The sequence below is a fragment of the Platalea leucorodia genome, assembly GCF_965183815.1.
Source record: "Platalea leucorodia genome assembly, chromosome: 4".
Classification (NCBI taxonomy): domain Eukaryota; kingdom Metazoa; phylum Chordata; class Aves; order Pelecaniformes; family Threskiornithidae; genus Platalea; species Platalea leucorodia.
This window is the reverse complement of record NC_138826.1, coordinates 62,288,491-62,432,669: the sequence shown is the minus strand read 5'-3', so window position 1 is coordinate 62,432,669 and position 144,179 is coordinate 62,288,491. Positions and strand designations below refer to the sequence as shown.

Below are 144,179 nucleotides of genomic sequence, written 5' to 3'. Positions count from 1 at the left end.
TTTCTGTCTCAAAAGTGCATAAAGTACCTTACCTGTAATGAAGCTTTTCTTTGTTTCCCAAGTCTTCCTTAGCTGTCAGAGGAAGATCATTAGGAAAAGATCCTGCAGGTACAGAACTGCACTGTCTTTATGCTGCTTTAGAGAGATGCAAGCAGAACAGTACAAGCTCACTGGACTGTTTTTTTTCCGATGGCTGACAGCAAATGTGCCACTGTCAATGCTAAAATCAAGACCAAAGTCTTAAGCCTGGCTTCTGCCAAAATCCTCATTTATAGTTCCAACATTTTAACTGTGCTTTATGACCTGTACTGAAGTAAGTATTCCTGAATGGATATTCATGAAATGTAGTTATACCCTCTTCCTCCAAGTTCCCCAAGCAATGCCTAAAGCTTCTGTTTCTGCATGAGCTTAGTTTCTCCCAGCTTTTTACAATGTTCTGAAAACAAATGCTAGGGAGATTTCACTGCCATCTTTGCAAATAGCAGCTATCAGCATTTATCCCCTCTTTTTCTTATTCCATTATTCTCTGAAACTCAGGAAGTTTACCTGGGTTCTGCCTTTCAGACCTGAGTAGGCAGGTTGAGTGTCTTCACTGTCAGGAGCCTCTCTGACTCCAGTTCATGCTACCTTCTGGCAGGCATAGAATGAGTGCAGTTCAGGAAACTCCATCTCCTTGCCTGTTTTCTGATGCAATTTTTCATTTGTGAACTAAATATAGATCCATTTCTGGCTAGAACTTTATCATGATTTAATGCTGTTCTCAAGTTATAACACTTCTAATTGCTCTAGGGAATACACACACCCAAATGAATTGAACTTTACTGAATCACTCCCTGATTTTGCAGTTGATTCAGCTGAAATTCAGAGGCCTGGATTCTTGCTGCATACAAGACAGGGACTTAGCTTTAAGTTCACCAGTTCTCTGCAAAGTCCAGGTTTTTGTTTCCTTTCTGAAATACTCACTTGACATGTTCAATCTTCAGTTTAAACTAATAGACACAGCTCATGCCTGCCACAGTGTAGAGGGAAGGCCGATTGCTTTTCAGTTATCACCTGAGAGATGTTTACACATTGCAGTTGTTAAGGAAACCACTCTGCATGCTATCTTGTTTGCTGTGAGCTTGGAAAATGCATTATTTTCTTTTAATCTTAACATAAAACATATTTTGTTCTGCATACATCCTCAAAACTAGATTTAGGTGGTCTCATGCCTATTCCCATTTTCAGTATTTGGTGTTTGGGATCCTTAAAGATGAAGTCCATGAGCAAAATTTACAGTAGAAAAGTTTATTACAGCTATAAAAATTATGAGTAAGTCCATCGACTCAAATTTACTCCCCTGCTGGAAAATAAGTATTCAGCCTCTTCACTGTGCTCCTCATTTTATAACTCTTAAGGGAACATATATTTCTGGTGTTCCCTTTTTATGTATAGAAAATTGTCCCATAACAGTCTATTATATTGTACTAATAAGAAACACATCCAACTATCTACACCATTAAATTGCGTCCAGTAAGTATTTCTGAGTAAGATATATTTTTGTTCATCTCCAAAGATGCATTTCATTCACTGCCTGTTTCTGCCAATATTTGATCTTTAGTGTGTCTGCATAGTCCTCACTTTACTTGTAGAGGCTGTTTCTTCAGGTTACACTTCCCTATACCATCACACTAACCTACATGCAGCATAATACAGCACCTTCATTTTCCACGCACACAATTCTGTTTAGCATTACAAATCCTTCCTCCTCACTTCCCACTACCACCCTCATAGGCACCAGCACCTGCCTCTCCGTGCGCTCCCCAGCACACCACCAGCAGTGCACCGTGCTGACAGGGAGCCCCCCTTCTTCATGCTTTGCTTGCACTGACGCTTCTAAATGCAGCTGAACTCCTTCTGAAGACGTCTCAGACCACTTGATGGGAATCCATGTGTTGTTCAGACCTCAGTCACTGTGCTCTTCACCTGGGGCCCGTTTGCTGCATCTGGCTGGTTTCTTTCCAAGCATCGGCACGTTTCCTTCGTGAATTCAAATGACATGACTGTCACTTCGACTCAGCGTAGTAACAATTCCTTCTGATAGGCAGTGTCTAACAGCTTCTCTCTAGCTGTATCACACCCTCAGAAAAGTGCACTTTAACATCAGAAAAGTTTTCAGAAAAACAAGTAGCAGAATATTTTGAAGGCTACCAAAACACCAGACAGAAATATTTCCTAGTTGCTTTCTGATATGTTTTGTTTTATTTTATTTGCATGAAGTATTAATAGATGTTTATTTGTTTTAAAAAAATTTCATAGGTACATGTTTTTTCTTAGTCGTTAATTACATCTTTCTGCTTTACCTCATGAAGAAAGTCTTTAAGTCATTGGAAACTGCATATTTCAAACTACAAAGCCAGAAATTCACCCTTTATTTGTCCATATATTCTATAAAATTTGTGCACAAGTATTATTACATTCTCTAAATAGAAACTGAAAAGCATCTTGTTTCTCATTAATTTGTCACTTTCCAAAATTATAGCTATTTAACTTCTGGGTTTTTTCTTTTAAAATTTCTTCCTCATGATAAGTTTTATCTTTTTGCATTTTTGCCAGACACAGCAAAAAAAATAGCAACACTTCTTAAAGAAGGATTGACAGAACAATCTTGTATTTGTACAGAGTCCTAAGCAATAACTTTTACCATCTCTAGCTGAAATGCAGCATTACAAAAACCCGGATTATAACCAAAGCTAAAAACCTGGCCCTCGCAATATGCTTCCCCAGAACTCCTTAAATTGTAAGTAGGAAACAGACAACTTCTTAAAATGTTAATTGTTAGCTCTGTTTTTTCTCAATCTAGCAGTGGACAGACACAGTGATTTATGAAGACTTTTTGATAAAGTCATTTCATGACTTCTGTCACACAGATTTCAAGGTAGTCTGACTCTGGAATTATTTTCATGGACTTCTCTTATCGCCTGTTCAAAATAATAATAATATAAAAGCTTCTACTTCTTTGGAGGGAAACATCTTTTATCTCCTGCATATAGCTGAAACATACAACAGGAAGGGGAGGAAAATAACTAACATGTTGAGCTGAGTGAAACTAAAACAATTGGAAAGTAATTTACACTAAATTATTGGTTATATTGAACTTCTGTTTCTTTCATCTTTGGAAAAAAAGAATCAAAGCACTTCATATCTTTCCAAGGTACCTCTGGTGTTACATATTTCATTATCATGCAATCATTCTGTTCATTTTAGCTCCCCAGAGCCCCAGGGAGGATTTATGTTTGGGGAGCTGTGAAGTGTAATACAACCATATCAGTCCCTTACACATGGTGCACAAAAGAAGGGCTCACTAGCAGGGAGCAGGCTGTGCTCCGTTGTGCCTGCTCGTCACTGTGCCACTGTGCTTAGGTGATGGCTGTGGCCAGGGTCTGGAGCACAGCTGTATGCAGCAGTACGCCAGGAGCCCTGGGGGTCCCTGCACCCAAAAGTCCTGCTGTGTTTCCTTTCAACAGGTGGCAAAGGCATCTGCTGCAAGGAGCTATGTAATTCTGGATCTGTTCTGCCTCAGAGATGAGTGAAGTTTAATATCTGCTCTTGAATGTTTGATGACTTACTGAAAATGAGCTGATGTTTTTCATTCTTTGGGTGTGAGATGCTTATCACGTAATTGACATTAATTGGTCACCTTTGCAGAGATGTCAGGACCTCAGTAGGCATGCAGATATCTGCTGCTATATCCTTAAGGGTTGTTCCCTTCAGCTTACATCTGAAATACACAAAGATTGCTATGAAAAACCCTTCTGCTGTCCTTGAAGTGCTTCTCCTAAGGTCAGACATATTTGCTTCAAGGCTACAGAAATCTGAGTGTTGCTTCTGTCTTTAAAGGAATTGAGTATTGGTTAAGGTTTCTAAAAAGGCAGTGATGCATTTCATAGGAGGGACTGTAGACCAGTTTTTATTTTCCATTATATTTAGCAAGCAGTAACATAACCGAAGAGTCTCAATTAGCAAATAAAGTTATTTTTAATCTCGGGAAATAATGCACAGACCGTTGCTAACCAAGTGACTCCTTGTCCTGCCCTGGTGAGCTTCAGAGATTATTTTTAGGGGAAAATTTCTTGCCATAGTGAATGTATACGGTTTTGTGCACAGTTTAGGAGAGTTGTTTTCTTGCACGTGGAAGTTCTGATTGATAGACAAGCTGTGTCCACCTTCTTTGAACAGAGATGACACAATTCATCCCTAAACAGGACAGCAGGGCAAAGGATCAATCTAAGGGCTTTAATGGCTTAAGGCATGGTACATAGGCCTGTAAAGAGACACATTTCTGCAGAAGTAAATATGAAGTTAGTACTATAGCTGGCAATCAGCTACTACCTGTTTGCGGGGTTGATTATAGGTGATGGCCCTCTGATTTATAATACGTAATTTAAATGAATTCCAGGAAAACAACTTTTAATTCAGTAACAGACAGGAAGAAATCATATTTTCATCAATGAAACCATCTTCTTCTTTCAAGCCAGATAATAAAATATTAAGCCAACATGACCTCCATATACTTTGAACCATCCATGCACACACTATCTTGATGATTACTCCTGGCAGTTCTCTCTACTTTCTCATTTTTCATTTGTATTGCTAGTTTATAGCCTTGCAACCACTTTGCCACTGTATTTTTTACTATAGTGTGTATGACTGGCCACTCTTGCAGATAGTGTTAGAATCTTGTCATGTCCCTATAAAGGGAATATGTGGCACACATAGGAAATTGCCACAGACACCTCAATCCTTATTAGGCTATTAAACTATTTTAAGGAGTAGCAAATGCTGAAAAACCTCAGATCACAACAGTTAGGAGTACTTTCAGTTGGAAAATTAATTCTATGTTAAAAGTATTGCACAGTTGTTGAGCCAAAAGACTAAAAAGATCAGTCTGTTTCAGTATTACCCTCCTTAAAAGTCTTCCTTTTTCCAACAAATCTATACTCCTCCTCAGTATTTGAAGATACTGTAATTAAAAGTGTTCCACCATAGATATGTGAGTGGGGACAGGCATTATCAAACCGATTTTACAAGTGAATAACCTCAAACATGAAGTGTCTAAAATTCACTGCAATCAAAGCTGAGAAAATTACCTGATTCTCATAATAACCAATTTAATGTCATACCCATCGAACCATACTGCTTCTTTGAGACACTAGTGAATCAGAGTGCTTAAGGTGCTCCTGTAATTATACATTCATATGTTTTCATATGAAATGTTTTGTTTGATAATTATACAAAGGATGATGAGTCTGTTGCAAAATCCATTTGGATGTTTCTGTCAGCTTTGTGTCATTGAAACTTCATATAGTACTATGGGCATTTCAAGCAGCTGTGAAGTTACATGTTTTTCTTTTAAAAAACACAGCACAGGTTGATGTTTTTCCCATTTTAATACTTATATTTCAAAGTAATTTTCTTTTCTCATAAATGATAATTATTTTAAAGGCATATTTTGAGAAACTAACAAGCACTTATTATAGCCAGTTTCAAGTCTAAAAACATTCATGAATTATGCTTCCAAGAATGGAAAAAAAATCTTTTACAAAGGTAAAGATAACTTGCAGAAAAGCAGGGCACTTCTGTCTCTGTTTATTATTGCTCTTTGGTAATTTTCCTGTGCAAGTACCTAAAGACTAAGAGTGGTAACAGAAAGAAAACAAAGAGAGCAAGAGGAGTAATGGAAGGGACAGAGAGAGAAAGAAGCAGTTGAATTAATAAGGAGAAGACTCAAGCTACAGGATTCCCATGATTAGTGATTTGATATAATGTAGAAAGTCAAGTATCAGAGTATTCATACACGTTAGTTCTTCTCAAGAGGATAATAATCATGACAAGAGTTCCCATCTCCAGGTTAACTTACAAGAAGACAGAGGTGGCTGTTTTCCCCATCATATATGCAGGTAAGAGGCCCCTAAAACATTAGTAGACTGTGGTTTTCATCTCTATATCATTATAATTTAACCAGAATTGGGCAAAAGCAGGTAATACATCAGATGTTGATAAAATCTCCTGTAGTGAAACAGGACAGTATAGAAATGTGTGCTTGAAAAATATATAAATAAACTTTCTTCATTGTTTAAAGTGACAGATGTATTTTATCTTGATCTGAGTTTTGCTGGAAGATGGAAGTTGTGCAGAACATAGACTCTCTGGAGATGGAGCTCTCTAGGAAGTTTGCTTTGCTTTTCTTGACAGCTGATTGATACTTGCAGAGTTAACCACTTTTAAATGCAATTTATAGAGTCATGCATGTCACAGAAAGCTCAAAAATTAATTAAGAAATAATCTAAATTACAAATTAGATAAATAATAATGAATTTATTAACTGATGTATTGTTGCTTTAAATTATAAAAAAAAAAAAAAATTGTGTCATGAGACCCTGCATGTTTCTGGTTTCAAAGACAAACTGACATTTTTTCCTCCTCCACTTCTGTCTTTTTTAAATGAAGCAAGTTACTTGTGAAAGTGTTCTGGTTGATGGAACTCTGCCAGCCTATTTTATTAGAACACATTTTTATTCACAATGAAAGAAAAGGTTATTGCACATGTCATATCTTTATTATAATTGACAGGCTGTAAAGCATGTATCCTAAAAGGAAACAGAAAGTGATATATCAGATTACCTTTCCATTATCCACAACAAGAGCCGAGATGCTGGGTGGCAAAACAGTGCTGAATGGACACTGACATTCTGTGATAATTGGTTATTTTTTTGCATTTAATTTCCAGGAGAAAGAATGCCAAATACACAGTTGTACAAGAAAACTTGGAGACTGATGTAAGTGGTGTCCTCATCAGTGGGGAAAGCTATCACACCATTGTTGCACTCACTAACCCAACTTGAACTGGAGAGGAACTCTATAAAAACAAGCAAATCCTTGTTACTCTGACCAAAGCCTTTATCCATATAGTCACACAATGTGGACAAAAGTTATGAAAAAAAAAATTGAAATCCCTTTCCCAAAATAAAATTTTGGGAAAAATGTTTTCAATTTTAAAAGAATTTCCAATTAGTAAAGTGTGTTTATGCAATAGTATAACAAAGACCTAACTTGATTAGCATCTCTGAATACTACAATAATATTAATACTTTCTGTATATCAAACTCAGAAAAAAATACTTTTATCTACCTGTGAAATTTGTTCACTTAGCGAGCAGACTCAGCCTTTTTTTTTTCACTTTGATGGTAATTGGCAGGAAAGAGTTTAATTCAGATAGATACTGCAGTGTAAATGTAACCTCCATGCATATTCACCCTACGCCATGCAAAGATAAAGTCATGCAGGTACCAAGTAAACTCATAAATTAAAAATTACCAATGTGTAAATTCTCTAGGACACTGGGGCCTGATATTCTAATCGGGTTCCCTTTATCTTCAGAAGGATTTTTATTAGGTCTCAAAATTTTACTTCTACATACAGCCACAAAATGCAACGAATAATTGTATATTACAATATTTTAATACTGGATGAGGAGAAATTAGTAAAAACTATGAGGTGAAAAAAAGTTATTTTATCTGAATTTGGGGAAAAAAAAATATTTTTAAAAAGAAAAAATTAACAGCAAAGATAAGCAAGCATGCTGTGTAGTTTTACAATTGACAGACACCCAGAAAAAAAGGAAAGAAAGACTGGACTTTCGCAATATTTCATCTGTGCAATAGAACATTTTAGTAGCTGAGTTTTATGGCCCTGTTTGCAATAATGAGCAGGAACAGCACAGTGTCCAGATTAGCAGGTATCAGTGCTACCATAAATCATTTTAAAACAAGACAATTTTTCAAAGAAACACTAAACTTGTCAGTGGTCCACATTTTATATAACATTTTGTATTAATTTTAATGCCACAGGAAGAGCTCTTAGAAACAGGTATTTCTGCATGAAGAATCATATTTAAAATAATACATTCAGAATAGAATTCAGAGACAAAATCTATAGCCCTGTTATGTGAACAAGCCAGACTGTAACAATCTCTTTTGTACTAGAAGGAAACAAAAAAGAATTAGACAATTTTGTAATTTGATTTGTTTGTCTTGGCAACAGGGCACCTTGGCATATCACCAGGAAAAGAGATTCATAAATATGCAAGATTTTAAATAAAAAATGGGAACACGTGTCGTGTATAGATTGAAAGCACTGTAGAAAGTTTGAGCAAACATCTGCATCAATACCTTTATCATTATGAGAACCTGCTATTGTAGGATCCTGAATAAGTGGGACACTCATTTTGATCATGGTTATTTGTACAGTTCCATTGATTTGATTGTAAGTGTTTATTAACAGACAATAAAAAGTGGTACAATGAAGTCTCAAAAAGCCAGGTTCCACAGATCCAGTGATAATCAGACATTAGGACATGATACATGATTAGAGGAGACAAGCCCTAGAACCATAAAAATGCTGAAGGAAACACCATACAGAGTTTTCTTCCTACCCTTTTGGATTCTCTGAAGGGCCACTCAAAGAAATTTTGTGTGAAAGATCAAAATAGAATTAGTTACTTAACGATTCCTTCTCCCCACAAAACACAAAAGGCAAAATTTACAAACATATTTAAAATGTCTTTGTGAGAACAGGTTCATTTTGGAAGCTAGGATTATTCCTTAGGAACTTTTTACCTGGAATCAGCTTCAAGAAATCAAAGAGAAAGAGAAATTTGTGCCTTTGAGTCATTCATTTAGTCAGTGCTAATCTTCTGGCTTTTTCAATGTGCTATGAAGTCTTCAAACACTTTTGAATGCTGAATCTATAGCATCTGAGGGACTGGACCTGTCAACCTTATTCAATCACATAGCTGTCAAATAGACCTCAGGCATTGTTGTTCTTGGCTCTTGGATATTTATTTGCATGTGAAAGGACAAACTTGGCCTCTGTATATGCAAGATTCTGCATGCTATAATTTATAGATGCACTTCATAACATTTACATTGGCAAACTAGATACCAGTATTGAGCAAATAGATGACCTTGAGTAGCAGTAGCTTCACCATCTGCCTGCTGGTTTCCATCACTTTTTCTTTTAACCTGATGAATGTAACTATATATAGTTACGTTCACATTTTCAAAGGTCTCTTACTCCTCTTCTATTTATGGACTAAGAGGAGGTTTGATGGACTATAAGACCTTTTCATGTGAGGAACCAAGCTGTGTTCCTGTAGAATGTCAACTCCTTCAACCAGCAGAGAAGCAAAGGGAAGGCTGATTGGACAGAAACTGCCTCTTTTCAGGTGGGGGGAACCCATTTTGAAACTTGTTACCTGACTGGCCTATTTTGGCTGGTGCTCATGTCCTCTAGTAGGAATGTCACTGTATCCATACCCATGGACTGTGATTTGTTTCTCCACCTACTTTGTTTTCTGCTACTTTAATCCACTGGGCATATATGAGTATACCCTACAACAAGTCCCCGGCAGATGTCAACTGGCTGTAGCCAGCTGAGTTGCAATGAGTTAAACCTGTTGATCCTTCACCTTTGCTTACCCACTTAGCAGCATAGACTCCAAAAATCCTGACAGCCACAAATCCAGAAGCTGAGCAAAGTACAGAGATTTTATTCTAATGGCTGTGAAAAGGAAGACCTTTCAGTAATGCCACTGTAAGGTAAGATTATTTTATACCAGCTTTCTGCTGACACAAATGACTACCTGTAGTGCTTGATGGGAGAGAATCTGGCTGGACCTGGCAAGTGGCTCATCTCTCCCTTTATTCTAGTTGGGGATAGAAGCTGCGAATGTTTTTCCAATTTCATATACAGTGCACTGAACCTGCCATAATAAAAATATTTAGATTACTGATAACCTGAGAGGCTGGGATGCCTCCCTTCAGACATACATATAATTAACCTTCACATGCAAGTAAGCGTCACTCATTTGCGGCAATATTTGGAAAACGTGCATGGTAACCACAGTGCTAATGTACCGCAATTGTCCTTAATCATTTGTTGATTTTGGAAATCTTTGTTACTGCATTGCTTCACCTAGATCTCTGATGTTTTCTGCTGGCACATCTTGGTTCAGGTGTTTGAAGGGTTAGTGGCTGAAGAAGTTTGTGTTCTGCCAAAGCTGCATGGGATGGTTGCCTGGTAACGATACCTGTGGTGTAAAAAATATTCCGTCAGGCATATGCCTGTTCCTACCTCTTTTTAGGGGACAGAGAAGAATTATAGATAAGATATATTTTATTTAAGGAGCCTAGAAGATCTAGAAGAACTGTTACCTGAGAGACGAAGCTGAAAAGGAAATGCCGTGAAACCAATATATCATTGGAGACTGCCTTCAGTAAGCCACTGCAGAATTAAATTAACTTCCATTTTAACAGTCTAGATAGCTGCTATGGGAAAATAACCTGCTTCCAGATCCTTGCTGGGAGTCCCACCCCAGCAAGGCAGCCAAGTGCTTTGGAGAGCAGTTAGGCATAAGGTCCTCTGCATTTTTGTCTCAGGAGGCCTTCCAATATGTTTAAACATCAACCAGCTAGACCATATGTTGCTGTCTGCAGCTGTAACACTCACCAGGCACTACACCAGTCTCCACTCTCAAGGGGAGACACACCACCACACAGCAGCCTGAGAGCTTGGTGACAGGTTCTGCACAACTCCCATTGGTCCCACGACCCATGCAGCTCCCTGTGGCAAGGCAAAATTACCGCCTCTTATCAACAGTATCCAAACCCACAAACTGACCAAAGCAGTGTCAATTCACCAGGCAAGACCTTTATTAAGTCTCTGTCAGGGCTGGATGGGACCTCTATTATTGCCTCCTCATCTTCTCCATTGTTCCACCATTTTACTAGAGGGTTTATTCCTTTGTCTATCCACTTGTTGGGGGTCAGGGGTGGGGGGGTAGTTACATTCTTTAGTAACTAATAAAGGCTAAACAATGAGTAAGCGACAGAAATGCTCAGATAGACAGAAGGTGTATTTTGCCTGCCCACTTAATGGCATCATAGGCTATTACTATGCCTGTCAAACTGCAGTCTGGAAAACAGAGAGCAACTGTGAAGGGTCTGGGGGTCCTTGTTAAAGACAGACCTTTACAGCACCCCCAGTTCCACTTAGTTTGAGGATGGGCAGAGGTCTGCTGGTCCCGAGGGTTAAATATTACGTGAGCTTAGAAAAAAATGTACTGTACTACAGAACCACAGAAAGCTGACGTGGGAAGGGACCTCTGGAAATTGTCTAGTCCAACCCCATCACCCAGAGCAGGGTCAGCTAGAGCATGTTGCCCAGCACTTTGTCTAGTTCTTATCTCAGAGGAACTCTAGTCCATAGCTCTAACTCTTTTCAAGTATCTCTTGAGTCCCTAGAAGCTCACTCTGACTGACATCATAAAGCCATATCTGGCAAGGTTGAAAGGAAGAGTTAGGGTCTTCTAGCCAAATTTCCTGTTCATTACAGTCAGAGATGTTTGCCTATTCATTGTGGCATCAAGTCCAATAACCTCTGGTTGATTACAGCAAATCTTTTAGGCTGACATTTTAATCTTGACTTTAAAACTCCAAGTGCCAGAGAAGCCAGAACATCTAGACAAATTATTCTAATGATTAATTATCCCTTGTATTAAAACAAAACAAAAAAAAAAAAAAGTGCAGTATCTGAATTTTTCCAGGGATGGATCTTGATATGCATGTCTGCTAGATTAATAAGACTTCTATTGTCAGGATTTTTCCCCCAGATAAATATTTACGGACCATGATATTCATATTTTTATATGCTCTTGGATAAGATATATCCAGTAGCAGTCATAGCATAGTATTCTGTGCAATTTTAATAATTATGGAATCACTGTTTTGCTGTGCTACTACTTAAGTAGGTGTTCTATAAAGAACTGAAAGGAAAGTAAGCAGTGTTTGTTAGCTACTGTGAAGTAGGAAAAAAAAATCTAGCTCTTGCAGTGAAGTTTATCCTCAAATCTCCTGTGGCCAGAGTTCACATTTTCTACATTTTGTTGTCATTAAATGGAACCCTAACCTTGGGCATAAAATGATTTCAAATAAACAGCTGCTAAACACTAGAGAGGCAGAAGGTTTGTGTAATGCTTGTGTGCTCAACTCTAGCAAAGTTGTTCTATTTTTTTATTGCTAACACAGTTTAATCCAGCCTTACACATATTTTACAATTGCACAACCTGAAGGGTAAAATGTGTGCATGTCTGGGGATAACTATATTCTGTCCAGTGAAATAACCCATGCAAGCAGACCCCAGAATCCATCATACCCTAGCACCTGTCACTCCCTTCTTTCTCAGCTCCCTGTCCAGGCCAAAATACTTCAATCACATCAACAGAATCCTGAAAAAGAAAGAGCCTGGAAATACGTTAAAGTTAAAACAGCAGACTTCCTGACATGGTCTGGTCTTTCCTTCTGAATTAGCTAACCATGGTTCTACCAGTCCCAACCACAGACTGCAGATTTATGGCACTAGCATTATGTTTGCTTTTAGAGAGCTGGAGGCTTTATACATCAACAATAGTAATTTACTCCTTCTGGAAACAACAGCAGGTGTAGAATATTGGCTAGCTGAATTCTTCAGAAACTTGTAACTTATGAATAATGCTGAAATTATGATAATCTTTCAAATTGCTTTCTTATTTGAATACAAGACCTACACCCTTCTAGCTAAGAACAGATGCCGAAAGTCTTCACAGAGTTTCTCCCTAAACATTCACAAGCAAATAAGGATCTCACAGTAATCCAAAACTGGGAAACTCAGTATCAGAAAGTGAGCGTATCTGACAGTGGTCATCCTGTCATTGTCTCTCCACGCCTGAGTACTAAGCAGTCATAGCTGTGCTGCATGTCTCTGGAGCACACTGCCACAGCCAGTTCTTTTAAGAGAAAACTCTTCAGCACCTACCACTGCTTGCTGCTGGAGATAGGTTACTGGGCTGGATGGGATGCTCTGAGCCACCAGGCTAGCATCCACCTTCTCATGAAGGCCCCTTAAAAACACTTTTCTGAATAAATAAGGCTAGTACTGAAGGCTCTGAAATTTCACCTGTTGGCCTCAGTGTTTATAATTTTTAAGAAAATTAATTAAGCTTGCTCTGGGCCTTTCTCCAATGACCACCATCTGATGGGCTGCATTGGTAGGCTGCCTGAGGCCATAGCCTGCCTCTCTCTCTGCCAGCTGCATCAGCCACATGCAGTATCCCCAGCAGGCAAATACTTGCCTTTGGGAAATCAACACCAGCTAATTACTATTTACATTTTCAATTATAGGTGAGTAGGAGTAAATTTCTCTACCCTCTTTGCGAATCTTTAGATTATAATCAAAATATCAGCACTGTTTTTAAGAGCTTCTCTCTCCAGTCTCTGTACTGAGCCTAGTAGTTTACCATTAACATTTCTCAGGCGATCACGTTACCCTCACGGATGTGCTCGCTGTGGTGGAGGTGGTTTCAACAAAAACCACAGGAGAGGAACACTGTTACCAGCCTGGAATAATAAACGGTTGGATGGAAGACATGAGGCACTTGGCACTGCCTGAGCTGCAAAAGCAGACATAAATGCTAACATAGCTGAGGTCTTCTTTGAGGTAGAATAGAGGAACACACCAGGAAAACACTTATGAAAGATGGCCTCCTAAGAGACCCACTTGCAGATGATCATTCAAGCCAGAGATGGAGGTTGTATGCACTGTTTACTCTCTCCCCATTTCTTTGCACACACACATTGACTAAGCAGTTTTCCTGGCCTCAAACCCATTTTCAGGTATCGGTGTTCGGGCTCATCCCTAATGAATTTTTTCCTTTTTCCTTGACTGTGGTTCTTACTAGCCTGGTGTTATGATATCTGAGAGAAGAGAGAGACTTGATTCCTCCATCAGGAGATCTAGTTGGCCATTTCAAAGGAGAAAGTATAGCTGTGGTTCTCCTTGCCACCGACCCTCTACTTTTCCCTCCAGTCTTCCTGATTATCCACAGACAACTTCTAGGCACATGCTTCCCTGACACCGGGGAACTGTCACTCATAAGGTGTGTCTCTGCTTTAGATATACAAATATACCCTACATTGCTGACTAGTAGCAGAAATGTGTGGGAATAGGCAGAGGTGAATGTCCCTGTTTAGATCTTCTTCAGCAAGGAAAGCAGAGGGTTTCCTTGGAGTAGTTAGAAGAAAAGAAGCAGCAAACTAATGCAAGAAGTAATTCACTAGTAATAAGGAGAAGGATCCAGAAGTGCTCAGTCTCTATGTGTGCGTAAAAAATAAGACATAAAGAAGATGCTCCAATTTCATAATTCTCACGAGAAATTCAACTGAAAAAATCATCAATTTATTATTTGTTTGCTTTTCATGGATACAAAAATCCTGCCTTTGCTTTATTTTTGCAGAACATAAACAGCAGAAACCATGTCATGGCTTGTCTGGAATCATCCTCAAAATGAACTGTGTAGAGAACAGTACTGTGTGCTGTACTAAAATATGTGGGGTTTTTTTCTACTTCAGAATATTTCAGCAAATATCCAGGCATAAGATCTAAAGCCAGCTGCCACTGTCCTTGTTTATGGAGAGTTCAGGAGAGTTTTATTTAAGAATTTCCAAGCTTTATCAGAACTACAATGTCAGAAACTTTATATTAAATATAGTCAGTTGTCAGCACCATAAATTTACATCTTTGGTGATGCTGTATCAGTAATACATAAGCAGAAACTTCTAAAGGACTGATGCTGATGCTGAAAGTTATGTCAGTATTTTATCACTTCTTGACAGCTGAATGCAAATCTTATTTAAGTTAAGATTTTTGATTTCTGAATCCTGGTAAAAAAAACCCAGAAATCAGAACATTGTTTCTTGTTTAGATGTTTACTTTTATTCAAATAGATAGGTAGATGTGTTTATATATAAAGTTTATTTAAATGCATGTATACATACATGAAATGTGTATATATTTTTTTCTTCTGCATATATAAACATTGTAATCAACATTTTGGATATATGTTAACTATCACTCACTTTTATTTGTGTTTCTTCAGTATTTTGTCTTACAATATTTATAAAAGAATCCGGCCTTGCTTCAATGATAGAGGTCTTGGTTTAGCAGAGCTAATGCTAGTCTTGGCACTACTGACAACCAAAAGCAGATGGGTTCATACTGTTCACTGAGGCAGTGGTCCAGGACTACTACAAATCAAGGTTGTTACAGAATCATACCAGCACCAGCAGTGTTTCATAGCTGTATCTGCATCAGCTGGCTGGTGGGGAGGAGTTTCTGGCTTCAAATCTTCTTGGTGTGTCCTATATGAAAACAAGTTGCCCACAAAACCACACTTGACTTATATAATTATTATTATTATTATTATATCCCTTTCCATCAGAAAGAGTAGAAAAAGATGTAAGTATTAACTAAGACTGTGTTTTTCCTTGTTCCAGTTTTAGTTGGATAAATAAGCAAAGATGATAAACTGCATTGTCAATAGGAGGAATTTTCCATCCAGCAAACAAGTACAGCAAAATCCAGCAAAGTTCTCCCAAAAGAGGCCTTGCCCTAGACAGCTGAGAGCTAGATGAAATACTGTGAAAACTGGCTGGCGTTTTTACAGGTTGTTTACAGGATAATAAAGATGAGATTCCCTTTTTCTCCTTTCATCCTCCCATTTGTGTTACTTCTTTTTAAGGCCAGGCTGACAGGCAAATGACTTCTTAACCTTACTCTCTCCTTTTTCTAACCCCCCTCCCCTTTTTTTAATATTTGGGGTTTACATTATTTCCAGGTATAAAACAGGAGAACTGAGCAATCCCAGTGGCTGCTTTGCTAGGTACTGTGCAGACACTTGAAAGAGACAGACCTTAACTCATGCTATCTATGAAAGATGGATAAAAGAGTAGGCAGAAAAGAAATCGTTTTGTCCCCCGAGCTCTGTGTGTGTGTGTGCACGCGTGTGTGTGCGTGCACGTGTGTGTGTGTTGAGGTGCAGACAGCTCAGAAACTGTAATGGTTTTCCTAAGCCTATGCAGGAAACATATTGCAGAACCATGGACTGATGCAAGATCCACTGTCCCACTCAGACTTTAATCACAAACCAATCCTTCCCTTCTTAGCATCTTTCTTTTGAGAAAGATCTTTAGTGATCAGAACACAGGCACAGCCACCCAGGCACATTTCTCCTCCTCATGACTGACAAATATTGTTAAAATATATACATATGGAATTTAAGTTTGCTTCTGCTCAGAGACTAATATGACAAGAGATAGAGTTAGGCCTCTTCCCTCCAAAAAAGCCTCAGGCTAAACCCCAGGACTGAGATACCACAGAGGGCTGTGAAACAGCAACAAAGAACAAACTCTGGAAAGCAAGCTATTACAGCCAGAAGATTAGTCTGTTTTCCTGTTGGTCTTTATCTGCATTTATTAGTGTGTTTTTTCAGAGATTAACTTCAAGGATCATTTTGTCCAGCAAGTTCAGATGCCTCTGGGGCTTTGCAACCTGTACATAAAGTTACCACTCTCCCAGACTGACATAAAAAGATTTCAGTGCAAAGCAAGGTTACTTTTCCCACATCTGATTTCTTTGCCCAGTTTGTTTTGTTGGGGTTTTTTTGTTTGTTTGTTTGTTTTCCATCCCAATCTATTTATTTCAAGAACATTCTTAAGGATGTAAGACTTGTCGTCAGGGTAGTTTTGAGGTCTGCCTAACCCAATGCCTGTCTTTACAACAGCAGATGCCTCACCAGAAGGAACAAGAAACCCACTAATCTACTCTTCCTAATTTATGCTAGAATTTGATTAAATCATGTAACATAAAAGTTTACATCCTTGTTAAAACTTTCTTTCCCCCTGTAGCTTGCAAATGTTTTGAATCTCCCTTTAACTTTTGGTTCCTGGTTACAAAAATCAATATCAAAAATAAGAATTTCCTGTCAGTTTTCATTCTCTCCCCCTGTTTCCATTTTTCATATTTATAGCTTTTTTTTATATGTAAACCAGTCTAGAACTATTTGTCCTGGTCAGAAATGTATGTTCCACCTGAACACTAGTTATTTAATCAAGTTTTTCACAGTAACATTACAAATTTTCTTTCATCTGTGGAGAAATTCATTTGTTATCATAATACCAGAGTTCAAAGCAGGCAGGAATCACCTTCTCTACCTCATAAGACAACAACAAGAATACACCATAAAAAATTACTCCTCTCTCATGTTCAGCATACCAAGATTGCCACCCTTCAGATCCCATTCAGTGAAACTGAAGAAAATACTGAGTTTTGAAGAATACAAAGTGATGAGTCCTAAGTGTTATTTTAAATGTCCCAAAATGCAGATCTACATTTTAAATACTAAGTGGTGCTTTATTTAAAAAGAAAAGGAAAAGAAAAGAAGGAAAAAAAGAAGCGGCATTCTGCACTCCAACTGGGAAAATCATGCAGCATACATGCTTTAGTACATGCTTTAGGGTATCAATTCCCCTGTCCAGCCTCTGGAAACAGCAGTCAGTGGTATGCCAGAAGGAGGATGGTAGGCAATTTTGCATCAACAGGGACCATGTTAGTTGCCATTAGCCAGAGTCACCCTCTAACAGTTTTTAAGCTGACTTAGGCAATGAGGAAAAGAAGGATAACATTAAATTATTTCTTTCCCTTGCCAGCAACGAAAACTAGCATCCCACTGTAGTTGTAGCTTAAAACCACAGAACACAAAGATTGAAATAGTCAGCTTAACAGCTATAAAGTTAGAAAGCACGTTTTCTTTCTCTGATAAAGGGAGATGGAACTAATGATAATACAAACATTTTTACCTAGAGAAAAACAAAGTAAGTTAGGAGCAGCAGTTCTCTGGGTGAATATTCTAAATTCATAAAATTGCTCCTTAGCTTTCTAAACAATAAATTGCCAAAGAGCAATTTTTAAGAAGCTCTACAGGAAGAAATTGGCATAATTATTCCTTCTTAAACAAATAGCACAGGCACTCCAGCCTTTATTTAGTTATGGAGGCTTTAAACAATGTACTTTTCTACATTCATTAAACAGAACATGACGATCATGCATCCTCTGCCCAGAAGCAATCAGAATCACAGAATCACAGAATCACAGAATCACAGAATGGTCGGGGTTGGAAGGGAGCTCTGGAGATCATCTAGTCCAACCCTGCTAAAGCAGGTTCACCTAGGGCATATTGCACAGGATTGCGTTCGGGTGGGTTTTGAGTATCTCCAGAGAAGGAGACTCTACAGCTTCTCTGGGCAGTCTGTCCAGTGCTCTGTCACCCTCAAGGTAAAGAAGTTTTTCCTCATATTCAGATAGAACTTCCTATGTTTCAGTTTGTGCCCATTGCCCCTTATCCTGTCGCTCGATACCACTGGGAAGAGTCTGGACTCATCCTCCTGACACCTGCCCTTAAGATATTTGTAAGCATTGATAAGATCCCGTCTCATTCTCCTCTTCTCCAGGCTAAACAGACCCAGCTCTCTCAGCCTTTCCTCGTAAGAGAGATGCTCCAGTCCCCTAATCATCTTTGTAGCCCTCCACTGGACTCTCTCCAGTCATTCTTTGTCTTTCTTGAACTGAGGAGCCCAGAACTGGACACAGTACTCCAGATGTGGCCTCACCAGGGCAGAGTAGAGGGGAAGGATAACGTCCCTCGACCTGCTGGCCACACTCTTCCTAACACACTCCAGGATACCATTGGCCTTCTTGGATGCAAGGGCACATTGCTGGTTCATGGTTAACCTGTTGTCCACCAGGACTCCCAGGTCCTTCTCTGCAGAGCTGCTTTCCAGTTCATAACAACTGCACTGTATCTCTGAAAGCTAATCACCCAGATACCCATCAATTAGACAGAATTCAGTAGTTAGAGATTTCAGTTGTCCTTGATTAAGACGCAAGTGAAGTACAATTTCTTTTTAGGTAACTGCATTCATTTAAAGTGATTTTTAAAGTTTTTTTTTTTCTAAAACAAAAAAGTGTATTCGTAAACATCATCAAAACTGATAGGTATAAATTCCCCAGTGACATAGATCCTGGCTAACAACCAAAATTTTATTTAACTTAGAAAATTGGGTTCTACATAAAATCATGGAGGTGACTAGATGAAATAAACAGAAATCAGCATACAAGACTTGCTATTACTGAATGAATTCTTGATTATTACACTTTCTTTAAAAGGTGTTTATTTATTCTTTTCATATTACTTATATGAAGTAACTCATATTTTATATTACTTATATAGAGCTACGGATGTCATCTATCTGGACTTCTGTAAGGCCTTTGACATGGTCCCCCAGAACATCCTTCTCTCTAAATTGGAGAGATATGGATTTGATGGGGGGACTGCTTGGTGGATGAGGAATTGGTTGGATGGTCGTATCCAGAGGATAGTAGTCAATGGCTCTATGTCCAGATGGAGATCAGTGACAAGTCATGTCCCTCAGGGGTCCATATTGGGACTAGTACTGTTTAACATCTTCATCAGCGACATAGACAGCAGGATTGAGTGCACCCTCAGCAAGTCTGCAGATGACACCAAGCTGAGTGGTGCGGTTGACACACCTTAGGGACGGGACGTCATCCAGAGGGGCCTGGACAAGCTCGAGAAGCAGGCCCATGTGAATTTCATGAGGTTCAACAGGACCAAGTGCAGGGTCCTGCACCTGGGTCAGGGCAACCTCTGGTATCAATACAGGCTCGGGGATGAAGGGATTGAGAGCAGCCCTGCAGAGAAGGACTTGGGGGTACTGGTAGATGAAAAGCTGGACATGAGCTGACAATGTACGATTGCAGCCCAGAAGGCCTATTGTATCCTGGGCTGCATCAAAAGAAGCGTGGCCAACAGGACGAGAGAGGTGATTCTGCCCCTCTGCTCTGCTCTGGTGAGACCCTACCTGGAGTACTGCATCCAGCTATGGAGCCCTCAGCACAGCAAAGTCATGGACCTGTTGGAGTGGGTCCAGAGGAGGGCCACAAAAATGATCAGAGGGATGGAACATCTCTCCTATTAGGAAAGGCTGAGAAAGTTGGGGTCGTTCAGCATGGAGAAGAGAAGGCTCCGGGGACACCTTATTGCAGCCTTTCAGTACTTAAAGGGGACTTATAAGAAAGATGGGGACAAACTTCTTAGTAGGGCCTGTTGCAATAGGACAAGGAGTAACGGCTTTAAACTAAAAGAGGGTAGATTTAGACTAGATATCAGGAAGAAATTTTTTACAATGAGGGCAGTAAAACACTGGAACAGGTTGCCCAGAGGGGTGGTAGATGCCCCATCCCTGGAAACATTCAAGGTCAGGTTGGATGGGGCTGTGAGCAACCTGATCTAGTTGAAGATGTCCCTGCTCATTGCAGGGGGGGTTGGACCAGATGACCTTTAAAGGTCCCTTCCAACCCAAACTATTCTATGATTATAGGATTCTTTGATTCTATATGTATGTGAATTAAATAAAAGCTACACCCTTCTGTTAGCATAAATAGCACATTATAACAGCTCCGGAACATAACTGCTTCCTTAATACATATGTGTGTTCTCCAGATCATTCCAAAGGCCACCACATTCTTTCTTTGCCTGTAACACAGCCCAGGTGGAAATTCTATGAATTTAACCTCATTTCCAAAATCTTGAATGAATTAATGCTAAATCACATCAGGAATTATCTCTAATCCCTCCACCTGCATGAGCAGAGAGGGTGTCCTGGTTTCAGCCAGGATAGAGTTAATTTTTTTTCCTAGTAGCTGGTATAGTGCTGTGTTTTGGATTTAGGATGCGAATAATGTTGATAACGCACTGATGTTTTAGTTGTTGCTAAGTAGTGCTTACACTAGTCAAGGGCTTTTCAGCTTCCCCTGCTCTGCCAGGTGCAGAAGAAGCTGGGAGGGGGCACAGCCAGGACAGCTGACCCAGACTGGCCACAGGGCTATGCCATACCACATGACATCATGCTCAGTATATAAACTGGGGGGAACTGGCCAGGGGGCAGCGATTGCTGCTTGGTGATGTGCTGGGCATTGGTCGGTGGGTGGTGAGAAATTGTATAGTGTATCACTTGTTTTGTATATTATTATTCTATTATTATATTACTATTATTATTACTACTATTCTATTTAATTTTACTTCAATTATTAAACTGTTCTTGTCTCAACCCACAGGTTTTCTGACTTTCACCCTTCCAATTCTCTCCCCCATCCTACCAGGGTGGGGGGAGCAAGCGAGCGGCTGTGTGGTGCTTAGTTGCTGGCTGGGCTTAAACCACGACAGAGGGTATGCCTGATAGCATCTGTGTGTTATTTACAAGGGCTGAGGTAACAAAGCTTTTGTCAAGCATTTAAGTAATGGAAGAACACCACATGAGGACTCTTGCATAACACACACCCTTAACACACCTGGCTTAAACTAGCATTTTCCCAGGTGATTATACCAAGGACTTCATTGCAAAGGAATAAATTACTCTTCTTTGTTTCCCACTTTCATTTCTTTCTCTTGAGAAGATATAATGCTGAAATGGCATTATTTCCCCTAGAAATATAAGATCTCACAAATGGGTGGACATACATCCATCAACATATGTAAGAGGCCAAGAATCTGAATAAATGAGTCCTTAATACTAATTCTGTTCTCTAGTTACTTTAGGTAGGAATGTCACAGCAATTTCTAAAAAAAAAAAAAAAAAAAATAAATTCAATTATGGGTTCAAAGGAAGTGCATTTAAAGTTATTAGAAATCATGATGAACATCTGTCATTCATAAAAATGGATCTATGATGCTCCAGCCCTTATCTTTAAAAATGCTATTTACAACACTATCCTGCACACCAGCAATTAGTAATTTGTATGCATCTTTAGCTCATCTCACCTTTTGATCCAAGAGACCATTAATTAGAGCAATTCTTTCCATTACCATTTCAAATGGTTTTGTACAAGAAAAGGGGCAGTTGAATTTAACACAGCCAGGGCTCAAAATTGTTTATGGCTTTATGAGATAAATACAGCGATATTAATCTCTACCCAGAAATGAAATGTTCATCAATACAGCCTGTAAGATCTTCCTTCAGTACAGCTTTCTGGTCTGTGAACACTTTGAATGATTCTAGCCTCATGTACTTCTCAACTGATTCATATGCACTTTGAGGGTTTTTAGAAAGTTCTAGCTTCAGCTCTTTCTTGACAAAACTTTGCCCTTAAGTATGCACAGCTAAGATAGGAGTAGATCTGTTCTTCATCTAAATCAGCAAAGCTCCAATAGCTCAGTAGGCAGTATATTGATTTATGAGAGTTGGGCACATTGTCCTCTTTGTATGATCTAAAGACAAATCAGAGTTAATGTGCAGTAGATATGTCTGAAAGCTAAATTTGTCCTATTATCCTGACATTCATCACCACTTACTATGCCCTGTCCACCTTAGCATTGTTTCCAGATTCCATTAAGTCGCAAAATTTGTAATTAATGATTGATTCCATTTGTTTTCTGGCACTGTATCTGTAGGGTTGCTGTCAAAGGAGTGTTGCCGGGTTACACTTCCACTTATTTATTTACTTGTTTCAATCTCAGTGGTTTAATGAGCCTGCATTGCCTCCAGAAAACTGATGACAGGACAGTAGGAAAAATGTCTGCTTTGAGGGACACAGCTTCTGGTATTTTGTAGCCCTGCCTGCTTGTAATGCTCTGGAACCTGTGCATATGCACACTCATGGAAAGAGCAGAACATCTGCACATAAAATTATGGTAAATTTAGGAACTTTTTTTTTTCCATTTGAATTCAATTTTTACATTTTTTAAAAGCACAATGGTATTTAAACAAGTTTAGAAATTAAGGGTTGCTGCTTTCCCTACCCATACACAGTGTGCACTTAATAAGAGAACATTCCAGTTCCCTATAGATGTTAGGGAAGGTAATATATGCCTTTAGATAACATGTAAGACTAGTTTACATTCTGCTCTCTCTTAGATTCAGTTATCCAGAGAGGCTAAGTCAGCATTTCCAGTGAATGTACTCAATGACCAAGGCCAGATCTTCGACAGCTCTAAAGAGATGTTCCCTTGCCTCAATTTCTGATATATCTGTCTCTCAAATCTTAAGCCTTGGCTTCCCACAATTATATAGTTTGAATTTTTCTTTTCCAGGATGTCTAAAGTGTGTAAGTCTACAAGCTGACATCATTCATGCATTTTGCAAAACGTCTCCTCAACAGCATTTGTAGGCAAGGTCTTAAGAAGAGTTTTAGCATACTCCTTAAGTGATTGCTTAATTTATTTAGCATGTCCATTGTGAAATTACATATTCACTCTGAATATTTCTATAAAAGTACATATTTTAAGGAATTTAGATATTGGCTAATTTTATAGAGAAGCTGAGAGTAACACACTATTTCTATTGCAAACACAATGAGTTGACAAAGCACAATCTAAATAGCAGTATTATAGAATTTATATGATCTTTATATTTGATAAAATCCTAACATACATATCTATAGTATCATTCATGCATGAGTTTGACATGTTCACAACTAAAGAACAAGCTAGTGAAAAATGAATGTAAGTTTGAAAACACAAATGATAATTTAAATGTATCTGCAGCCCACATACTGATTGCAAGTGTTCTTTCTCCTGTTCTCAAAGAACTGTCTCTGCATATCATCCATAAAACAAATGGTAGTTGAATATTTTGTTTTATTTAAGAGAAGGCAATAAACACACACAGAGCCACTACAAGAATATGTAAGTTGATGTAATATCCCAACCCACTGATGAAGCTACGGAATGAACATGCAGCTTAGCCTGGTATAAATTTCTGAGGCACCCACATCCTCAGGAAGGAGCTGCAGCTAGTGAGCATGAAAGGGACTTGCCTCAGCAAATGGAAAGTATTTTCAAAGCGTGTTAGGGAGTTAAGTGCTCTAGAGAATCCTTCATCTTTTCTCTGTAGTAGAACAGAGTATCATCACTCCCATTTTCCCTCTCCATCTTTGTAGTGGCTTTTAGGAATACCATTAGGGCAGCCACTACATATCAAATAAGTGAAGTAGTGGAGGTGGGTAGCAGTTGTACTATAAGGGACCTTATTCTATGCTCATGACCTTGACCTCTCCAGATCATGACAATTTGTGTACATAAAATGCTGAGTTCTTACCCTATTTTATGGAAGGAAAATTCTCCAATGGAGAAATGAGAGAAAACATCATTAGTTCAAACTCATAATTTCCATTCGTCTGCATGAAAATTACCAGTCAAGGGAATAATAAGGCCCTTCATTGTGCCTCTAGCAGTATAAAGTATTGCCAGGTATTTAAGGGGGAAAGCTGAACAAGCTGACCTTATTTAAACTTCAGTCTGCCTAAATTCTGAAAAGCACATCTATAAAATGGCATTCAGTGGATAAAAGAGAAGAAGATTGGAGGAATTAGGTTTTCCTGTCTTTCCCTGTAAAATGCCAATTATTGCTCAGATTGCACATTATTTCCCAAGTCTGGTGAGTCATAACCTTGAATACCCAAATGCTTACCACATGGTTGCAAATACTTGCTTTGTAACAGACTGTATAAAGGAATCTAGCCAAAAAAAAAATGACTTAGTTTAGATTCTACCATTGATTTGATTTAAAACTTTCCTCCACTGGTCCTAGCAAAACTACACACATGCAAATCCCCAAATAATGTTTCAGGACTGAACATAGAACACAAATCAAAGGTCCAACTCAGCAGTTTTCAGAGCTCTCCCCCTCCAGAAGTGTATCGCTCTTTGGTTCTGCCAAGCAAATCTGCCACCAAATTCCTGAATGTTGTGCTTTGATCCTTTTGTTTAGAAATTCAGTATGATGTTTCTGTGCTTGTCATGGAGAACTCAGGAGTAAAAATGAAAATGCTGACAGCTCTGACTTCATTCATAACTACTGTGTTGCCTGTGAAGTCATGCTGTTTGGTGTGTTAGTGCAGGTGTGTATGCACCCTTCCATATTGATAACACAAGGGGAGAAAATAGTGATCTCCTAAGAGACAGGAGTGAAACCTTTTAGACTTACATAATCTTAATACAACAGTGTGCCTTGAATCAAATCGACAGAGCCTTAGCTCATTCATTGTGTTAAATATTCAACAAAGAATCTACACACAGAGAAAATTCCACTTTCTTACTAATAACCAGTCATAGTGGAAAGAGATACTGGGACGGCCATTCATACCTAATCAGGACATGCTTTACGTTTTTATAATTTCTTTGGCTACTATACAGTTCCCATTTCTATGGAGTTACTTAATGGAATAGTCCCTACTGTGATTAAGCCTATTTATTATTAATGATGTGATTGTTTCTTTCTTCCTCTCCCTTGTTCAAATGGATCTAAATTCTGATCATTGAAGACACAGTTGGTCAATTTCTGATCTCAGTAAGACTGTCATAAGCTGAAATATTTAACTACTTTGAGTCAAAGGAATCATTCCAAATTTATAAAGGCACAAAATAAAAGTCTGGCCAAGTATATCAAAGGTAACCAAACATAAGATTCATTGTTACATCCTCATGAAAATACAGCAAACTACAAAGATCAGTGGACCTTCTTGAAGAAAAGATAAATGAGTGGGTAACTGATCCAGAAACAAAACAAAACGAAACCAACCTTTACCAACAAACATTAAAAAAGTGCTGAACTACCCAAAACATAAAAAACATTACACACAGACAACATCTTCACTTCAAATGAAAAACCTATGACATCAAAGTCCCATGAATGAAAGGAGCTAAAAAGTAAACAAATCCCAGTCCTGCAAAAATAGAGTGAGATATTGAATAGACCTAGGGAAGCAGGTAGGCTCTGGAGGTCAGGCAAAACATTAGTAAAAGTAAACATAATTTTCAAAAGATTAGTTTCTAAACTTGAAAATTTAACTCTATTTTAGTGCATACTTCATAAAATATAGACTGTTGCTTCAGAACAACTGCAAGCAGTTAAATTTTTTTTTCCCCAATGCAAAAACAGTCAAAAAAAAAAGGTTCTGCTTCTGAAAAGAGTGGCTGCTCCTCCCCCCTCCCCATTTCCTTCACCCTCAAAATAAACTAAATGCAGCCATTTTATTTTGTTTGAAATTATTCAGATAACGGTTGTTTTTGTAATCTTTTGTAGCCTATACTTCCACCCAAATTTTAACCCACTGTGAATTAGCTGAACTTTGGGACATAATCTATGTACCACTGTATGTAAAAAGCAGTAGAAGATTGATGTGAACTCTTCTGATAACTATGGCACTTGGCAGATAAAATGCTACTCAGCTCCTGTGGTTCTCACGAAAAAATTACACAAGAGCAAATGGCACTCTAAAGATGTCTTCCTTTCTTCAGCTTGGAACTGTCAGTTGAGGAGTTTTATGTATAGACATATGATGCTCCTGACCTTCTGTGTCACTTAGCATAGACTAAAAAGACAGCAACAAAGTCACAGACCTACCAGAAAATTTCTTTGGATTCCGGTAGCTGGAGATGTGTAAATGGAGGCTCTCAAAGCTAATCAAGACTCTGAAGTAGTGCCCTTACTTCCTACTGGGCTGCACTTTAGATGCTAATATGGTGAACATGTCTTACTAATTGTTTAGAAATAGTTGACTACTCTTGCCTGCAGACAGTACAGAAGGTAAGGACTCTCCTTTGGATACTGCAGATTGTCTCAGTGTGAGCAATTTTTCTGCTGCCAAGATCACCTTGCTCCGATGAATTTTTAAATCTCCAACACTTAGACATCTTCTGGGAAATCTTCAGATGGTTAGTTATCTTGACTTTCCAGGTTCTTTGTTTCACCACAATCATTCAAAGGGAAGCCAAGATCAGGTCCCCGACCACTTAATATTGCTCACTGTGATTTTTGCATTCGAACATTGCTTTTTCACTTTTTTTTCTAAAGTGTTTTAAGTACTTTAATTCAATGAAAATTATTTGCTTGTTTCTCAAATCTATTTATTTTTTAATATAGAATATTTTTCAGCTTTGAAGAAATGAAATAGTATAATAGAAGTAACACTTCTTTATTAAAACTCAGTGTAAAATGTTATGCATGTTTTGGACTGTTAAGAAGGCATAATGCAATCCAAAATTCATTCAGTTCTTGTGTTTAATGCCCTTCAGATATTATAGTATATTTTATTCTTTCCTATACAGCAAAATGCAGATTATACTGCAGTTCTTTTGTTCCAAGTCTAACAGGAACATTTTTTAAAGCAGTCACTTTGCTAATCATTTTGTAGAAGCTATAGCAACAGAGAGAATATTTTTTTGTTTCAGTTGATTTTGACAGACATTATGAATTACCATTTATGCATAACCTTTTCATCAGCACTATTACAGCAACTTAAAATCAAGTGATAACATATAACATATTATCTAATGCCTGCACCTGGGTTTTCAGGCAAAGCTGTCCTGACCATTCTTCACTTGTAGAAAGCCTCAAATGCAGTGGTTGTGCTTTCACAGCATCATCCAGCTGTAGTGGAGGGGAAAGTCAGGCCTAAACAAAAAGATCCTGGAGACCCCTTATGCACTCTAGCTGACCATGGTGTGATTTCTCTGTGAAGTTACATAAACAGAGAATTTATGGACAGGTTATCAGCCTTATCTCTTTGCATGGCTTGTGCTACATATGCAAGATAGGTAGCAGGCAGAGCACAGGCTGACTACTGCTTCTTATCTTTTCCCTTGGGAATGGTCTTCCCCAAAAGCTCTAGACTGGTGCTCAGAGCAAAACTGAGGGAGAAAAGTTCCCCAACTCTTGTTTTTCCTGTCATGATACATAGACTGAGCAGAATTATTTATTTGCAGTTAAAAGGATTTAGCCCAGATATGCAATTGGATCCTGCAGTTGCTAAAATGTCCAAAAAAGAATGCACCCTCACTGGGTCTTCATACAGAAATTATATAAAACCGATCTTTGCCTATTCTACTTTTGTTTCCAAATACTTCCTACTGAAGATCTCATTCTGCCACCATGTCCTATCTGTTATAATTCCTTTTCCCACTGCCAGTCCCAGAAGAGCTGGTCACAAGGAAAGTGACACATAAGATGGTGCAATGGGTTGACCTTGGCTGAATGCCAGGTGCCCACCAAGTTGCTCTATCACTCCTCTTCCTGAGCTGGACAGGGGAGAGAAAATATAACAAAAGTCAAGATAAGGACAGGGAGAGATCACTCACCAATTACTGTCATGGCCAAAACAGACTCAACTTGGGAAATTAATTTAATTTATTGCCAATCAAAATCAGAATAGGATAACGAGAAATAAAAACCAAATATTGAAACACCTTCCTCCCACCCCTCTCTTCTTCCCAGGCTCAGCTTCACTCCTAATTTCTCTGCCGCCTCCTCCGGAGTGTCACAGGGGAATGGGGAATGGGTGTTGTGGTCAGTTCATCATATGTTGTCTTTGCTGCTCCTTCCTCCTCACAGTCTTCCCTTGCTCCAGTGTGGGGTCCCTCCCATGGGTGGCAGTCCTCCACGAACTTCTCCAACATGGGCCTTTCCCACAGGGTGCAGTTCTTCACAAACTACTCCATTGTGGGTCCTTTCCACACGTCCTTTCCACGGGGAGCAGTCCTTCAGGAACAGACTGCTCCAGTGTGGGTCCCCCACGGGCCCACAGGTCCTGCCAGGAGCCTGCTCCAGCATGGGCTTCCCATGGGGTCACAGCCTCCTTTGGGCGCATCCACCTGTTCCGGCGTGGGGTCCTCCAGGGGCTGCAGGTGGATACCTGCTCCACGGTGGACCTCCACGGGCTGCAGGGGGACAGCCTGCCTCACCATGGTCTTCACCACGGGCTGCAAGGGAATCTCTGCTCTGGCACCTGGAGCACCTCCTCCCCCTCCTTCTTCACTGACCTTGGTGTCTGCAGAGTTGTTGCTCTCACATATTCTCACTCCTCTCTTTCAGCTGCTGTTGCACAGCAGTTTTTTCCCCCCCTTCTTAACTATGTTATCACAGAGGTGCTACCACTGTCACTGATGGGCTCAGCTTTGGCCAGCGGCAAGTCCATCTTGGAGCCGGCTGGCATTGGCTCTGTTGGACATGGGGGAAGCTTCTGGCATCTTCTCACAGAAGCCACCCCTGTAGCTCCCCTGCTACCAAAACTTTGCCATGCAAACCTAATACAAATGGGAATATATGGCTCTGTTAAGCACTTAATATCCAAGTTTACCCTGCGTTTTCTCCTATTTGTTCAGTATATGTTGTCCTGTAATTTACTGCCAAATGCTGCAAGTGTTGGCCAGATTCTGGCAGCCTCATTCTCACTAAAACAGGACTTTACTCTGTAAATGGCCACATTGATTTCTTCATTGACAAATCTGTACATACTCAAGGAGCGCCAGAATCTGGTGCTTCATATATGTAACCAGAAACACCTTTTGCAGAAATCCTGCAGAATGGAGCAATCTTATTCCTCCAGTCTGGGGCAAAATATTGGTGCTAAAGATCAGTAGATTAGCTGTTACTAATTAATAGATTACTGATAGATTGATTTCACAGTGTTATTTAGCAGACATTGCATCTGGATGGACCTAAGTTTGGGGCAAAAATTGTACAGCTCTAGGATTAAAATCACTGCCCTGGGATAGGCAGTCCTAGTCTCAAATCAGAGGTGTAAGTAACAGGGCATCAAGGTTTCTGCTGGGCTCCCTGGAGCTGGTCTCAAAGCTCATTGCAGTCACTGATCCTGGCATTAGAGCACCCTACTGCTTTTCAAAAATGAGAAGACAGGCTTAGATTTTTATCCCTTTACTTGATTGGTATTATATATTTATAACTGGATTATTCACTGCAGTATACTCTCTGTTCTGTAGCTGGAGTATTACAACGACATTCTATTTTCTAGCCACTGACGATTAACAGTTTAATTGTTTTGCTAAACTAGTATTAAGCTAGATAGCCAGAGATCTCATGTAATGACTGTGTTGCCAGTCCCCTTCAGTGTTTATTTCAGCTGCAAAGTCACTTATGTGATTTGTTCTTTGCTCCAAAAAATGGTCAAGGAAATAATTTGCTAAATCATAAAAATAAAGAAATCAGTTTGATAATTGGAGGGTAAGAAGCCCTCGAAAGCCACTAACTTGCTTGCACTCATTGTCCTCTCCTTGTTAATAACACGTTGCATATGGAGCCAGATCTACAAAGAGTCCTGACCATCACAAGGCTCAGTATGTCAATACTGTCAGCATTTTGGGACTTGGCCTACAGTGAAGGATCAACAGTCCTGACTTAGGCCCCTGAGTTCCACTTTTTAACAGAAAAAGGGGATCAACTGCAACATCTCTAATTTAAATTATTTCATACATGTACAATGATTATAAGGAAAATCTTCATTTTCCCTTTTTGTGATGCATTTATATTATGGGCCAGTTTCATAGGAACAATATGTTCTGTGAAAGAGCAGGAGCTAAAAGAAATTTTAATTTTAAAGTGCTATATTTCTAGGAGAGCTTTACTTTTGTTACATTTCTGAAGAAATGCACTAGGCTCCTGTATACATCCACACTTCAGAAAGTATTGGAGGAAGGCACTATTAATACAGCTGGACTTCTCCACATAAAGTAAGTTTCAAAAGCAGAAGCTCTGCAAATTTTCTTGTCCTGACTTTGGGAAAATTTAACCTCCTTATTAGCACTGTCTAGTTCAGAATGTACTCTCGCATCTATAACATGGTTTTAACTGTGCAGCTGCACACCATTCTCCCCTCTTCTTTTCTGGAGCCTGATCAGGATGGCATCCACCTGACGTTATGAATAACAAGTACCTCACATGGAAACATGTACTCCATTTTTCATTCATTTAAGCATAGTACTTTGTTCCTGTATCAAAAAGAATAATGAATTCTGGAACTCATGTAGAAAATCCTGCTATTTTCTGTAAAAGGAAAATCTCATGCTGTCTCACCTGTGTGCATAACAATCTTGTTACCTCACCAAACCAGAGCTAATAGCAGCCATTTTGACTACATTTCTCAGCAGTAGAAAGGACAGGTGAGCTTTGGCAGATATTGCTGCAGTAGTTTAAGGCATGATGCTGTCTAGCTATTTAATCCAGTCTCTTAAAGTTATTGCTTTCTTCCCTCCAGGAAAGATGGCACTGAGGTGGCCATGATTCATATTCTTCCAGTCATTCTTTAGCATTAGCACTGAAGGTGAGTTTGCACTGTGCCACCAGACTGCAGTTCAAAGCAGCCAGGCTATGAGCACGCCAGACTGGTGTGACCTTGCTCTGCATAGTGATCTGCACCGGTAAAAGGCTGGATCAGATTGCTTTGGTGCTGTGATTTAAAGTTTTATTTAGGAAATATATAAAAACATGTATATACTATAGATCCTGATTATGAGCCTAAAATATGATCTTCTGGAGAAAAAGATCTTAATTTCTTTTTTTTTCAAGTCAGAGGCATGGAGCTACTGGCCTGAAGAGTCCTGACACTAGATCTGGATTAGAAAAATTCAGGAGGTAGATGTTCTTTGGTGCTATTAACACAGTTAGTTGGATGCAGACTTTAAATCAGGAAGGTGGTTAGAAGCTGGTAGATGGAGAATGATCATTCTGCTCTTGCCGTGTTTCTTGCACTCTTTCCCAAAGCATCAAATACTGGCTACTATCAGAAAGTAGATATGGAGCCAGATGGACACTGGTATTAAGCAGTTTGACAGCGCGGTGACTGCATTCTTTTGTTATCCTTATCATGCCTGCACTGGCATCATTAGGCTAATATGAATATGCACAAAAGAATGCGCGCTTTTTTTTTTCTGCTGAAACGTTTGCAGTGATTTGTGGCAATAAAGGCATGTTACAGTGCAGTCAAATATAATTCAAACATAGGAAAGATTACAAATACCTAATATTTACTCTGGAGGTGTAAAAATTAGCTCAAGCCCATTCTCTCTTCTATAGAGCCTGGAAAAAGCATAACCCATTCTAGGACCAATGTTATTTTAATTTTGTTCTAGAAATTAGGAAATGGGACAACTGGTTTTGCCTGTAACTGTCAGATAGAATTGAAACTAAAAGTATTTACTGGGATATATCTGATTTGAAATCTAATGTTTATGACCTGTGGAAATGTCCTAAAAAGCTTTCTTCCAGAAAGTATTATTTCAAGGCAAGCTCTAAATAGAACTATAAAAGACAAGGTTAAAAAAATACATGTATGAGTAACGGACATATTCATTCATTACACAAGAACTTAAGGCGTGTATTTTCTTGAGGTACACATCAGCAAAAAGTTGGTGTTACAAAAATTCTGTCTGAACACTGGGAAATAAAAGATGCCAAACTTAACACATGGCTGACTTGATATAGCTTGGTAATTGTTCTGCTTTATGCTTACCATTGATAAACCCACCATTCAATCTCTAAATCTCTTGAATATGAATTGGGTAAAAAGATCACTTTTTTTTAAAGCAGTGCAAAGATTACAGTTCTGCAAATGGCTTTGTGCTGGTGAGCTACTGTACCTACGCAGAGACCCAGCAACAAAGCACTGTGTAGAAAAATTTGCAGGGTAAAGTCTTTGCTCTTTTGCCAATACATTTTGTTTAAGAATTAAGATTAAATTAAAATTTATCCATATAATGAATGTTGTTTGCAACTTCTATAATTCCTTGTGAGGCCTAAAAAACCCATGCTGTTGTGACAGCCATCAAACCTTGTGCACATTTGGAAAATTTTTATGGGACCAGGCAGTTACGGTTTCTTCTGCATTCCCACTTTTATTCATTTATCTAAGCAGGTATGGCATCTTAATAGAAAAATCCACATAAGACAGTTTACAGCTGTGGTTGGATGAGAGCAATGACATATAAAGTTAAATAGGAACAGACATTTTGAAAAATAATATTTTCAACAATGTAAAATGTGTTGCATTAGAAAAAAATAGATAGAAGTCTTCTCTTTTGGTATTTTATTCTGTGGCTACAGTGCATGCCATTATGCAAAAGGACAATGATTCCTCCAGCCATCATTGACGTTTTACTTTTCAAGTAAAAATAATCACTTTTCCTGTGGTTATTAATATTTTAACATGATAAATGTTTATTAAAACAATCAAAAACTATGTTTTCTGTTGCTGAAAAAGCATGCAGACCAAATTAGTCCTGGGCAAAGAGTGTAAAACCATTTCTAAGAAGATTAATTTGCTCTCACAGTGCTTATAATCACGAACCTTTTTGTGTTTGACTTTTACAGCAAACTTGCTTTTTGGCAGAAATATATAAAACATTGAACTTTAAGTGACCACTGGAGAATATTTGTGGAAAACAAACTGTGAATTTATAAACATAAATATTCCATTCCCATCCTCAGTTAATCAGGATATGAAGCTTACCATCTGATCTGAATACACATTTTAAATCAACCAACACAGCACAAATTTCAGCTTTCAAATGCTTGTGACAAACTGCCTCTGCATAGTTTATGGACCAAGAAATACTAATGAGCATTTTTAAGACGTCTGAAGTATATAGATTTTAGGTTGTTTTGGCACTGCCTGTATTACAAGTAGTACAGCACAATAGGAGAGCCCCACAGGGTGAAACCACTGGTGCTGAGAACCCAATACCCACATCACATTTTTCAGGAGGTTTAAGCTGGCCCCCTGATGAATGAATGACAAATGAGTACTCCTTAGTGGCTGGAGCATGTTAAGCACACTCCTGGATCTCTTCTTCCAGGTTCATTTCTTTGGAAAGGAATCCAATTCATAGCTCTGAGACCACCCCAAGATGCAAACCAAAGCACAGAGGAAGGGGACAACTGGAACTGCACTCTTGATCTGAAACAAAAACAGGGTTGTAGGGCATTGCCTGTTGTCAGAATTTATAATGTAAGGTACTTCTATGCAAAATGGAGCCACAAATACTCAATGTTCCTATTTAGTATTTAAATTTCTGAAGTAGTCCTAAGTATCATTGTGGGAGTCTAAAATACTAGCACATATGCATAAATTACTACACACATAAACATATTTCAGAGTATAACCATGTATATGTATTTCTTTTCAGGTCACAGACTTCTTCAAACATAACGCATAGATTTATAAAACACATTTAAATGATTTTGTGATAAAGATTTTTTCCCCCAATAAAGCTAGAGCACAGACTAGCTTCCTTTTCTGAGAAATGGTGTGTTACTTTAATTTCACAGTATGTACTTTTCTGACATGGAGGAGAGATAATATAATGAACTTTCTCCTAGGAAGATCTTTAAAGTCAATATCTAAATCACCAGGGTTATACATTTCAAAAAATAAAAGTCTTGAATTATGTCACACAGTGATACAGGACTGGCTAAACCATTACAGTTAGCAGTATGGTAGATTAGCTTTTTAGCTTTTCACCTCTACAGGAGTAGCTTCAGATTCTGGTGCCGGTTTAGCTCAGAAATAAAATGAGTTTGCAATTTTCCTGCTAATACCTAGTGGTTAGTCTCAAAGAACTGGTGCCTGGTTCCAGGTGATTACCAGTGCTAGTTTAATAGAAACTTATCACTAGCATAGCAGGGGTAGTGCAGTATTAGTGAGGTGCATTACATGGCAAAATAAGTTCACAGCATCTATTACTAAGTCAGTGCTTCTAGTCACCGAGTCTTGAAAATAGCATGCTAACTATTGACCTTAGCATGGCCATTTTTGACGTTTGAGTGACGTTTCTTTCTATGTAGATACAGACAGACACACTCTCCCTATTTTCTAGATTTAATCCAGACATAATAGATGATAGACGTTAATCTCCATTAAGCATTGAAGCCCTTCCTGAACAAAAACTAGCTAAACCATATGTTTATGGAACACTTTTGTGTGCATGAAGTCTGTGGGCTCGGTTTAGTAAATACTAATTCACAAAGCATTCATTTTATCAACTAGAGATACATATTCTAAGTTCAGATATTTGTATGATAAAATAAAAAAAAACCAAAGAAACATAGCTTCTCTTTTCTATTTATAGAACAAAATGGAGCTCTTATATAACAACTGTATGAAAGGCATCAAAAGTTTTCATTCCTTAAATTCGTTATGTTTCACATCCCCTTGGAAATGTCTTCTAAGTGACAAAGGTTGATTCTTTTATTGAATGTTATTTAAAATGCTAGCATTTTTATAAAAGCTCATTTGAATCTGCAGTATTTCTTTATGAAATGTAACATAATCAAACTGCTTATCCAGATCCACACTGCATTACTCTTTTTATAATGGTGTGATAGCTGCATTCATTTGAGTTATACTGGTATAAAAGCTAGATGAAAACAGTGAGGAATCAGGACCCTATTCTTTTTATTAACAGACCAGGTTTTGCTGGAAACAAAGACTGAATGTTTTCTACTTTGCATATTTTAAATTATCTGTACCAAAAAAGGGAATAATGTCTATTGCCAAGACCTATACACACTATTCATTATGTCTGGAAAGAGAGGACAGGCTTAGTTCATTAAAAAGTTGTTAAATTTTTTATTAGACCCTGACTAGTTAATCCATAAAAATGAACAAACCTTTTTTTTCAAAGTTTAATAGCTTGTTTACATCACGCTGTGAAATACGTAAGAATGTGCCCAAGAGACAGCTCAAGTTTTGAAAAGTTTTATCTTTTCATGCAGTTGCTTATCATATGAAACAGATGTAAATATATAGTAGTCTTGTTTAAGACACGGGAGTGTTTTTAATGAATATCTTGCATTATGTTTAGTGTCTTTTATACATTATTTTGATCTATGATTTGTTCTGAGTGCCCTCTACTGAAAAGTAAGATGAAGTGATTAATTATTTAGTACCCAAAGACACAATGCCTACAAAACACATTAGACAGTTGTACGTTATTAAAAGATCTATGTATTGATATATGAAAGGCTTTAGACCAAATTTACTATTTCAAAGATAAGTGCAATATGCGTATGTGTACATATATATATTAAACAATGGTGTGTTTGTTCATTCTGTTTCTGATTTTCTGAAAATATTTTTTTTTAATGATCTGGGATTATATAACAGCAGAAATCCAGTGCATTTGTTGAGTAACAGACATCTCTTGAGAGCTTGCTCCAAAACCCCTGGAAGTCAATAAGAATCTTCTCATTAGTTCAAGTGGCTTTGGATGGGTCCTAAGTAGGTATTGTGTAATATCAACCAGTTACACAGACAACTTCAGGACTGTTCTGCTGCCATAGGACAATAATAAATTAGAGGAAGCAAAAGCAGCAGGTCGTTGAAATTTGGACACTGAGAAACCAGTTATAGATGCATATATGTATGTTATATGTATATATATATAAAAATATGCATCTCTCTACAACAGTTAAAATGAGTTGTTCATCTTGAATGCTAATTGAATTCTTACTGTTCAACAAGCTTCCCATCAACTATGAACCATCATGGTTCTACTCAATGGAGATTAAAAAAAATTCATACTTTAAAGTGCTGTATTCTTGTATTTTTTGAAGTGTTGTATGCATCATTGTGTATAGTATTTTAATCAGTATTTTTAAAAAATTGCTCAAAAACTGTAGGCATACACACTGTTTTATTGGGATAGTATAGACATGCATTCCCAGTCCGTGTTCGAAGGAACCAAGTAATCTCTGATATGGTCTAACATTCCTCCCAACCAAAGGACATACAGATTTTTGGTTGAGATGATTGATAAAACCAGCAAATTATAATGCTTCCTGAGCATACTGTTTTCTAAGTGTGGGTAAGAGTGAAAGCTATCTGGTACTGCCAGCCAAAATGAATGAACTAGAGGTCCTCTGCCCATAGAATGGCAGAGGAAACTGTCAAACTCTCTCCATCATGCTGTAATAAATATGACGTGTCTCCAGCTCTTGAATCAAAACTAAGTGCTTCTGAACTTTATCGGCCAACTTCACTAATTCTCTCTCTACTCAATACACTGTTCACTAATATATTGGTGTCAATCTCAGCCTCCTGTTCGAGCCTGCTTTTCTACTTTAGCTCTTGTCTTATAATTACCTTTTAAACAAAGTTTCCTGCTTATTTTGGTGTTTTGGTTTTTTTACTAGTCAGAGCAGGCATAACTTTATGCATTCATTTATCTTTTATTTCCCCAGTTTACCTACCTTTTCTTTGATTCTATCTTTTCAAACGTTTTTCCTTAGTTCCCCTGAAGAACCTCTTCTGGTTGGTAAATCTCACCACTCAAATAGCTGACTGACTACAACTCATATTCATGCCAGTCTTTCTTCTATTTTACACTTTATTTTCATTAGATTTGTTCACCAAATATCAGGTAAATATTGTATACTGCAAGTTTTTCTAAATGTTTTATAAGAGATTCCTTAGATGACAGTCTCCATTACATCTGCATGCTGATTTTTCCATGAAAATCACTTTCAGTTCATGAGTTTCACCATCACTTCCACAAAAAATACCAATATAAAATTATTAGTTTACTAGCTCCCAGTCTTACTGTCCTCTCTAATGAGCTCAGATTACCTTACTATTTAGAAATTATGTAATATTATTTTATTTATGATGTGTAAAAATTGCTACAAAGATAATTACTATTTAGGTTTGCTCCTCATATGCAACGGGTATAACATATATAAAAGTGCATTTGCAAGTGTGCAGACACACACAATTATTTTATTCTTTTATTAAGACTGTTCCAGTCCAGCCTATTCCAGTTCATTCTTTGAACAGATTTACCACTTCTTAGAGGGCACGTCTATATTCATTATAAGTAATTCCACATAACTGCACAGCAATACCAGCTGGATCCATGGATATGCTTTGTGGGTCAGAGTCTCATCTTCAGTCCAAACTCTGCTGTCATTCAGGCAGCTTAGCAGACTAAGGAATTTCTGGTTCTTCCTAATTCTGCCATGCAACACCTAGAATATGCGGGTTCAGGGAAAAGAACAGACTCCCAAAGAAGGCAGTTCTCCTTAGCGAGCAAGGGCTGTAATTGCAAAGCCATTACATAAACAGTGCGCTCTCCACACATCTCTAAGCTGCCAATTTTAACATGTGCTGCCCATGTGGGCCTATGCATATGCAGGAAATCTATTATTTTTTGACTGTTAGGCTCATGAGACCTGCATGAATCAACTGTTCATTGCACGGACATCCAGTCATTGCCAGGGAACTTTAGAAAGTATGTGGTCTCAATCACGTTTTGTAAGAGACCAAACCCTGCTCCTGTATGATAACTCTATCAGAGCATGCTTTCTCTTACATTAGATTGCTCAAGCAACTTAGAAAGGATAGTGTCTGCTTCCTCATGAGGATGGGCAGTATGCAAATACCATATCAGTACTTAATAATTTAGTTGCTATAACTATAATATATAACTTATATATAAATTATATAACTTACTTATATAAATTATAAGTTATATACATTATATATATGCTATAATATTATAGCATATATAAATAGTATATATGCTATAACTATAATATATGTTATATATAAATTATATAGCTTATATAACTTATATAAATTATATAACTATAATCTTATGACCCACAACAGAGACTCTGCATATTCTTTTGATTCCCAGTCACACCCTCCAGAACCGAGGCATGGTTGCTCCAGAGGAAGGGATATTAGGCAGGGAAAACATAAATTGTTTTAGTCCTCTCTCGCACATCAGTCCCATTCCCACCCATTTCCAGACCTACCACCAAGCAGCTATTCTTCTGCCTTTCTATGGCAGTCTGCCAAAGCAGATGCTGAGTGCAGGAGGTCAGTGGAAGGGTTCTGGGTTCCCAGAAGATGAGTAGCTGAAGGAGGAGGTTGTGCAAGGGGACTTCAGGACTATCTTGGCCTGTGGCTTCCATCACGGATGATGCTCATCAGGGAATAAATCCAAGCACTCCCATGACATCAGACTGTGGGGAACTGGGAGGCTAGTGAAAGGGGAATTGCTTTCCCCAGAACCTCTTGGTTCTATAGTTTCACGGTATACTGCAACATCTTGATGCTTTCTACAAGTGCCATTATCTTAGAAGACTGAAATTCTAAATTGCAACATTGGACTCACTGTCCTGCACTGGGATTCATGTGCCTGTCTGAGCTGGTCACACCTTCACAGTCAATGGAGAAGAACAGGTATGCTACAGGACAAATTTAGCTCATTTTAAGGTAAACAAGAGGGCTCAGATAAACCACAGTACCCACTTCTCTCCATAAGCTATAAATGGATGACAGTTGAGATACATGCAACTACACTGTAGATATCTAAATGCAGGTAAGATGAATCCTATCCATAAATTCTCCTACAGTCTTCTTTTATAGGCCTAGGTCTTAAGCACTCATAAGCTGTGATTTCTAGCTGATCTTTAGCTGATGGACTGGCACAATGGAGTCACAATCTGTTAATGTATTTTAAAAAAGCTTTTAGGCTGCTCTGAAATAGAGCAAAATGTCAAAACCTCATCAAAACCTGAATATAGTACCAGTCTCACAACTAGACCTACAAGTGGATTCTTTGTGGGCTTCTTTCCATTAAATCAAATGATGACTAGTTATGGAGAAGAGTTTGGTGATATTTTTATCTTTACTGGCAGGAAAAATTGATGTCTACAATGCCAGACTCAAAATTCATATAAAAGCTTTTAAGTTTACAGAAAAGCTTCCTTTTAATTTTTTCTCCTTTTGCTTTAAAACCTGCATTTTTAAAGTTCATCTTCTCAGAGTTTTCTCCCTAAGGGCATCATTCACTGTTAAGAAAGGAACACTAAACACTCAGTGTTCACAGTTATTTGGCAGTGATTCTACCCTAAAACTGTGGCTTGATTTCTGAATTTTACAGTGAATGGAAGGATGCTGTAATTAGAGTACTCCAGAGATTTGTTCTCAGTCAGTTAACATATGACTGATTCAGATCTTCATTATATTATTTTATCATTATATTTATTGCCTTTGAGTGTGTGCATTGTAAACCATTTGGGAAAAGCTCACGTTTTTAAGAGAAAAAGTACCTGTGACAACTTATTCTGAAAAAAATGTAAGTGTGCCATTTTGCAGGTATAGATTTTCTTAAGGGGCTTTGAAATGGTAAAGCATCCTCTACAATTCTGTCATGTTCCTTCTCGGGTATTTTGTGAATGAAATACATATTATGAAACCTTCCTGTAGGGACACAGAGACCAGATATCAAGAGAAGCTGCCTGTGAAAGTTAGTGAACCACATGTTTTAGAGACTCAGATGTACTAGCAAGAATGTTTGGCTCTGCTCCCAGCCCTTCAACTTTGTGCCTCACCACAATTTATTTATTTAAATACTGTTCATATATACACACAATGATTTAATGCCAAGTTAGAAATCCTGATATGAAATCTTGATAAGAATATTCATGATTCAGCCACATTTGAAACATGTTGGTTTACATGCTTGAGTTGTTACTATGGGTATACTGTCCTATATCCTGATCCATTCCAACATCTGTGTATACATCACAGAACTCTGGTGGGCCTACGGTGGGCCAACGTGACAGCATATTCAAGCAAGCTGAAAAAATCATTTTTTTCCATAAACACAAAAAAAAATATAGTGCACCTAAAATAAAATAGCCCTGATATAGCCTTTACAATTATTAATAGCTGTGACCTCTACACAGATTCTGCTGCTGTCAGTTTCCTCAATGCTCACACACTAGATCAAGAAATTTGTAAATATTGTACTTTATGATGTGATAATTAATTCAAGGTTGGTAACCAGAGTTTGGGGTGGGATGGAGGAAATCAGCATTCCTGGAATTTACTTATGCCATTTGCAAACCCACAACTATTGTATAAGGAGGAGTCCACCAGGCAACCTGACTCCCCTCAGGCCAAGTGAAAGGGAAAAGGCAACCCTTCAAAGAGGTGCAGCACACTTCTTCCAGTGCACCAGACTTGCTCATTTTGTCAGTCAGTGCTGGAAGAAAAACTGATGCCATGGCTCTATGTGCTCCCTTGCCATCACGTCTGAGAAGCCATGCACACTGCCAGCCTCCATCCCTACCGAAGTCTTCAGCCAATAGCAACTGCACTCTGCTTGCTAATGAAAGACCCCATAAACAGGTCTCTGCATGGTGCTAACACGCTGTCTTTGAGCATTGTTTCTGGCTTATTCCCCTGACTGTAAACTAAAGGGAGACCAGTGATTAAGGGCTAGGAAGAAATCCCTGAAATGACTGATTATGCAAAACTGAAGTTGTGTCAATTAGAATTACCACAGATTAGTTCCTTTCTCTCACTGAAAAAAATTAAATTACAAATTATCAGAGAATAGAAAACATCCTTCTAAGTCTAACAGAATTTATTTACCATGACCTAGGTGGGAAACAGTCTATTTCAGAATCAGCACATGATATATCACTTTATGATTGGGCACATTACTATGGTCCCATGGTCTAGCCAAAGTATTATGCAGCAGTTGCTAAAGTGCAAGAAACTTGAGCACAGCAGGGAGAATCTGATTAATTTTCAGTTACCTAAGGGGAGCGCTTTGGTTGAGGATGGCCAAGGAGTACTACATGCCTGCTGCCACTATCAGACCTTCAAAGAACATATCTCACGGTGCAAATAGCAAACCTGGCTTGTAGGACATGTCAGACACCCTGTTAGGACAGCTCTCCTTTTTCCCCAGCAGAATAAGGGCTGTTGGCAAGGCAAGGAGGAAGAGAGCAGGGTGAGACTGATCCACAGATGTGTATTGAATGGCATCTTCTCATTGTAAAAATTAGTTTTTGGAGTTCATTTTCCAGCATCTGCCGTGAACAAGGAAAGTGAATCATGCGCTACTGGTTAAGAGCTCAGAATTAAGCTCAGTCCTGACACAAATAGACATAATTTCTGTTGTGAGTAAATGGCATTGTACCCACTTAAGTCAAAGCTGAATTTGGCCAGTAACATATACCAGGCTCCAAACTAGTGATGATAGAGATAATTAAGAAATAATGACAGTGGAATAGAACAATGTCACAGGATAAAGGTCTCCTGACGCTCAACAAATGCTGAAATGAGGCTCATTTATCATGAATGAATGTCGAGGCAGAGCTGGTGTCTTTTAAAAGCATGAAGCTTTACTCTTTTGACAATGCTGAGTAGTAATTATTTGTTTCTATTATGTGGAACTAAATGATTGATATAGATGTAATAATTTTGTTCAGTGGCTATTGATAGCATACATGAACAGGTGTTCATTTCCTAAATAGCTGATCTATTTTATTCTAATTAGCTTAGACAGGAGATGTCTTAATGTTTTGTAGCAAAAGAATGTAGTCCTTCAAAACAAATGTTTTTGCTGGATTTGAACTACCACAAATTATTTCAGTGAGTTTTGTATGGCTCCATTAGGACCTAATCATACATTCACCAAATAGTGTTGCTGTGAGAGGGCGATATAACATAATGGGCTACAAAATCCTTAATTTATTAGGCTTTTTAATGAAATATTTGGAAGCAAAATTCGGAGCTGTTATAGGAGGCACTCTACCATGAAATGATCAAGTACAGAGGAACAAAACCAGACCAAAAATTATAATCACCAAACAAACTACTTGTGGCTGGGTTCAGGTTGATAATAGCTTTTGGAAATCAATAAGGAGCATGCTCATAGTCATGTCACTAGAAGGCACACAGAGACATAAATTCATTAGATGCAGATGAATAGGCCACATTCATCAGTAAAATCAGGCTGCACTGAACTATTCTAGTAGCAAAACATACCTTACCTCACCAAGGCTTATGGTTGGCTTGTATTACTAGAGACAGAGTATTTTGAGGAAGCTGGCTTTGAGGAAAAACTTTGAAAAGTCTGCTGAGAAAGAAAAAAATCATTATTCTATTATTCTGAGTTTTTCAAACCCACCTACTTCGCAAATCATGAGATTATTTCAGCATGACTTCTTATCCACAGCTGAAGAAACCTCTCTAATGCTAGTCACAACCTCATTCCTCAATAAGTAAAACTAAGAGAAAGAAGGGAAGGCAATAGGAAGAAAAAAGGCAACAGAGATTGTTAACATGCTACCATTTGATAGAATATGTCCTTTTAAGGCACCACGTCACACACATATGCTCGAACATGTTGCTTCTCTGTGACCTTGCCTTTCTTCTGTTTCAAAAAGTAGGTGAAAAATGATAAAAATGAGAGGCTGTGTGACGCAAGTGATACAGCCAGCTGTCACAGAGAGGAGACAAGGAAGCCCCTTCAACTGAGAAATGGCAGATATAAAAGGCTTATTAGCCTCAAAAATACTTTATCTGGTAAAAAAAACTATCAGAGGAGGAAACTGTCTCCAGATCACCCTTCTCACCTCTTCCAGCATGTAATTAGCCATCACACAACGGGAGGCACTGCTACCTTGCTCCACTGCCTGTCACCAGCCTGAAGCCACCTCCTTACAGAACACCACATCTTCAACCACTGTCTCACCCCATTTAGGACTGAAGATCAGCCAGATGAGGTTTCTAAGCACCCTTTACTTCCATCTAATAATAATTATGACCTTTTATGTGTCAACTGCCAGAGCCCTGAGGGCACTGCCAGGCCAGACCAACCCTGCCCATGCTCTGGAGCTCCCCTCACCCTGCCCATGGCCCAGGACTTGATTTCAGCCCCCTGGGGCCATCAGCCCCTACCCCAGCGACACCGCAGCAGGGCCCATCTCTAGCTCCCCACAGCCCTGCCCTGCCTGGCTACAGGCCACATCAAGCTGGGCCCACCCGTGGGCCCACGTCCTGGCCAAGGCCTCAGCCCATCCCTGTCCCCAGGGAGGTGCCATACGCCCGGGGCTGGGGCTGCCCCCAGTGCCCCCCACCTGCCCTGCTCCTGGCTGGTGGAGGGGATGGGTCCTGGCTGCCCAGCCCTGCCCTGCTGCCACCCTCACGGGGAGCCACCACCGCTGCTAGCTCCATGGCCCTCAGCAAGCTGCCAGCCCTTCCCACACCCTGGCAGCAGCACACTTGTTCATTTTGTGGTCATTAATCAATGAATGTTCACAGCTCCTTTGCACGTAACTGGTTAGGTAGGCCTTAAAATCTTCACAGGGGCCAAACGGCGTGCCAGGCGACACAGCCATTCCCCTGGACAGCCAGGATGAGCTCTTGGGATCTGTTGGCTTTCCGATCAATTCCTTCACTATTCCTTCGACTCAAATAGCCACAGAAAAGACCATACCACATGCTTATGACTTTGCAGTGAAAAAAAAAAAAAAAAAATGTATTTTATTTAATTGCCAGCTAGTCGCTGAAAAACAAACAACAATTCACAGTGGATTCAGGACTCTCAGACACCAAAAACTTCCCCATCCTGTGTATCACTTACAAAGCATGATTTGAAATAAAATAGAACAAAAATCACTTTGCCCTCTGTCCCTAACCAATTATTCTCAAGGAATTATAACATCTTAAATCTCCATAAATTATTCCATGCCACACATCTTTTAAAAAACATTTCCACAAAACTGCAAATGTTATTTATTGCTGACTCTCAGAAGATGCTTCAGCTGTCTATGCAGGTCCTGTAGGACTCTCTTTTTTGTAGTCTTAAGTATCAACCACACCAAATTAGAGGGAAAAAAATAAAGTAATGGTTGCTCAGCATTTCTGAAAATGGAGGAAGCGTCTATTTGGACCAAATGTGGGGGGCTCTATTTATGATCATGTTTTTTATTCATAGTGAATTAGAAGTTGGAAAAAGCAACCCAGATGAGGGCTCCATTGTACCAGGTACTATGAAACCATGGAAATGAGAAGAGCAAATTGAGAAGAATGGTAGCAAGAAGGAAATTTAAACTTTTTTGTATTACTTCTGAAACTAAGATAGGGTTCCTGTTCATAAGTATTCAAACCTTACGTAGGCAAGAAAAATAAAGGATACCAAAAAGAGTTACTGTCCTCGTGTTATAGTTTGTAACTCAGAGAAATTAAGGGTCTCCCTCAAAGTCACAGGGACAGCCTGAAAGACTGTTGGAAAATGAGAACTCACACTGGGGCCCTTCACTGCTGTAGCCATAAGGCTTCAGTCCTCTTCTAAGGAGGCAATTCTGAATATTTAAAAAGCTGGAAGCTCTCTCCCAACCTATTCATGATTTGCTCTGATGACAAAATGATGCCAAGCAGTTAGCTTTTCATGTCACAAGAAGGAAGGCCGTGATTTCATGTGTTGGATTCCTGTGCTAGCCTTTCACCTCATGAGCAGAGGCCCAATTCTGACCAAAATGATCTCATCTTCATTCAATTAGGATGCAAAGAACAGCAGCATTCCCATATCCAGCTGAACATAATGTTTGAGTCTGTTATTACAGGCACCTTTACATAGCTCATGGCACCCTTCCTCTCTAATTTGCAGGTTAGGAACGTTCCACTTTGACTGTCTCCTGGATTGCTGTATAACTGTAATAATGCCTGTCAGACAGCTCTCTTTTTTTTTTTTTTTTTTTGTTTTTTACATTAGGAGTGAAAGGCACTTCTTACTCAAAATGAGAGGGTTAAAAAACATGCTGCTAGCGTAAAGAAATCTTTAATGTTTCAGTGTTTATTTTGCTGTTTAAAAGAGATTTAGAAGTTAAGGAAATGCTATCAGGAAAAAATTGTATTTGTAACTACTAAAAAAAAACCCCTGTATTTGTAACCTGTGTTTTCATTTTCTTCTTCTACTCATAGCTTCTTAAAAGTTGAATACTGAAATGTTTTTCTTCCCCCAACTCTGTTGCTTTTTTGGTATCCTTATTTAATTTTAAGTCAAGAGACCAAGGCCAAACTCCCAGCTGAGGTAAAAAGAAATACTTGAAGGTTCCAGCTAAGACTGGCGTGCCATCTTGTTAAAAATACAGAGTGAGTCCTTATGCAAAAAAGTGAACAGGCATGATGTACAAGAAGCACAGAGGGGAGCTGTTGAAGACTGCACAAGTCAAGAGCAAATCATGGTTCTCCCTGGGTGTATCTACAAATCCTCCATTTGGCCATGTCCAGCAGTACCCTCACAGCCAGCCTCCGCTTGCAAGCACGGCTACAAATGCAGTCGGAGACTACTTTGTGTTGCAGATATCTTTGGCATTGTACACTGCCACTCTAGCTGAATTTCAAACAGAAATTCACTTCAGAAAGTGGTCAAAAGGTATGAACTGTGGAGTGTACCATTACTATGGCTATTCTTACACCTGCTTATTATCACCTGCAGCAGAGAGGGTACTTTTGACTCAATACTCACTAGACCAGCCCATTCTTCCTTTGCAAATTATTAGGCCTTCACTCATTTACACCAGATAATTTGTGGCCTTGCACTTAGTAGTGCAGGTTAACTCTGAAAGACATCTGAACCTTACCTGCCTTTAGGCTACCCATATTGACTAAAGTTCAAAAATCCTAACACAGTGTTTGTTAAAGGATACATCTTACAAAACTGGGTATTTATCCCATGTTTTTCCAGTCCAAAGCATAGTACACTAACCACTGGCTGGATATTGCACAGACAATATGAGGATATGAATACATGTAATTAATATAAAAAAAGGAAATTTTATCCCTTAGTCAACATCAATCAACAGAAAGCAGCCAAGTCAGTATGAACTTGATAATGACCAGCAGTCAGCGTAGCAAGAGTGGATAAGTACTGGTGTGATCCCAGCAGCTGGAACCCATACAGCATGAGTCCACTGTGTCCTAACAAATTACATGTGGTGAGACAGCCTGAGAGCACTTCCAAAGGGGAAGTGGTCTTTGTGGATACAAGGGCATACAATGCAACTGCATATTCATTTAAAAACTGCCAGGCTATTGAAAATCCAAGCAGTGGGAGTTGAAGCTAGAAAACAAGCTTTTATATCCTTTCATATGCAGAAAAAAGTAGTTTTCCACTGAAAGAACACATTGGAGAAAAATGCCGTGATTCCTAATCTAAATTCACATTTCGGACTAAACTTCTCAATACACAAGTGAAGAATTTCCTTCATCAATAACTTGACCCCAACAACAAAAGATATGTCTGGAACTGGTTTAGGACCAGATTTTCAGCATATCTCACCAGCAGAATCATTCATCTCCTAGTGAAACTCATCTCATAGTACGTAGGCTGAAAGAAACTACTCTGTTGATGAATTAAAGTTTATATCCATGCTACTTACTGAAAAACAGGATTTAGATGGTGATGCATTTGATAATGCAGGGCTTAGTATTGGGGCCAATTCTGTTTAATATCTTTATCAATGATTTGGACAAGGGGATCAAGTGCACCCTCAGTAAGTTTGCAGATGACACCAAATTGCGTGGGAGTGTTGATCTGCTGGAGGGTAGGAAGGCTCTACAGAGGAATCTGGACAGGCTGGATTGATGGGCCGGGGCCAACTGTATGAGATTCAAGTGCTCAAGGTTCAGTGCTGGGTCCTGCACTTGGGTCTCAACAACCCCATGCAATGCTACAGGCTTGGGGAAGAGTGGCTGGAGAGCTGCCCAGCTGAAAAGGACTTGGGGTGCTGGTTGACAGCTGCCTGAACATGAGCCAGCAGTGTGCCCAGGTGGCCAAGAAGGCCAATAGCATCCTGGCTTCTATCAGAAACAGTGTGGCCAGCAGGACTAGGGAAGGGATCGTGCCCCTGTACTCAGCACTGCTGAGGCAGCACCTCCAAATACTGTGTTCAGTTTTGGGTGCCTCACTACAAGAAGGACATTGAGGTGCTGGAGCATGTCTGAAGAAGGGCAACGAAGCTGTCGAAGGGTCTAGAGCACGAGTTTTCTGAGGAGCGGCTGAGGGAGCTGGGGTTGTTTAGCCTGGAGAAGAGGAGGTTGAGGAGAGACCTTCTTGCTCTCTACAGCTACCTGAAAGGAGGTTGTAGCGAGGTGGGGGTCGGTCTCTCCTCCCCAATAACAAGTGTTACGACAAGTGGAAATGGCCTCAAGTTGCAGCAGGGGAGGTTTAGGATGGATATAAGGAAAAATTTCTTCACCAGAAGGGGTAGTCAAGCACTGGAACAGGCTTCCCAGGGAAGTGGTTGAGTCCCCATCCCTGGAGGTATTTAAAAGATGTGTAGATGTGGTGCTTAGGTACATGGTTTAGTGGTGGACTTGGCAGTGCTAGGTTAATGGCTGGACTTGATCTTAAAGATCTTTTCCAACCTAAACGATTCTATGATTCTATAAAGATACAGTGATACTACTTACTGTGGCTGGTATTTTCTGTATACCTAAAAACATTTTTTAAAGTACTTAGGGCAGCTAAGGGAGGTACCAGCTGGGTACCAGTCTCCAGACATCTACCTGAAAATCTCAATCTTCAAATTTGTTTTTTAAAATTTTTAAATTACTAATGTAGAATATACCTGTTTGTGCTTTTCTGTATCTATGTACTTACCAATACTATCAACAGTAATAGTAATAATGTGGTATGACCTTCACTGAAATGAAGTTCTTGTGTGCAAAGGCGAACAATATAAGAATGTACCAAAGTCTACATAAGTAAATGAGCAGGGTGGCAAACTGACCTATGTGTGAAACTTTGACTCATAATCAATGGCAAAACTGCCAGTAACATCAGAGACAAAGAATTTCACTCACAGACTGCGTGAAATATCCATGGGCACAAAGATGGTCTGTAGAAAGGTTCAGAAGTAGAAAAGCTTAGGTCTCAGCCTTTAAATGCAGTCCTTACTCTCATTAAAACCCATTTCTGTTTAAGACCCTTCCTTCATCAGTCTGTATATGTATCTCCTGTTAGCTTCTGCCAGAGTTCTGAATATGTCTCAAAGATAAACAGACTGCTTAATTATTAGTTGGTGGTGCATGACAGAATTTTGGGAACAGGACTGTAAATGTCACGCTAACAGTAAATATGTTCATATTTTGAAGTTTGGAAGTAGGTGTCAGTTGCCTTCACTGTAATGAAAATATGTACACACCTTTTTATTGCTAGCAAGCCTATTTTTCATGAGATAAGTATACAGATTTAGGTCCCTATGAGGGTTAAACGAGTCTTCAAATAGTACTACACAGTTCTGTGCCCTCACTAGTTACAGTCTAAACATTCTAGGACTTGTCAGAACATTTTGCAGAAATAACGCAGTTTTGACAATGCTAATCTCAGGAAATGCTTTGAACAGGGAATGATTTCTTTAGTAGCATCTGATATTTCTGAAATACCTGCTATATCTGTGAAAAAGTTTTATGGAACAGAATTTCTGTTGATGTTACAGTTTGTATACAACAGAAACTATTACTTCCCTAAGATTCTGAAAAATACCTGTGTGTGAATTCATAAATGCATGAGCCTTCAAAATGCCAAGAGGCTGATTTTGAGAAGTATCATCTTGGGTTTCTTACAAGTATCTATACTATATCAAGTACGGAATTTCAGAATTAAAACCGGAATAAACATTTCTGTATTATTTCATAACTTACAGTTATTGATTGATGGTTATAGTTTCCAAAGGTTAAACCTGCAATTTGTTAGAGAGAGATTAATTTTCAGGTAACAGATAAAAAATTCAAAATCTGGAGAAAAAAAGCCCAGGAGTACACAAGTTAACTTCTCATGCTTATGAAACCAAGACACCCTAGGAGCAGACTACAGGCAGTGCTGTTAAGCAAACCGCTAGCAGACTTCCCTTCAACTATGCCTAATTAGAATTAAGTACTGCAAGACAGACATATGCCATCGAAGCAGAAGCATTTTTCTTCACAAATATAAAAACGTATCAGAATTTCAGTATGTATATGAACAAATGAACGGCTTAAGTCTTGTTCGGGTATGCAGCCAGGAACTGAAACAACCACTGGCAGTATATGCTGTACCGATTTTTAGGAGTATCTTCAAGCAGACGCAGTACCTGGAACTTTTATATCTATAAAAAAAAACAACTTTACAGAACTTGTTGAGGAAAGAAACCGGGCAGTCAGACGGTTATTCTAACTCCCTTACAAGTTAGAGAAACGGGCGAAGTCAACTATTCCATAACTCTGCCGCTGGAAAGCGTAGCGGAGATGGTGATTTGGTTAATGAAGTTATCTGACGTTGTGCGGTAGACCCTATTGAAGATGAACTGCCCAGGTCACCTAAGAAATGGCGTTCCTGGAAAAGCGGCCAGAGCGGGGGGGACAAACTCCGCTTCGTCCTGCCGGCGCGACGAGCGACCGAGCCGCCCCGCTGCGGCCGGGGCCGGGGGGTCCCGCCGCGGGGAGGGGGCAGCGCTCCGCCCGCCGGCACCAGCGCAACCCCCGCGCCGCTCCGCGCCTCCCCGCGCCAGGCCGCCGCCCGCCCGCCCGCCCGCCGCGCCCCCGCGGGGCCGCCCGTCCCGGGCGCCGTCCCGGGCGCCGCCGCCCCTCGCCCGGCATCGGGGCGGGGGAAGGAAAAGTTTCCCCGGGGGAGGCGAGGAGCCCCCCCGCCGTCGGCGCCCCCCCGCGCTGGGCTGCCATTGGCCGAGCCGCCTACCGAAGCCCGCTAGGCACAAAAGGCGTTGCTAAGTGGATGCTTATTTTTTTCCCCTCTTTTTATTTTTTTTTCCCTCCCCCCCCCCCCTTTTTTTGTCTCTCCCTCCCCCCCCTTCACTACTTCTTCGGATGAGAGCGCGGGTTCACTCGCGCCGCGCCCGCCGCTCCGCTCCCGCCGCCGCCGCTCCGCCCCGCTCCGCTCCCCGCGGGAGGCTGCGCGGGTCGGCGCGGAGCCGTCCCGCACGGGCCATGGCCTAGCGGGCGGCCGGGGCAGAAGATGAGTTTCCCCGCGGAGGACGGCGTGGGCAGCCTCTGCCACAAGGCGCTGCAGATCATCTCGGAGCTCTGCCTGGGCGGGCAGGTGGAGCGGGAGAAGTGCGCCGGCATCTTCCCCCTGGAGACCGCCCGCCAGGGCATCGGCGGCACAGGTACCCACACCGGCCCCGCCGCCGCCGCCCCGCCGCTCTGCCGCTCCGCCGGGCCCGTCCTGCCGCCGCCGCGGGGCGGGCAGCGCCGGCGTGGGCGGCCGGAGAGCGCAACTTTTTCCTTTGCCTTTCCCTGCGTGCGGAGGGGGCGGAGGGGGGGCAGGCACTCAGCCCGCTTTAAAATCCTCTCCCTCTCGCAGCCCGCGGAGGCTGCCGCGCCCGGCGAGCAGCGAGGGAAGCGCCGGGACCGCCGAGCCGCCGCTGCGGGGTGCCCCCCGCGCCCGGGGTGGGGGCCAGCGCCTCGGGGGCGACGGGGCAAACCTGGGGCCGCGGGCGGGGGTGCAGGCGTGGGGACGGGGAGCGAGGAGAGGCGCCGAGGGGAGAGAAGTCGCCGCCGACGTGCGAGCCCCGCCGTCGGCTGGAGCCGCGCCGCCGGAGACGGCGCCTTTGCCCCGCAGCTCGCTCCTTTGCCCCCCGCAGCTCCGCTTCGGCAAGGTTTTCCCCGCGGCGGGAGTCTCTCTTCATGCCGAGCTCGGCCCCGGGCTGTTGCATGCGTTTGCGGGGCCGTGCGTGCGGGGAGCGGCGGAGAGGGCTGCGTGTGATGCTCCTGGCACGGGCGGGCAGCATCTCCGCGCGACGGGCGCGCCACGCGTGGGTTGCGCCCGGTCACCCTCTCTCTTCCCCCCCCAGCCGTCCTGCTGTGTTCGGCGTGTGCCGCCGGCGGCCCCGAGCACACGGCGGCAGCAGGCCGCCCGGGGGTGCGGCGGGGGGCGAGGCAGGCGCCGGGGCGCACCGCGGGCTGGGGGCGCAGCTGGCCAGGCCGCGGGTCGGTATCCGTGCGAGGAAACTTGACGGAGCCCCCGGCGCTTTCTGAGCGCGGTGTGAGATATTTTACATCCCCTCCGTTACTCGCTGAGGACGGCAGGAGAGCTTTCGGACAGCCGGGGGGAACCTGTGGAGTCAGGGCAGCCCGCCGGGCCGCTCCAGGACTCGTCCAGGAAAATTGGGGAGGGGAGAGGGGGGATTCGGGTTAATTTAAATATTCCGAAGCCAGAAAAACTGTCGGGGTCGAAACCAGGATTTTGACTCCTAACGGTGATATCTTTGGTCACTGATTTCTGGATTGTCTGGATCTTTCGGGATCGGCTCTACGCTTTTGCGTTATTCTGTACAGTACACTCGGGACCCCTGGCTTTCCATGGTGCTTGCTTTTAGGAAGGGGCTTGAAAATTAGTCCAAGTTCTGTGCTTAATTCCTGCCAGAAGGGATTGGTAACCTATTCTGTCTGTCGATAAATGCAAATAGACGGCTTGCATTATGGCCAACAAGCGTACAGTGCAAATTAAATAAATTAACACCAAGTCATGAAAAGCAGCAGGTCCTCAGCGTGTGCCCCAGCTGCGCTGTTGCTACCGCCGCAGCTGTTACTTTTTTTTTTTTCTTCTAATGCCCACAGATTTTACTGCAAATTCCGGAGTATTTGTAGTATCTCAGATAAAAAACTGTTGTCTGAGAGAGGAGCGATTCTTCCTTCAGACGCCGGTACCTGCGCGGTTCTCCCAAGGTTTTGCGCTGGAGGCGAGCGCCGAGTTTCCAGCCGGTGAAGGCGGGCGCGTCCCGCCGCGGCATTGCGGGCTGGCGGGGGGGGGGGGGGCGGGGAGGGCGATCCTGCCCGGCCCGACCCCACCCGACCCGACTCTGCCCGGCCCGTCCCGTCCCGTCCCGGTGATGCTCGGTCCGCCGCGGGCGCCCCTTCCCCCGCCGGCTCCGCCGCCGGGGCAGGCAGGGCGCGGGGGTCGTGGCGTGCTTCTACCAGTACGGATCGTGGCTTTGTTGTGCTTCGTAAATGCAAACTACCGAGTATATTCCAGTCACGCACTGTGTTCGTTGTCTTGGTCCGAATCGTAGAAGGTTGCATGAAAATAAAATTACCCTACGGAGCTTGGGAAATTGAGCTCTGACAAGATTAGTTTCTCTATATGATTTTTAGAGAGTACTGCCCAGGGAGTCAGTATTAGGTGTCATATAAAAACAAAGTGGGTATATAAACCAGTGGGATATGGAGGATACAAAAATGTCCCACGAGGTAAAGCAAGGTTTGCTGTTTAGAAAACTTGAATCTTCAACACTCGCCTTGATATTGCATTGCATACAGTACAGGATCTTCTTTTTAGACATTTCTTCAATGTCAACAGTCTTCTTGTTTTTTTCATTTCTAAACCCTAACTAACTTGCAATTGTTGGATTAGAAAAAAACTGATATTTAATAGAGCAGGGGCTTCAGCCACTGGGTCCCACATCTCAGCTGAGTTCCTAAATCTCACTTTTTCCTCCTTAAAAGGAAACCATTATTAGATGATGGGTGTCAACTTTATTGGCACACATATTAAATTAAACATTAATAAGACTGCCAGTGAGCATATATTAATACTTTCTGGCTCCAGAGAAGGAACAGACACACTGTCGTGGTTGATAATTGAGGCTATTTTAATATGTAAACACTTGGATAGAAAAGACATAAATATCACTCACATGAATTTTATGAACAGAAAGGTTGCAAATACAGTGTCTAGGCTGAAAGAAATGTAATCATTGAAAGGTGAATCATGCCATGTCTTCTGCTCTTCAAATGCACATAGAGGTCCTTATCATCTCTATGGATAAAGTTAATGTTGTCCACAGTGTTGAACATCCATAGTTCCTGTTCATTAAAGGTAGAAACGTTAAGTATTTTCCATCATCATTCTGGGAATGAAGACATAAATGTCTGTGTTTTCCTGAAATATCTGTCTCATACATAGGCTGGTAGCATTTGGCGTGAGAGACCATGTTATGTAGCCATATCCTTCTGTGGCTGAGTAAATTTCTGCACAGTTCTGGTGTCATGCAGCTGTAGCTGTGTGGCAGAGAGGAGGAATGGCTAATTTAGCCCTATCAGTTTAGCTGTATGTCCCAAACGATGATGGAAGAAGCACTTCCCCAGTGTATGCCCACGCTGGGTGATACGCGTCATGGAACCAGTTCAGTTATTTGCTGTCTGGGGCTCTAGCTATAGCAGTGTGTTGGGAATTAGCTCCTGCAACAAGCACTGAAGTGTGTGGAGAAGAAACTACTGTAGTAAGAAGATACTTGAGTTGTAAGGAGGACTTCTGGAAGATGTGAAGAAGATAAAGACTGTGAGAGGGTTATTATTGTATCTTGTTATGTTATAGAATCACAGATAAACTTTCAATGAAAATCCAAAAAGCAAATAGTTTGGGAGGTGGTATAAAGAGGAGAGAAAAGAAAATAATAGTTGGCTATATAGGGATAGCATATTGTCTCTTTAAATGGCGGGTTCATTTAGTTTGCCTAATCTCAAAAAGAAGATACCTATAAGTGTCACAAAGATCGCATAAGTAAAAATCACTAATGAGATTTCATTGAAGGAAAGAAGTCTAAAAGATGAGGAGACACATATTTGGAAAGGAAAGAATAGAGCAAGAAACATTTCAGAAAGTAGAAGAGTAGATGGCAAAAAGGAAAGCAGTCCTTTTCTATTTAATATAAGAAAAAAAACATGCTCTGGAAGTCAAAAACATTAAAAAAGGCAAGCAGAACTGCTGTGATAGGGTTATGTTGATGGGTGTAATGATTGCTTTCTGTTCAGCTAGACCGTGAAAAGCAGCCAAGCTTCTCAGAGGAATCAGCTGCTTGAGTCAAAAGATGCACCACCCAATCACAGGCTCAAAGCAAAATATGAGACAATATTAACCTTGTGACCCACGAAATTTCACTGGCAAGCAGAGAGGCTGGGTACTGATTTTTTTGATAGTGTAGATGTCTAGGTATGAGAAAGAAGCATAACAAGGATAACAGAATGAAACACAAAGAAGAGGGAGCCAGAGACACAGTCAGAACAAAAAATTTAGAGTATGGCTTTGGGAAGGCAGCGTACAACAAAATGAAACAACAACGCAGAAAAGAGAGCTGTTCAGGTTTGCTGCTAAACAAAAAAATAACCTCCATGGTTTTGATTCCTCTTATTCTCAGAGAAACAAGAGTTTGGATGTTCTTTGTGGACAAACAGGATTACATCAAAGAAATGGCTGGTTCTTCAATAGTTTTTTCCTCTCAGTGACAACACCACCACCTTAGGACCCTCAATTACTGCTCACTGCTTGGGTCAAGAAGGGGTAATCATATTTAGTGTAACGGATAATTAATCTATGGAACTCACAGCAAAGAATCTTAGTGAGATAAATCATTTTGTAAATTTCTGAGAGCTTTAGACAATTAGTGAAGACACGACATCTGCTGTTATATTTTTTGCCCTGGTAATTACAAGGACTATTAATTCTGTCATCTCAGGGGAATGCTCAAGAGAAAAGATTAGGAAGCTGTTTACATTTATGGTACCTTTATATAGTTAGATGGCTATGTGAGCTTTCTTCTGAAGGGTGTAACATTTTTGAAAAAATGCTCAATTAGATGTGCAACAGCTTTGCTTTTTTTTTTTTTTTTTACACCTTTATTTCCAGTAGATTTGGGCAAAATGATTAAGATGTTTGTCAAATAATAGGAAGAGTTCAGGTGGAAAATAAATGGGAGCTGGATGTGCAGGATTGCATCTAACAAAATTGATCTCTAATGCAAGTAAATAATTTTCTAGAAGTGTCCAAAATTCATATATGCAGCTTGGTTATACCTGTATTTTGACTCAGGTTATCTGATTAATAAAGGACTCTAATTCATTTTTTCAGTTAAGCATCCCTTCTCATTTTCAAAGGAACCAAGCACAGCGAAGTCCCAGTTGGGAGCATTTCTGAAGGTTAAGCCAATGGCACAGAGTGCAATAAGAGGAGCTTTGGCATCCTGCTCTAGGGACACATGTTGAAAAATCATTGTATGTCCTCTGCAAATGGTGGACACTTCTGCTGTCTTTGCCTTTTTTTAGGCCTGCTGGTCCTGCAGAACTTCACTATCTCATTACCAGTTCTCATGGGGAACCAATGTTTATAACAGAGCTGGGAACCTAGTTGCTTCCCTGCCAAGAGGGCATATTTTAGCCATCTAGAGTGGCTAGAGAGTTCTAGAGAGTGATGTTTGTTCTTGCTCTTTTGCTTGTCAGACAGTGATTTTTTTTAAGTTGACTGTGCAAAGAGCATCAGCTTCTACAGCATCGTTTGTTATTCACCTAAATATCCTACTCAATTATTTTATTACCATAAAAGTTTAATCTACCAAATTTCTAACCCCACCCCTGATCGACAGTTTATTATAGAAGTATAGAGGGAATAAGAAAACACTGGAGCATCCTGTGCATGCCCATTCTGTAATATAGTCTCAGTCTTCCCTGAAGAGCAATGTCATGGGTCCTCCTGCTGTAGTTGGCATGAGTCTCCCGTTGGCTGTCAGCTGCTTTTCCGACAGCTCTCAACCTGCTGATGGCAGCTGATGGTTTGCATTTAGTCTTGGTTCCTTTAAACGTGCATGTGTGCACGCACGCGCACGCACGCACACGCACACACACACAGAGTATAAGCTGTAGGTATACTTACACTGCCTGGATACGTTTAGGGGCAAGAAAGAACAGATTTACTCAGTAGTGTGCTTGCAAGTTCTTCTCAACTGTGCCAAAGCAAGCATGAAGGGGACCAGAAATGGCTTGAACTAATGTGAAGACTACTGTCATCAGTGTAGGGCTGTCATACAAGAAAGGAATATTTTTCTTCATGAGCAAGTAACTGTTGTGTGAAACAATTGAGCATTCTGTTACAGAGAAATGTGGTAAAATTAAATAATGAACATCTGAACAGCTAACAGACCGATCAAATTATTTATGATACAGCTCATCACCTGGTCAGAACAAAGTTACTGCCAGAGAAAAATATGGTTTTGGGGGAAAAAAGTACCAGGTTATTGAAAAATATGCTTTACAATATCAGTGTTAACAAGCTGTGAAAACCAGAAATGCATCTAATTCAACAGCATAAAGGTAGAACAGAGGGTAAACATACCACAGAGACCAGATTTATTTACAGTAAATTTGAAGGCAGTCACAACAGTGCAGAAGTGCTCAACATGCAGACAGCAGTGATACACAGTAAAAGCAAGAGTTTTACGAAATAATCTTCCTCCATACACGTTTTGCAAAGAAATACAGATGAAAAATACAGAAACAGTTATAAGAGCTGGAGGACAAAGCTGTAATGATGAAGATAAAGAGACACAGTGTTCTGCTGGGTCTCATCATATGTGTGAGATGTTTGTTAGATAATGCTGGGTAAGAATAAACATAACCATGACAATTCAAAAATGATACTTGAGCTGTGTGAACCTTGTTACAGCTATGGCATGCTTATGATTAATGACACTCTAGTGGGTTTATGATGTGTTTTCATTTCGTTTTCTTGTCTGAAAGAGGATAATGAAGTTTTCTTGCAGATGCTTACAGAGACATCCTCACAAGTATGAGAGCAGCATGGGACCAAGCCCAAAGCTGGGGTTTTGTTTAATGGAAGGCAAGGGGGCAGATGTGGATTGAGCAGAGATGGGAGTTACCTTCTATTGAGATTAAGTGAGAGTTAACAAGTAGGAGAGTAGGTAGGCCAGAAAAAGCCTTGGAAGTGGAGACAATTTACATTTGGTGTGTTAGAGAGGAGAGGCCAATGTTCAGTGCAACATCTTTTGCTTCCTACCCTGCAGGCAAAACACGATGACCCAGACAGGCAAAAGTGAGAGCCATCTTCTCTAGTTACATACAGCACACAAATCATGTACTGAAGCTCATGAATACACAGCTGTTGTGGCAAATTCCTTCTGATTTCTGGAAAACAGAAGGTAATGTGGGCTAGGAGAAGACTAATAAGATCTTGGGAAATACCCTCTATCTGCTCGACGTCACGTAATAAAAAGTCCCGTACATGGAGTTTGAAATGGCAAGAGAGGGCATTCCATTTGTGGTTGGACAGACAGATTATCAGATGCATTAACAAATAATATAACTTAGATAAAATTATTTTGACAAGAGATTAATAATATTATGTGCTGTAATCATGTAGTAAATCACAGCGATGCCTGACTTCATTTGATGCCCTTACTGTCAAGGAACATGCTACCATAGAGCTCTGTTAGCATTAAGAGGTGATATACCAGCCAGTAGATGGTGATGGCTGTTTTGAACAAATTCAGACATCAGACTGAATTAACAGCCTAGGAGGAAACACATTCACAATAGGGCTAGAGTCAAAAGATTTGAGGAAGATCTTCAAAGTATGTTTCTCCATGAGAACAGGAAAGGAGATCACACATAGACTTTTAAGTGAAAGGCTATTTTTGCCGTTTTAAATTTAAGTTGGGTGTTTTGACAGGTTCAGGTTATGAGAGAAAATACAAGACTCTGCACCTGTCACTTTCTGAGGCACGCTAAAGCATTATATCTTCATCTGCAGGGATTTGGATGGAACAGAGGTAATTGTGGAGGATCTGCTAATGCCAAGTAAAAATGAACACCAGCAACTTCTTATGTTTCTCAAATTTCCCCAAGGGAAACTGAACAGCAGAAATGATAGGTTGGACCGACTAGTTCATATACGTGGGGATAAAGGAGATCTGTTGGACCCAGACCTTTTATAATTGACAAAGCTCCTGCTTCCCTCCAAATCTTTATCAGAAACATATTAATTTATCTGATTGAGCTGACTCCTGATACGCCAGACACAAGAGTTCCTCTTAGAGCGGTCACTATGGAAAGAGTCAAGTCCCTTATGGCTGGTGAACAGGAGAACAAATTAAAGAAAAATATGTTTGACAAAAAGTTATAGAGACATCGTACTTCAAATATTTAAGAGAACCAAGATCAAATACAGACCAAGAGGTGGGTCAAAAGAGAATATAACCCCCTTTTTTTCCAGGTGTTCCTTTCCCCCTGTTCCTTTCCCAGCAAGAGTACGTTCTCTTTAGCATGGTCCACGTCAGACATGTGCCTGCCTCTTACACACATGGGCAGCTACATCACACCACTATCTGGTCTCTCTCTCTCCATTCAAGATCATGGGTTTGTGGAGTATGTTTTTCCAAAGTTAAGCATCAAGGGGCATATGCTGTCAGGGCACTGACTAAAAAGTAAATGAACTTAATTTGGTTTGGAAATGGAAGTCTGCCAATATGCATGTTTGTGAATGGATTCATGGGCAGAACTTTTCTGAGGCGAATTTCAAACAACAAATTGTTGGAAGCCGTAGTACAGAGACTATTGCTCAAAACATTTCCTAGCATCTAGAAAAAAAAGATGAGGATGTTTCTGAAGTACTTGCCTAGTATGAAAGACTGGCTATCAAGAAGCCTCTTATGGTAGAAATGTTTCTGAGGATATTTATCAAAAATGCAGAGAGTTTTTGGGGTAAATATAATTCACATACTTCCCAAATAGACATGCCTTTCTCAAATGAGAAATGTAAAATTGTCCAAAATTCCATATTTTGAAAGAGCGGTTTTAAATGGAAAACCATGAGGAAACAGGATATTTTCTTTCAGTTATGAAATTTTATCAAGACTATGAAGATGACATTAAGGACAGAGGTCAGTAAAGGAAGATCACCAGCACTGAAATGGTAACTCCATTGAACTCGCTGGAAGATTTCCCGCTGATCAGAAGGGGGTGTGTGAGAGAGAGGATTTTTTTCACATTCCTGTGTTAACCCAGCATAAGAACAGGAAGGGCAAAAAGCATGATGCTGCATGTCCAGATGAATATTCAGAAAGGTGTCCTGTTCTGTGCAAATGTGTAGCATTGAAGACAAGCTGCGATTACCAGTTCAGAAAAAGAGTTGTCAAACAACTACTTGTAGTTCAAGATGATTTTTCTCTTCCTTCATACCAGAGACCAGTGAGAACATTGTTTACAATGTTGGCAATTAACGCTGTCCCAGCAGAGTGAGTATATCTCCTTCTGCCTCTAAAAACTTAGGCAGTCTTTGAATTTGCCACCAGTTCTACATCTTTAAATAATACTTACATATGTGAAGTGCAACCCTGGTCTGATGACACATCCATCCTTCAGTACCCATTTTCCTTCCCAACCAGGGTTCCTTGGCAGGGATGTGAAGACACTCCTAGTCTGCTGAACTGTCTCTTAATGTTTTGTATTAAACCAAACTTCCTATAAAAAGGTAATACAAGAGACATAGCCAGTCTAACATGCAAAGGGTCTGGGAAGCTCTGTTTGACTGCTCTTCTGCAGATGATTTCAGTCTTCACGTAACAGCAAATCTCTCATAATTGCTCAATTGAGTGACTGTCAGAAGTGAGGAAATGAAGCAATATGCTTTTTATGTCAATTTATATGGCATACTCATTGCTTTTTAGCAATTATGGCAGTAAATGTAATTAAATACTTTTTTTTGTAATGAACTATTTTTTGGTCAAGTTCCTGACAATTAAAATATTTCATGTTTAAATTTAAGTATTTGTTGTATTATGAAATACAATATGTGAGGTTGTTTAATTTATTAGTAAAATAGCAAAAATGGAGACTATAATTTGTACAACTGTTTGTAGAATTAGCTCCTTTGCTCTGCTCTTGAGACTTCACATGTTTCATGTGATTATTTTAGGGCTGTAAAACATACATTTTCTGTAAAGATTTTGGGAGTGACTTCAAATTTGAAATAGTTTAATGGAAATACAGAAAAAAAAAGCATAGAGAATGTTGAAGTATGGGAGTAGGTGTTGAAAGGAGACACCAAGTTATTTGAAGGCTTGAAAAGTGTCTTGCAGTGAAAAGCTTAAAATGGAATTGGCTAGAAATGCTTTGATGGAATGTTTTTTCAGCTGATAGTATCTATTCATCAAATTGAAACTCTGCTGGAAGGGATCAATTTTCATATTTCTGGTTTTGAAATGTTTCCAGCAGTTTCAAAGTTGTTAAAACATCCTGTTTCAACATTTTCTAAATGAAAAAAAGGATACAATTTTCAGTTCTAAAAGCCTTCCTCTCAAAATGTAACCTAATTATGCCAACCATCTCTAAACTGAGCTGGAAATATTGCAAATGACCCAAAATTGAATTGCTTTTTGATTACTTTTTTTTTTTTTTAATTATTTCTGATAGATAATCAAAATTTTCAAGAGTTCTACTTTTTGTCACGCTTTGAGAATGGAAAAATATTTTGTCCAGCTTGATTGAAAATTCAGCTGGTTCAGTTTATCAAAAAAGTTCCTTCAGTGCGGTGTACCTCTGTATTAATGTATTAAATTCACTTATGACCATTCTGTGACATTGAGGCCAACTCATATGTAAAAGCCTCTCTCCATGCTATTAAAGTCTTTCATCTGCTGAAACAGAAGGGCCACGTCCAAACCACCTATTAAGAATGATCATTGGCCTACTCTAATTCCTGATCCATGCCCAGGAATTGGCTGGCAGGGTGTGAACTGGCCCAGTTTAAAACCATTCCAGGGACTGGTATAGACAATTGAGTTCAAGTCCTGGGTTTGTTTCCTGGCACAGTTTATTTTATTTGTATTTTGTATAGGTGTGTCTTATGAAGCATACCATATCTTTTAATGTCTCATACAAAGACATGAAAGAAGCAATGACTGTAAATTAGACCTACAAAAATACAAATCAGAAATACAAATTTGCAACAAGGTGATTAACCATTGAAACAAGCTGTAAACTCAGCATCTCTTAATGTCTTCACTTGTCAAGATGGGACAGTCCACTGCAGGACACGCACAAGCCAAGTAAAAATTACTGGGCTCACGAAGCATATTGGGGTAAACAGTAGATTAAACCTAATAGCCTAATAATCCCTACAGGTGATAAATTATCTAGAAAAGTCATATGCAAAAGTATCTTGCTTCTTGTGTTACATTATTATTAGATATAATTATACATCCATTCATTTTATGGAAGCATCTTAAATCAGAATTTGCCAGATGAATTTCTCATTAAGCTGACATGCATATTCCAAGGGCTGCATTTTGACATTTAACTACAGGCAGAAAAGGAGGACACCTTTCTCAGGACTGGCAGGAAATGTTCAAGGAGGCATACTTCTCTTCAAGGCAGGGCAGCAGCTTGTGCCAAACTCTTTAATCAAGAAGCACATCCTCTGCCAATTCCCCCATGACACTGGCCAGGACGTATATGAAGTAAGATTGAGCAGAACCGTATCTTTCAAATCTCCACATTACAAATATTTTGTATTTGCTTTTGCTAATTCTCACTCATTTTCATGCTGAATGGGCCTCAAGCTCAGTGTTTGTTACTGAGAGATGTATCTGGATATTATATATTAATAAAGAAAACATTCCCAAATTTACTACTGGAATCTTCATCTCTCAAAGGGACCTGTGAGCTACATACTGTTCCACAGAGCTAATACATACCTAGAGGACTATTTTTCTTCCTGTGATCCTCTAGAAAAAATATGCTCAAACTCTTGTTGCACTTTTCCACTGGTTCAGTTTAGTAGCCTGGAGCCTGGAGCTATGAATACGAAATATTAGCTGTTAAACTGTCAAAACTTGTAACAAGCAGCAGCAGCCATTGCTTGAGGGACATTTAAGCAGGGTTTATTGAATACTTCTAAAGCATACAAAAGGCTCTTTTCAAAAGGAAAGGGATTTTTTTATTTATATTTTATGATTTTACATGATACTGGAAAAATCAAACTGAAACATGTCACATAAAATAGAACTCCTAATTAGGACTCAACTGGCATTTCTGGTGATCCACCATCTCCTAAACTACACGTCTGTTCATAGAATTTCATTGGTATGAAATCTGTTCTCATATCTTTGACTGTGCTATTGGATATGCTAACTAATTGTGGCAGAAGAAGTCAAATACAGGGCAGCAGAGGTAACTAAGTGTACAGTATGGTGTCTGTACAACTCGGAGCATTGTATAGTGTACTCTGAAGCCAGCTGCATTTTCAGAAAAGAATTTTCGATACAGATGTAGATGTGCTGTCTTGGTCTAACACAGTCTTCATCCAGAGCTTAGGATTTAACCCTAGAAATTTCTTATTTATGACAGACTATATCCTATGCTTATTTATGCCACTTAAACATTAGGTTTTAACATGTTTCTGAAGCAGTTAGCACACAGAGTCAAAAGTTTGGCAAGTCCTGAAGTAATTGGTGTATCAGCCTGGCAGTTTAGTACTGATCTGTGTTCATGTGCACTTAGAGAAAATGTTGACTGTGGTTTAACTTTTTCAGCACGATGGGTTTCTGAGCAGACACCCTTTGACAGCAATGGCTAGGTGTATTTGGGACCGTTTGGGTAGTCCTTTACTTCCTGAGAAGTCTGACTGAATGCATGGCTAGTGGTACAGATACTGGCCCCTGGCCTGAACAACAATTAATGGAGTATTTGTGAGATAGATGCTAGAGAATGATAACATTTTAAAGGTACAGGCTTAGGTATCAAAAAGGAAAAAAATAAAAACCATTGAATAGGACTTTAAAGCTCTATGCAAGATAATGATCAAAATGTTTCTATCTCCTTACCTGTGTCAGTTTTAATTTTTTTTCTCTACATGTTTGTCTGTCATGATGATCTTTGTTTCTAATTCCTTGCAGACATCTCAGTCAGTCTGTTAGCAGTAGTCGTCAGCTTCTGCGGGCTCGCCTTGCTGGTAGTCTCACTTTTTGTCTTTTGGAAGTTGTGTTGGCCCTGTTGGAGAAGCAAACCTCTCACTCCCAATGCCAATAATGTCCCTCAGAGCAACTCCAGTGCTCCTACAGAGGTTTTCGAGACCAGTGAGAAAAAGGAAGTTAAAGAAAATGGGAAACCTACAACAAAGGTACTTGAAGCTGCGTTGAAAATTAGCCACACTTCACCTGATATACCAGCAGAGGTCCAGAACGCACTGAAAGAGCATCTGATCAGACATGCACGCATGCAGAGGCAGATCACTGAGCCCACATCATCATCAAGGTAAGCCAGGGGCACTCGCGTTTGTGGCATGTTTCCTGGGAACAGGTAGAGCCAGAACACTCTGCTGAAAATTTCCAGGATCCTGGATTATTCACTGACTTCTTAGCAGTTATGGGTGAAACAGCAGTCACGTGAAGGTGAAGCCTCAGAGTCCTTTGAACAGAATATTCTGAAACATACAGTGTACCTTCAGTTACATAATTATTTTAACATATGGAGATCTAATCTATGTCTTCTACTACTTTGTAAATACATGTGTTACTACTTTAGGCATTTCCATTTTAGGTTTTGTGTATAGGAAAGTCTATTTCAGTGTTATTTTTTAAAGTACTGCAAGTCTGGCTTTTCACAGAAATATTTTTATAGATACAGCCGTTGCTTTTGCAGATGAAAGTTTCCCTCTCCACTAAATCAATGACAGATTTGTTGTTGATAGCACATTTCTTTAAGACATGGTTTGCCACTTATAAAGGAATTAAAATCCGAGTCTAAGAATGTGGAACCTTATGGACTGATCTTAAAGCAATACAGATTTTATATAGATCCTTAAATAAATGACAAGCATGCAGTATTGCTGAAGTGATTTCTTTTGTATTAAAGTGGAGGACACAAACTTTTATTTTGTCTCAGGTACTGCTTTATATTGAAGAGTAGTGAAGATGTGTGCAGTGACCTATAGTTTCAAACAAAGTTTTCTTCAAATACTGTCAGCCAATTTAACGCATGGAAAACAAACAGTGAACTGCAAAGATCACTTTCTACATCAGAAAAAAAAAAGGGGAGGGAATGTTTTATAAACAAAGAATAGGAAAATGAAGGCTAAAGGAGGCACCTGAAGTGTTACATAATGCCATTAGTAAGAATACAAATACTGTATAGGAAGTAACTTTTCCCCAATAAAACATTTGCTAAATGAACACATGCTACCAAAGGGGGAAAAAAAAAAAAAGCTCACCTTCGCAATAATCATTGGAGGCACAAGACTGGAGAAGACGTGCTTTACATGTAGTGGGCACATACTTTGCTGGCCTTCTGTCAGTCCCTAAAACAGCGTTGTGCCAGCTAAGTGCTCTCATTGTGGCGGTGAGTGCTGAAGTGCTTTTTCCCAGCTATTCCAACAGCGTGAAACAGCCAACAGACAACCACAGGAGGCTCCCAAAAATGAGAGCACTCCAGTCAGGGAAGGTCTAACTGACTTTAGCAGCTGAACCATCTCCTGAATTACGAGACTGTACAGCTGGCTTTAATCCACATCGCCCAGGCTATGCCTGGCTCCAGCTACTGTATCCATCTGCTGAGAGAAGGAGCACAGTATGCAAGCCACTCTGAGGCACATTTCCAAAATACTGGGAAGACAACTTTGAAATTGTAACTGTTACACTAAACACAGAGGGACCAAAACTGATACAGCTTGGATATTACACAACAAGGATATTAGACAACTCACTATTACCTAATAGGATATTAGTTGGAGGAGTTTTATCCATCATGGCAAATCTGTAGGTAGTCAGGCTGTCTGACTTCCTGAACAGACAAGAAATAGCTGGCTGGCAAATGGAATTGAATAGTCCCTGTGGTACTATAGGGGAAGAAAGGAGTTCCAGTGACATGATCCAGAGCTACTTCAGGCTGCGAAAATATTCCCACAGACCTCTAGAGTTATTTGGTGTGGAATCTAAATGCATACAAAATATCTGTGAAGCCAAGGACAGTTTTACAAAATTAAAACCTGCCATCAATCCTACTCTTTCTGCACATGTTGGTAACTTTTGTAAGGGAGATTTTTCTTTTTATTCTCTCTAGATTATTGGGGTTAAATCTCTCCTGAGAGGGACAGTTCCTTTGCTTTGAGTAACCCTGGTTGTCCCACCTTAGCCAATTCATAGTAGGGTGTTTAGAGACATCACCTTCCTTTACAGTTTGCTGAAAAACTCTGCATTCTTGCTACAAAACATGTTTAGGATGAGATGTGTCTTAAAAATTACCCAGAAATGGTCCTTTCTGTGTTTGTAAACTCACTTTTTCTGTACCCCTGTCTGCCTTAAGTGAGTCTTAACCTTCCCACAGCCCATATTATTACTGCCAAGAATATCGTGTCTAAGATGAAGGCTGGACGTTTAGACCAGCTTTCCGGATTACTCCTTCTCCTTTGTGTCACAGAATATTGGATCACAAAATGACTAAAAACTGTTTCTGGTGTCCTTCATTTGGGACCTCTAAATAAAGGGGAGCCATTAGCAGACACAGAGGTAGCATAGCTTTCTCTTGCACCATCTTTGACGCAGCACTGCTTCATTGTACTCAGGAGTCCCAAATGACCCAAATGCACCATCTCCTAATGTGTTGTCAACTGTATTCAGTTGACAAAGGATCTAAGAGAAATGTTTGCTGTCTGGATTGCCTCTTCTACACTGATCTCACCCAAGCTGGGGCAAAGAAAAGAGTTGTGACCAGTTCTGTGATAGTTTCTTGTGGCCATCAGCTCTTAATAAAAGAAAGAGAATCATATTAAGTCATGGGAATTGAAGCATAAGGATTTTAAGAAGCTATTCAGAGCAATAATAAAATGTGCCTGAGCACTTTTTGTAGATGGTACATTTAACATGAAGACATGTTAGTGTAGGGAAATGATGAATTTCTGCTTAATTAGAACTATATCATTTTCATAGTTTCCAATAATATGAAAAGACCTTCTGGGGGGGGGGGGGGGGGGGGCGAAGCTCTTTAATCCTTGATCCCAATTAACCAGAAAACTACAATAGAAGTCCTGCATCAATGGTGTTCATTTACAAACATTTTTGCTCTGTGTTATTGAGAACCGCTCTTCCCAATACTTTGTGAAAGTATTCTGTAATATAGCTTATTGCTTCTATGATATTCCTTCCTTCAAATGTTCAGCTGTATTTTCAAAGGACGTGCTTTTTCTTCTTTAGCATTAGGTGGAAGAGGAGCTTGTCATTCAGCTCTGCAAAGAGTAAGTCGGTTCCCAAGAGGCACAAAGGCAAAAGTGAGGTGCTTGGGAATGTTAAGGTTAAAGAAAAACAAGCAGATCTGTTGACTTCAATGATTGCAAGGAGGAGAAAGCAGCCTCTGTTCTGTCTAAATACCACAAGTGCTGGTGTCCATTCCCGGGTTTGGTCCAAAAGATTGGTCTAATGTCATCTAAGAAAGCTAGACCGGAGCCACCCCTCATAAATCTCAAGTCATATCATAAATCATCATCCTATCCTTCTCTTTTATCTTACATATGGCAGTCTTACTGAGTTACAGATCAGCTTCATGCTATCATTATTCCTACGCAAGCACAATTTTATATTAGACATTTACATACAGATTTACTGTCACACAAAATGTATTTGTTCTATATTATGGAAGGCATGTCTATTGTAGGGGTGCTACATCTAGGAGCCAGTAAGGGTTGAAGTACCTGGATTTGCACGTTAGTAGCTTTGCAGCATTTTTATAATGTGGTTGCCTGACATCCTTGTACTTCTTTATCACAGTCATTAATTCCTTTGTTATTGCAGAACAAAGGAAGATAAATATGTTGCCATGACAACAATGAAGCATCTTAATAATTAACAGACCAATTAACTATCTTGGTGAAATTCTGTGACTCAGAACAGATACTAGGCACTATGTAATTAGGACCTTGGCTTACTAGAGCAAAAGCACTGCTGGTTCCCACAGGGAACAGCCACACAGCTGCACTGTTTTACTTAGTGACATCTTGCAACAATGACTACATTCACTAGAGGATCTTACGTGCATAAAGTGTGAAAATTTGAAAGAAGATTGCTACCTTAGAAATCATAGATTTGGGGGTTTATATGTTACTTTTACAAGTATTAACTCAGATCTTCATAAATGCAAGAGAAGTCAAGGAAAAGAGAATTTGTCATGTATCCATTTTCACAACTGGAAATGCCATACAAGCAGCTTCACTGTTTCCCCTGCATAGGCAGTTGTCTCACTGCTTGTCTATGGCAGCATTTGGACACGATTGTCTGGGCATCTCAGTACTACAGCTGCAGGTGTGAGGAGCACTCAGGAAGGCCTACCTGCACAGGTTTCATTAGCACAGACAGAAGTAGCAGTAGCTCAGGTCTTCCTGGACTTCATTATGAGTCAAAGATACTAGAGAACTAGTGCCTTAAATTGGTGCATGCCCCAACATTTATTGCCACTACATTTCGGTTGGAGTTCAGTTCCTTCCCGGTGTTCAGCACACCTATGAGGCTGGACTTCTCGCAGGACAAAGGCACAAGGACAGCCCTGAAACTCCCTGAGGACAATATTGTCCTTTTCAGACTAGTTAGGGCCTTTCAACTCCTCACTCCATTCCCATGTAGACATCATACACTATGAATTTGGCGAGTTTAAACATTTAAGAGAAAAGAAAATCTTTCAACTTGTCTGTCTGTAAAAAAGGAAAGGTAGAATGTGTTATGAGAGGTGTGTATTATTCATCTAAATTTGAGATGAAAACACCTGTATTTTTTGGAGCTACTTCAAATCTAGACTATGAAGTTCTCCCTCTCCTATTCTTGTGTTGCAATAGGACTGCTACCTGCACTTACCAGTACTGAAACAGCCAAAAGGGGAAACGTTCTTGTCTATTATTCAGTGGCTGCAGATTACCCTCTTGTATCTCTGCTCAGCTGAACTGCGGTAGTTTTGTGCTTCATGCCTTCTGCAACCACTTCACTTACAGCAAAAATACAAATAATATCTATGAAATGAGTCCTGGTTGCTTTCAAATGGACAATTTGCATTTCTGATTTAAAGAAAGAAACACACAGCTGTGACACCTCTTGTTTTCAGAACACAACACCACAGGGAAACCAAGCAATAAGGCAAGGCTGCATTTGGCATTAATAAGCAATTGATTGCAAAAAGCAGAGGAAATTCTGACAATTAAATTGTTTTTTAATGGCAACGAAGTATGCTCGCAGGAGGTGATAGTGAGCTTTTCCAGTACAGATTGTTGGGGTAGTGAAGTACCAAGGAAATGTGAAAATGTCCAAAAAATAAACTGGACAGTGTTGTCATAATGGCATCTGGTGATGATTAATTCTATAAAGGATTTTGACCAGTGTTTTTATACTACTGTAAGGCCGTATGGCATACCAGGGGTTTGATTTCAGTCTTACTAGGAAAGGCCCCGATTTCTGTTGATGTTCATGAGTCAAGATAAGCCCATAAATACATATGCTTATGCAACGCTGCAGTCAGAATTACAAGGATTTAAACATTGTTTCTTGCTAGGAGTACAGGAATCAGGTTTCTAATACACTACACAGCAGAGTGCAAGAACAGAAGGAAAAAACCTATCGCAGAAAAGTGTTGACCAAAACTTTGAAATGTGTTGCAGCCAGAACAAAATGTTCCCTGTATGACTGGAGAAGGCAGCCTGTACCTCAGCGTAGCAAATACCAAGCAGGTGCATATAAAATGTCGTAGGATGGCAAAGCACTATGTTGAAAACCTCCAGACATAGCTCTGCATGGCCTTTTCAGGCGCCTTTCACAGTGATCAGTGTGAAGCTTGGTAAATATTTAATTGGGAAACCACCACAGAATGCCTCCAAAAACCAGGAAGTACTGATGCCAATTCTGCAAGTGATTTTTTTTCTGCCTGACTACACTTTACTCAGGCCCTAGCACAGTGGAATCAAGCAATGTTGGAACTGTCAACTTGTTCTGTGAAAGAACCTGAATTCAGTTTCAGCTGCATAGCCTGAAAACAAGGTTATAAATATATGTATTGCCAGGACACTGGGTGTCTCTTGGGCCAAGAAGTTCATTCTGAATGATCATTTCCTCTCAAGGATGTTTTAACACTTGCAAAACATTTAGGGGAGATTATTTTAAAATTATTTTAAAGAGAAGAACCCTTACTAATTTGGTCTTCTTGTATTTTCTAGTTAGTAATAGCCGGGTCTTTTTCCAGAGATAACCATGGCTCATTTTGTGTGTGTGTGTGTGTGTGCAGGCACAATTCTTTCAGGAGGCACTTGCCAAGGCAGATGCAAGTGTCCAGTGTTGATTTTAACATGGGGACAGATCCGATTTTGCAAAGGGGAGAGACGACAACCAGCATTGGGAGAATAAAACCGGAACTCTACAAACAGAAGTCTGTGGATTCTGATGGGCAACAAGAAGATGTGAAAACATGTGGAAAACTTAACTTCACTCTCCGGTATGATTATGAGAATGAACTTCTGGCTGTCACAATTGTCAAAGCCTTAGATCTGCCTGCTAAAGACTTCACGGGAACATCCGACCCCTACGTTAAGATTTATCTGCTTCCAGATAGGAAAAAGAAGTTTCAGACACGAGTTCACAGAAAGACATTAAATCCTGTCTTTGATGAAACCTTTCAGTTTCCTGTAGCCTATGATCAACTCAGCAACAGGAAGTTGCATTTCAGTGTTTATGATTTTGACAGATTTTCTAGACATGACATGATTGGGGAAGTTATTCTTGATAACCTTTTTGAAGTCTCAGATCTCTCCAGGGAAGCCAATGTATGGAAAGACATCCACTGTGCCACCACAGTAAGTAATGTGTTCCAAAAGCATTAATGTGATATTTTCATTTCTCTTTTGTAGTTTGTGGCAGAGCATCCTGTTTATCAGTACAGTCTGGAAGGGAAAAAAAAAAAGTTGTCAATATTTTCCTTTGAGCATGGAGACTAAGATACCTAGGAAGCTATAAAATTTGATTACTAAAAAAATGTTCTGAGAACATACCGTCACCCTTATGGCTCACTGTGCAAATATAAATTAAGTTTATTAATTAAATAGTACATCATGAAAGTCACTGCTTAACAAGAACAATTAATGTTTTCCTGTTAGCAAAAAACCCTGTCCTTCAAAATGACCATCTGTTAAGGAACAGGGCCCATCCTGCTCTTGTTTTAGCAGATTTTCATGGGTTGGGAATCTTGTGAAGGAAGAGAGATTGGCTAAAAATGCTTGAAGTCTAAAATGTTCTTTGCCGGCTGCCCTGTGCTTAGGATCCCCAGTAGCTGTATCTGCGTTGCTGCTGGTTACTAGCAAAACTCAAGAGGCACAAGCAGGTAGAGTTAGGAAATAGAAATTATTTATTTATTGTTGAAAGCAAGAAAAGGAGGCCTGTGCATGGATGACAGGCTACCAGTGGGAAAACCACCAGTCTCCAAACATTGTCTTTTATTAACCTTGAAGTCCAAACTCATCTTCCCTGACTGGAATTTGAGGGGAAAAAAAAAATGGTGGTGTGTGGGGTTTTGTTGTTGTTTTGGTTTTGTTTTTTTTAACTACTATGCTATTTAGATAGAAATTTTCCCATCCCTTGTTCTGTGGAGATATCCAAAACAGTCTGAGTCATCCCTGGGTTTGCGCATGGGCTGGACTTCCACAGCAGGGATGAACAGAGGACAGAGCAGTACTAGACACTGCTTCAGTGGCAGAAGCTTCATACCATCCCTTCAGTAGAGCTGGAGACTTCCCATGCCTCTTTTCCCAAGTGTTTTCATGCTATTCATACCTGCTAGACAGGGAAGTCTAGGTCTGCATGACAGGACAAAGAGGACTGGTGTTTCCTCACCAGTTTGAGCATGAGCACTGTGTTTCCTAAGAAAGGAGAAATATTAGGGAGCAGAGCACAGCGGAGACAGTTTTCCGATGTGAATTCACAAAAACAGCTATTTATTTTAACTGCTGGGTCTACCAAACTGGTCTGAACAGCCTCCGGCACACCTCCAGAAAACTGCATCTGTATATGCTTGGTTTGATTGAGCTCAGATTTCAGGTAAATTTAAGAACTGTGTTCTCAAGCTTAAAATTGAATCTGTGTTTAAGGTCTTGGAATAATAGCCCAGTAACAATTTTTTAAATTTCTTTTAGCTTTGATATTATCTTTAATACTTTAGTAATGATTTAAATGCTCACTGGTCCTTTGCAACAGGTGTGTGTCTGAGATTTTTAGCTGATAACTAGAATGGTTTCAGCAAATTAGAATCCCTGGACTGGTTTTGAGCAAATTTAAATGCCATACCAAATTATGCAGTTGGGAGAGATACTAAGATACATCTGGATGAAAATGGTTGCTAATCTCGCTGCTGAATTCTAATTCAAGTTTCTTCCTCACTAAGGATTAGTACATGCAGTTATAGTGCTTAATTCACTCTGCTGATGTTTTACTATGTATGAAGTTTAAGAGAAAGCATGAAGTTTCTGGATTTCAGCCTTTCAGCCAGTATAGCTTACAGTATTCCGTGTGTATGAATAAGTTGTCTTCACTTAAACCATTAACAATAAACACATAAAATTGAGATATGTTCTAGTATTGGGTGACTGCATCAGCTTTCACAAGCCTTGCACTATTCTCAGAAAATTATGTAAGAAACTGAATTGATTTTTCCTGGCAAAACGAAACCCTCCTATAACATGTCCTGTTACTATATGTGCAGTGTGCTGCCTTGTGTTTTACTTCAGATATTTCGTGTAAATTAAAATTGGTTAGTAATAAAGGTTTCTAGTTCTGCCATTTCAGAGACTGTAAGATGAGGGAGCCAATCCTGCATGGGAATAAACAGTGCATAAGATGTTAATCAATGGGGAATTATAGCTTTAAGCATCAGATCTAAAGTTTACCAAAGTCAGTAACTAGCAATTAAATAACTAGCTAATGCTTGCCAGAGTCAATTGGACTTGGATTAAGCCTTGAAAAAAAAGATCCAGCCGGTTCTACAATTAGTGAAAAAGAGCTGTACTCCAGGCAAGCATGCTTTGGTGTTCAGAAAGAATCTTTAAAAAACAAACTGGCAATCTCAGTGGGAAGGTCCTTACTTATACAGCAGAGCATAGGAACCAAGGTGCCATTCTGCAAATATATTTCTCTCATGCTTTTTCCTTCTTCACCTCTGCTCTGTTTTGTTGTATGTTCTGTGAAGTTTTTCAGCCTTTTCTTCAGACATGCTTCCTACACCCAGTGGTTTGCTCATGCTGTTGCTAAATGATAGATGGTAGAAAATGGTAGAAGTAGATCAAAGGATTGGTCCAAAACTTAAAAAACAGAAGTAGCCTCTCCTCAGCTTTGAGTCTTTAACATCTCTTCCATAGTCAAGAATTTTCTATTCAGAAGGTAGAGTGAGAGTAAAAATCATTCCTATTACGTGCTTGGAAAGAACCTATTTTTAAGACACAAGGCTCCGCAGTCTTGGAGTTGAACACCTACTAGACAGATTTACCAAGAAAATGAACTGCAACATTTTATCAGTGAAGGAAGTTACCACAGGAGATCAGGAGATTCTCTGCTATGCAAAGACTCCGTCAGTCATTAACACCATTTTTAAAAGATTTGCTTGCACATACATAAAGAGTTTTTATTTGGTACAGGAAATACACAGTCTGAGGAAAATTAGAGTGCATGGTTGCACTGTGTCCCTTTGGCCATAAAACCAATGACTCTGTGGAAATGCACAGTTTTAATACTTTTTTTTTTTTGCTCATAATAGTAATTTGAAACTATTTTATAAAAGTGCAGGATTGGCCTCCCCACTTGCTCATTTTTATTCTTATGATTTTCAGCTTGATATTTATTCATCTTTCGTAGTTTGTATTTTGTTCCTTTAATTTTTCATTCATATCATTGTTTCTCTGTTATACGTTATGTTGAAAACCTGCAGCTATTGTATAATATGTAGCATGTACCTGTTGTAAATGCTAAAGCATTTTCATTTCTTAATGTTAAATTATCAAGGTAAATTTGGTGTAAAATCGGTTGTGGAAAAGAAGTATCCTAGATATCCGATGATATTAATATCCCCAAATTTTGCTTATACATGGGTGACTGAATTTTCAATAAATAATCCATCATTTACTTCTGTTTGTTTGATTAATTAAAGAAAAACTCAAGAGGCAGCTTTGGACCACCTGTGAAGGTTGTTCAGTATATTGGAATACTGTAATTCTTAATACACTTTAGGATATCAATTCATAACATCAGAAGCAAACAAGTAATATCAAAAGGATTGTTTACTCAACATATCTAGCTTCTGGTTTTGCGAAGTGCTTGTGAGTTTTGCATACATTTCTGAGGTTTTGCTGCTATCTAAATATGCCACATACTTTAAAGAAGAAAACTCATTTATTGGAATTGCTAACAAGTACTTAAGTCCAAATATTCAGCATTGTAAAATTGTTTAGGCAAAAAGACCACCTCTTGTGATCTAACATTTTCTGGATGTAAAGGTTTATTAACTTCCTATTATACTTTTCAAAATGATCGATTGCTTTGGAAATCTCTGCCTCTAACGTCATTACCTAAAAAAATTGGCAAGTGACTGTCAGAAACATTTTCTTTCCAAAGGTGTTCTGTGAACTCTGTTAATGTAACCAATTATAGGAAACTATGCAACTGGGGAAAAAAAAAAAAAAAAAAAAAACCAAAATAAACAGGGCTCAGAATTTAGATGAAAGCCATTTCCAGCACAGTGGTAATCTCTTGGGGATGTTAGTCATAGACCTGTCATATATTTGTAGCCTCTTGAATTACCTCATGTAGATGGATGAAACTTTATTATTATTTAGTTTTCCAACACCAGGCATTTCAGTGCTGCAGTTCTCTCATTTGTGAAGTGGGATATAAAAGAAGGTTTTGTAAGGACACAGACTTCATGTGATGCACATGATGTGTGACTGCTGTTTCTAAAGCACTTCGAATAGCGTTGCTGGAAAAGACAGAAGTGCTTAGATACCTTTTTTTAATAAACAGGACAGTAACATTTGTCTCAGTAGATCTATCTCGAACACTTGCCAGAGTAGGATGTCACCCGGGTAATCCTGCTAGCTGTTGGCCTCTGTTGTGGAAAGAGATTCTTCTGACTTCCTGATCAAAAAAGAGTGAAGCCCACCTCTGCAGTTCACCCAGAGAAGTTGAAGGCATTGTCTTTGCTTAGTTTTCTCCATAGTTCGCTATTTCGTAAGTGGACAAAAATTGGCACATTAGACCTTACTCTGAGTAAGGTAATAGTGGTAAAGAGCTGACAAAGATTTGTCTTATGGTGGTCAAACTTTGAGACCACATTATAAGGAGTGTCCAATTTCTTAGTGTTCAAAGAACAGCACTATCAGGAAATGTTTTATCACCAGCAATGTAGGGGACTATGCTCTACAATTAGCCATCCTCATCAGAATGGACTTAGAATATTGGTGTTTCTGGAAATGTACATAAAAGCTTTAACACAATGTTAAATGTGTGAAAGACTAAAGGCTTGGCAATATAGAAACATTTATCATCTCTGTAACAGGAACAGCCCCTTTAAAGCCAAGAATAGTTGGCACCTGTGATTTCTAACCAGGGCCGGTGACATAAAGGATTCAGAAGATCGCCTGCTGCTGAGTACATGAGCGAATACGCTGGGTCTGTCTTTACAGGAAACGTGTTGAGGTTTTTCATTTAGGTTTGGGATTGCTTTAGTTCTGTCCAGTTACTGAAAGCAGGGAAGGTTTCTATTATTGTTGAATGTATTGTTTCATTTGAAAAAATAAATTATTTGAATTGAATATTCTGTTTTTCTAGAGGCAAACCACTACTTTCAGTCTATCTTAAAAATAAGAAATATTAGATGAATGAAGAATATAGTTTCCTCAAGGGAAACTAATATCTCTGCATCCAGGTGGTACCATGGTAGCTATGCTAAGGTGCATGGCTTGACTGATCTGATGTGCCCTAAGTGCTCTCTGAGTTTCTTGCTGCAAATAATCTCTTTGCGGTCAATGCATTGCTGCTTCAGAAGAGCATCTTTGTGTTGGAAGCCGCATACATTTTGTTTCATTCACTTGCTGGTAGATGCTACAGAAGTACCTCTGTTCTCAGCTGTTCTGAAGCAGGAATGGGCTTCCTTGCTGCCTGGCAAGATGAAACTACCCCCCTGGTGCACAAGACAGATGGTTATGTACAGAGGGAGTGGCAAAAGAAGCACCCAGGAGGCTTCCTGGGGTGCTATTGAGAGCATTCAGCCTGCTGGACCCAGCGTGCTATCTCAGGGAGTCCTCTCTTTGCAATCAGGACTGCAATCAGCAGCTGCGCTTACCCAGAGCAATCAAGATGTCAGGCTAAAACAAGTATTAGGCCTCCACAAGCAGAAGACGCAGTCATTATAGAGCAACAGGCCTCGCTGCTTCCATACTGTCTTCCACAGAGGCAAGAACAAACACAAACCTCATTGATTCATTTCCCAGGACAACAGCTTGTTCAATAAGTGCTGCCGTGAGGAAGAAAAAGAGCTGCATTTGATATGCAAAGAATAACAGGAGAGGAAAATAAATATTAGCTGCGGGGACAAGGTTTCCAAAGCAAAATCCCCTTGAGAGATGGCAGAATTAGCTCTCCAGTTCAAGCTTGATGTAACCTTTGACAATTTCTGTAATAGCATAAATGCCACCAAATTCTAAATGCATAGATGAGAAAACAGACAGACTCGTAGATTTCTGTACTGCTCTTTCCTATCATTCTTTTAATCTATACCTCAAAACCATAAATGTCTTCGTACATTCTTAACTAACTGTCTGAGGGGACAGGTTTCTCTCTTCTTTTCTTTCCATCCAACCCTCAACATTTATCATTATGTTTTATTTTATCCCTGATTCTTGAAGCTTGAGGTCAGTAGTTTTTATTGGAAAGCAGCAATATACATACATAATATGTTTCTAAACAGAACGAGAAAAGGAAAGAGAGATAAATCTGTCCTTTGGGGGGATTACCTTCCCATGTATGCAAGTAAGCCAAAGGTCTTATTTTGCCAATGTTTTTTTTAATTTGCGTACTATACAGAAAAGGAATTTTCAGTGTGACTAAAGGAAGCAGCTAAAAGTCTAAGAATGTAAATGCCTGAATAACTTCTTTGATATCTAGAAAAGGATTATTACTTGGTACAGATGCTTACTCAAAATACAGCAGGAAAATGAAGAGAAAAAAATTTGCAAATCACTTGTTTAGGAATCAAGCACAAAATAAATTCATGCCACCCTTCGTATTTTCACTACGTTATTTCACATGCAATCTTCAAAACATCACTTAAATTACAATTAATATGAAAGTACTTCTGGATATTAAAATTGAGATTAAGAATTAAAACAATTAATTGCTGTGGATTATGATAATCTGAATGATAACGAAAGTAACAACAAAGATGTTTTTTAGGGAATTCCATTTCTAATGAAGTATTAATTGTGCAAATACTTGTGTTTTAACCATGGAAATTAATGGCACTCCAGTAACAATAGAAGTGTATAAATTTTTTAGCTCCAGTAACATTTACATAGCTTATTGTAAGAATCCATAGTGAGTTGTTCTTTTATGACTTCGTTTGAATTGCAAAGCTTCAAAAACCAAGAGAAAAGAAGAAGAAACAACCATCAGTAAAAAAATGGCCTAGAGTTCATTTGTGATCAAAAAAATGACACAAAAATGACCCCTTATTTCACATGTCAGCTCCCTATAAGCTTTTCACTCCTGCTGGCATATGAAACAGTGAAGACCTTGGAATATAGGAGAGAGATTACACAAGTTCTTACACTGTCAGTAAATAATTTTTCCCATTCAGTTTAGGATTATGAGTGACGATACGTGAGAAGAAACTACCCTGAACACAGAAAAATCTCTGCCTAACTTCCTCACTTAATTTGCAGAGGTTCCTAGCTAAAAGTTCGGTCTTCAAATTGAATGTAATGAAAACAGCTGGGAAAATTAAAAGGAGCAAGAAACAGCAAAGCTGTCTCCAGCAACTTTGGTTCTAAAAACTTGATCAGACTAATTGATGCTCCCCTACAAGAGCCTCAAACTTCTCCTCACATCCCTCCACTGTTTATCCATATTGTGAATAGGGAGCCCAGCCTCTGTAAAAATGCTGCTACTTCTTCTACAGGCCTAAGTGTGAAATGAGAGCACTGGTGTCCAGTGGGTCAGATAACAAAGATAATAGAATAAGGACCATTTTTTCATGTCTTTGACAACCCCTGGACTGATTTCCCAGGAGCCCATAAAGCAGGGAAAGCAGACAGATCCTTGGTAACCTAATGGAAAAAATGACTAGCCCATCCATTCAGGTGTGGTTGCTTATGTGGGATGAGAATTATGCTATTTGAAGAACCTGTATTCTGTAGCGTAGCTAAAAAAACCCAAGTTCATCTGAATAGCTGACGTACACATTTGTGGTTGGTGTTTTCTTTGTTTTATTTTTTCCTAGCATTGCCATACCAGAAAATGGATTGGATAGTGAGGTAAACTGGGAGCCATAAAAATAACTGAAGCTGGTATAGCGCTTACTACTGTTGCAGTTCCTTAGTTCTGTATGATAGCTTTTGTACACAAAAGGGAAATAAATGCAGAAGAGATATGCAGTACCAACAAATGCTTCCTTTTGCATTAGTGCAGCTGTGCTCGATGCTGGTTTTTCTGTACCTATTATTGAAAGTCAGTGGGGGGGAATCATCGCAAGCATCTGCAAAGCTAGCTGTTAATTGAAATCTAAGTTTAATTTAAGAAGAAAAATGGTAGTTACCTAAGTAATGTGCAATTCCAGTTGAATGTATGATACATGTTAAAATCAATAATATTTAAGGATCCAGGGCATTTAAAAATATTACTCATTATAATCAATGTGGTAGACAAAGACTGCCACGAGAACTTTAAATGCTGAGCCTTACTTTGTTCATTATCTAGGTCTGAACCTGTGTTTTCAGCTCCAAATTCATGAAACTGTAGTGCTCAAGTTAACAAAAAAGTGGTGGTGGGGGGAAGGGATGGTGATATTCCAGACATTTTACCCAATACCCAGTCTCTGATGCTATCATATATATGCATAATTTTCATCTTAATCCTTCAAAAGAACATTTAAAAGTTTGTAAGTCTTGGGCTTCACCCTGTGTGATTGAGTTCCAAAGAATATTTATTTTAATGTTGCATTTTAATATCTTAATCCCCAGTTGCCCTATGACTTCTAGAGCACCTAGCAAAATGTACTCAGTTCACCCAAGTATGAAGAAAGACGACCAATCTTGACAGATACTCAACTAAGCAAAAGTATTAGGACTTTCTATTCCTTACTAACCAGAAAGACACTGTCTACCAAACATCAGATGCCACAACTAGTACTAAATTAAAAAGATAAAATCATCAGAGTTTCTTCAAAGGATTCTGAAAGGACTTGTATTTGAACTTAATCTGAGGACCATGGGAACTCCTAGTCTGTGGTGGCAATCTAGGACAGCCAGTTCTCTCCACCAGGAGGAGAGTTAAATGGTGTCTACGGACTAGCGCAGGGTAACTGCTAATTTTGTTTCTAGCCCTTTGATCTTACAATGCGTGACTCATAAATGTCTTTGATATAGCCAAGAGTGTTTATTTGAAATAATATCTATTCTAGTCTACTGCAGAATTTATCTGTTGAAATAGTGCATAGAGCAACATGAGTGTTGTTCCACAAAATGAAAATCAGACATTTCAGGGCAGCACAAGCCAGATTTTTTCCAGTTATAGGTCATAGGTGTCAGAAAATGCCTGCATAAACAATGGAGTGGTAGAGAGCCTTTTCCCAATCCTAAAACCATCCCTTCCCACTTCAAACTGTGTAGTCAGTATACAGGTTACAGAGCTCCGGTAACTTCAGTACCTCTGCCCTTTGGACAGTCTGTGGTGCGGAGTGAAAAGATTCCCCTCATTTGCTGTCCAAGCACTTCTTTTTGCATTAAGGCATCTTGCTTATTCATTGCATGGTCAAATCACTGGGTTTGATTGCAGGGGATTTTCCAGGCTCTTTTTCAATATAACTTCAGTATGTGGTGTTCAGAAAGGAAAGAAAAAGGACTGAGTATAAGCCTGAAACCGTTGCCATTTCGTTAAGCATTGATGCTTTTCTCTGCTCTTCAGAAAAGTAGAGTAGAGTAACCACCATATGGAGTTTTGCAAGTATTTTGAGCAATGTTTCTTTTAAAGTATTTAAGTAATGGTAAATAGTCCTGTCCGTCTGTATTCTTGTTCGTCATTTGAGCGCACCCAAACCTTTGAGTGTCTATCCAATTTATCTTCAAAAAGAAATAATAGAATACTCAAGTTCATACTCCCATCTTGCAAAAATGATTTTTTCTCTTCACCTACCCAAGTCATCTCTCTGAAGAAGGAAGAATTAGTCCCTTTTATGAGCTGCCCACTGTGTTTTTTGATCCAACTCATTTTCATCACCTGCCTCAACATGGACTTTAAACTTTGAAGCACTGGATGTGGGGGACCTATATTTCCTTTTCAAACAAAAGAGTGAGATCTCTTTCACTTAGGGATATGAGGAACAATGATCAGACTCTGAATTCAGAAAATAATGCTAGCAACAGAAGCTGTGCTTAAAACAGATTTCAGTTACAACAAAACCTGTAAAATAGAGAGCACTTGCCACTTTAACAAATGAGTGAAAAGAATGACACTTCGTTTATTCAAGTTTTATTTATATTTTCTGAAATAGAAAAGTGAGTTTCTTAATGTACTCTGTGGCACAAAATTCTCTGTTCTGTGTGGCAAAGTAAGGGGCTGGGCTAAGGAGATGTCAAATAGCTGTGTTTGTCCTATGTGGACTGAATGAGCTAAATCATTTTGAAACCCTGAGAAATCTGAAATCCTGAAATCCTGGCACACATGAAGTTTGCCCACAGTGCATGTTCACATGCTTATCAATCTGTTCTCAAAACAGAATCCTAGCAAAATGACAGAACACATGAATTGACCAACCTACACAAAAGTCAATATTTTATTAGCAGTGCAACAGAGAATTTAAAGCTATTCTAAAACTGCATTCTTCAATCTAGAGTCTGCAACGCAGGGAAAACAAAACAAAACAAAACAAAACAAAAGCTGAAGCATGTGATTAAGTCCATCTTTACTCAAGAAAGATCTGAAGTTCCCATTTCAATTTAGACAGAGCATTAACCCGAAGGAAGTCAATAAAACTGTTCATATAAGCAGATGAAAAATGTGAACAAGAAGCCCCAGTCTGCCTCATAACTATAAGCAATGTATTTGTCGTCTACACAGCAATCATTATTTTAGTATGTATCATTTAAAAATATATCATACTTGCCTTCTGATGCTAGAACAGCTGTACCATAAATCCAGCAGTTCTCAAACAAATTTGTACTCTTGGGGTAGCTGGAGTTTTGACAGATGAAATATTGAAGCTGGGATATTAAAAATAAGCTTTTTAGTAGTAGTCAAAGAAAGTCCTTTGAGATCACATGAGCATGCTTGAGAATGGCTGCCTTACAGAAGTGACTTCCTGACATGCTCCTTACAAGCTCATATTTAAAAATGCTGAGTTGTTCTTAATATGCAATTTTCCTTGTGCTTTTTGGGGGGCATTTTTAAAATCTTAGAAGAACAGGAATTAGGAATTTAGAACATAACTAACATCTCAACAACTAAACTTTTGTGGTATTAGGATAATTATATAACTGAGGAAAGAAAAGCTAAGACTTGATGGAACCACTCTTCCTTAGATTACATTTCTCAACTGTTGTAGGATCTGAACTGTATAGCAAAATCATATTGCAGGAATTCACAGCACATTGTCTCAACAGAGAAACTCTTTGTGAGGATTATTAAGATGGACCTTATCCATCTTTCTGAGTATAGTATCCTCCAAAAAGTTGCTCTTGAGCCAGGAAAGTTGTAGCTGCTTCTCCTTTACTTTGCTTTTCTCTAAAACAGAACAACCCCTCAAAGAACAGTAAGAGCAATAAAGGTAGCACCTTTTACAAGCACATTCATCTTTTCAAAGCTCTTAGACAGTATAAACTTTTCATCTGCATACATGTGTGCAGAAATAAATCTCCTACATAAATTCCAGTGGCTAAAAGGCATGTAAATGCGTGTGATCTAAATATTCCACTGTATTTCTTTCTATTGGGGAGGATGGAGTCTGAGTCTTTTCAACATCAGAACTTGACATTCAGCACTTTTTCATTTGTGTAAATTCAACAAGACATATCAGGAATCCAGAAAGTTTTGCCTCTTCTTTTGTTTTAATTTCTCAGTTTAGTAATTCTAGATCCTGTCACTAAAATATTATCCTGTTGGTACTCTTTTTGTATTTTATAGAAATAATTTCTGAAAATTGTTTGTGACCTCTTCAAAAACATCTGAGGCAGCAAAAGAAGTCTCTCCATGTTAAAAAAAAACTCTAAATTTTTGCATGATCTGAACTGAATTGTTGGCAATATGGTCAGATTTCTAATCATTGCTTTTCTTTTTCAGGAAAGCATAGATTTGGGTGAGATCATGTTTTCCCTCTGTTATTTGCCTACTGCTGGGAGAATGACATTTACAGTCATCAAATGTAGGAATCTCAAAGCAATGGATATAACTGGCGCATCAGGTGAATCTACTTCTTTTTTAAATAACAAGACAGAGCCTATTCAGGAAGGAGACAAATAGGAACTCCTTGGTTTTTGTGTGTTTAGCATGGTTGTGAAATGGAAGTAGCAGGAGAACAGGTATAGGCCCTGTTCATATTTACTGGCTACCTTTGGTCTGGCAGTCAGTATGTCTGTTCAGAATGCCTATACCTTTCCTTTGTATTGACAGCATATTGAAAGCAGTGTCTGCCAGGGTCACCAAAATCTTTGTAATTTTTTGTCTTATGAATATGACATTCCTACAAAAAAATATTGGTCTTGTGCTACACATTGGAATGACATTGAGGCCAAATGCCCACAACTGATTATCTGTTACACAGATCCATATGTGAAAGTGTCACTGATGTGTGAGGGTCGAAGACTGAAAAAGCGGAAAACAACCACGAAGAAGAACACACTCAATCCTGTTTATAACGAGGCCATCATCTTCGATATCCCTCCAGAGAATGTGGACCAGGTCAGCCTCTCCATTGCAGTGATGGATTATGATCGGTAAGCACAGTTTGCTTTCTGAACATTAATCTTCAGTGAAAGGTTACCTGATCATTGTAAGTGACTGCTTTCTACCTCCTTGAACTTTCAAGTCGGTTCAGCGTCACAAAAGATAAAGCCTTGGGGTCTTTTCCTGAAGCAGTTTAAAGTTTCCATGCGTTTTAGAGCTCAGGCCATTTTATCTGCATCGTAAATAACAGTGATGAGGAAGAAATATGGCTCAATCTTGTTATGGGCCACTAGCATTGGCATACATTTATGTCCCCATCTGGTGGCTGGACTATGTAAAAGCTTTATAAGTCATGTATGTCCGAGTTTAGAGAAGACCCTCAAACCTCTAATTTCTATTTAAATGCCAGGTATTTGAAATCAAAGAAAATTTGGATAACTAAAAAGGAATTAGATGCTAATTACCTCATTGAATTAAGTCATACTTAATCCTTCAGTTGACTCAATGAAGAAGCTTTGTAATCTTTGGGTTCAGCACTCACTGATAACATATCTGAGCCTCAATTATCTATGTCCTCACCATGAACTGACAGGAAGGTACTCCTGCTTAGAGTAGCTCAAGGACTGCAGGTTAAACTAGACAGTGACTGACAGAATCATGCCTGAGCCAAGTCTGCTTTGTTCAAGTGCAATTAGTAATGAGCTCTTGAGACTGCAGGGCAAATAAACAGTGAAAGTCCAGTTTAGTAACAGGAACCTTCAGATTATTTTTCCTCGCCATCAGATTTCTGATCATCCTTCAACTTCTGGCAGGAAGACTTTCTCAGTCAGATGTGAAAGGGGCACTACGGTGCCATTAGGGGGAGGAGAGCACAGCAACTTGCACACTTTCAGTCCTCTTCAGCTGCTCCTTTCAAACCATTTGCTAACAGGATGTTAGGAAACATTATTCTAAGCTACATATAGGAAAGGTACAGAAAATTGCTTTCTGGAGTCCCTCAACAACTCTATGGCACTGCCGGGAGTATGAAGTATTAAGGTATAGCCTGTTACAGCTATACCCCTCTCTTTCACATTTTTGGCTGAAGTTCCAATAACCACAAGAGTTAGAGCTGGGAAATATAATGTGAAATGACATCTGAAGCATTTGCAGCAGGAAATATACTCCCCACCATCTTCCTTCACCATCTTCTCCCACAAAATTTAAGTATGTTTTCCTTCTAGATCATTTGGTGTATTATGGTCCTTTTCTGTCCTTGTGCCATTTGGGTTGCAACCTTTTAATGGCAAGGGTTATGTCTTCATTGCTATTTTTATAGCTGCTAGAAGCATTCTGGTAGTGGCTGGAGATTTTTCATGCTACCATTACAGAACTTAATATTACTTTACTACCACTAAAACTAATATCTGTAATAAATAATGTGAAAACTTTGGGCATGTATTCTGTGCTGCACTAAACCAGTAAACTGAATTATACATAAGATGTTATTAAAACTATTTTTATTAAAAAAAATTCTGCCTCTCTGCAATTCTCAGAGTAGGGCACAATGAGGTCATTGGGGTATGTCGGACAGGAATTGATGCTGAAGGACTTGGAAGAGATCATTGGAATGAAATGTTGGCTTACCCACGTAAACCAATAACTCACTGGCATCCACTAGTAGAGGTAAGAAGTAGCGAAATTCTCTCCTTCTCAGTATATTGAATGTTTTTGTCTCTCTCACACTTGTGTGCTTCTGAGAGTCATGAAAATCAGTACATCATCTGTGGAGCAGCTATAAGATCCTTAGCACAACCTAAATCTAGTTACATGGGTTTATTGATTATTTAAATGCACCACTTCAAAAGTTTCCATGATACGCTGACAGCATTGTACCATTAAACAAGTAAGACATTTGAAACTTCCAGAGATTATGATAAGGAGTTTACATCCACTCAGAAAAGATCATTTGCAAGTATTTCAAAAGCAATAATTTCCTATTAAAAAATCTTTAGCATGAATAGTTATGTTGCTAAAACATTAATCTGGAACTGGCCTGCTAATTAGGCTAAGTTGAGACAACATACCAGCAGCTACCTTCAAAATTACTCAAACAGACACTTATTGGAGGTTTATTCAAATGCATGGGTGATTATACTACATGTCCCTCGGCTTGGGCTCCCTCTTCAACCTTCTCTGGCCACATCTGACTAGTTTTCTGTATACAGAATGCTCACAGCTTTGGATTCAGAAAGATTCATATTGAAGCCTGAAGAAGCCGCAGGCCCTGCTTTGGGACACAGAGGACACACTGTTTAACCCTCCCCAAACCCAATCTCTGTAGAAAAATAAGTTGCTGTTTGAGGCATCGTGGGCCATTTGTTTTCCCCACTGTGTAGCACGTGGCTGCGCAGCATCTCCAGTGACAGGTAGAAAAAGCCCAACAGCAAGGCTTCAGTAAAACACCTAAAGTGTGAGGGCAGGGAAACTGAGTCAGTGCAGCAGAGAAGCCCCTCTTCAGAGGTTCATGGCTTTCTCTGGATTATGTACCACCCCTGATTGGTGAAATAAACCCACTCCTGTAGAACGAGTCAGAGGCATTTTTAGGAGCTCACTTTCGGAATTTTCTTTCCATTATTAGTTCTGCCAGAGACTTTGATCCAGAAAGGGTCTAGATGTGATTTGGGTTCTTCTTTGAGGGAGTCTCTCATCCTCTGAAATGAGTGTAATATATGGCCAGATATGATGACTTTTGTAAAACTAACACTTTTCTTGCAGTTACCTGGCCGAGCAACCAGTTTTGATAGCCAGGGATCTTGTTCATCACCAAAACCACCGCTTACGCCCTAGGGAACAAGAGTGGATTCATCATGTTCAGTGTCCAAAGCTCCCTTGTAGCTCACATCTACATAAATAGAAGGTTTGGCTTCTGCAGAGGAACTGTATCCATATTTTTTTATTAAAATACATTTTTCCTATTCTAAGTCTTATATTACAGTTTATAATAATTTCTTAATGTATGAATGAAGTTGACTTGAGCCAAGTATAACCCTTCTTCATGTAAATTCATTCACCTGTTTTCTTGCTGGCATATATCCAGTGTTATATCCAAACAGTGTTTTGATATGACCTATATCTTTGCATAGGCAAAGAAATCAGAAAAAAAAAATTCCTTAAAGCAATTCAAAACCACTGCATCTTGTAATGCCTAATTCTTTTGAGGAAGAACAAATAGTCACATATAGCTCTTGTAGTAAATTTCTTCTAAATTACACTAAATCATGTATCGTTTCTCAAGATAACACTTCAAACTGAATGTTGCATGAAAAAACAACTGTTGTCACATTTCAAGTGTTTGGAAAGTCAGTTCATTCCTTGGGCAGGGAGGAAGGGCTGATCAAAAGCCCACTGAAGCTAATGAGAAGGACCCTCCTGGCTTCACTGGGTTTTAGTTCAGCCTTTATGGAACAGGATTCACAACTGGATCTATGCAGTTAGAATCTTCCAGCAATCAAGATGCCCACTGCACCTACAGGAACTCCTTAGCCTGTCCAGAAAAACCACCAGGCACATGCACCCAGGTGACTGTACTCAGCGGCTGTTTTGCTTCAGCTACCGGCTGATGAAGAGCTAGCTCGGATGTCTCTGCATGGCACTGAAGAGCACACGTACGGGTATCATTGTGAAAAGCAAATACGTCTGCAATGAGTTGTGTGGAAACTGATGTAGCTCCACAGAAATGTAGGTGTCTCCTGATGAGGTGCATCCAGGCCCTTCGAAATAGCCCATTTGCTGCTGGCATCATGCAGTCCTTATTTAGTCTTTATGTAGGTCAAACCATAGGCGAGAGAATGCTCTGAAGTAAAGGAATTTATTTAATGTATTTTAGCTGTTTGAAAAATTGACCAAAAGCTGCAGTTACACAGCACGTTTTTCTGATTCTTGATTTAGTGTGACAGTATTAGATTTCTTTGAAGTTATTTTGAATGAGTGAATAGCCTACATGGAGGATTTTCTGGTCCCTGGCTGGATGCCTCTAGAATTATATGCCAAATATGAATTTGATATATGTTTTGTGTCAATATATGGAGAGAGACATTGGAATGTAACAATTTTATAAACTAGTAAACTCATTTATTAGAATACACCGTGACAGCAAATGCAAAAAAGTATTGGCTGAAGTGAGCTGTTTTAAAAGCTGGAGGAGAACTACATATTATTTTGTGGATTTAGCTCTTTTTAGCACTGCAGTTTACCTCAATCAGAGAGTTATTTTCTTTTTTCTGTTTTTTTTTTTTTTTCTTTCTGCGAAGAGCATGACAAAGACTGCATGATTGGGCCTGAGATTTTGAAAGCTGAACTGTAACTAGAAAAAAGTTGGACTGTGGCTCTTTTTGTATCTTTGTAATATATAAAGAAAACTGAGAAGATATTATTTTCCAAAACAGTGTTTTTACAGAAGAAAAGTGTCATACACGAGCAAAATGCTAATGGAAGATTGTTTTATGATAATGGAAGAATTTGTGAGATTTAATCTAGTTATGAAGGGAAACGGCAGTTTAGATGGACTTCAGAGGAACAATTTTGGCTTGTTTAGTTTGGCCTGGTTGACACAGAATACATTTATGGACATCCAGTCCCTCCGTTCCACTAACTAATCTCTAAGAAAGTCAAATATGCCTTGAAGTGTCTTAACTGCTCCGGAAAAGTTAGGAAGGCTGGTCTTAACATTAGAGGTGTTTCTAAGGGAAAAAATGAGGCAAGTTTTATATCTTGCCATCTGTGCCTACAAACACAGCAAGCAAACAAACAAACAAAGAAACAAAGCTTTCAGACATTCTTTACAAATTAAAGAAAAAGAGGAAAAAATAGAGGCTCCAGACCAAGTTTTTGAATGTCTGTTCCAGGTTGCTATTCATGGCCTCTAGACAGAAATAGTTTTTTCCAGAGAGGCTTGGTAATGCTGAACACTGATCCTCCCTGCTCAAGATTGTATTTTCATTACCATAAATACAGAGCAGCCTTGTAGAATTTCATTCCTCTGTTTGCGCTGGCTGAGTAATTTTTTAAATAGGAGAACAAGTTCTCCTCTGTGTTTTTTTTTTTTTTTTTCTCCCATCATTGTTATCATCATGAGATTTTGTGGCCTATATCATTTCCATCATGATTTTGCAAGGTTGATATAGAAACAGATATATATATATATATGTGGAGATTGAAAAACTATTTTGTGTATGCATTTATCTTAATATAAATTATATCAGCAGAGGCCTTTGTGGCCTAGAAAATACTTTTTGTAATGTGGTACTGTAACAGTTAACTAAATATTCTTTGCACTTTTTTGCACCTAATATCCAAAAAGCGAACAATTTCACGATCAAATGTAGCATAAGTGTTCAGCAATGAGCAACATCTTTTTAACTATTTCATTGTTCTCTATGAGTATCCTGTATGTTTCATAATAAGGTATTTCAATATTCATTTTCTTAAATTTAAATTGTTGTCACACACCAAAGGAATAATAGCTCAGTTTGTGCCCTCTTGTGTTATTTTTGGTATTGTTAATAACAATAGTGAGTTACTTCTGTGTCTAAACTTGACTTATGGGTGCTCTGCATCTAGGAAAAATCAGGCTGCAAAATTATCAGGACATCTAACTTCAAAAATGATCCCCTAATTAATTATTTTTAGTCCCTTATCAGTGATTAATAGAATTAATGCAAAAGATTATATTTTTTATTTTTTTTTCCACTGCTTTCTTAGCTATCTCACAAGACAGGGTATATAATTAGTATAACCAACCCATTGCCTTTAGAGCCTGGTTCACAAGTTACTCTCTCAGTGTACTCACAGAAGCCCCGAGTAAAAACATAGCACAGTTTTAGTCAATTAATATGTTGCTTTACATATCTCTTTATTAAGAAATTTAAAATATTTTAATTTGGAGAAGTTGTAAACACCCTGCTCCCATCCTGAATGTTTTTTTGTTATTTTATATTATATATATTGTTATCCACATTTCTGCCATATCAAAAACGTTAGCCTAATTTGATCAAAATCAAAACTGGCAAATGGTTGGTGTAAAATATATTGTAGTAATTTTACAACAGTTTGAAAAACCCACATTCCTAAAAGCCTGAGTTATTTTTACTGAAATAATTTACTGGAAACAGTAACAGTACTTAATAAGAATTGTATTTTGCACTGTAGAGCTTTTTTATACTTTCACAACAGTAAACCACAGAACTGTACAGAGAAAGTACATGATGGATTAAGTGGTTCCAGGGGAGCTGTTCCATTTTTATATTTATTTTCAATAATGCACTATAAAGTGAAAAAGCCCACATACAAATGTATCTAATGAGCCATTCTAGTCTTTTGGGTAAATATTGTTTTCAAGCAATTGTTTGCCTTCCCCACATTAAATAAGTTTTCAGGGACCATTAGATTTGCTCTAAGCAACCATAAAATTCTTATTAGGTCTATGCAAAATGTTAAGTAGGACCCTAAACCACAGGTAGACTTAGGATTCTAGTGGCACTGCAGACAGTAACATAGGTGAGCAGATGCTCAATAAGATGTAAGTTACATATTGCACTCCACAATCTCAACTTTAGATCACTGTATTGTATATTTCTGCAGATAAGGCCCTTCCCCTCCGTCTCCCAGCAAGTACCCTTCTCTTTCCCCACCATCTTTTGTCTATATTAGGCTTCTGTTCAAGCAGTAGAGACCTGGCCCTTACTTTTGTCTGCACTGCTGAAAGATGACTCCTGGCCTTAAAAAGTAGTAATATGAAACCTGTGGGGTCTTGACCAAAAGGTGTAGGATAGCTACATCTCTCATTTTGATTCTACAAAGAGATGTCAAGGAAGTAACTTCCCATCTCCGCAGTCCCTTATGGTCATCAGACATTCAGAAATGAGTAATACTGTCTGTTTTTTTGCTTCTAGCAAGCACTAAAAGAGGATATGTATATTGGTCAGGGACAGGGAAAGTGGCCAGAACCAATAAGATAAAACAAAACTTAGTATCAGGACAAAAGTTCCCCTGCAAAATTTTTTCTTCAATATACGGAATTGTTTTGACTTCTTATGTTTAAATAACAAAACTATACATTTTTCTTAAAGAATCACAACCACATTCAATATTTTTGAAGAAAATTTTGAGTAAACATGAAATATTTTCATTGGGTTGATTTTTTTCCAAGGGAAAAAAGCAATTACTTCCTAATTTCTTTCTATGGATACATTTTTGGAGCAATATTAAGAAAACTTTATGTTTCAAAAAAAGACTCATTTGATACATCCATTTCTCCTATTTCTCAGTTTTTTTAATTGGCTTCAGTGTAATCCTTTTGAAAGCTTTTAACATGATGATGCACAACAAATACATGATAGTCTAGTTCCAAGATTATTTTGCTATATCTTTTTAATCAATTAACTGCTTGTATCTTATAAACTTTTATATGTACTTTTTATTACACTCCATTAATTTAGCAAGCTTTATACATCTGAAATCATTTGACTATATTTTTAAAGTATGTAAACATTTGAAAGAAGGGTGAATAACTATTTTAGAACTCACTATTAGAGTTCTTCTCTTGCTGAAAATGTCAGCTTTTTCAGAGATCCATAAATGTGCCTGCAAAATTTGAAAACCACCTTATTAGAGCATGCAAAAACCTAGATTTGCACATGCAAGTATTTGCACTTGCAAAATGTATAACCATTATTATTTAGCACTTCTATTACAACAGAACACCCATGCCTAATCAGAAATATGTGTCAGTTTGTGATAAATACTGGACAAATCTGTACTGAGTGACAGTTCCTTGACCTGAAAAGTTCATATGACTTTATTTCTACAAATGAATATGCTTGAAAATTCTGTAGGTGTTAAAACATGACTTCTATGTTAATCAGACAGTGAGGTGACTTTTGGACAAAGCTCATATAATATCTGTTAAACCATCCAAAATATGGATAAAATATAGTATACGTGACAGGAATATTAATGCATGTTTTGATGGAAAATTTTGTCTCTCGTTCACACCACAGCTGAGACTCAGTTTAACCCTTTGCACAAGATTCACTTACACTTAGCTTCTGAGGCTTGCCAGTCTAAACTGAGCTCTCTGGTGTCAGAAAATAGCTAAATCATGTCATAGAGCAGACCACAGAGCTAAGAAAGACAAAGGAAAATGTGGCAGTAGACGCACTGCTATTCAATGCAACTGCAAATACTCTGAAATGAAAAGCCTCCTTTCAAAACTGATAATCATTACAATATTCATATCAGTTGTCCTTTCTTTCTGTACTGTAAAGCAGGAAGAAAAAGGGGCGTTCCTGAAGAAGAGTCAGCATTAGGCATAGGAGTTAATTGAGGTGCTGGTCACAGCCATTTGCCATTTTCAAAGCAAATAATACCTTAACTTCAAAAAGTGTCATTTTTTTACTCATCCAAATGAATAAATATCTCCTACACAATTCCCCTTTTCCTTAGCCCCAACTAGAAACTGGCAGTTTTTTAACAGGAAACCAAGAGCTGGAACTCTAAGAGAAAGTGAAGCTGCAGGTGGGATTTAAATATCACAGGGAAATTATTCCAGGAAAATGGAACTAACACCTTCAATCTTGTCCTGAGTGCTAGGGGATGCTTGATGATAACAAGTGCTCAGGGCTGTGATTTTATGTTTTGTCTGATAGTACCTCTACAATGTTGCTGTTGCTGGGAAACCTCTTCTTTACTGGCTCAGAGAGGAGAATGCCTCTGGTACTGCTATGTAAAATTTTGTTACATGGGACTCAGTCCTCTGGAATGGCAAAAAGCATGCTAAATTTGCAGAACAGGAAAAATCAATTAAAGCTTTGCACTGTACCATCATGAGGACTATTCATTTTGTTGATACTAAGGACAAGTGTTGGTGCCTTACTGATCCAAGGGAGAGCATTTCATACAGTACTCTGCATTGCTAAGCTCATGTTGGTGAACCGTGTTAGCACTATTGAACACCCTCAGTATCAACATTGTCAAAATATAACTAATAAATATAAATACAGGTTATATAGGTTATCAGAGTACCAAAGCTCTCTCCGGTGGGAAAGACATAACGACTCCCTGATACATAATTCAAGACAGTGTGCTCTGAAAGTTGGATCTGCAGGAGGTCACATAGCTGCTGTGATGAAAGTGGAGCTTCTCTGTAATAATTTATGAATACAGTATGTTGACTTGGCTATTGGTCTCAAATTAGGTGAGTTCAATAATTAGGCTTTAGGAAAAAAAAGAACAGGCAGAAAATGTTTGACAGGTGAGTGCCTCTTAGAAGAAAGTGAGATTTACAAAATGTTAATGTCCATGCTGGTGGCCTGGGAGAGTCTACTGATGCTACAACCAGTCTAAAAAATGCATCCCATCTAAAATGGTGAAAACCCAAGTAGGCATAGGAAAAAAAGCATAGGAAAGATCAAAAGGTCTGTTTCAGGACAGACAAGATTTATGTCTGAGCAGGCTGGGATGCAAGCTGTTGCTATAGTTTACAGAGAAATTAGGTTGGATTAATGTCCCATTAATGGATGGGAAAGCTCGAGGCAGGACAGATATGCATATAGACTGTTATTTTCAAATCCATTTATTTGAAATATTTACGCTTACATATTTAAATAGCATTCTCTTTTTAATGGAGTATTCACAGAGTCCCTGAAAGAAAAGTTGCAAATCCATTCAGACTGTCCAGGCTAGCACAGTTATTACAGATACAGTGTCCCAGAGCCCTGCGTAATTATAGGAGAATTGTGAAATTCTGCCTGTCCCCTGGAGAGGTGAAGTCAGGAAGCCTGACAGGAAGGGAGAGCTGAAGACAGACCAAGGAAAGGATGGGTGTACTGCTATTTCATGACAACTTCAGAGCTCACAGAGAGATTTGCCGCTCATTTATTAAGCAGGGCATAGTAAAATAGTGCCAGCAATATGTTTTCATGACAACAACCTACCCTGTATACACAGTTTTACTCTCCCTTAAAATACAAGCATAGAAATGTTTTGGAGAGATTGTTTTTTTAAATAGTTTGGGATCTTTTCATACCTTAGAAATTCGAACCCCTGAAGTAAAGCAAATCTACCCATGCATCTACCCATGAGGAAAAATAAAGGGGGGGGGAATCAAAACCTTCAGTAAAAAAAAATAAAGCTCTTTAAAACATGCCCAAAGTTGCTTTCCTGTGTAGAACAATAGTATAGATTTAAGACCTGATATCTTGACATCTCTTAGAGTTAAAAGGAAAGGCTGTGTCTCCTGTTATAAAACAATATTTTTCTGCAGGTACAGAATTCCTACTTGCCTAGTCCCCGTGTGATTCCTAATATCAGAGATGTTCTAACAAATGCTTGTCAGCATAGCAGACAGGCATTTTAGGCACTTAAGATTAACATCACCAGAAAGGAACCTGTTTTGGGGACAATTTGTAGGTTAATTTCAGGGGAGGAGAGGTTGTGGGCTGTTAGCTGTTTTTGTGAAGCAGATATATTTCTATAAATACAGTCTGTAAGAGGAGAGAGATAAAGGGTAGGGTTGTTTTTTTTTTTTCTTCAATATACTATGAGTTGAAGCTGATAATTGCATCTGAAGTGAAGAGGACTGAACAAGAAGATATTTTATATCTTTTGTGGCATCTGAGTTATGGACATGAGAGAGGAGGGAGAAAGCCTATTAAGCATGTAAAGAGCTTGCTAGAAAAAAACCTGTTAAAAAGGAAAATGGAAAATTGAAAAAGGGCATGAATTGAGAACACTTTCAATAGTCAAAAATGTATGTGTAGCAAACACTTCCAAAAGAAAGAGATTTTTGATGTAATTCCCCTACCTCATATCTTGTACAGCCATTTGCAAACTTACAAGGGTAGTGGGAGCCATGTTGCAGAACTTCGGTCTGTTCTTAAAATAAAACCTGCCCTCCACCTCACAGATCCTGACTCCAGAGGATTCACAGTGCAAAGAGCACTGGTTGCTCATGGCATGTCCTCCCCTTCCAGTCTTTCTCTTGCAGCATAATTGAGGCAAAAAAACCACATTGCTGGCATGTGCTCAGACGCATTCCTCTGTAGATGCTGTAATGACCTCCTATTTATTTGCACCTGGCATAGACTGGAAAGTCTCCAGTAGGTGAAAAATCATTTTTTATAATGTCACCTCTTCACATTTTCAAAGCTTCTGACAATCAGTTCTTGAATTGCCAATAGGAAACACCTCTGAAAATGCTGCTGTAATACACAAGGTACTGGTTTTGTTTTCAAGTCAAGCCTACACTAATGTCACACAATGGTGGAAAAGTCATTGGGCTGTTGCAGGTGCTAATTCTCCAATGACTCACAAAACTGAAGTCATAATTATGGTGTATTTCTCACTTAATATCCCACAGGTCTTTGTGTATGAATAGGGTCCTGGAACTGATGTTCCAGTCAAATCCCATCTCCTCCTGTCCTTCCTATTCATGGAGGTTCAGCTGAATAATGAATTCTTATTCCTTTGTCCTAAATTGTCACATAGTACTGGGTGTACTGTGATTGTCTCACCCTGGGAGTGGCTGCCTCTTACTGAAAAGCAGAGTGATCAATAGAGGACCATTACTTCCCTCACCATGGTTTTCTGAGGCTTAATTGCATAATAATAGTTATGAGAGAAATGACTGCATAGCTGAACAATACATAAAATTGCCAGTTGTAATTCTTTTTGGCAAATGGGTATGTGTGGATGGGTGTGTCTTTCTTCTTTATGTAAATGGAGATTTGGCTACCACAGAAAATGAATAAGGAGATTTTGGTAGACTCTCCAAAGAGCACTTTACACTCTTACTTTTATTCCTTTCAAGCTTTATGTAGTATAAGTGTTTAATAATCTTAGTTATCCTTATAGCACAAGAACTTGATTCATTTATTTAAACCTACAACTTTTTCAGTTCTTAGTCCACCAAGGTAACTTTGGGCCAGAGAATCAAAATTACTAACGCAAAAGTATAGCTTTATCTTAGCCAGCAACTGAATCTGCACAGCTAGACCTTTTCTGTATTATTCTGAAAGGGAGCCTGGCACTATTGCACTTTAGCTACTTGCCAGTAGCAGACAAACAATTGTAGGTCATAGCCAGGTTTCAGAGAAGCTCTGAGGATTAACCTCTAAAATCTTGGGTCTAATTCTGCATGCCCTCCAGAAACAAGGCAGCCTATGAAGTCAAAGAGCAGTCCTACCTAAAGAGGGCTTGATAATGAGAAATCCGTGCTGAGAAAAGAGATTTCATTCAAATTATTCCAAGGCATCTTTTAGATTTTTTTGCCTTGTTTTCTGTACTGTTGTTAAAAATTAACTTTTCTTAAGAAAAAACTTTATAATTTAAACTCTAGCAGGGCAAAAAGTGGTACTAAAGTACCAATCTACTCATGCACTGAAAATAATATTGACGCAAAAAAAATTAAAAAGCCTTTTAGCAAAAATACCTGTGGCAGCAAAATATAAAGATGCTGACAAAAACAGATTTTGCTTTTTCTGTGATTTTTTTTTTCTTTTTTTCTTAAATAGAAGTAGAATACTTCACCTCCCTTTTTTGGGCTATCAAGAAAAACACAAAGTGGTAAATGTGTCTACTGTAGCTTTAATATTTATTGAAATAATATAGCACAAAAAAGTCATTCAATTCAGCCTTTTAAGGTGTAGTTTTAACAATACATATTTATATATTTTGCATTACTACAAAAGCTTACTGAAATCTATTCATTACCGTATTTCCGATATACAAGAATTATAACATGCTTTCAAAAGAAGCTTTCTTTTAGGTCTGTCACTTGCTACTTTATATGGCAATTGTTCTTGTGTTAATTAAAATGAAAATAATTTTTTTAATATCCTGGGAATAGACCATTAAATATATCCAGCAAAATTACTCTGTGGGTCTTTTTAATATGTCATTTCATTTCAAAGCACAGCATTACGTACTTGACCAGCCCACCACTGAAATCAAGCAGAAGCACTGCTCTTGATTTCCATTGGCTTTGCATCAGGTTGCATGTGATGATGTATCGTAGCATCTTATGAAATTAACCCAGTAAGGAGTCTCAAGGCAAGCAGAATGAATTCTCTTATATCCACCACGGATGTTTGTGGCTTGCTGAAAATTTGGACTATATTAAAAGTCTTCAGTGCATCTCTAGGGTATGAACTATTATTGCAAATGCTTATTTTACTAATACCTTTAAGAAGTATGACCCTCAGCTGCCTGATTTGGTATACAAAAATGTCTGGTCTCTGTAGTCAGGCATGGAGGTCAGATGTATTTTTACTGGATTTTTCCTTTTTAATAGTGGCCTACAGTTTTCCACATGATGCCATCTTGCTATTAAAGCTCAGAGGGTATCTGTATAGACTAAATCTTTAATATGTAACATTTAGATAGTCCTGTTGCACATCAGATATAAAGCACTTCTTTTCGCTCTATATTTCTATGGAAAAATATTGAACAAAATTTACTTTTGTTAAATAAATAGAAAACTATTTCTCAAGAAAAGGAAAGTTATATATTTCGTATTGTTTCTTGTTTCTTTTTCTTCCAAGTGTGAGTCTAAATTCTTTCTATTCTTCTCTATTTACATGAGTAGTCTCAGTAGGATACATTGGGCTTAAATGCACATGTCTAAGGATGGGATATGGCTAGTTCTCTACCCTACAAGTAGGCATTGTTGGTGTCCTGATTTGGAGACGCACTTCTGATTTGTGCTTTCTCCCCTTTCTGGTGGAGATCACGAGGGCCTTTGTTCAGCAAACCATGTGAAATACTTTTTAAATATGACCTGCTGATCAAGTCCCCGTGAAGTCACGATGGCTTGGGCACACAGCCTGAGCAGAGCAGCTGCTCAGGTGCTTTGCTGGCTAGGAATGGAGTGGTGTGGGGAGTCTCACAGCTAGTCTATGCTAAAAGCACATCTCAGCACCCTCCATGCCAGCGTAGCCGTACTAGCCGGGATGAGAGTGGGCAAAGCGAAATTGCATTTCTTCATTGACCTGCTCTGCCCAGTCCTCTCCACCTTAGGCAGCAGGACTGCAGTGCTGGCTCCTCTGCATGCCAGCCAGACACTCTTCTAGCCGCTGCAAGGGGAGTCCCAGACAGCTTCTCCTTTCTTCTCATGAGCTTGTATTCTGCACTGCATTGAAGCCGACTGGCTGTAGTGTGCTCCTCACAAGAACTGAAGCAAGGGGGGTAGAATATAGAAATCAGCCACATCTTTTCTTCAGCACAGAACATTGCGTTTTTCTAGTATATGCTTGTTTGTGGGGAAAGCATTCTCCAGAGTGTATGCTTCAAAAGGTGGGAAGTTAAATTGGAGTTCCTGGCCATAGGAAACATTGACAGCTAAAAAAAACTCACTCAATATTTAAACATTTAGTATTTTGAAATTTTAAAAGAAAGCACCCAGTACAATGCCTGTCAGAATAAGCATCTTTGCTGTGACAATGTGGGGTTCTGGATTAGACCCTAACTGGCCCAAACTCTAACAGAACTCCCTACCTTTAAAATAATCTTTATGATTAGATCAGAAATGTTGCCAAGTCTGTGTAGCTTACTAAGAACTGCAGAGTTCTTCTAAGATTTTGTCTCTTCTTGCTATGTGGTGTTGGCTGACCAAGATCTAATATTAAATACCTGACTGTTTTAGTACCCTTTATTCAGTGTTCATGATGTGACTTTTTAAAAGTCTGTGATTTGATACCTAGCCATTGTTCAAGTCAATATCCTTGGCTTCTGCGTTATAGAGACAAGAAAACAAAACTTTCTGAACTTGTGTTACTGGCTTTTTGTATGCGCTACATGGCCATTTGTGAAACTTGACAGCATAAAATTGTACTACTGATAGTAAATGGTTTCTTTTGCACTAGCCTTTGAGAGCTGTAACACATTTCAGTATTTTTACAATGTATGCTCTAGAAAGTGTGAATCTATTTGTCAGTTCTGAAAAAAGTATGTAACAATGAAACCTCAAAAGATGTTATGAAGTGTACAGTTTGTGATAATTTTATATTAAAAAAGACAAGAAAAAGAAAAGAACACATTTGAAATAATTTTATTCTAATTGTTTCATATGTATTTTGAACAAGAAATAAAGTGATTAAAATTATTCATTTTTTTGTCCTTCTTACAGAAGCAAACTGTTCAAAAGTAAATAGAGGTCAGTGAGTTATAATTGGTTTTTCATTCTGTTTTACCAGAAAACAATACTGGAAAAAATTGCTATTGATCAGCTCCACTTTCAGAGCTATAGCTAAGTAGATGCAAAGATCATCTTTTCCCGTTTATTCTCTCTCTTTTCCATGCCAGAATTCCTCGTGCACCTACAGCATACTCCCATTGACTTGATGCCTTAAGATCAACTCTAAAATGGAAAAGTCAGTTCACTTTCATTTCCATGGGTGGGAAGAGCAGCCTTCTTAACCTTTTGGCCCACGGTTGAGCACCCCCACCTATATTCAAGTATCATTACAAAATGTTTTCTTCTCATAAATCTGGTACTTTAAAATTCTACACCATGAAGAGGTGTAGGACATTTTTGCCACCAGCTGTTCAGGGTTGAAGACAGAGTATCTTCAAACGAAAACAATTAAATCAAGCAGCTCCATTATTAACTAGTACTTTGTGTAATGCTTTTCACATTATCTTCCATTTCCTGCTATGATATTGTTTACTGTAATCTTCAAAGTCATTAGACTGTATTTTAAATAATGGGTTAATTATTCAATTTAAGATTATTAAAGTATTTAAGATTATTGAAGTATTTCACTTGAGAGACATAAGCCTAATTGCCAACTTCCTTGTTATCTAGTTGCCTAATCATTTAGATCAAACAGACAAGAACTTTACCACCATGCAAATGAAAAGCCAGATTTGGACAGGGCTTAATTTATGTTTAAGTTGAATTGGTGCTGATGACAACATGTTATAAAGCAATGATGATCCAGAGTAGACAGGCTCAAGCATGTCACATACTTTGTTGGCACTTAGCAGGACAGAACTGTTTAAAGGGGAAGCCTAAGCTGCAAGTGTTCTGTTTCAGCTGGATGTGATCTTTTTTCATTCTACCAGCTGCTTAATTCCATCTGATAAAAACTGGGAAAAAACACCACAGGAGTATATCTGCAGCACTGGCGAATATTGTCTGGAGAAAAATAGTATCGAAGTCCAACATACAAGCAATTGCCCCTTGGCAGGCTTTTGTAATTCTCCTGAAGTGAGATTAGATATATAGTATTGAGGTTCCAATCCTGTTTCTGATCTCTGCTGGCTGAACATTAATCTATCCTAAGTCAAATTTCTGCTAAGATATTAAATGCAATTCTGTTCTCCGCTTCAATTCAGGGACTTGGTTTACATCTGTGACTGAAAGATTCAGTTTTCTTTGAAAAATTGCTTGTCTTTATCTAGCAAGAGTAATGTCATTCCCGTTTGCCATTGCCTTTAACCTTAGTATTTCCTCTTTAATATATAAAATACTCATTTCATTAGAGGAATGGGTTCTAATGGTTATGAGTAGTGTAGTTTATTTTGGAAAATCAGCTGTAATTCACATACATGCAATACCACCTTCTCTAAGAGTTCATTGCAGTCTGTGCAATATAATTTCCTCTTAAAGTCCTAATTCTTCTAGTTAAATCATTCCTGAATGTTTCTGCATTCTTTACAACAATCAGATTTACTGTCCCACGGGGGAGCTGGAGAATGTGCAGCTTAAAATGGTGCAAGAACCAGAAGGGAAGCCGGGAGAAGATTTGTCAGGAAAAGAGGAGAAAGAGGGAGGGCAAACAAAGCTCTGGGAGATTTAGCCTTTCTATTAGTTCTGCTCCAATCATGAAGCAAGAAATGGGCGCTCTCCAGGGCAGCGTGGTGGCTTCTCAGCTCCCAACACGGGCTGAATGGGGAAGGGTGTCAGGGTGGAGGTGCAGATGTCTCCCTGGCTCTGCAGTGCCACATCCCCAGCCCGGCCCCAGCACAGGGCACAGGTCATGCTGCATGGTGGGAGGCTTTGCCTGTCCCCCTCTCCTCCACCTGCTCCTGCAAGTGAAAGGGCTCATGATGCACCACTATATGATGTTTCCAGACTTACATGTGTTTTCAGACAACCTCATGATTTGGGGAAACTTTTGGTGGCTGTCGCCTCTCTTTCCAGTTTGCCTCAAAAATATGCTAAAACAGTTACATCCTATTGACTTCAGGAGAGGAGAATGTCTCTTTTAAAAAGTCACACTGTTCTAGCCCTTTCACCCAGTGAAAAATAAATGGATAGAATTTCACAAATTATTAAATATTCTTACATGCAGAGAAGAGCACTCTGTCTCAGCCAATACACACTATTACCACAGCATTAAAAATGATGCAGAGAAAATCGGCGATCAGAACTGAATCTAGATCTCCTGTCTTCTAGGCCACAAAACTACCATTCCTCTAGATGGATTTGTACTTTGCATGGAATATATGAGTCTCTCCCAAAGGAAAAGTTGTTATGCATATGCAGGCAGAAAAATAATTTTTATATGTGTATATATATATATATATATATAGTACCTTCTTATCCTGCTAAAACACATTGGTTCAGATAAGAAAACAGAAATATTATTTTCTCACAATATTGCCTACTATGTCATTCTGAAAGTTGAATAAAAGCCCTCCTGCTGCTACTGTTGTAGATAACAGACTCTGTTGTTTAACTGAAATGACAGACGCATGTATTTTTAGAACAAAAGGTCCTGCATGAACTCCATTCTCTGTGCTGCTTATATGCAGCTCAGTTGATCACAACGCTGGTTATAGTCATACAAACCAGATTATTTTAAAAGCTTTAAGTCTATGGCAGTATAAAGACAGAAATCTTTATCACTCGTCACATTCTGAAGGTGGTATTCTGGGAGCAGTGCAAGTGCTCTGATCTGCACATGCGCTGATTTTGCTTAACATGCCCACCATGCTTAAATTGCTCAATTACTCTCCCCTTTGGAATTTTAAAATGCAGCAATCACAGCTTTAGCTCTTGTATTGAAGTGGTGAGCATACTCACTCCCACTCAGGTGCTTTTTTGCCTTCTCCAGCATATATCTTTTATGTCCTCAGGCTTCACCCTACACCTCTTCAAAAAACAGCAGTTCTCTTTGTGTCAGTGTCATACATCCCATGGAGTAGTGCATTTCCAGTTAAGATGACCAGCCACATTTTCTCATTTTGATTTCTTTCATAGCTTTTCAAAATAAATTCTTTTTGCTCTAATGATGCTTCTCAAGGAAAATGGTGAAGAAAATTGTTTTGCTCCAAAGAGTGAGTGAGATTGACAAGTTTGTTGTCTGTCCCAAATCTAACAGAATTGTAAACATGGAGCCTTTAAGGATCAAAACTGGATCAAAATCAGAGTGACTGAAGAAGACTTTCTGTAAGGTTGGCTCTTATGAAGTACTCACTGAGATTCAAGAATCAAGTCAAGATCTGAGACTTTACATATTAAATACCTTATGTGATGTTATATAAAAACAAATTATTTGTAAAGTCTTTGCAATAGTAGGATTGGGTAGGCATGTTTTATCCAAAGCTGACTGTGTTTTACTCATTGAATATTATTTTTGTCAATAGCACAAAACAATCCTAAAAATATTGAAATATAATAATTCTTTTGTACTTAAATATAGATGGAACTAGCAAAGCAGAAGTATGGCACAGTTATACTCAGATTTTATTTAACTTAGAATTTACATTTGGGAATTCTTGATGTTTGAGCTCTTCATATCTGAGCTCTGTGTCCATTAAGTCCACAAAGAAACCTGCCTAACAAGCTTCTCTGCCCTTTAGCCTTGTTCTTTAGGATAGGTTTGTTAAAGCCAGATTGTTAAAACCAAGTCTTAACTATCAGTTTTGACATCCGTGAATTAAAAATCTTGAAATCGTTTTTGTTAAGGAAACATCCTGCTAAAATCCCTCTGATACCAAGTCAATCTGAAATGAACTAGCTCACCATCTTAGATAGTCATCCACCACCTTCTACATCATTAACAAATTACAGCCAAACAGAAAAGTACCCATGCTCAGGTCCTTAAGGCCAGAGTCCTGACCAACACAGCAGCCAAACTCCCAAACTTGGAAGGTATCCAGAGAGACAGTATCAAACAGTTCCTCACTGATTTTCCTTTGTGGATTGTTCTTCTGGCTTAAATGTGCTGGGATTTATGCCAATAATGTCAGGTCTTCTAACTGGTGAGGCGGGCATGGGAAACACCTGGCTGGAGAGCATCACCTCCATGCAGCTCTGTTGCAGCAGGGAATTGGCAGCTTAGTTTTGCCCATGCGTACAATCAGGAGAGGTGTTTCACGGGAGGAAGTTGTAGCAAAACTTTGTTTTGGAGTTGTGGCTGCTGGCTAAAAAGTGGATGTAGATATTCTGGGAAATATTTGTCTGTTCTTTAGTCCTAAAACTTTATTCCTAAACTGTTGATCAGTTCTTTATTCCTAAAACCTGATAAAATCAATCCACTAAGGTTAAAGGTTGGGAAGTGAACCTGTCACACAAGCATACCACAGTGGCAAGCATCAGAAAAAATATTCCCTCCTCTTCTTCCCAAGCTCTGCGAAATTATTTATGTATTCAAAAGGACCACCCACTGCAATAACACAGGGGATCATTCTCGTTGTCTCACAAATGTTTTCGTTGGCAGCAGAAACCGATTCACATGGTCTAACTGTGGCACAAATCCTCTTTAATGAGATCAGTATAGCCATAAATTCAACTGCCATTCAGGATGTTTCAGAGAAGCAGCCTTTGAGGTGAGGCAGAAAGAAGAAATCCAGGGTAGATAAGAAAAAGAAAACAAAATGTATTATCAAACTATACAATGTTTGGTTGCTCTCAGCTGACTCTCATTAGTCATCTTGGCCTGATTTTAAAGTGACTTTACATAAATATCTCTAGCAGAAAAACAAATGTCAGGCAAGCAGATAGAACCATTTATCTGAATAGCAGTAGAGCCTGGTTTCTAATTCTTTCAAATGAGAGAAGGAAAGCTGTCTGACGCCACCCATCCATGGTGCCACATGGGGTCTTAGCTAGCTGATTGTGATAACCTGCCTACAGTGTGGAAATACAAGCTAATTTTGGTATCCATTTTATTGCATAAAAAACTCACAAGCTCATATAAGCTCTGATTGTCTTCCAAGTGCAGTGAATTACATGTAATTTTGACTGACATTGTTGTCTGGTAATATTTATCTGTGTGCTTGCCTGCTAGTAGTAATTGGATTTAAATATTTACATTGAGTTCCAATTGAATTTGGATATTTAAGTCATATTATGCAGACAAATACAGGCTGCATACTCAAGTGAAATGATATCAAGCATAGCTTTCACAAATCTAATTGAAAACCTGCAAGTAATGTTTTAAAAGTGTATGCTGTATGAATGACTGTGTAAGCATATTATGAAATTAAATTCTTTTAAAGTGTTTATTTTTTTTCTCCTAACTCAGGAATAGTACATATGGCTAGGAAGCGCACATCTAGATTCTTTCTGTTTACCAACATAAGTTTCTATTTTGTTTCAGCTAGAGATCCTACCGCAGCAAGCTGTGGGATTGTACCAAAAGGAACTATGTATTGTTCCCTTTCAGGCATGTCACTTATTCACTCAAAAGCCTTCTGCACCATTCAGTCAGCTCCTTTCCTTCACCCTTTATGGTTGATATTTAGGTGACTGGACTGAGCCTCACTTCTCTCCCCAGGGGCAGAACTTCTACAAAATCCAGGATCAGCCTGGGGAAGTAAGTGTAATCTGTGACATTTCACTGTCTTCATGGCTTCTCTTTTTGCTTCAGGAAGAAAGCACATGTGACAGCTCTCCTCATAACAAGTTATTCTCTCCTCAATCCAGGTCATTTCCATTTGAAATGATACTTCAAGAAAAGCCAAAGCTTAGCCCTTTTCCTATCTTCTCTACATCCCTATCTGCATGAAGAGGAAGAATATGACATGAAACCCCCACTTTCCTCCAAATGTCTGCTGCCCTGACATGCAGAAGTTGTAGAAAATAGCGTGAGAGGCTGGTCTATCTTCCACCACTGTGTAAGCGAGACCATGTCCTGTCCTAAAAGCAATGGGCTACACCCAGCTCCTCTATTCCACACAAAAGTGGAGTCCCACCAGCACAGCCTGGAAACACGTTGTTTCCCACCAACATAATTTTCAGCTGCAAGGGTGACTGTCTGCCTTGCCCATCAGTATCTGCTCCTGTTAAACACTTCCAAGCTAACTAAAATGATCAGGAGTTGGCAAACAAGGGGAAGGGAAAGGGAAGAAAATGGAACATACTCAATTCTAGTGAAAGTCATGCAGTTTTGATCCTGTAAGTGTACCACAGCTGGTGTTGCTTGGCTGTGTAATACAACTTCATGTATTCAACACTACAGACTGGCAGATATTTCTAAAGAATTGGTTTGTCCAAAGAAGTTGAATTAAGAAATGGAGCTATCTTTAAAACCGATTGTGAAAGGTGAGATGCTAAAGGGTAAGAATATATTGTTTCATATCTTCAAAAGCTGTCAGCGTTACAGCTGATTGTCTGGTGAGTGATGACTCTTGCCAAGTGCTGGCTTCAGTCCTAGGCTCAGGAGAAATCCACTAAAAATATTTTTCTATGTTGAATTCAGGCTGCCTGCTGCTGTCAGTATTGGATTAGTCACCATAATATGTTATTCTTCTTTTGGTCCACTGGCACAGGGCTTGATGATGGCAATATTAATCAAAATGCCCTAGGGCAAGAATAGAGGAACATAGGCACATTTCCTTCAGCTGTTTACCTAGGAAATAGAAAAACTCAATGAGTTTTATCATCCATGTTCAGTAGCAATGCTTGGTGAGAGCAGCTAAGCAAAGTACTTTGAGTGTTTAGTGTCATTTTGTACTATTTAGATTTAATAAACCAATGAAGCTTCTTTCCCCTTCTTATTTTGGAACATGTGTTCAAATTGCAAGCATTTTGATTCAAATATAACTATGCTTTCCAGAGAAATAAATGAGATGATATACAAAAAGATGTAACATCTTTTTACATACAAAGGTGAATTTTCCCCTGGAAGAGGGGTGTTCTTGTTCCCTGCATCCAAAAGAGAGTTTCTGAATATGCAGGTGGATTCATTACAGCCCACAGTCCTGACTGTTTCCAAAACAGTCTGTTGTCCTCTGTGATGAGTAAGGCCAAGAGAATATCGTTCAGTTCTTGTTTCTGAGGAGCACTGGTACACTGGCATACACCACTGGCTGCTGTATACAATCTGTAAAGAGTTTTCAAACAGAGATAGATTTAATTATTGTCTATCAAGATTACTACAGCCTTTGTTTTAGCCATGGTATGGGACTTTTGTCTGTACAAGGTACAAATGAAAACACAGACCTGGTCCTTTTGAACTGGCAGTTGCCAGATATGTTCGGCTTCTTAGGAATCCTACAGTATTTGTTCTAAGGTTTTTTTTTATTTTGTTTCCCAAAATCCCAGCCTTTGGACCCACAAGAATGTGCTAGGTTTTAAGTATTTATTAAAACAAATGTTATCATTATTATTGTGCCATAAATTTGAAAGTGCAACTGAAGTGTACCTGGAAGACTACAAATTCAGATACATGTAAATGTTGACATTCACCACCCACAAGTACATACCACATACCTTTGAAATAGCCCTGTGAATTTGTGACTCTTTGGATTGGGAGTATTGCATTTACACTCCTAAGAAGTCTGTAGTTTCTTTCACTTTTGAAGTAATATGGCAACTAAAGCCAAGGATTTGTTGGGTGGATTACTAGTGAGATAATGTGAAAAAGTTTGCAGGATAGCTCCTTCTTTATGAAAGGCAGAATTAAGCTTCCTGAGCTGTAGAGGGTGTGAGCAGAGCCAAAGTTATCTTATTCGTTCTCTCTCCTACCCATCTGCATGGACAAATAGTTTCTGTTCTCTTCATCGCTGAAAGTCTGAAACTATTTCTCATAGTGGCAGTCTCCGAAGCCCCTCAGTCCCCCTCTGCCTCCTTCAGCTGCATCAATTTCATATTCCTCAACCTGCTGAACATTCATTTCACAAATATAAAAGTAGCATCTTCACATTTTGTCACAGAAAAGGGAAAATTTTCCCTTTTCCTTTGCTCTATCTTGCCTCATATCCAAACCTCAGAACACTACAAGGACAAGGCTGGCTGTCCTCTACATTTCCTCATGAATTACAGTCACCTGACCAGACATGTGGAGATGAAGGTAACTCATGTCATGCTGTAATAAGGATGAAGAAATCATTGCTTCATTTTCTGAGAATATTTGTGCAAAATCAAACCATCACCATAACTAGTGACTGGGTTTTCCTCTATTTGTCCCAACACTCTGATAACTTGAGCAATACATGTTGATTTATAAATGTGCAATACTTAACATCCCATATTCTTTGTGACCTCTTGCTGTTTAAAAGATTGTTTACTTTTTCAAATCTGAACAAATACCACAGCTGAACAAGCTCTTTCAAACTCCTTTTTTCTGTCTCCTTTAACATAATGACAAACTGCTTATTACTAATAAATAACCATTTTTTCTTCATTTCACACATACATGCTTAGAACAATCTGTATGTTTCCATTAAAATGATTCTGAAGCTTCCTATACAGTAAATCTCAGAAGACTGGACACGAAAATTGTAGACCTGACTATTAAAGACATGGCCTTTCTTCCACCTTTCTACTGGTTTCTTCCCCAGTGACTCCAGGCACTGAGTGTTACAGGACTGGATAGGGAATATCCATTCTTAGTTGACTCATTCTTACACTTGGTACCTGACAGCTAGCTACCACCGTCAATGATGCTCATGATCTGCTTGTCTCAAAAGGTCTCGACACCTTTGCAGCATTCACAGTGAATAACGGATTGTTACTCCTCTGCTCTTATGACTAAGCTACTCCCTGATTCTAAGCAGCTAACTAAACCTTGTCTACTTATGCTGACACTGTTGTCAACTAGGCTTAACTTATGCTAACTCCTATACTCACATACATACTTCAGTCATTCAGTACCTTTTGAATACTTTTTCTTATTGCTTTTCTTACACTTTTTTACTTTTCACTAAATTTTTCACTGTAAATTATCCTGCAAAAAGGTTGAATTCAAGTTTAGCTTAAAAATAAGCTCCTGTGAACAACAGATAGTACGGAACTAGTTGCCAGCTAGTATGACTGGTGATGCCTCCACCAACTCAAACAGCAGTGACCAATTTCACCTGCTAAGTTGCACCAAAACAACTATATGTGGAAGCAGTGTAGATTACAAATTATAAGATGATCATTTTAGGCAGCTCAACCAGAAAAAAACCAAACAAGCAAACAAACAAAAAACCTCCACAACAAACCCAAAAACCTTAAACAAGCACGATTTAATACTGGCCATGGGAAACATACAATTTGGTAATGTGGCGTCATAACAACAAATGATTGTTTGAGATTTGCCCATGTATTACTTGAAAAAGTTCAAAAGTTACTCCATAAGATCAAAAAAAAAAAACAGAGAAAGCAAAAAACCTCCTTTGGCTTGCTTCTCTCTTGTATTGCAGTTTGTACAGACATTTATATATGTACAAAATGCTCACCCATCTCTGACTATAGTAGAAAGGATTTTGTGTCATCCCAGGGAGGATGTCCTAGACAGGGCCTGGGACACAGCAGTGGGGCACATCAGCACATGAACAGACCCCAGTGATGGCACCCAAATCAATTATTTCAGGAGAGCACCCCTCATCTTTCAGTCTTGACATTCTCTTCCAGGAGAGACCCCAGACACAAGGACTATGTACAATTGAACACGTCCTAATATTCAGAGGAAAATCTTACTTTTGTACATGTCAATAGTGAAAAGCTGAATAGTTCAGTTCACAGTGGCTACCTGGGCTAGGAATAGGAGTATAATTGTATTCCAGATACAGGATTAATTCTTGAATGAACAATGAGAACATTTGCAGTAGTGAGAATTTGGAAGCATACACTACTCCTACTGCCAATTTATAAAGCATAGACTGTAGCAGAGACCCAAAATGAATCAAAATAAAAACAGCAGGAGGAGAGAAGTTCTTGAGAAATAAAAAAGAATGCAATCCTTTCTGAAGAGAATTTTTCCCTTGAAGAGGATTAAATTTCCCCTGTGGTTCCTACTTACACAGAAGCTGTAATTCCACCTGCAAGTATCCAGTTCTGTGTCTGTGTTTCTCCACAGAAGATACTACCATTTGTGCTAGCAAGTACTAGCTAATGATACAGAGAGATTCCCAATAGATGACTAGTCCAAGAACACTATATCTAAGACTACCGAAGTTCAATTTGATCTAGTCTGATTTGGTCAATAATATGAAAACGAGCGCTCTGACAAACAGCTAAACTGATTTGATGCCTTTTGAGAGACTCAGAAAAAGTAAACATGTCCCCCTTGGATGCTTTCTTCAGACCCCCATATATACCCAGAGTTTCTCCATTTAATCAATAACAGATGCAGGTAATATGCTGCTTTAGCCATTCTCTACAGTTAGCCTTTGGATACCTGCCTACAGTAGTAATCTTGATAATCACAGTTGAACATTTTAGTGTGTGCCTAAAATCATATGGGCTGGTTTTTGTAGCTGAAAAAAATAATTTCTGCACCCCTGGATGTAGAAGTGTTTGATAGGTCTTTTCCATCACTTAGTCTATGGCAAGTTTTATCTAAGATTAGCATCTTGTAAAAGGTGACATGCATGTTTTACAGCCATGGACAAACAACAAGGCCTCTATATCAATAGTGCTCTTCTAGCAATGCGCTTTTGTTAGTATTCCCAATGCACAAGGGTCTGCTATCTAGTTGTGACCTTACTTTTAAGGAGACTCATCTAGTGAGTGTTCATGGATAATTTAATTCTGAACTTGCTGTCACATCTAAGCTGACACCTAATTAGTACTCTGTATCAGATCTGCCATTCATATTGTGTTAGTTGAGCATGTGCTATCCTTGAGTACACAGGGACACACAGTCTTTTTGACGACTCAAATAATTACCCTCAGTGGAAATTTTATGGAAGGAAATACTTGGAAAGAAGAATGGACCCCAGGCAAGAATTTCCTTTTGACAGTTTGACTTTTATTGTGTTGTGTTGTGTTGTGTTGTGGTTTGGTTTGGTTTGGTTTGGTTTGGTTTGGTTTGGTTTGGTTTGGTTTGGTTTGGTTTCTACCAGACAAAAATAATATGGTTGTCCTTGATCTCAGGCTGTCCAGCATGAGCACAGAGGCTGACTTGCCTCCTGGCTGACACTGAGATTTGGGACCTAAGTGTAGTTCCTTGCAACAATTTCTTCACCTTGGCATTACTCCACACTGGGTCTCGTATTACACCTGTATTTTCATGATTAACTGATTCAGATGAATTGTTTCTTAAGTCATCTGAGGAACATGGGGTCCTACACAAACAAAATGTTATCAGATATTACTGGATTTGTCTATATCATCACCGCAAAGCATGGACTCAGATACAGTAGTCTCCATCTCTGCTGCTCCTAGAGAGGATGGGTTAATGCACAAGCTAGGAGATCTGTGATTGCCCACAGTCCTCGGCCCTTTTGTTCTAAAAAAACCCACAAGACAACGTGAGACATGCATGTAAAAATTATTTCAATAAATTTAGTCCTGTTTTCAAAAGGAAGGGAGAAACATAATTTTGCATTCTAATTTCTTTAGATGTGTTTGTATGTTCTTTCCTCTCAGATAAATGGTGTTAAACAACCATCCGTGTAATGTACTTTAGTCCCATACTGCAGCTATTTGCAGTGACTAATATCTTGTTGCCCATCACCTAAGCTATTACAATGCCAGATATGCTAATTACTTCCTTGAATGTGCAGTACAAAATGTGCTTGGCTTGAAACCATTCTTTAGACAAGTAAAGCATGTATTTTTTTCCCTGGCAGTTTAATTGCATGACTGTCAGCTGGATCACAGCAAACATCTTTTCCTTCCTCATCTTTCATGCCCTCATCTGTCTTCTTGCAGTGTGCTTGCAATTGCTAAGCAGGGAAAAAAAAAAAAAAGAAGGAAGAATATTTACAGCTTACAAAGCTACATATGTGGTCTTCTAAATACATGTATAAATATATGTGAGTAACATAGTCTTCAGGAAAAGGAAAGAAATGAGAAGTCATTGAAAATAAGCCCAACTACCATGAGCATTGTTGGTATGTCCGTCCTATGGAGCTGTACAAAGGCCATTAACATAAAAGGGAATATTTACACTGACAGTGGTAGTGTTTGATCTGTCTACACAAAACCAAGATACACCCCATCCACCTGTGTTAAGGCATCCCACAGCATTTAAGAACTACTTTGCAAGTGGGTAGGGATGAAGGTCAACTGAATGGCTGGCTGTTCAAGTGCCATCAAGAAACATCACAGATGCTAGACCAGGAAGGTGGATCATGGAAGGGCAAGGGAAAATGTCAAATAGTGGCAGGGTGGAGTCATCCAAAAAGTTCCTATTTTTTATAAATATTATAAAATATAGACTCACTAGTTTGAAATATCTAGCTTTTGCAATTTTACATGCTCAGGATAACAGTAGCTCCAAACAAAGCACTTCTGCTGTTTTAAAATTAGTTTTGGTTTAAGAGAAAGCCTACTTTACCTCTGAAAAACAGCCTTTCCTCTCTTCCCTACCTCCCTTACTCCTCCAGATAAAAATAGGAAGTCCTCAGAGTTCAACCTCAACTTAAGGTAAGAGTCATTGCCTACTTCTACATCTCTGTGTTAGAAAACTACCAAGATCAAGGCCAAGCTCTTCATCCACTTTATCTACCTCCTGGAGAACCCTTGGTCCACATGAAAACACTCTCCATGTGCAAAATACCCAAACTGTTTTTTACAATTTGTCTGGCCCAACAGCCTCCATCTAAACTCTCTGTCTGTGTGCTGCTGCCCTGTGACCAGCTCCAGGTGGACAAAACAGCCTGGCATGCCTTCCAGCTAGAAAAGACTGGTGGTGAGGGCCAAAAAGATAGATGGGATCTGTAATCTTCCAAAATTCAAACCCAGCATCCGTTGCCAATAAGGTCAATATGGACATGAGATGCCAGCTATCCAGAGTGTGGTAGGTGTTCAAATTGCTTTGGAGACCAGCTATTTCAGTTGTAATGTGAACATAGGCTTGACACCTTCTCTATCTTGTTCATGCACACAGAGGCCAAGAAAGCTCTTAATATTTATCTATAAGAAAAGTATTATTTTAAACCACATAATTTTCTTCATTTCACTCTGATTCTACGTTGAGATAGGAAGGATCTTCGGATCTTGTTTCTTAAGAGTGTTAGCATCTCTGCAGCCAGACTCAATCCTTTCAGTTGTCACTCATATCCTCTGTAAGATACAATGTGACCTTGTGTGGAATTTAAATATTCAGTGTAAAACTCAAAGTAAGCTTTGATTGAATCACAGAATAGCTCAGATCTGAAGGGACCTCGAAAGAGCATCTGGTCCAGCCTTTCATGGGAAAGGAAAAAAGATGAGATTATCTAGCACCCTATCCAAATGCATCTTGAAAACACCCAGCAATGGGGACTCTACCACATCCCTGAGGAGATTGTTCCAGTGAATGAGTGTTCTTACTGTAAAAAAAAATCTTTCTTATGTTGAGATGAAACCTCTCCGACTGCAACTTGTACCCATTGCCCCTTGTCTTCTCCCTGTGGCTCCATGTAAAAGAGAGCCTCCATCCTCTTTGTAGCCACTCTTTAAGTACTGGAATACTGTGATTGGTGTTTAGTTGTTATTAACACTGTTCTTTTTGAGAATTTGTTATATGTACCATATCTTTATGACATTTGAAAAAGTATCAGCCTTTCAATCTCACCAAAGATTTCCTGAGCATCTAGATAAAGTTTAAGAAAGATTACAAAATAGTTTATTATAACTCAATAGCAAGACAAAAATCACTCAAACCTTGAAACTGTGTATAGTGAGAAGTGTAACTATTTGGTGTGCATGGAAAACTTAAAAAACATTGTGTTGCTGAAAAGCTTTACCCCCTGATACAATTGATACCTGCAATTTCTTTAAGTTTCTTCTCAAAACAGGTCAAGATCATTCTGTAGCTTTTGTTTAGTGATATTGCTATAATGATAAAATTCTAGTCTGCTTATAATACCAAAATAGAGACCTCAGCCTTGGATATTTAACATGGGAAAAAAAAGACTGAAGTTAGGTCTTAATTGTAACTAAATGAAAGGTCTTGGTAAAAGATTATAAAAATCATATATCGTTATAGATACAGCCCCTTTCGTGCCTGCAAAAGCATCTTGGAATAACAGTAATGTAAAAAAAGCAACAAGAAATGGAGAGGATAAAAGACTACGACTTGCCACTGAGTCTATAAACCTGTCAGTTGGCAGACATAACCATAAGGAGTGCATGGAGTTGTGTTCCAGCTGACTGCAGGAGATGAGCAACACTAATTTTCCTGCAATAACCTCTGAAAAACAATCTTTTGCCATCAGCCAGGCCCAGCATAACCAAACCAGCTATTTAAAAATCGTGACAGCACCTTAAATATCTTGTTTTTTTAAAGGAGATGGAGAGATTGCTAGAAGAGATAACATATTTTATTAGGCCAACACATGTAGATGAGGTTGTTGTCATCTGGTTTTGTGTTTTTTTATTTGTCTATGATTTTGAACCATCAAGGCTTATATTCTATATTTTTTCTGCATTCAGGAATGTTTGGTTTTTTTAAATGAAACAAAGATTCTTGTGTATTTTTCTTATGTATTTTACATAAAATTAGAATAACACTATCCTCCATATAGTTCACTGAAAGAGAAAATAGGAAGACAATTAGCATGGCTGAAAACACACACAAAATAGAAACCCCAGTGTTTCCTATTAAAAACACATCTGTACCTGTAAACTGGTGTGCAGTGTGCAAGGACCTAGACAGATTTTTCACAGCAATCTGAAATAAAATATGACAATCTGAAGGTTTCTGGTTGTTGGGTTTTTTTAGTATAATTCCAGTGGTATTCTACAGCTCAAGGGTTACTTTTCAGTGCACCTTTTTACATATAGTGTCTAAATTCGTGAAACTGAAATATGAAAGCAGTGGTTTTCAATCCAATATTTTTTGTCTGAGGTCTATCTTGCCAGTCCAAGGATCTCTATGTCCTTCATTTATCTGTATGGAAAGGCCAAAGTGACTGCAGCCTTGCTGTACAAAAGCCTACCTTTCCCCAGCTCATGTGCCACCCCTGCCACACACACACACACGCACAAGGTCATCACCAGGCTGACAGGCCCTGTACTCTGGATCATTGCAAATTCCGTCTATAATTTTACTGAAGGGCTCGTAGATATCTTCTGAAGTATGTATTTCTTTGAAGTCCATGTGTCTTTCTCATATGCTTCATGCTGATAGATTGATAGTGCACATCTTGCCTCAGGCACTTCTTGAGTTGCCTTCAGCTAGCCAACAGCTTAACAGTGCGTTAGCAGTTCTCTCCACTGGCAACCTGGCAAAATCCACAAAAGCAAAGGAACTACATAGTGCCATGTAGAAGGGGGTGGAGGGAAGCAGGGTGAGAAATGGTTCTTGTTACCACTTTCCCTTTCATTAGCCATCCCCTGCAAACCACATGAGCAGTGGCCAGTGAGGCTGGCACACTCATGTCCTTCAAAACAGCTATGACTGCACAGCTGCACAGCAAAGCTAGATAGATTAAGCCTGCACCCAGCCCAGAAGCCTCAGATTTTAAACACTTCAAATTTCATCCAGAATCTTTCTTATAATGTAAAATGGCAAAAGATCTAAAAATTTTAAAAAGCCTCAAAAAGGAGGTTATAGGATATGTTTCTTATTCACTTGTAATCAGTTAGACTTTAGATTTCTGTTGAGTCTCTCTCATGCTCCTGAATTCCAGAGATAAAATGCTAGGTTAATAGAGACCAAAAAAATGCCAAAGGCTAAAATCAAGGAATAAAGAGAGAAACGATATCGCCATGTGGTTGCCCTGATGCATTTTGTGTTGTAAATTAGCACGTGTCAATCAGAATAAGAGAAGATGATTGTTATTTCTGCTTCTGCCATTGTTAAGTTGTGCTAAGAAAACGCAAAGCATGAACCCCATGCGTTCAACATTGAAGGTATGACTCATTAGAGGAACTTCACATATGGCACTTTTGTTTGCAACATTGTCATCCTGGGAAGTTTCCCATTGTGTACTTTCAAAGAGATGATTGTCAGATGAAGAAGAACAAAGAATAAGATTCAGCTAATGACTGTTCACACAGCCAAACAATAGGCTTGACTATAATCGAAGGGAAGAGGTAAGAAGAAATGAACTTGCATTAATATAATTTATTTAAAGGTTCTGCAGAAGGCTGATCTATGTAGAACTGAAGTTTTCTGTTTACATGAAGACCCATGTCCCAGAAAAAGCCAGGCACTGCATCAGTGAGTTAGAGGTCAACTAAGCCAACCCTGTGCAGGTTTTGGAGCACTGTGTTGCCAGATGTGTCAAAGAAAATCCTTCATTGCATCCAAGTCCTGCTCAAGTGTAAAATTCTGGGAGTCAATTCTCTTCATCTTTCTTTGCTCCACAGTGATATTAAAGCAGCCAGAAGCACTGGAACAGATGAGACATGTTTTTCTCACAACCTTTGGCCACTTCTTGAGCACCTTCCTCCCTGAAAAATATTCCATGTGGAGGATGGAGAGTGACTGGCAAGCAGTTAAAACATCATATCTCAGTTAAGCTCCTCTCTTATTGAGGCACTTCTCTGCTAAACAAAGATGGGCATTTTGCAATATCTGAATGGTACAAAGGGCATGTGTTAGTAATGAAATCCTGCCTATCTTCCCCATCTCCACCGAAAGCACTTACCTTAACATGCAGAAACTGTGCTAGATGTTGCCTGGCCCTTCTCCAAGTGGAAAAGGTGTTTGATTTTTGCCCAGGTTTGTTTCTGTCTTTATAAATAATAGGTCTACATATAACTGCATCTCTTTTGTGTATCATGAAAAGATGGTATAGACTTGACTGAGTAAGAGTAACAACTATGATAATAAATGAAGAATGAAGAGATCAAGAAAACAGCAAGGAAAAAATTGTATGAATCAACACGGGGAATAGGTGGAAAAAAAGAGCCTAGAAGAATGGATAAGCAAAATGCAACTACATTGTATAAGAAGGCTTTCATCATGTGAAAGTGCTTGAGTCAAATGAACCTAATCCTCTCATCAGAAGAGGTCCTTCATACCTCTCCTCAGTAGCTGTCTCCCTGTAGGACCTCAGGGAGCCGTGATACAGGAGAGTCCTCTCCACTCAAGACTCTACAACACAGGCCAAAGTTCACCAGTAATCTGGGCAGTTTAACAAACAAAATGGATAACTTTCCAAAACAAAGTGTTAACAGCAGTGAGGAGAGGTGCTTATGAGCAACACAAGCTTAACATTCACAGTCGATCACCTTCAAGACGACCCTTTCTAAAATTATGATTTGACATCAGTGTTGTTCTACATGTAGCATGCCTAAGTTACTTCTATGTCTCCTCTTGTCTAGAGAAAAATCCCAGCAATAAAGTCTTCAGTAAAATTTTGAGTTTTAACAGTTCCAGTCTAGTCTTGCCCCTCTGGCAGATTGATGAGGAATATTTTAACATCCTTCCCTGCTGGTTTGCTCTAGATTCCTTTTGTGCTGTTTATTACCATTTTGCCTTAAAACCAAGTGGTAATGGTAATGCAAAAATAAAAACTCAGAATCAGTTTTATGATGTCAGTTTCTACTAGTTTCTGTGTTGTCAGTTTTACTGTTTGATTGTTGTGAGCCTAAAAATAACCCTGGGTTTTGGGGTTGGGTGTTTAATTTTCATTTTCTTTTTCAAATAGCATCATGAAACCAAGCTCTCTTCCATAGCCCACTCAAATCCACTGACTAGAGTGAACAATGGTCCACAAGTCATGGTAGAATTTAACCCGCAAAGATGAAGACCACATGCTAGGTACCTTAACTAAAAAATGTTTTTATTTGACAGCTCCTGCAGTAATTAGCAGTTTGAGTGCATTATAAATAATGGTTAATTTCCAACAAAAATAGCTTTAATTGACATGAATTTCCATAATCCTTTGTAAGAAAATACAGAACTGACAGGACTAGAAACTGATAAGTGACTGAGAAGGATGGGCAAAAAAGTCTAAGGAAAAGGTACTTACCCATCAACAGCCTTGGAGTGCTAATCGTTACAATAGAATCATAGAATCGTTTAGGTTGGAAAGGACCTTTAAGATCATCAAGTCCAATCGTTAACCTAACACTGCCAAGTGCACCACTAAACCATGTCCCTAAGCACCACACCTACACGTCTTCTAAATACCTCCAGGGATAGAGACTCAACCACTTCCCTGGGCAGCCTGTTCCAATGCTTGACAACACTTTCGGTGAAGTGTTGTTAATATCCAATCTAAATCTCCTGTGGTGCGACTCGAGGCCGTTTTCTCTTGTCCACTCACTTGTTACTTGGGAGAAGAGACTGGAACCCCCCTCACTACAACCTCCTTTCAGGTAGTTATACAAAGCAATATAGTCTCCCCTGAGCCTCCATCACACAGACCTTCACTTTGCCAATCTGGGAATTACCAGACATGGAGTTCACTAACTTTTTTTCCTTTTTCCCATTAGTCACCTCTAACTAAACGTCCTCTCAGTTACTAGTTCCAGGATGCAGACCCTAAAAGGCTTCCATTGGAGGTGCAAATCCCTGCATGGCAAGTTTAAGTCAGCAGGCTTTCTTACCTCCTTTTTATGCTCCAGATGACCTTGAGGATCACTTGCCTTAACAACTAAAACCACAGCTCTAACCATATTGGGGAATTCTAGAATAATTAGTCCAGAAGGAAATCTTGGAGGTCTTCTGGTCCAAAACCCGTCACACAGGAGGACCGACTTTGAAGTCAGATCATCTTTCAAGTTAGATCCCAGTGCTCAGGGTCATATCCTGCTGGAGATCCTTCTCCCTGTTGACTTAAGGATATAAGGATGAGATTTAGGGTCAGGTCAGCCTAAGAAAGTGGCTGCTCAAGGCTAAGTCACAGCCTTTCTTCTGCAGACCATCAGAAACACTGTTTTGCATTGCTGTAGCAAGTCAGGTTCAGCAGAAACACGTAAAACAGAATACTCCATCTCAAGTGTGCAACTTCCCGTGCAGCCTGCAAATTCAAAGAAGTTATAGTCATTATAATGGTAGGAAATAAAAAAGATTGGAAGGGACTTTTGGATGACTCTTGCTCAAAGCATGATTTCACCATGCCTGTGCTAGATGGCTTCAGCTCTCTCAGTAGCTGGGGCAAGGGGAAGGGAGATGGGGCAGAGCTAAGGTGTCACCCACTCTTTCCCTCCTAGGCACTTTACTCCCTTGTTTCTGTCTCTAAAGTGAATTTCTGGACTCACTTAAATGTCAAAAATGAAAATTTATCCAATCTTTGTGTGAAAACAAATGAACGCCCCGGCTTCATCCCAGAATGCCTACTGCTTTCCCTGCAAAGCCTAAGGAGAATCTGAACCTTAAAGGAATATATGTAAAAATCATAGTTCCATGATGTTTTACAGGATTTTACTAGGATGTCAATCACTAAACCAAAAAGCTTGCCTAGAGACTAGACACTGAAAAACATAGTGACATACGCTGGAGTTTACCCCAAGACAACCCGAAGTTGTAACCTTCAAAACATGGAGACATGGGTGTTGAAATTTAAATTGCCAAATGCGAATTTTCTTCCACTGCTTTGATTTCAGTTCTACCTTCTTTTCAAATTTTTATTTCAATGTGGCAGAAATTTCATGGAAAACAGCTGTTTTCTTAAAATGTTTTGTATAGTTTATAAAAAACACATCTTGCACTTTTCTAGCATTAGGGATAGAAATTTTGAAAAACAGTGGCCTTAACACCAAAGTCAAAATTTCATTACACAGTAATTTTAGATCTGGATTGTTGTTTTAGCTCTAATGCAATTGTGGATTCTAATATTGTTTTCTTGGCCCAACATTTGGGAACTATTTGACCAGATTCCCTGGCAGAACAAATAGGCAAACCTAGCTGAAGTCAGCGATACTATTCAGGGTGACACCAAGTAAAAGTTGCCAGCAGCAATGAAGCTATTCTTGATTGCTTGTTTTCCAAAGAACTGAAAATCAAGGGAAAGTGGGTATTTGATTTCACAAGGCATCTATATTTTCCCTTGGAAAAAGCAGCAGCTTTTTAAAGAAAAGACAGAAGAAAAAAATTTTGAAATTTTTGACAGAAGCAAAAAATTATGAAATATGAAAATGAAAACACACAAGCAAACACAATTAAAAATAAAAAATCTATGTGTTTGGAGGTTTACAAAGTATTTCCTTAAAAATAATATAGATATAAATATGTGTATAATTTTTTTATACATTTGTTTGTTTGTTTGTTTATTATATATGGGGTTTTGGTGTTCCTTCAAGACTTGTCAGTACTATTTTCTATTGTTTTCCATTTAAAGTTGCAGGCTTTCCCCAAGAGATCTGTAACTTTTTTTTTTTTCAAAGTCAGACAGCAATATTACAGTAGGTTCCTTGGCTATTTGTATAATAAATTAAATAAATATTATATACATCTTATATAAAATAAAATAAACCTTTAAAACACAGGACCCAGAGGTATAAGCATAAGAGCAAGTCAGCTTTTAAAACAAAGAACTCTCTCCTTAAGTCAACCACTTTCAAGTACAGCGGTTTAATTTACACACAGAAGGACCCTTTAGGGAAGAAAAATCTTGTAGAAACTGACTGGATAGATACTTTCTTCTTTCTCTTTTACTTCCCCAAGGTATTACAGTTGTATTTTCTCAGAGTGAATATACTTTTATGAAGTTTTCTTGTGTTAAATTGATTTCTTTAGCACTAATCAGCAGTTTTTAAAGAACAGACTTTGAAATACAAATTTCCCCCTCTCAGCTGGACATTTTATATTCATGTGGCCTGAAAAAAAAAACGTTGATAAGGATTGATTCTTCACTTCAGTAAGCCAGTTAAGAGAAGTCTCAAGTCTATAAAGGTGGTCTGTAAGATGCAGTCAAAGAGAAACAACATGTGAGAACCCCACCCAGGGGTATCTGCCGTCTTGGCACTGGAGGGAAATATATTTGCATTTATATGATAACCTACTCAGTGGACACAATGCAAGCTGCACACCTCTGACATTGCATCTTGTTCTTTCTTAAACTGGGCCCTGCATATGATTGATGAAACCTCTCAACAGCTACATGGACTATACATGCCAATAAGTATAGATTTGTAGATATGCAAATAGATATGTATTTATATATACACATATATGTATGTACAGCGGAAAAGGTAGAGTGTTTTCTGATGGTTATTGATTTTTCATGCCAAAAGTCTCTTGATGATTGTAAGAAAGCTAATTAGTAGCAGACCAGAGCTCTGACATAAGTATTTTTCTCCCACCTGCCTGGTCCCATCTGATAACCCTACTTGCTCTTCTGAAACAATTGTGCTTACATTTACCTGGAGATCAATGCTCTATTATGAATTTAGCACCACGTGACCTTTCCAAGAGACCATTGAAGTGATCAGTAGGAGCCTGGCATGGGTGGCAGAGATGGTAACCATTCACTCTTTGTGTCATCTAGAAAGGCAGATATTAACACCCAGAGATGAGTGATGCCAGATGGCCCACCCTGTGCCTGGCAGACAACATGGCCACAGGCAGTAGCTCCTACTCATGTGCACTGGATGTTTGTGTTGCCCATTTTCTTACAGGATTCAGGGCTCTGAGTCCTGAGTCCATCACCGCCCAGTGCATCAGTGGTCTGCACCGCTGCCTCAGGACAAATTCCTGAGTAACTGTAAACATATCTTTGCAAGTGGCCACCTAACATTACACAGGCATAACTAGCATATTTCACTGCTTTATTTTAAAGATTATTCTCATACCTGCTGAAAAAATGTTTTATTTTCCTGTCATCTTGCTTAACAATAAAAATTTTTAAAGGCTTTTCATCGTCTTTGTGTTCGCAATCCATATACACATACAGATGAGCAATTTTACTGCAGACACTAACTTTTCCTATAATGGGGCTACATATTCTTCCATTGTCTCTTGCTAAGTGCTAACAGTTTTAACAGTTTTAATACAACCCTGTAATAGCTACAGTTTCTATAATATTTTTAATTTACCTGTGTTTTCTTAATGGCACATATTTTTGAGTTTATTATCTAATTATTTCTGGAATAAATATATATAATTTTTGTTTTACTTGATCTGCATGTGAGCACTTTCTTATGTGTGTTTGTACAAGCAACTAAAATGTATGCTGTCTTCTCTAATAGCAAACACCCCAAAGTGCACTGAGATCTATAGGAAACCAGGGAAAACTGCTATTAAGAAAAGAATCACTATAAAAAGAGGACAGCTGATCTGGTGCATAATTTTTCTAGTCAAACTGTTTTGTATTAATACTTACAAATCTTTTGGGATGCAATTAAGATTATACATTTGCTGGATATCAAAGGACCATAAGTAAAGCTACATCACAAGCTCAAACCCTGATCCAGTAGCCAGTAATCACAGTATCTAACTGCTAAACAAGCTCCACCAGACATGCCAGACTAATTTTCTGCTGGCAGTCCCTGATAAAATTTCCCCACTGAGCTGTTCCATTGCTAGAAACTGGAGTCTTTGATGCCATTCTTCTGTCTTTATGGTTTGTCAGTTTGGATATCCAAACGGCCAGTTACCATTGGGAAAAAAATAGACAAAAAAAAAGTCTACATGGAAGTAATTGTGGTAATGAGTCTCAGCCACAGAAAGAGGAGAAACATATCACTGCACAGACAGAACACAACCACTGAGTACAGTTCACAGGACACATACAGAGAAAATACAGTTACTGAAAACACAGTGTACAACTCTTCTGCTACAATGCTCAGTACTCCTGTGATGACTGGCTATCTGGGATATTTTCAAAGATTCTCCAGACTGTTTTCCTTTCCTCTAGTTCCTTTTTAGTTCTTGCTGTATACACACTGTGAGAAAACTCCACAACATGTTAGCTCACTTTCTATTGCTGTGATTATCTTGGAGTGAACAGTATGTTCCTCAGTCTCTAGGTAAGCTAAAGCTGTGTGTGATGTCTTCTGCACAAAATAGTATAACGGTCTTCTGTAAGGACTGGAGGTAATCTGACTTTGGGCATACTACCTTGCTTCTCCAAGCTATAAAATAAATAAGCAACCAATAAAGTTAAAGACCAGATAGACTAAAGAATGAAATAAGTAGATGACTAGGCATTTTGGGCAATGAGAAATGTTGTGCAATTATGTGTTAGATATGATGGTTTGAAACACTGTACAGTATGATAAGAAAAACAGATAAATTAGTTTTCAGTATGTGTAATTCATAGAATTGTAGTAATTCTTTTAAAAATATTTAATTTCAGGGGGAAAAAATTATTAGTCAGGCACATCATCTGTTTCTGATTTAAACTTAGACCAGAAATTATTGTTTCCTGAAAAATAATTGGTGGAGTTCTGAAAAACCATTTCATTCTGACATTATCACAATTAAACTTATTCCTTCATTTTAAGACAGCATACTACAATTAACCAATATTCTATTTAAAAAAAAAAAAAAAAAGAAAAGAAAAATAATAGAACAGCTACAATTAAAAAAAATCTGTTTCAGGTTAAAAAAAAAAAGTTATTCACATTTTTGCAAAATGAAATTTTAGGCAAGGTTTCATCCTTCTAATAATAGTCTGTATAGGTTCCTTCTGTTTTTCTTGTTGAGTCACTGAGAGATCCATCATTTGCTCGGTTCCAGTTACACATCAGTTATGCAGTTATGCGTTCTGCCTCTGATCCATGGAAATTACTTTTCCTTAGCCATTGATTTCAGGCTTTGTCTTCTTCTTAAGTTGCAGAAGTTCATGTTTTTAGCCGTGAAGATTCAGACCCCAGTCACAGCCAACATGGCAACTATTACAGAGAGTTGTGAATAACACAACAAAGCAACTCAGGTCATATATTGAAGTAAATAATTTAGAATGCTTAATTCATTCATAAATGCAACCTGTTTTCCTGCTTCCACACACCTCCCCCTTGGCATATGCTCTCTTGTATGCACTAGGGTAGTTCCTGCCACTACAGGGGACTACCAACACCATAAATAAATAAATACCCAGCAATGTTCATGTAGAGATTCTTTAAGAGTTATTAACTGCAGGTCTTGGATGCATAAAGTGCAGTTATATAATAGGAAGGCATCAGAAAAAATTAAAACTGTGAAGTGGAAATGTGGCATAATCTGGCAGAATGAACACACCAAAAAAAAGCAGCCCATGTTCTTCTCATGTATTCCTTTGGGTCGTCAGGCACTTTGTCTTTAGCGTCTTAGTTTCCCAGAATGCAACGTTGGCACTAATACTTGTACTTCTGCCTCTTCAATAACTTCTTTTAGGACTCACCAGTTTCAGCAGTTTTTGAGTATTCGCACATATAAACTTATTGAATTAAAGAGCCCTTCTTGCTCTCATTAACAGGCAAGTCTCCTATTGACTTCACCATAAGAAAAGGCTGTTCCTAAAGATCTATCACAATAATGGCAGTACTTTATCATTTTCTAATTTTACATGACCTTAGAAATCTCAGTGGGTGTCAAGTTACTCACACTTATAAAAATGAAGCTCTTCTGAACTTGGACTTAAGTCAGACAGGACGACAGCAACTTCAAAGGTTGTCTTGTCCATCACCTTTCCCCACAACGTGACTAACCATACCTGTCAGATATTTGTCTAGACTGTTTTTAAAAGACTCCGAGGTAGGATTTCATGACATCGTCAAGCAATTTTCTCCAAAACTTCACTTTTTTTACAATTATAAAGTCATTCTAATGTTTAACCTAAATCTCCCTTTCGCGAAATTGCCATATTCTTTTTGTCTAATTCAAATGGACACAGAGAAAAGGTTATTGCGTTTTTCTCAGCAGTCTCCTTTTCAGGTATTTAAGACTTCCAGAATTTCCCTGTTTATCTTTTCTTTGCTCTAGGCTCAGCAACACACTTCTTCAGAGGTCATATTATAGCCTGACCTTTCCTCACTGTCACTGTCTTCTCTGGATTGCCTCCGATTAGTTCCGTTTGCCAAGAAAGAAAGGTGGTGCCAAAACCGGTCTCCTCCACTGGACCCCATACCAGCACTGCTGAGCAGACATAGAGCTTTTGGGTGTCCAAGGAGGGATTATGGTGTGATTACAGACCTCTGCGGAAGCAAGGTGGCAACTGAGCAAGAGTCCCCCAGTGGCCAAGTGTGTGTTAATAACTAGCATGGTGCAACAGGGGAGAATCTGAAGCTGAGGACTCAGTGTCTACACGGTATGTTTTCAGGGGCATTACTTCACGTTAGCTCTAGTCTGGTCTCAGTTACTGAATGCCCATTCTTGATGCATTATTGCAAAAAATGCAATCTTGGAGCACATGTCCTGGTTCAGTGTCATCCCAAAGTGACCCAGTTCTCCCGCTCTATAACTGCTCCACGATGCGAGCAGAGACACAGTAACTGGAGGCATCTGGGATAGGTACTTTAAAACATCTGAACAAAAATGTAATGTTAAATGCATCCAGTGATCTTTTTTGGATGTGTATTAGGGTTCTTATTATAAGTGTGCACTATGGCTTTCAAAAGCCTCATTCCAGTCCTCAATGTATAGGCTGATTGCCCCAGCCTGAGAAGCTCGAAGCAGGTGAATCAAACCAGCAATGGAGCATACTCAGAAAGATACATGCAAAGGTTCGTTTTCCACTACTTTTCCTCAGTGAAGGGGAAATGCTGGAAGGGGAAATTGGGCTCATTGGTAGCTTTGTTACACTTTATAGTCGTTTCTGCATTTTTTGCTAGATTTCTTTTAAGCATCAGAAGGCCAAATATTAACTGCAATCAAATTAAAATGTGTTGTAGATATTTTTCATAAAATTTGTTTTGATATTCTAGAGTAGCTTTAGAAGAAAGACTTTTCAGGCTTTTAAAGGTATAGTCTCATAGCTGTACAAGACTAATCTCTCGTGTTGGAGGTGCAAAGTCAGTAATTTAATTGGAAGTGAGATTAAATCAACAAATTCTGGAAATATGAAGGAGGCCTTTCTTTGAGATATTACTTGCAGCTCCAAGAAGGAGCACAACACATTTGATTTTATTGCTTGGCAATGGGGAGTAATACTTTCTCAGCTTTCTCTTGAGATTCTTCTCAGGACTTTATTGTCTTAATTCCTAAAGAATAGCTGTCTTTCAAATCTAGGCTACTTCTCAGGCTGAATGTTAATTAGTCACCTAGGAAACAAACTCAGCGTGCTACTAGTTTTCTGCTCTGATTTCTCCAAAACCTTAAAGACAACTGAGTTTGAGAGGTAGTTGTTTAGTTTGTTTACACAAAAACCAAAAACTGCGTTATTTTCCGGGCTTTCAGTTATTTTCTTCAAAATGTGAATATCCTATAGCTGTAAATTTGGCTGCTGAGATTTCTATGAATTGGCCTTTATAGAAATGTCAGTTTCAAGGACTAAAAATTATCAAAACATTTTTCCTTAACTTACAGGAGAAGGTAAATAGAATGAATTCCCTGCATGTGTCTCATTCTCCCAATCTCCCAGAGGTATAATCACCTAGAAAAGAGGGTGGAAGATGAGACTTTAAAAAACAAGCACTGGACCCAAGACTATTCATCCTGATAGTCCAAATTAATGGATTTGATAAAGGACACTTTACAGTACTACAGTTCTCTATTTCATTGATAGGGTTTATTAACTAGAAATGAAATAGCATTAATTTGGTTGCAGAGGGAGAATGAACTTGGACTAAACCACTGCAAAACCTGCAATTGTAATAGCAATAAATACTAAGAAAAAGCAGAGGTAACAAATAAAATGCTTTTTCCTTTCCCTCCCCCTTACTCCCGCTCTGTAGCTGTAAAGTGTATATCCCACTCTTTATTTGTAGCTGTTACGTATCATACTGCAATGTGTTACACCTGTTTGTTTGCAGGTTTATTTTTTAAGTATATGGGACTTCCCCATCAAAGAAGGAGTTATGCAAAAATAGCCATATTTTAGAAATCTGAGATTGTGAATATTCAGGCTTTGAAAAAACATAGTTATAGTTTTCAACACACTTCCCATAGAAACCTTAATTTTTCAGACTCCACTTAGCAACACTTTAACTTCTTAGACCATCCAAGGGGAGAGGAGAGGAGTAAAAGGAAGAGGAGGAAATGTCACTTTTTACACAGTATTATTAGAACAGTTTGGCATGTTGAAGACACATTAGATAGGTCTCTACCACGAGTCAATGCTCTGCATGACCATGCACAGACAGCAAAATAGGTTGCGAGATGTGCTACAATAATTTTGGTTTTAATTGTTTCTTCTCAATCTGTTTTAATGTGCCAGGAGTTCTGACATAACCATGTCGCTGTTCATATTTTCCTTTCTCCATCATTTCAGATGTTCATCCCACAGTACTTTTGCTTATCATGGAAAGGCTTGGTATGATACTGTTTCTCCTATTTATTGGGGTTTCCAGAACATAGTTTCAGATATACAGCTGATTAAATCTTGGGTAAAGTTACCATGAAAGATCAGAACTAAATCTGAATTAAATGCAGAATAACTTACGTGATAGAAGGGGCCAAGCTGAATCATAGCTGATGGATCAATGGCAAAACCCCTAAGCATTACTAACTTTTAGTGTTATCATTCAATATCCATCTATACAGATTTGGTAACATTCCTCTAAAGTCAGACTTAATGGGGGATGTGAAGCAGGTCAAAACGTGAATGCTCTACAACATTAATTATCCTGTACAAGCATTTCTATTTTGCCAACTTGCTAACTTCATTAACCTTCTTAACCTTAACCTTCATTTTTCTAAATTTGGATAGTGAACTGGTGCTTTCATTTTAGCTAAACTGAGTGCAGTTTATGACAGTTTGTAATACAAAATAAGCCAAGTTTCTATTCAAGCATGTACAAATATTCATACATTAGCCAGAGTTATTTTCAGGGACCATTCACTGTGGTTACTACTGAGTAAATAATAGAGAATGTATCTGTGGATGCCATTTGAAGTTGCATTTATGAAATCAGCCAACACAAGTGTTAACAGGACTTATGGGTATTGAAATGGGTGCTTGCATTTCTCTTATGTTCTTTCTATTTTAAAAATAGGTTTACATTGTGCATGTCACTGTCATCTGAAAAGTGGCACTTAGATGAATCCTACCTCTAATAACAAAAAGTTAGAGCACATCTCAGAATCATAGTCATGTAGCTTGTAAGAGACTTCCAGAGGTCATTATTGTGCAGCCACTTCCTTGCCATATTTGGATAATTATTCCTTTAATAAGACAGGAGTCGTTTCACCCACCACTGGAGTGCAGCAGCCCTTACAGAACAGTTATATTTCCAAGACTGACCTAAAGACTGTCAGGTATTTGATTTCTTCCATACACAATAATCAATCACAGAAACAGTCTCACTGGAAATGGTATTTCTCAAAATGACACTAATACAAACCAGGAGATATGAGAAGAAGCAGGATGACTGGAATAAAAATGTAGTTTCTCATAGAGAAGTGCTCCCTAATCACATAGCCAGTATCTCTTATTGCTAGTTTCTGACCATGTATTGCTAATCTCAGGCAATGAAAAAGCTATTTATTGAGCTAAGCTGCCTTTGGTTTGTGAGCCTTTAGGACATTTTTGTTCCACAATTTTGAGCTTTACTCCACAAACACGATGCCTAGAGAGCTTCCACTGAAAACCAAGATTCCCACTCAATGTCCTAATTTGAGAGGTTGGTAAGATGTGACTTGCAAAAAGGTTAATCCACTTTAAAACTGAGGTAAATCTAGTCTGTTTCATGCCCAAGTGGCACCTTATATTTCTTAATTAAACTCTAATAATTAGAAATTTCTTAGCCTGACTTCCTCTACATTTGACTATTATTCACTCGCAGCTGGCTTAGTAATAAAATTCCATTTATGCATATGCAAATTGTCTGAACTCACACTTCCTCCTCTTCATCTGTGTTGGTCATGGGTCATTTTTTGTTCTTGCTGTACACCTATTGCTGAAGCCTTTTGCCAGATTTCAGGTTTTGAGGTTTTAACTTGATTAAACTATGATTTTTAGAGCATACTAGTAAGAAGCAACCAACACTGTGAGTTCACTGTGAATTTTTGAAGAAGGCTAGAACACAGGTCTATCTGCAACACAGTTCTGGATAAATACTCTTGTAGTGGCACATACTAGGGCCAAAAATGTCACAGAAGGGAACTTACCTATTTCTGCAGTTAGCTGCCCTCCATTGACTGAAGTGCCAATACTGACTTTTAGATATTTTATGTGCCTAAGACCTCTCTGAGCTCATTTGGTCAGCATGGAGGCAAGGTAATACTAGCACTACCTGTTCCTGTTTCCTGACTGATACGCACCCTAGGCCTTTCTGCTCCTGGAGTTCAAGGCCATCCTTGTCTGTCTGGTATTTAGGCAGGAGTTGCAAGAGTGGAAGTTCTTGATTGCATTCCCTCCTCTCCCCTTCCTCAAATTGGAGGAGCTGGACACAGCTGGTACCTCATCTTCCACTGACCTCTCATGCAGGTGGGAAGTTGCTGCCTCTAGGTTAAAGAGCTCCAAAAGCATATAATGACTTGCAAATGTGAGCAGCACTTAGATGATTCTTTATTTATGAGATACATTTGGAACATTGTGTTTCATAGACACTGATGGAAGAGGTGAAAGAGCTTTTGAAGAGCTCAGTACAAGTGTCAAAATAATACATCAGAATATGCAGGAGCTGTTAATGCATCAGTCTTGAAAATCCGAATTGCAAGTCAAATATTCATACTTGCATCCAAAATCTTCCTCAAATACTGACAGGTGTCTATTTCTCAAAATTACTATTCCATGACTCATTCACTTTCATCTTTTTTCAGGAACGTTACTTCTAATGGAAAGCATCTAATGTGAAGTGATCAGGTGATATTAAAGCTGATACATGTCAACTGCAAGATATTCCATACATAACAGCAGACATATTCCTAGTACGAATGCCTGCAACTAGTATTTGAGGATAATTATGAGGATGGTTAGCATCATTGAGTTAACTGCCTAAAGACAACATATCTAAGAATATGTTCTAAGGAATGAAGACCAATTTGTTACACTGGTGTTTTCGCTTCATTTGTCCATGAAAGGGTGTCCACATATATATGGATATGATGCATCCACACTTGAACGTACAGCTGCATTGAACATCTTCCAAAGGCAAAGCAAAATCTTTGCAGAATTCAAATCCTGGACATGCAAATAATTCAAGACAGAAGTCCCACCAGTTCCCAACGTACTGGAAATTCCAAATCCGCATTAGCTAGTGACCAGGACTTTGATTCAGTCTCCATCCAGCAGCTAACACTGCAGCATAATAATTTCTAAAACAAGCTGAAATAAATTATGTAAATTAACCATATGGTTGGGAATTCAGGAATATGCACAAATACATCCATATCTTAATTGTGATTGTTTGACACCTTTGTTTAATGAGGTAGTAAAAATGCAGTAGCAATCCTTCTGAGGCAAGAATTAATCTCACAATTTAATACCAAAATGACTGTGTTCCTCCAACTAATAATCCGTCCAAACTATACAAACCAATTCACAGAGAGCAGAAGTCTAGAACCACTGTGACACTGGCATAAATGAACTCATGTCAGAAATTTTAATATTTACTTTTCCACTTAGACATGCAGTATTGTCAAGCTTTCTGTCTGAGTTTGTATGGAAAAATATGCCTTTGGGGATAAACACAAAATCAGTATGAAATATGAATAGAAGAACAGAAAGAAAAGCTAAAACACCACCCTATTATGTTCCAAACTGTCGGCTAGATCACATCATGCTGGGCTGGACCTTGTGAAATGATCAAAACAGCCTAAACATTTGGGACAACCATTTTTTTCCCTCTGACTGGAAAATTCTATTCCTGTTGAATAAATATACAAGGTACCTAATGGTTTTTCCTTATTTAAGACACTTTCCATTATATTTTGTTAAAGACCATGTCAAAAGATGGTTCATCAGATCAGATATGGTGCCAATCTTCTGTGCATGCAGATTCTTTACAAACTTTCAGTCTCTTGAGAACAACTCCCAGAAAGGTCCTTTTACACTCAAGAGGGGAGTTCTTCTGAACTGACTACAGCCATCTCAATCTCTCTCTGTGTTTGTTTTTCATGTTATGAAATCAGTATCCTTTTAGTATTGAGATACACTCATGTCTTATGCCACCTTCTCCTTTTGGCAGACAAAAAAATATACTGTGCAAATATCTACTTTCAGTACATCAGTTGATTCTCAACCTTTTCAGCCTTTATATCCATCATCTCTGTTGAGAGAGAAATAGTTGCCATCTTGAACTACGCTGAAGGTCTTTTTTTTTAATTTTCTTTTTTTAATCAAGGTCTGCAGTGGCCTAGGCCTTGGGAGTGACAGCTAGCTCCATCCAAAAACTGGTCTCAGAGAAGTAGAATTCATAACAAGTGTGTTTTGTGTAGCGTTGTGTATGCTATCTTCTCACAGAGATCTAGGTGATAATGTTGAGTGTGTTAACTTTGACATTTGTTGCAATGTGCATTTGGCTCATCTGAAAATGTCACTTGTCTTAGAAGAATAATTTGCTGCAGACTCCAGAGAGAATATGTGCATTGTTCAAGCTAAGAGTACAGTACATCACCACAAACAAAACAACCTTTTCTTGTACATAGACAGATAATGAATTTGAGGATGTTTCATACTACATCAAGGTTCAAGGTAGGTCTGAAAGATAACACAAGCATTCTGACATTCACATAGTATATCAAAGACAACTTTGTTGTCATCATTAGCTCATGAAAAAGCTTTGTTTGGTATGATGGGATTTCATTAATGAAAGCTTTATTTGACAGTACACTAGCATGTGGCATGGAGCCATACAGTATGGAATTGCAACCATAAAGAACATCCTAAAGGTATCTTCTGTCGGGCCATGAAATCTAGGAGGTGTCAGAGTCCAGATCAGACATATATTTCTGTGCGGCTTTCAGGAAGTGGCTGCCCTGAAATCAGGCACTGGCATTTCTCAGTTTTTAATGACTGTGGTGCTCCTCTGGGGACTGTACACTTAGGAATTTAGCAAGACTGCCTCAGATGTGCTGTGCTGTGAAATATTACCTCCAGCCATTTAAACCTGAATGCTAGCAAGTATTTGATTCCAAAGCTACCCTATCTTATTTTCCTTATGCCAAAATACACTTGCTCTCACCGCTACTAAACATATGGCTTAGGTACCATACACTTCAATAAAAAATACATGGGTTTTGTTTGTTGGGGGGGAGGGGTGGGGCTGGGCTTTGTTTTTTTTAAACACTCTTCTGATTCTACCCTACTTTTGAAATATATATGTTCAAATCAAATAAATCATTATTTATGAACTGAGAGTACAGGAATTCTGGAATTCCTTTTACAAAAATCTTTGATCCTGATATCAGGAGGAAATAGTGTCAGATTGTGGATGTGAGGAGATGATACCTTCCAATATTAACATCATTCAAACAGTGGAGAGATCCTTTCTTAGAAAACAGTGAAGCTTTTGTGTTGAGCAGGCATTATCCCTTTATACCAACACCAAGTTTTTCTACTTGGGAACTGAAGATCCTAAACAAATAATCTGTTTTAAAAGTTTGGGGTCATAGTTAAAAATTATAAAGCAAATGGTCACATGTCAAAAGTTTACAAAGAGATGACACCACATTTATACACTGCTAAGCTGTGTAGAATGCCATAGTAAGGGATAACGCTGCTCATTTCAGAGTGAGTCAGTGAAGGACTCATAGAAATGATGAGATCCTGTAGATATCTCTTAGTTTAGCAAATCATCCAAAACCACTTATTCTCTGTTTACTCCGAAAGACCTTTTAGGTATCTCTCATGGGATCAGGGGAAGAAGGAGAGGCAATAGAAGGCTGTTTAGAAATCAGTATTTTCAGCATTCTTGGTGATGTTCTGAATTTCCTTTAACAGGTGACAGAGGGTTCTTGTAAATTGTTTCAAATGCAGTTTTTTATTCCCGTTATCCAGGATTTGCTGTTGGTTTCAGGTGTTGTAGGTTTTATGTTTTACAGAATAAATCTTAAGCTTAACTACAGTGATTACACTTTTAATTATGATATAGATTTTGAGTACCCTTGAAATAATTGGCTCAAGGAGACTGTAGTATTTAATTTTGCTTAGAAAAATGTTCACCACAGCTTGGAAGATGAGTATTATTGTAAAACTTTTCCTTCAGCCATAATTTTTAGTGGTTCAAGTGTGCCAGTAATCTTGATTTACATTATCTGCCAGCCTAGCTGACATTGTGGTTGATAGAGCTTGAGAAGATATATATTGTCCATAAGGGAGCATCTTCCTATGCTGAGCATATTTGAGAAAGTTAGGTTTGGTAGCATAAAATTATGATAACTTATCTTTCTCTCTGTGCAATTACATTATGCAATTTTCCTTTTTTCCCTAGGAGAATAATTGCCTTAAAATTGTGATGGTGTGACAGGTTTAGAGTTATACATGTTCTCTATAGTGCACTTTTCCTGATGAATTTATCAGAAAATTACTTTGTTACTGCAGCAACTGTGTAGAGATGCTGAAGCAATGAAAGAGAAAAATAGTTTGGCCAAGATATAAGAGAGTAGGAATATTACTGTAATCAGTTAAATTCCTATTAGTGTTCAATATTTTGTGTGTATATATATAAAAAGGGGATACCCTCTGTTTTAATAAATATAATAACAAGGATATTAAAGGGGATTGTAAAACACCATTTATCTTGGAATTAAGCTTTTCTTGGTTCCACAAAAATTGTGTATTTTTAACACAGTAAAATTCAATTTCTGAAGAAATTCTAAGGAATATATCTTTCTTTTTTTTAATTTACTTAACCTTAACCTCATGATTTATCATTTTCTTCTTCTGCCTTTCTCTCTGTATTTTATACTTCTGCCTGGTAGCTGGAATTTGTGTAGCTGGTGACTTAAAAGATTGAATTTCATAGCCCCATGGCCAGCTCAAAGGGAGCATATGAAATGCATGTGGAGTGCACAATCTACCACACACAGAACTGAAACCAAGAGTGCCTTTGGGGAAGGGTGATGTGTGCGGTCATGGTATGATGTCACTATTAGGCATGTACAGTTTTCAGCAGGGAGAGGCCTTAAGAGCCTTGTTGAATCTCATACAACTGGCCTCAGCCCATTGATCATGTGATTTCTTGCTAAGAATCTGAATACTTCTGGTCCCACAGAGTTAATTTCTACAGGGAGCTCAACAGGTAATCAATATATATTCTCCATAGAAGAGAACATACTCAAGGTGTAAATTTTAAAATATTAATGCAAAATTTACTTTCTCTTAAAATATGCCATCTCCTCAGCCTCTCTGTTATTACTGTGAAAAGCAGGAAGCCGCATAAGTTAATGACTTTTTCTTTCCTATCTTCAATTTAAAAAAAAAAGAAAAAAGAAAAACAGAATGTCACTTCTCAGCAGTTGTTTTCTTCACTATTTCTGACATGCTTCCAAATATTGTTTATCTACTATTCTCTGTCAGTATTGCATACAAATATTATAGATAAGATGTGCAGGGAAGACATGTTGGAAGGAGGAGGTAACTGTTTAGTTTTGTTTTTTATCAAGCCAAGCAAATCATCCATATAGATTGATATAGCTCAGAGGCTGTTAATGGCAGCACAGCCCAAGGAGTGCTGCAGAGAGAGGAAATGAAGCTCAGAAATAACTTTGTGCAACTCAAATTAAAGCTGAACGCTTTCTGAGATCTCAGCACTAACGCTTCCTTTCTCCAAGTAAGACTTTCACATCTTTTTAACTTTGAAAAGACTTTTTAAGCAGGTGGCATCTGTGACCACTGCAATTACAGAGTACTTCCTAGAAGGACTTTATACTTTACAAGGCAAACTCTTAGAAAACGTGGAGCAAATTCCACTGGCAAGATAACTTGTCTCCTGACTCAGTAACTGGGTGCCCATTTCAGCCCTTTTTTCCTGTTAGTCTGTGACACTGAATGTTGGAGATTTTCTTCTCACCAGGTTTTCACTTCGTGAACAGGAGACATCTTTAAATTAAGTCTTTCTTCACACCGATCTCTGAATTTCCAGCAACAGTATTAAAATTTTCCAAGAAAGAACTGTTTTCGCTCTCCTGACTATAATGACTATTTTAAGAGTAATCACCAAGAAGCCAAAAAAACACAGCATTTGTTTAGTTTCAACTTCCGTTCATGTGTAAAAGAAAGCAAACATGGGTCTCATTTGTTCCTGCTCAGTCTACCCAACTTAATAAACGCTCTGCGACTGTTCTAACAGGAGGTCTGCCTACATTAATATCAGACCTAAGCACTATTTCAGTGAATACCCAGAGCCATCAATTCTGAATAATTATAAACTAAAATTGTAATTCAGAAGACTTGTATTCTGGAATGTAGAAACTGGTTCCCAAACATTACCAATGGCTGAGGCTTCTGGCTCTCGTGACCTCATATCTAAATAACTTTTGGGCTTGTTGAGATTAGTTTAGTAAAGCAGAAAGGACATTTTCTGCAACAAAAGCTGGAGATGAAATTTGAAGTGCCCCTGAGGTGTAAGATATGCACAGTTTTTATCATTCCTTTGCACAGAAGTTTCAGAGTGTTTCCTTGACTTAAACAAGATTTGTTTTCAATAAACTTTCATGCAAGACAGTGTACGTAGTCTGAATCTTGGATATTTTAGAAAATAAGTATATGGCCCTGTAAGAAGGAGTCATGCCATTCAGCATGGTTTTGTATTTTGTGTTATCTTATTTGGAGAGCAGTTCCATGGTAATATTAATCCTTTTTTTTCACCATATGTTTTGTAGCATCTTCTGATTTAGCTTGTGCTGTTGCATAGCAGGTGTTGCCTGAGTTTACCATGATGGAAAATGTTTCTTGATCATTGAGGCACCCACTTCATCCTTTGGAAACCCTGGAATGAAAAGGATAAATGGAGAAACTAAATAATTTCACTTTGGACATCATTAGTTTATACGAAATCAAAACAACATGCAGCTATATAAATTTAGCAGCACCAGCCCACTACTACCATAAAGGGTCAGGCTATTATGCTGACAGGGCTCCATAGTTATACTAGCAATAACTCTGAATGAAACACAAGCAAGAGCAGGAGTGTTTGTAGCACAGCCTGTAACTACTCTGGCATGCTTGAGGATTGCTCAAAAGTTAGACCAATTTGGTTTGGTGTACGCACATTTCTTCTAATAGAGGTGAAGCAGAATTAATGGCCAAACACCTACCTTGCTCCACTTTGTTCACTTTCTTATACACTTCATCAGTGAAAGATCCTAATTTATATAGCCTGCTTTTTCCAACACATAATTTATGTGTCCACCAGTGGCTGTGGCTTCCAGAAACTTGAAAAAACGTGTAAATACAGTGTCCCTTTTACCCATACTCTGGAAAGCATCTATGCTGAAGACAGGAGTATATGAGGCATAGAAATGCCTTTTCTACAACCATGTGACATCACCATTCTGGTGCCTTAGTTATAAACATTTTATGTTGTTCCCTTTTTAAAATGCAGTCACTGGAACCACTGCAGAAAAGAGCAGAAATAGGATTATAAAGCTATTTCTATGTTCCTCGAGAGCTAGTGAGATGCACATTTACTGTTCTAACAATTCTAAAGAAATACCTAAGAAGATGTACTCTGTCTTCCATCAATGTGATAGCAAACTTAATTTGTCAGCTTATTTACTTCTTTGCCCAATCAGTCTGGTTTGGTCTGGCAAATCAGCACTAAGACCTTCTTGACAATTTCTCTTATCAGGACTAGATAATCTCACCAGACCATTTTTTTAGGCTAATTGTCGGGTGTCCCCCTATTTCTTCTCCTATCTGCTGCTCACATAAAAGAGAAGCAGTCAATCCCTAAAGTAGATGATATCCCAGACAAGCCCCCAGATGGAGGGTAGCTTGTTCAGGCGCTTCACTTTTCTCAAGCCTTTCTATTTTGTTCCTTTTACACCTAAAATATCTATGGTCCAGATATCTGTAAATTAAAACTGAGTACCTGAATCTGGGAACCCAGAGGCCATTGTGCTGGGACAAAAAACAAGTTATTTGTTCAGCAATTGGTGCAACTTTCCAGCAGAAACCAAAGCCAGCTGAGGTCAGTCCCTACAGAGGGTGGACTCCAGCCTCAGGGAACAGTCCTTGGTAAACCCTTATCTGAAAACTGCGAAGAAATACCTTTCTGTGCTTCTGGAAAAGTGGAGTTATTCCACCAGCTTGAGTACAGTTGGGACCCAAAACCCCGAGGCAACACTGTGGACTGGGGAAGGTTGTACCTTACAATCTGTGGTAACTTGGGACGTGTCCAACATGCAGCTAACTTTAAAGTCTTCACTGACGTTATAGATGAGTGCAGGCCAGCTCTAGGTTTAGGGGGTGAATAGCAGCTTGTCTTAGTACTGCAGGAAGGGAAGGAAAATATAATTTATCTTTGTAGGTACTGCATGGTGCTAACATGAAAACTGATACCAAACAAAAGAGATTTGGAAAAATCAGCAACAATGTATATTTCTGCTGGTAGCTTCATGTGAGTGCACATGTATGAATGTGAAACAGCTCCTAAAACTTATATGAAAGAAAAGGATATTTTTCCAGGATAAATTAGAGTTTTTTTCATTATTTAAAGCAGAAAATCATAACTTATAAAAGATCCATCCTCATATACTTGATTCATTTCAAATTTTAAATTCATTGGAACAGCTGAGATGTCTTGGAAAACAGCCAAGGACAAATGTACTTGCTAATTCTCCCTTATTTCATTTAAAATACTAGGGTTTCTGTACATGGACTGCAACACTTGAAATTCACACTCTTTCCATTAAAAAAAGGATTGTTTGGTTCTCTTTTTAATGCTGATCATTTGATCCTTCAATCTCTACACGTTACCTCTTCCTTTGAAAGTACAGAACCATTGCTGATAGTTCAGGCTGTGCAGTCATAGAGGTAGGAGGTGGTGTTCTAGTTTCTGTTTTCTTTCTCCTATTCTTGTACCTTGGGCTTGTCCCACTTTGTGGCAACAGAAGCTGACAGATGGCACTTGAATTCCTATGGGATGGGGAGCATGGTCATACCACAGAAATGCTGTTTTAGTGTTAGTTCCTTATATGACCAAGATGACAGCACTTACAGGGAGTTTTAAGTGAGGTAGGATTTTGGCCAAACAGGAAATATAACAACTTCATTTACCTGCACCTGCCTTTTACTCTGTATCGTGGTTTCACTGCAGCTAGCAACTAAGCATCACACAGCCGCTCGCTCACTCCCCCCGGTGGGATGGGGGAGAGAATCAGAAGAGCAAAAGTGAGAAAACTCATGGGTTGAGATAAAGACAGTTTAATAGGTAAAGCAAAAGCCACACACACAAACAAAGCAAAGCAAGGAATTCATTCGCTACTTCCCATTGGCAGGCAGGTGTTCAGCCATCTCAAGGAAAGCAGGGCTCCATCATGCCTAACAGTTACTTGGGAAGACAAACGCCAAAACTCTGAATGTCCCCCTATTCCTTCTTCTTCCCCCAGCTTTATAGGCTGACCATGACATCATATGGTATGGAATAGCCCTTTGGTCAGTTGGGGTTGTCTGTCCTAGCTGTGTCCCCTCCCAACTCCTTGTGCACCCCAGCCTACTGGCTGGTAGGGTGAGAAGAAGAAAAGATCTTGACTCTGTGTAAGCACTGCTCAGCAATAATGAACACATCTCTGTGTTATCAACACTGTTTTCAGCACAAATCCAAAACATAGCCCCATACTAGCTATTACGAAGAAAATTACCTTTATCCCAGACAAAACCAGCACACTCCAGATAAGATGGAAAGTATCTGTGTGTCTTTTCCCCTCAACTTTGCAGTTATGTGCCAAGGCTACTAAATTACACTCCTTGTCCGACATCCTGTTAAGCTGAGTAGATGCGCTGCCTCAGAAGGAATAGCCACTGGGTCACGGGGTCCTGCAGGATTCCTTGTCAGGACTTTCACTGACAAGGAGCAGCATCCTGGGTGAGGTTCCCACTGAGGGAAGAAGACAATTTCCCTCTCCTTATCACCACAGATAGCTGCTATACAGTCTGACTGGTTTTTTTTAAAAAGATTATTCTTCAGCAGATATTAATTTTCCCCAGCGATTTTGTGCCATCATTCATTCTGGGTTTTTTGACAATGTAACACTTCCCTTACTTTTGAAAGGAAGAGTACACACAGGGAGTGTTCTTAACCAGACCAGATCTTTGAAATTAAAGTTGAAGACAATATAACTTCTCTTACTTCATTTTTGAGTAAGTGTCTGTAAATATTTATCAGCTTGAAGCGGCTTTCCCTGGCTTACTGTAGATTTTATAGATTTAATATCAGCACCTGGTGCACCATGCTAGTAAGTTTCTGCTGAAAATATAGTAGCATAAAATGAAATTAATCCCCCTGGTATAAGGTCTGAAATTAAAAATATTCTCCGTTGATACTGAAAGGCTTTTAAAATTTGTCTTCTTTCCAAACCTCTCCTAAAACCCAGAGCCACCCCAACCTATGAAAGGTTAATTCAGTGAATTCTTCTTCATCCAGGTATTAATGAGTGACAAAGAGGGAGGAGGAGGAATGCAAACTAGAATGCAAACACTTTTAAAGCTGGACAGGATGGTCTGTCATTCTGAATATTTGAAATCACAGCAGAAAAATAAAGCTTATGCTTTTATTTGAGTGTACTATGTAAAAGATCTTCCTGTTTTCAAAGCTGCCAGGGCAAAATTAAATGGAAAACTGCAATTTGCTAACAAAGCTGCAGAAATATAATTAAACTCAACCCCTCTGTTTTTACAGTTATAACTTCGGGCAGGGTAAAAGGCAGGTTCTTGAAATTGCTAATCGACAGTAGAGGCTTTGGCATCATGAGAAACCATTTGCCACTTGACAGCTGAGTTTCATCTAAGCCTTTCTTCATCCTGACCTCTGGGTGTGATGCTAGCACAAGGTGTCAGAGGAAAGAGTAGAGGTACCACAAAAGCGCCTGAGAGGAGAAACATGACTGCTCTTTGCTGTGCTTCCTACAGCAGTATATTCAAGTTCAAAGTAATTTCTAGGCACTCTGCAGGGGGGAAAAGAGGCGCATAAGAGCTTTCATAATTAGTAAGTTTAAGTAAAAGGATGAGGTACTTCACAAGCAATCGGGATCTGAAGTCAACGGGGAAGCTGCCTTTAGATCACAGGACCAAGAACTTCCTGATGGTGATTAAACACAAAAAGGCAATTTAGTTTACTCTGTCTTCATTAATCAAGCCTGTGTTTGTCGAGGTTTAAGGTTTGCTATAATTGTTAGATCATATGTTTCAGAAAATGAGATTCAATTAACATGTAATGAGGCAAACCCTGCAATGGAGATGCAAAGCTGTTCTAAGCTGATTGCATTAAAAGGTGTAACTCCAAACTGGGCTGCTGCTGCGTTGAACTGATGAGATCAGACGGGTGTAAGTTCCAGGCACGGTGGGTATCCGAGCAAGAACAATGCAAGTGACAGACAGGCAGCGCCGCCAAGCTCAGCTTTTCAGGGCCAATAGAAATTCTCGTTAACACAGTAGATAGCACTCATAGCAATGCTGCAGCTGAAACCCACAGGGAATGAACCAAAAAGTAAAAATAATTTAAAAAAAAAATCTTTTCTATTTGGACAACAAAAGTCTACATGAAAATCTTTGACTGCCTCAAGTGTCCATGGAAAATATGTAATTTTTTATGTGTGCGCATAAACAGCAGATCACTTTCTCCATTTGCATGGCTATCGCTCTGCATAGCTGTCCTTGGGCCAACGTAATTTATGCCCTTTCCTGTTTAACTTGTGGTCTGTATTTACATCCTCTCACTGTGATGGCAGTGACAGCAAGTGATTCAGTGTTTGGTAAGTGGCACTAGTACAGATTTGAAATAGGTGATTAAACTGAAATGTGCTAGAGTATTAGTTAGGTAGACCAAAATTTCTGCTGGCAGATGCAATAGCATCATTGACTACAGCAGGTTGGTTTTTTTTAAAAAAAAAAACAGCTATCTCTAGGCCGCAGGAATAACTGTCTGCATCCTCTTTTTAATCTAATTATCCTGTTGCATGAAATCAGCACTACAGGCTTTCATCCTTACTTTGCTGAGCTATATGCTGAGTCAGTCCATAAAAATTCAGAACGAACTGTCCCATGAGCTTCAGAAGAAAAATATTCTGAAATTCAATTGATCTGCGTTCAGGGCAATACATTACAGGAATGGAAATAGAAATATGAGTGGAGGATGGTTGTTTTACTAAGCACAATAATCTTATTTTATGGTTTGCTGGTCTCCTTACCTACTTTTGCCATGACTTCTTATACTCAGGACTAATAATTCCTTCCTTCCTTCCTAAACACAAGGAGGGGAAAAAAAGGAGGGATAGGAAGGCAAGGATAGATCTGTATAAGATAGTGAAAAGTGGTATAAGACTGACGGGGAGGAGATAAACATTTCAATTAACAGAATTGGAAGATATGGAAAACTGAACAAAGCAAGCAAAAGCATCCTGTAACTCTTTCATTTTAGAAAAGCAATAAATGAAGTCAGGACTGGAATTTCAGCAAAATATTACATGAATATAATACTGCTTTTCAACACAGCCTGGTCTTTGACTGTCATCCTTTGGTCACTCAGTAGCACTCTCTTCCTTGTTGCCATTTCTCTCTGAAGTAAAAAAAAAAAAAAAAAAATTAACATGTCTTGGTGCCTTGGTGTACTAATGTATTTCAAAGTCAGAAGTCCTAGGACTTGGTGGATCAGGGTTCAATGCAAGGGCAGAGCAGCAGGCCAGTATTTCCTGAGCCAGCATAGCCATTAGGTACACATCATGTCACACATTTGTAACTCATTTTTATGAGCCAGATTTTTATTATTTTTCTTATTCAGCATGTAGAGGGGACAAATGCATGTAGAGTAGCAGCCGCTCATGACAGTGATGCCTTTTCCAGGGTTTCTTGCTTTTCCTTTTATGATATGGTAGTTGAGGGTCTGTAGCTGTTTCCAGCCAGCAGGCTGCAATAACCAGTAGCAAATGGAAATTTTGGACAAGCCTGTTCCTAGAGAAGCTTGAGGGCATTAGCTGAAATACGAGTTTAAAAACATTAAGACAATTTATACCAAATTCTCTCAGAGTCTGGAGTTTCCTGAGTGCCTTCTGGTTACTGCTGACTGCTGTCCATCCTGTGGTATCTAAACCAGTCGTCTCGGGCTTTGACTTGGTGCCATAGGTGACAATTATGACACAAAACATTTTGTAATAATAGTGGAAAATACCAAGATTAGTAGCAGCATCTAAGCATGCCAAGGGCATGCCTGGGTCGCAGTAGTTGTTAACCATGCAGTTGTTGCGGTGGTTCCATGGGGGAAGCTGTGCTCCTCTCAAGAAGCCCACAAAGGTTTCAGTAATCTGTGTCTGTCCATGCTGAGCTTTCAGTTCTTGTGGCTCATCTAGTAACATGAAAGACCTTAACTAATGGGTCCCCTCACAGGCCAGGTTACCTGTGCCCTGTCATGAGTGGGATCACCTGGCCAGGGAGCTGTGCTCCGCCAGATATGAGCTGTCTGCTTCTGATGCAGCACATGGGCACTTCAGTTTGCTGACTGCGTACCAGCAACTTTTACTCTTCTTATGTCCCTCCATATGTACAGCACATGAAATGGCAACTTCTGAGAAAAGGGTCATGAGCTGTGTTGAGAGAGATCTGGTGCTGAAATGGATCAATCAGATTGTGCCCGGCTGAGAATAATGCTTGAGTCATGATGCAAGATAACCCTTGAGTTAGGTGGTACCCTGGAGGCCATGGGGATTTATCCAAAGAATATGGTGAGGTTTTATGACCCAAAGAAGATGCGCAAAAAAAGTTCAAGGAAAGGCTTGTTCCCTTTCATGTTCTTAAACTATACTGGTACTTATTACCACTCAGATGACACTGGAATAATGTAGGTTATGGCAAAAGTCCTCATCCAGTGGCTCAACTCAGTACAGTACGAGAGCAAGTCTACAGTACAGTCATTTCTATTTTCTTACTGTAGACAATTGCTTTCCAAACATTTGTATAAATTTAAATCAGTCCACTTTATTAGCCAGATCCTTATTCAAACATCATTTGGTCATTTTATTTGTCAAGCTGTTCCAGCAGATTGAGTCCTCATTCCAGTATTATGTAATTATTTTATAAGCCAAGTTACATTACATGCAGTGTATTTCTTCCACAGCTCAAAGTTATTTATAGGGAAATTAATAAAACACTTCAAGCCAGCTGTCATTGTGACAAGTATGAAAAAATACTAGCCTTCATTTGCTGGTGCAATATTTAAGTATTTCCCAAATTAATTATTCCTCTGATCATCTAAATAATCCAGCTTTAAATTAAATGACTGAAAGATTCAATTTTTTTTAATAATATATGCAATTGTTAGAAGAAGCCCATGAGTATGTTTAAGGACCCATTTTTGTGTTGCACTGCCCAACCATATATATATGGTTATATATATTTGGTATATACCTTGAATACCAACATATCAAATACCTCTGAAATTAGAAAATATATTCTGTTGTCCATTTAAATTTTCAAGACAGATTAACTGTATGCAGTATTTCCAGAAAAAAGAAGACTTTATTTTTAGCTTTCTAATACATTCTTTTGCCAATGAACCTCATATCTGCTTTGTAATGCATGGAGTAAGTAACAAAACTGAGATCCTGCCCTGCCTCAGCAAGGACTTGGATCCCGCATTAGCAGTCTGACTGTTTTCCAAATGAATTATACCTGTCATGTTTCTAGAGCTGAGGTCCTCTCAGCAGTTAATTAATTTTTCACAGGGTTCTGCTTGCAGACATGCTGCTGGTGGTGAAGGTCCACAGAATCAGGTGGGCAGGCAGAAGCAGAGACCTCCTGGGAGATCCCTGAGTGCTATGGGAACAGAGACCTGCTCCAAGTTACTCCTAATACAGTGTCACAATGTGGTTTTGAATTACACCAAGTACACAGGTTTTGCCTCCTTTATTCAGTGTATATTCCAAATGTGTTTTTTTCTTTGACACCACAACCAATGTAAATTTAACTGATTGCCTTCTTGATTCCATTTGCTTTCTTATGGGTGCATTATTCCTATTTCTTCTCTGTTGCACGCATTCAGTCTGCTTTGAATGCTTCCAAAGAGGGAAAGAAGCACATGTAAATGTTGTGTGGTAGGAAAAAATCAGAGGCTTCATTGTGGTGTTTTTTTCTTTTTTTTCAAACGTAGAAATTTCTTGGATCACAAATGAGGGTGAAAGGAGTGAGGAACCAGTAACACTTGGAGGATTTTAGTGAAGGATAACAAATGTGATGCAAGAGTCTCAGATGTACTAGAAGCAGTGAAAAAAAAAAATAATTTAATATATGTGGGAAAAAGTCAGATGAGAAATAGTTGAAATAGTTTGAGAAGAAAAAGAGATGGAATTATGTTCTCAAGGAAGCTATAAAAACCTCCCTGCTTATGTCTTTTTAAACTAAAGAGGAAAAAAAAAAACCACATTAAAAACCATAAATTCTATAGAAAATGATCCTACAGTGCCAGGGAGCTGAAATAAATGAGACATTGTAAATCAACAATTTTTCCTGACTTTTCTGACTCTAACTTTTATAATGGCTGATAAGCTTTTATTTCCTTATTTTTGTTTTCTGTATGATGCTTCTACATACTCAGTTGAGCCTGCTTTTATGGTATGCTTAATTTCCTCATCTCGTACTGAATAATTTAAAGAGAAATGCAAACTAAAACATTTGCCACAACTTCATCCCATTCTGCTGTAAACACGAGAAAGAGAGAACTCCAGGAAAGAAGTGCTGGACTGATATCAAATATTATGACTGACTTGACTTCTCAAAACTATTTCTCTGAAAATATGATAATGTATGACAGAGAAGATTACTGTAAGTGCCTTATCTGTGCCTGAAGAAAAATGTCAAAACAAAAGTATTAAAAATTTAGACAAAACTATTTTTTTTTGCCAGGCAAATTCATCACAACTCAAAGATAATGTCTGAAGATGGGCAAGGAATTGAAAAACAGGTAACTAAAAGCCTGCTGAGAGTTCTAACTGTAAATAACAAGTAGTTTTATAAAAGAGTTCTACTTGATCACTCGAGTTTATCAGACTTCAAGGGTAAAGTGTGAAAACAGGGAGTATGACCTTCAGAGAAAGCTAGGTTGGGAATTATTCATACGATAAGACCTTCAGGCTGTGATTAGTCAAACACCAAAAGAAACACATAGGTACGTAAAGTACAACCTTTTCCAGAGCAGCTTGGTAGTGATAAAGGAGGATGTATTTTATTGGGCTCCTTTGGCCTGCTCCCTCATGACTCTTCATCTCCTTTGCCTCACTTGACTTCCCCCCATTATGCTGATCCATAGCCTGGCCTTTCTGGTGGTATCAGCTCTTCTGCTTCTGTGTCCATCAGTCAATCATTATGTAAACTGACTGATCTCATTCAGTATCTCCAGAGAAAAATCATCCTTGTCATTCCAGGGACACTTGTGCCATTTAGTGCTGGCTGGATGCTTTCCTGCCCCAAGTCTGGTAACATTTTTATTCAGCCAGGCACAAGAGCACGATATTGCAGATCTATAATTTGGGACAAGAAGACTCTGTTGGTCTCTGGTCCTGTGGACTTTACTGCCCACTATCTGGAATGAGTAGTGTTTGCCATGTCCTGTTAAGCTCCAGTATTTCCTCACAGGGAACATGCTTTCCTCCATGTCTCTGGACTTCCCTCCTCCTTCTTTCCCCAGAAAATCTGTCACCCATCAATAAAAGCTTTTGTGGCCATGTGACTTCTGAAAGTTTCTGCCTTGTGAAAGTTTAGAGTGCTCTGAGTTTATGACACAAGCAATGTTTATTTCATTGATCCTATATAGTCTGGAGAGTTTTCAAGCATGCTGGATTTTGCACAGTGGTGCTGTGGATCTGCTTGTCAGATCAGACTGAAGCCACAGGCTGTGGACATAACCTTCACATGCAAGTGCAGTAGGTTGTCAAGATGTACAAGCCATTGCCATAAACATCCTGGGTCAAAGATCTGGGTGTTAACTGCAGGTTGTTAAGCTGTCAGTTGTTTCTTTATTATCGCTAATATAAAAACCACCCAAATAATATCTGTGGATTTTTCTTCCTTTTCTAAAAACTTACCTCTGAAATCTCTCACAAACAGTGAAATAAATGTGTGCAGTGCAGTCCTTCAAAAACAATTTTCAGAAAATATTACTGTGAAAATAAGTTGGATCCTTTTGGAGAA

General features: G+C 38.9%; 1 protein-coding gene across 2 annotated transcripts; it reads left to right on the top strand.

Moving 5' to 3' along the window:
• Positions 1–50,599: 50,599 nt before the first annotated feature.
• On the top strand, positions 50,600–85,403 carry SYT10 (synaptotagmin 10; the record flags this gene model as incomplete). Of its 2 annotated transcripts, none has more annotated exons than XM_082311072.1 (7): positions 50,600–50,735; positions 63,324–63,681; positions 69,676–70,240; positions 81,972–82,092; positions 82,453–82,624; positions 84,110–84,239; positions 85,332–85,403. In XM_082311072.1, the coding sequence occupies 7 exons, from the start codon at positions 50,600–50,602 to the stop codon at positions 85,401–85,403; spliced, it is 1,554 nt and encodes a 517-aa protein (XP_082167198.1). The 2 variants fall into 2 exon arrangements, with proteins under 2 accessions (XP_082167198.1, XP_082167197.1); XM_082311071.1 differs by having other exon boundaries at positions 50,600–50,750.
• Between the last annotated feature and the right edge of the window lie 58,776 nt (positions 85,404–144,179).